The sequence below is a fragment of the Gobius niger genome (assembly GCF_951799975.1).
Source record: "Gobius niger genome assembly, chromosome: 16".
Taxonomy (NCBI): domain Eukaryota; kingdom Metazoa; phylum Chordata; class Actinopteri; order Gobiiformes; family Gobiidae; genus Gobius; species Gobius niger.
Genome location: NC_136867.1, coordinates 8418908 through 8528376, shown reverse-complemented (window position 1 = coordinate 8528376; position 109469 = coordinate 8418908). Strand labels below are relative to the sequence as shown.

At 44.5% G+C, this 109469-nt stretch overlaps 4 protein-coding genes and 1 long non-coding RNA gene across 9 annotated transcripts; 2 read left to right on the top strand and 3 right to left on the bottom strand.

Annotated features, from left to right (window-relative positions):
* Positions 1–4399: 4399 nt before the first annotated feature.
* Positions 4400–8412, bottom strand: ap5m1 (adaptor related protein complex 5 subunit mu 1). The gene is made up of 8 exons (XM_079574076.1): positions 8244–8412; positions 7333–7993; positions 7044–7268; positions 6509–6648; positions 6309–6394; positions 6121–6233; positions 4765–4861; positions 4400–4677 (listed from the first exon to the last, which is right to left on the bottom strand). The coding sequence occupies exons 1-8, from the start codon at positions 8309–8311 to the stop codon at positions 4595–4597; spliced, it is 1473 nt and encodes a 490-aa protein (XP_079430202.1). The 5' UTR covers positions 8312–8412; the 3' UTR covers positions 4400–4594.
* Positions 8413–8467: 55 nt separating this feature from the next.
* Positions 8468–16072, top strand: exoc5 (exocyst complex component 5). Its single transcript, XM_079573139.1, has 18 exons — positions 8468–8643; positions 8961–9055; positions 9871–10018; positions 10108–10302; positions 11627–11691; positions 11890–11918; positions 11996–12105; positions 12181–12225; positions 12299–12439; positions 12513–12595; positions 12891–13100; positions 13192–13339; positions 13536–13644; positions 13780–13900; positions 13978–14064; positions 14135–14243; positions 14344–14559; positions 15564–16072. Exons 1-18 carry the CDS (start codon positions 8617–8619, stop codon positions 15750–15752), a joined length of 2127 nt encoding a protein of 708 aa, XP_079429265.1. The 5' UTR covers positions 8468–8616; the 3' UTR covers positions 15753–16072.
* Positions 16073–19008: 2936 nt separating this feature from the next.
* Positions 19009–67446, bottom strand: LOC306976410. Of its 5 annotated transcripts, XR_013793768.1 has the most exons (8): positions 66591–66936; positions 65231–65277; positions 54516–54638; positions 53373–53511; positions 53183–53283; positions 33007–33262; positions 21338–21489; positions 19009–19488 (listed from the first exon to the last, which is right to left on the bottom strand). It is a non-coding gene; the product is annotated as an uncharacterized lncRNA (long non-coding RNA). The 5 variants fall into 5 exon arrangements; XR_013793767.1 differs by lacking the exon at positions 21338–21489 and having other exon boundaries at positions 53373–53557; XR_013793769.1 differs by lacking the exon at positions 21338–21489.
* Positions 67447–67853: 407 nt separating this feature from the next.
* On the top strand, positions 67854–71421 carry otx2b (orthodenticle homeobox 2b). Its single transcript, XM_079574102.1, has 4 exons — positions 67854–68146; positions 69211–69418; positions 69750–69901; positions 70229–71421. The coding sequence occupies exons 2-4, from the start codon at positions 69322–69324 to the stop codon at positions 70850–70852; spliced, it is 873 nt and encodes a 290-aa protein (XP_079430228.1). The 5' UTR covers positions 67854–68146; positions 69211–69321; the 3' UTR covers positions 70853–71421.
* A 14534-nt stretch (positions 71422–85955) lies between these two features.
* On the bottom strand, positions 85956–103514 carry tmem260 (transmembrane protein 260; the record flags this gene model as incomplete). The annotated part of the gene is made up of 16 exons (XM_079572943.1): positions 85956–87092; positions 87192–87276; positions 87526–87579; positions 89096–89272; positions 89765–89904; positions 90034–90205; positions 90842–91014; positions 91149–91257; positions 91539–91625; positions 92749–92789; positions 92871–93050; positions 93198–93311; positions 93392–93569; positions 99598–99749; positions 100990–101021; positions 103406–103514. 16 exons carry the CDS (start codon positions 103512–103514, stop codon positions 86832–86834), a joined length of 2064 nt encoding a protein of 687 aa, XP_079429069.1. The 3' UTR covers positions 85956–86831.
* Between the last annotated feature and the right edge of the window lie 5955 nt (positions 103515–109469).

Genomic DNA, 109469 nt, shown 5'->3' with positions numbered 1-109469 from the left:
GAGGGATTTCGGTGTTAATCAATTTGATCAATTAGATCTCACAGTGGGATGATCCAGAAGAAGCCAATCATGAAATACCTATGTAAACTTTATTTATCCATTCAGAAAGATGATCAAAGCTTCTCCCACACAGTATTCTGAATATAAAGAGCAAAGATCTTAAAACAGGGGTCAAGTAAATCTCTATGGGAGCAAAAATATATCGGGAGTTTATTGCCGGGGTCCATAAACAAAAGCTCCAGTAAAATGTGGTTTAATTGGGAAAATAATATTGAGGAAACTTTTTTTTTTCAATAAATGAATAATAATGAGCCTGACAGGATTGTAAGCCTCATAAAAATGGTTTACACTTGTATTGCACTTACAAGCCAACTACAAGCCTATGTCACAGGTTTTTGCTACACTGTATCATTATTCATTCACTCCACTATTGGTGGTGGTAAGCTATTGTTCTAGTCACAGCCGCCCTGGGGCAGATTGTCCATTTACAACGTGGCTATAATGTGTTGTTTATATCCTGATCTCATATCATGTCAGTGCCCTCTGCTGGACACGTTTGGAATGCTTTCCTTTCTTTTTTTATTTTGGCTGCTCCCTAGTGGCTGGTTATTTCTTTCTATTTCTTCATAACCCCGCCGGATTGAATCATCCGTCTGTTAGAAAACCCGTCCTAAAATGACTTAAAATACTAATATCAAGGTATTAGAACTAATATTGGATGTTTTATCAAGGTTTCTACAAAACTACTTTATGCTTTTAATGCCTAAATACTATATTCTTAATGCCACAAATGCAAATAAATCTTGGCGCATTTGAGTTAGATTTGTAAACATTACACAAATGGGAATGAGGAGAAATGTTGCTTTTCAAAACCAAATCAGACACGCCGGGCCACTTTTAGTTCAAAAGATTGTGTCAAATTTTAGTCCAAGCTGCAGCTGAATGTTTTAGGTCATAGTTTTCGTGTTTTGAACGAATGTGTGCAATAAAAATAGTTTGACAATATCATTGTACTGGATTTTGTCTCATATAATTAATGCCAGTTCAAATACATTTTAATGACTTTTAAGGCCTTCATTTTGGCACAAACGGAAACACTGTTTTTAGGTCATGTCAATCTCTGACATTTTGGAATCAACATGTGCCATCGGCCCCACTCACTCACACACCACATTTACCCAGGGAAGTGAGTGAAGTGTCTTGCCCATGGACATGAACACAGTTGGCCCCAGCGGGAGCCGGGATTCAAAATGACTTGATGCATTAGCGTATGGCGCCCTCTACTGGTCAAAGGGACAAGCTGTTATTAATGGGACTATATTCTATTTGAATGCTGTACAGGCCATGTAGAAAACCTACACCAAACATAATGTGCTTTCTAAGACTGCGACCTGTGTCTTTGATAAATAATACAACTGAAAAGGAACATTTGGTCATTAACATGAGTCTGGAGCACAAGTGGTTCCTTCTGACGCTCTCATCGAGACTGGACTCTAATAAACCACCTGGGTCCTGCACTGTTCTTACGGTTGTGATTGGACGTATGCTCATATGACTGACACAAGTCAAAATAAATAAACATGTAATGCATAAATAAACATGTAATGCAAAGTAAATCTTTTGTATCAAGTCTTAAAATTGTACATCAGCATGTGTGTCACTTTTGTTTTAAAACCACTCACTTCACAAGCAATGCTGAGCCACTACTATCATGTAAGTATGAAACACACTCTCTTAAGAATATTACAACTTCAATATCAAGTTACTACTTTAAATATTATTACTCAAGTAAGAACAAACATATTTGGTGAGAACAGGCTACTACTAATGTATTGTAGTGAAACATCAATGAATAAATACTTCATTTATGTTTTTATTCAATGAAGTATTTCATTGAAGAAATACGACAGAAAGCCTGAACAGACATACTGATGAAATCATAAGCAACGTGTAAAAGTCAACCTGAAACTTTTTTTTCCACAACATTGAAGTTTTTGTCACATAGATTTAAGGATGAATAACCCTTTGCTTAGTTTTTACTGAAGTAAGAGTAATGATGGAAGTAAAAAGTACTGTGATAACTACAATTTCTTCAAAAGATACTCAAGTAAATGTAGCATCTGGAATGACACATTTAGCTTTTTGACTCTGTGTGATCAAAGTGCTGGAGGAGGCTATTTAAACAATCCTATGGAACAAAGCAAAGCCGACCAGCGAGAGGCCACTGACTGCAGACATGGAGACTGACCTCATATAGGGACACTACGGAGTAGATTTAGGCACCCGCTCTTCAAAAAAACCCTCTCCTTTTCCAGTTCACTTCACACGGACAGAGGTTGCCAAAGCCAGATCACAGAGGAGCGGGGCAAGCGCAGAGGTCCGCCGCCCCGCGCAGCCACATAAAAGGAAGGTAAAGGATGCCATGTGAGCGATTGGTTCCGATTGATGGGGGATTGGTCATGGTCAGCCTTCAGAGTGAAATCCACGTGAGAATGTGTTGCACAATGAGGGCTCTCACCGGAGACTGGCGGCTGTGGACCAGTCGGATTTAATTCAAATACCTATGTGGGCAACTAAAGGGACAAGAGTTGCTAGGTAATCAGAAGTGGGTAGAGGAGCTGCTACTGTTGCAGTTATAGTAACAACTTGAGGAGATAAGAGCAATTATGCATTTTAGAGTTCAATTTAGAAAGTGGGTTCATTTCAGGAGCTTTAGGCAAAGACCTTTTTCACCAAACAGTTTGCAAATTAAAAGCATTATTCCAATTCTTCACAGAGTTTATATAGCAGCTTTCAGGGAGTGTTCCTGTCATGTGTATTGCTAACAACAACAGTTAGCAATCGACTCTGTGCTGGACCTATCCGCATGAAACAAAAACTGTCACAAAGTTCATTTCCCCCCCCCCCAAAACTGTGACTCTCCAACTGAAATCATGGCATGACACTGAAAGGGGGAATGCGTTCTCTTGAAATGGAAAGTCTTAAAAGGTCAGTCTGAAACTTTTTTGTGCACTTCTATACATTTTAGCGGCCGGCACTCGAGATCTGAACTAATTAAGTACAAGGCACCTGCAATGCGGCCTCAAGAGCTAACCCCGCCACTCGCGCCCTTGTGACTTTGTGACTAATTAGCAAAGCCCTGGCAGCTGAAAAGGACCAGCTCCTTTCATGTTCCTGAGGGCCAGGGGGTCACTGCCCAATCAGTCTGCTCTGAGAGGGCGAGTGTTTTAACTAGTTGACAGGGTGGAGAGAGGGGAGTGGATAGATGGAAGGGGGGGCGAGGACTCCTGCCAGGCCCAAAGAGAGGAGCCTTTTGTGGATAAGGCAGTGTCCGGAGCAGGCTGGCCCAGACACACAACAGCTGATGACAGGGCCCCAGCAGCTAATTATGCGGCTGATGGAGAGTTACTCAAGTGGGGCCGTCGGAGCGAGGGGAGGCCCTTGTGTGCAGGGGCAAAGGGATAAACGGTAGGGCGGGGGAAAGCAAGAGTGTACTGGTGGTTTCTGTGTTGGTGGTTTTCAGATTCAGCATAAAACAAGCATGAGAAAAATGTGCCTTACTGAGGGAAAGAGGCACATACAGGGCTACGTGGATTTAGATTAGGCAGAGCTATATGAATAAAGCAACAAATGAGTCATGGAAGTGGTGTTTACACTAATAAACTATACTATATACCATAGCAAACCTTTTGGATTGTGTACCCCTTGCTCTTTCTCCATATACGCTGTACTCCTATTGTGTACTTTGTTTTTGACAGTACTGGAGTAAGTTGCCAGCATATTAAAAGAAAGATCATTTAGCCATAATCATTCCACTGCATTTTTTCCCATTCTAGGAAAAAAATATATCAGTATTTTATCATACAACAAATGCTATATTCCAGAATATTCTTTATCGTATGTACCCTGTTAAAAAAGTACAACTTCCCCTGTTTGGAAAAGAACACCAACTCCCACAGTTTGCATTATAAAATCTCAATTGGTTTGCTTTCCCTCAACCCTGCAATCTGCCCACACGCTTCAGGATTTTTTGAATGGTTTGATCAAACGTTACCATTATCTCAATTTTACTTGACATTTTTTTAAAGAAATATCTTAATGCACTGTACATCAAACATAGAGTAATTAGCACATCATATTTCCAAGCTTTTTTAATTATTACTCAGTTTGTTGAGATATAGGTTGGCAAACATAGTTTTACAAAAACTTTAAATGCTATTTAATTTTTATGTTCAAAAACATAGGAAAAAAAGACTCCAAGACTCCATATTCCAAGGACTGAACTGGGACTCGATCATGGCCCCTATGTACAGTATGGTTGCACGGCTACGGTTATGGATCGTTACTACTTCTTATTTCACATCCTGCCCTAGTCTAGCAAGGAAAAACAGCTACAACCATTGAAGATTTTTAGCAAACTCTTAAATAATTGTGTTCTAGTGAAGTAGCCTCTCATAACAGTAGCTATTTTGTGCTTCTGTATCAGTAACTGGGCTTAGGAATTGTCATCTGAAACCCAGACAATAAGTTAATCCCATCACTAGGGCGGAATAGGCATAATCGGTCCATAATTAAACTATACGTGGAAAAACTGTTACAGCATCATCTGTCCGGAGGAGACGGGAGCGGAGCCGGTGCAGTTCCAAATGAAATACTCCTTTGATTGAAGTTCTCGAGCTAAAAAAACAACAACAAAAGGTTTGTTTGAAAAAAAAAAAAGTGAACCGGTTAAGATGGAAATAGTGCTTGGTTTGCTGAACTTACCGGTGAAGATCTTGGCCTTGGCAGTGGAGTAGACCTGGACTGAGTGCTGGTCCACGCTGCAGCCCGACAACGTCAGATCGGGCACTTTGAAATACAACTGCAATGAGACGAGCAGGGTTATTTTGGGACGTACATGAAAAAGGAAACATCTCTGTACTAAAACTGAACTGAGGGTTTTTGTATGAAAGTATTTCACTGAATGAGAGATTCCTGTATCTTAGTAGTATTTAACTAATATATGTTAGCAGTAGGGTGACAATGGCAGTCCCCTCTAGCAGGAGCTGAGAATCCAACCTCCAGCAGATTATTAGCCACTGTTTCCATGGGGAAGGCACTTCACCTGCCTTGCCTGAGTGAATACAGTGTGTGAGTGGTGAAAAACGTTGATGTGTCAGCCATTATTATTGATTGACTGCGGAATTCTTCCGCAGTCAATTATTGGTTTTCATGTTCTTTATTATTATTCCTCTTCCATCTTTTTCCCAATTTTCTCCAGCTTTCAGCACCTTCATGCTTTGTGCAATTTATGCAAGTTATGCATCAAAATGTTCCGCATGTTGAGGAGAAGGGTGCTATTACTTTTGGGACTTCTGCAACTTACGTTTTTTCCGCAATCGGCCGAAATGTCTGAGATTTTTCCCATTGATTTATAATGGGGCTGCCGCAAATCCATGCTTTTCTGCACTTTTTTCTGAATTTTATGCAATTTCTGCACTTTGTGCATGTTCAGCTTCTGCAACTTGTGGGTTTTGAGAAAAAATTGTCCTTCTGCGGTTTTCCAGTTTTTTTATACGGGAGTTTGACATTTTTGCATTGGTGTGTATGGGGGAATCCAGCCAATGGGGAGACTCCAGGCCTTTCAGCCATTTGTGCAGCTTCTGCCAATCAAGCACTGAGGCCATTTCAACAGTTTGACCAGTTTATGGAATTTAAAAGTTTATGTAACATTAATAATTTATGCAAATGCATAAATGCATTTTACCAGTTTATGCAAATTAAATTATGCAAATTAAGCAATTTATGCAATTTGAACAGTTTATGCAATTTATGCATTCGCTTCCCGCAATTCCGCAGTCAATCGCAATGGCGCAGCCATTTCTAGTTATTATTATTATTATGATTATTATCATTTCCAGTAGTAGAATATAGTTAGTCAGTCATGTAAGTTCTATAAATACCAGCTGGACTATTTGTGGTACTGTAGACAATAGTAGTTTAAGTTTGTAGTAAACTGTAGTAAGAGAGGACATAGTATTTAACCAACCTGAGAGAATGTGCTCCGTTTTTACAGAAATATACATGAGTTTCATAGCAATATTCATCATCATCATCATACGTATCGAGCAATGCCCTCACCTTAATATAAGCCGTCAGTCCGCTGCACAGAGGGTCAGTGGGTCCCGGCACTGGTCCACCAAAGCTGATCTTTCCCTCCAGCGAAACCTCTCGAGACTTTGAAAACTTTTGCCCTAAAAATAAAAGCAGGGGTTACATTTCATTTGTGGAAATGTGTTTATTACGTTTTTTTCCCCCCCATCTCTTACCAATAATCCACACTAGCAAGTTCTTTTCCTTAGAGACGTCCAACTGCCCATGGCTCACTCTGACGTCCACAGCACTCATCTGATCCCTCAAAACAAAGAAATAGTATGAAATTTAACTACAGCACAAAGTATTAGTAACTGTCATCTTTGTTTGGTGATGTTCAAATACTTGCTGTGTCTCTACTACTGTAAGTATCTACCTGTTGAAAAAAGGCAGGTGCGCTTCGCAGTACTCAAAGCTGTTCTTGACGCTCTCATGAAGCTTTAGAGTCGCTGATATGTGCAGCTGGCCGTCTTCAGTCTTTAGCTGATAGGAACCGAGGATGGGAGGCACAGGGACCTGGAACAATCAGGCCTCTACTGTTATCCATGTGAGATAGGGCAGCATGATATACCACATAATCATTGAAATATTTCATCTTAAAGGAAAAAAAGGAAGAAGGCCTTTCCTGGTTAAATCAATCTTTTCAAGAGGGGAGAGAACACTATTGTACTATTGTATTGTATGTTTTTCAAAGAAGAGGAAACATGCCCCACAGAAAGGCCCAACTTGGTCCAGAATTGAGTTTAGAATTGTCTTGCAGTGAGGCAGGAAAATTGGCCACTGTGTCAATGAACAACGTAACATCCATGTCCAAAGAACATTTTTAATCCTTACGTAAATTTTTCTCGAGGCCTAAAATGAAGCTTGTCTTCCTTCCTATCCTGAAAATGTTCTGTTAATGTCCTGTCTACCTGAGAAGTGTAGCTGCACAGTCTGAAGTGCTCGAGAGGAGGGGAGAAAGGAAACTTGTACGGCCCGGAGAAGGCGGAGCTGTCACTGTCCACACTGGTGGCTGTGAGGATGCTGGAGTCCAGAGAGGTGACACAGGGATGGACCAAGATGTCCTGCAGTGGAGAGCCATTGGCAGGCAGTGTCAGGGTCACGGTCACATTCGGCAGGACTCCCTCTACTTCACACTGTTGGAGAATAAAACATCTGTTATTTAGTATGTGGGCCTCTTCAGAGGAAAATCAGCCTTACTTTGCATGTCACTGTGCCGTAGACATCCCACAGGTCTTGTCGACTCGGGTTCCCATACTGCATCGAGCGCACCACTTCGGTGAGAGCCACGTTCACCACGGCCCTTCCTTTGTGGAGCCCCGTTTTCCAGGCTGGGATCTTCTGGTTCCCTGCACCTATGGGTCCAGTGGGTGACACAGGGGGTCCCAGGGCTGGCACATCCAGAGGAGTTCCCAGTGGACAGATCTGTAGCAGCACCGAAGGCAACATAGCCAGTCGAGAGGCCAGTCCTTCAGGGTCTGATTTGCCCCCTGAGCTGAGGAGAAATGTCTGTAGGCCTGTAAGAAGCGTAAGGCCTTTGGATACTGAGAGGAGGCTGGCCAGGGGTGGACGTGGTTTAATGGGCACATCTACTAAAGGCAAACAGGCCAGTATAAGCGGTCTCTGAGGAATAGCCAGCACAGGCCAAAGCGTGTCTTGCTCACTCCCATGTAAGCGAAACTCCAGGGCCGGGGAGCGAGGGCAGTGAGAGCAGTTGTCCCGTGCAGACACAAACAGCTTGTCTGGGTCCGAAAGTCCCAACTCAGTCAACAAGTGCTGCAGCACCACGTCCTCATCTGGGACAGGGACGTAGCCAGAGCCGGCCAGGAGCTTGGCCCGGTGCTCCACAGTGGAAAACCTCCTGTGAGAGAGACATCAGCTTTAGGACAAAAGTAACACCCGAGTACACTAATGAAGAAGAAAAAACATTTCGGAACGTATTACATTTACATATATTTACATGTTGATGTTGATCAAAATTTCATTCAAATACATGCGTAAAACAACAAAAACTATTTCAGAAGCCCAGGGATCAGAGAGCTGCTGCTGCCTGGCTTCTGGGTTAATATATAAAGCACAGACTGCAGTGTTTTCTCTGTTTGCAGACTTACTTGGAGAAGCGTAATGACACATGGTCGCCCTTGTCCAGGGAAATTATCCAAAGAGCCCGAATGCTCATGATTCCAGCTTCATCAACTTTCAGAAATCATTATCAACACGAGAAAAGAAACCTTTAATCGTCTGCTCTGCAGATAATTTCATCACAACAAACTGCAGAGGCACTACTTCCTCCTTTTTCACGTGACAACTCTCAGCTGATGCCGCGCATGCGCAAACCCCGCAGCTGTCCCACCCTCAAACAGGAAGAGGCTGATGCTAACGGCTAACTGTCAACAAAGGACATTTCTGCAGCTCTCAGTAAATCAATGTGGAGGATCCTAATCCTGCACTACATTTGACTGCGGCGCCACTCTTTGGTGGACGATGGCGACCACTGCTCAGCTGTTCGAGGTAGGAACAGTTCCGGACCGGGGTTAGCTCCTTGTTAGCTCAGCAGCTAAAGATGATCAATGAAATAGTACTGTCATTTTATCTATACGATTTACTTCCTGGTAAGATACAATCCTGCCCTCCTCATATGCTAAATATTACCGCAACCAAAGTGTGTGAACGGAGCAGATGCCACCGTGTCTTATGCAGCAGCACATACTGACATGGGGCTTGTTTGGTGTTATTTATATAATAGATGTGCAGAAGCGCTTATGTCTCTGTCATTGTGGTTTTGCTGATGTGTCGGCTCCTTACACATGACTCCTGTCCTCCTGCAGGAGCCCTTCGATGCGGATGAGTACATAGAGCGGCTGGCCTGGAGGACCCCGGGAGGGGGGTCTAAAGGAGGGGCAGAAGCCTTTGACCCCAAAAGGTACAGAAGGAGCCAGTCACGTGCTCTGGTCACTGTTAGATCATTTAGAGCAAGAGACACAATCACGAAGTGTGGTTTACACACAGCTTATTTGACTCAGGCTTTATATGGGTTTATGCTTTTAATATGGGACGATGGACTGTAGTGGTAGATTCATGGATTCATGTTTATTTTCTGTCCTTTCTGTGCGTTATTACAGTGACAGCTGTAATGAAGGTTTATGTTAAATCAAACTACAGCGGCCGTGCTTGAGTTTTGTGTTGTAGCTGATAGAAGTAGTGGTTGTTGTGATGTTTATGCTCTGGTGCAGTTTCTCCTCTTAAGCACAAATGCCACACCACTTTAACTATGCTGCAGCCTGCTGCCTTATCTGTTTCCTCCATAAAACTGTGCCACCACCTCAGAAGCTCCCGGAGCCCACATATCAGAGGAGGCCACCGCTCTGTACGTCACCAGCACAGAACGAGTGTCTATGGGAAGGATGGGAGATGTCTTTAAGCTCCAACCAGTGCCAGGGAATTAGTCAGGAGATTATACACTCATCATTTTGGGATGTTTCCTGCTCTGTGAAATGTGCTGCTGACTTCGAACATTTCCTGATGACACTTAAAACGCAGCTGACGAAGCTGTGCCTCTCAGAGCTTCTTAAGTCTAGGCCCAGGAATTAAGCAGCAGCATTATTCTGTAATCAGTAAATGTAAAGAGTGTGAGGTCAGTGGGACAGATTTAACCCCCCAATCCAAACCACTGCAGCAGACAACACGAGTCTGATGGGCTGTGTATCGCTTTCTCTGATCTGATGATGTTTTCTACAGACTATTAGAAGAATTTGAGAACCACATTGAGGAGCTGAAGCAGTTGGATGAGAAAATCCAGCGGAAAGTGGAGAAGCTTGAACATCAGTGTCATCGAGAAGCCAAGGAGTTTGCTCACAAAGTGCAGGACCTCCAGAGGAGTAACCAGGTGTGCACTTGGTTCTATTGTCACATGTCTTGATTTTCCATCACAACACTGTGCTCTAAAGGAGTTTATTATGCACCGTATCGATGCAGGTGGCCTTTCAGCACTTCCAGGAGCTTGATGAACACATCAGTTATGTGGCGACTAAGGTGTGTCACCTGGGTGACCAGTTGGAAGGGGTGAACACGCCTCGGCAGAGGGCAGTGGAGGCACAGCGGCTTATGACCTACTTCAATGAGTTCCTGGATGGAGACCTCCGCAGTGATGTGTTTCATAACCCGGACAAGGTGAGAGCCCTGCAGGTGTGCTGTAATGCAGAGAGTAGGCACTGACAAGTACCCAGCTGAGACATCGCTGGAGGTGAGAGCCAACAGGATTAGAAGTAAACCACCCATATCAATTTGTCACATTTATCCCTTTAGTTGGATCCCTGGGCTAATTTGGATTAATAAACTGTCATTTGTGTGTACAATAGCTGACTGATTGACTAACATGGATGTCAACATGTTCATGTCAAACTTAATTGCCTTCAGTGGGCTGTGGAGGAGTGGAAATGTGCTTGGGCCTCAGCTTTGTGTCGCATTACCGCAGTATTCATGTAGGGGCACATGATAACAAGCACTCAGGAAAGACAAATCACTCTCTTTGTCTACAGGAAGACATTATTGTCAGATAAATAAACGCTGACTCCTGAAAGTTTGATGTAGCAGTAAGTTCCAGTAGAGATGGGCCTGCTTTAGACTAATTCCTGTCAGCAGAAACATCATTAGTGGGTGCTGCGCTGTGCGTGTGGGGTCAATCCCACAGACGCACACTGCAGATGGAGCCTGTTTTTCCAGAGCGTTGTACTGAAATATCTGTCCACACACTTCCTGAGCACACCTCCAGATGAGGAGAAAGAGCAAAGCTGCGAGTGAATAGCTGAAGGGGTATGGCTTTGCTAATCCTTCTGAAAGGGAGGGCTGGGCCGCCAGCGTGGAGACAAGTGCTGCTAAACCCTGACTGCAGGGAGACGGCTACATTACTTACATGGGATTTAGCTAATCTTAGCTGGGGGACAGATACTTAGAAAACCTTCGCCGAGCAGAAAGGCTGGATCCTCCTCACGGGAGCACAGTAATGATGTTAGCTGAGGCAGGCATCTGCGCGAACAGAGGAGTTGGTAACGGCGGGTCTTTGCTAGGACAGAGCTTTTTCTGCAGCGTGTATGTCAGGAGGCACGAAGGGAGGGGGTCTACAGGCCCCTTACACAGATATCCCTGGCCGGACAGATTATTGAAGGCGATTTAGGCTCCTGTGGGATTACAGCCCATTCAGAAAAAGCATGCCAATAAAGAGTCGGATGTGCTGCTAAGTCAGGCTGCTGCTGTAGCTGCTGATGGCCAGGTGAGGGGCCTGTTATCAGCTCCTGTTGAACACAGAGAGGGGCAGGAGGGCTGCTCCAACACCAGCATCGCCCGCGGCCTGTGGCTCCCGTCTGGATCTACACTGAACGGACTCTGCATATTCCTCTCTTCACTCTCTCATACGCTCCACACACACTCACTCTCCCGGCTCCAAGTAACTCTGTCCTCTCTCTCTCTCTCTTCCTCCCTCTCTCTCGTGCTGCAGATTAAGGAGGCGGCAGATATCATTCAGAAGTTGCACCTCATTGCCCAGGAGCTGCCGTTTGACAGGTGAGTCATGAGCTCACTGTCACTGTAGCAATGGTCTGACAAATATGACGCTGTTAAACATTGTGTTGTCTTCAGCATTTTTCACTCATTCTGTTCTAATATTCTATGTGCTGTTTCATTATAGAGGCAGGGCACATTTGAGTTCTTTATCCAGATTGTTTTGAAGCCTCAATGATTTTACTGTGTTGTTTTTGTCAGATTTTCTGAAGTCAAGGCCAAAATTGCAAGTACGTCTGACACGTTCTTTATTTTTACAATATCATTTAATAACAAACAAATAACATATAATTTTATGGTTGAAAAGGTAAATATCATGACCTGGAGAGACAGTTAATCCAGGAGTTCACTACTGCCCAGCGCAGGGGTGAGATTGGCAGAATGAGGGAAGTGGCTGCAGTTCTATTACATTTCAAGGTGATTCTTTGTTATTTATTCTTTGTGTTTATATTTAAATCCATTGCACTCGTACTCACAGTTACTGTCTTTCAGGGCTATGCACATTGCGTGGATGTCTACATCAAGCAATGCCAAGAAGTGAGCATATTGAAGACCTTTGTAGGACTTTCCTGCTTGCCGTCATGCGACTTAACATGGTTTTGTATGACAGGGAGCCTACCTGAGAAACGATGTGTTTGAAGACACAGCAGCCCTCTGTCAGAGGGTCAATAAGCAGGTCGGAGAGGTGTTCAGCAGCCCAGAGACTGTCATGGCCAAACTCATTCAGAACATCTTTGAAAACAAACTACAGGTGCGTCTTCCTCTGATAAACAGTGGTTTGGCAAAAGCCAGATTGTTATGTTTTATAAATGTCTCTTGCTCAGGCTCATGTGAAGGAAAAACTAGACAGCACGCGGCACTCTGATGTGGAACAGTACCTCAAGAACCTCTACGACCTTTATACGCGGTAATACATGAGTTCACCTGTTTGTGGTTTACATTCTTCTACGTAGTTAGTACCAAGATGGGAGACGATGTGGGTTAGGGTTAGGGGCTGTAATGTGCTGTAAGCTTGAAGCAGCATTGGTTAACTGTAGTTAGAGGTTTCATCCATGGATATGAACGGTCGGCTGTTCGCCTCCAACTTGTGTGCACGGATTATATAAAGCAGTCGTTCTGGATGAATAATTAATAACTGTTATATATGTAAAGCGCTACAACCTCTCCTTCCCCACTGTAATCTTAAACCAACTCCTTCACAGCACCACAACACTAGCCACTAAGCTCTCAGAGTTCAACCTGGGCTCGGACAAGCACACCTTCCTGTCCAAACTCATAAAGAGCATCTTCTCCGTGTACCTGGAGAGCTACATGGACATGGAGAGGGAGTACCTGCGTACTCGGGGGGCCATGATCCTGCAGCGCTACTACGACTCCAAGAACCACCAGAAGCGGCCCATCGGCACCGGGAGGTTGGAGCATTTTATTTATTTATGTTTTTTAAGCTCAAGCCTTGTGTCGGTGTGGCTGGTTTTACACTGATCTCTTCATGTCCCGCCACAGTATCCAGGAGTTAAAGGAGAGGATCAGACAGCGCACCAATCTGCCCCTAGGCCCGAGCATCGACACCCACGGAGAGACCTTTCTGTCCCCTGAGCTGGTGGTCAACCTCCTGCAGGAAACCCGACATGCTTTTGAGAGATGCCACCGGGTGAGGATTTACTTCCACCTGCAATAGCTTTCCAGACATGTAAAAGTAAATTTAAAATGTGTAGGTCTTCATGCAATAATAAGAATGGAAATGGTTGGTGTAGAACAATGTTTTCGGATGTGGTAATCGGAAATAAAGAGTTTCTTCCCTAATTAGTTTTGTCCTAATCTAAATGCTGCTTCTTTCTACGATCAAGCTTTCCGATCCTGCCGACCTGCCCAGAAACGCTTTCTCAATCTTCCTGTTGTTAGTCGAGCATCTTTGTGTGGACCACATCGATTACGCCCTCGAGATTGGCCTGGCAGGTAAGTGTGTTCACATCATGGTAACTAGCACTAGGTGTCACAATGAATTAAAAAAGTCCACGCAAAAAATAAATAATCTCAAACTGTCAGCTGTAATCACTGGTGTTTTAATGTCGAGGTGTTTGTTTCCTGCAGCTATCCCCTCGTCAGACGCCAAAAATGCAAACTTGTACTTCCTCGACGTGGTACAGCAGGCGAACTCCATCTTCCATCTGTTCGATAAGCAGTTCAATGACCAGCTGATGCCTCTCATAAGGTCCTCACCGCTTCTTCATTTTCACCGCCATTTTGTTTCCCACATGAAGCGCTCACATTTTAAATTTCCACCCCCAGCTCTTCACCAAAGTTAACCGAGTGCCTGCACAAGAAGAAGGAGGTGATCGAACAAATGGAAGTCAAGCTGGACACTGGGATCGACAGGTAGGTGGGAGATGGGGCGGATTTCCGTTGTGTTCCGTGATGTCTAAAGAGATTTTCCGTCTGTAAACAGAACACTAAACTGCATGGTGGGGCAGATGAAGCACATTTTGGCGACAGAACAGAAGAAGACTGACTTTAAGCCAGAAGACGAGAACAACGTGATGATCCAGTACACTACAGTAAGACTCCAGACCTCTGCTAATAGACTGGCGTTTTTGGATAAGTCGTAAAAAGTCATTACATTTCTATTTTCGATTGCTTTTTTCGTCCTTTTCGCAGGCCTGCTCCAAAGTGTGCGCGTACGTGGGTCGGCAGGTGGAGCACGTGAGGAAGTCCATGGACGGGAAGAACGTGGACACGGTGCTGACGGAGCTGGGGATCCGCTTCCACCGGCTGATCCATGAGCACCTGCAGCAGTACAGCTACAGCTCCATGGGCGGCATGCTGGCCATCTGCGACGTGGCTGAGTACCGACGCTGCGCCAAGAACTTCCGGGTGAGTCCGTCTGATGAGCGAGCGCTGGGGAAATCCAAATGTGTGACTGAATTAGAGCTGCACTTTTCAATGATTGCAGTTTGTGTGATTTTGTGTGGATTACTGGACTAAAGTAATTGGTTATAGAAAGTATGTGTTCACACAGAAATATCACATTTGCTCTGGAGTTTCTTTAGAAATGCTTCTCTGGCATTAATTTTCCCATACACAATGAAGGCTTATTTTAAATATAGAAATATCTTTATTTTGCCTGGTGAGATACATTATTCTAATTAGGTGTAAAACCGTTTTTTGGCCTTTTATCTGTTGTTACTTCATCAGGAGATTCAGATAAAGTTGTGTTTTTACTGTGTTTGTTTATGGAACTCTCAACAATTTGGACCCAAACGTAGCTTATTATTGCGTGTGACGTCACACTTAAGGGACTATACAGAGTTTGAAAATGTTAAAATTAAGCATTTTCCCTCTACATGTTCCAGCAATGTCCTAATGTGTAGAATGAGCCCAGACCTGTTCACCACAACTGCCTCTAAAATCCTGCACTGTCACTCAGAAAGGTGTTAATTCGGGTCCGAAGTGCCGTCGTGCACGAGCTTAATATAGAACCTGCAGTTACGTGTAAGACCTGAGGTGGCAGTAGTGAGTATAAACATTACCAACTTGCATCTAGTCCCTTTAACAAACGTATCATCTGACTTTGGGCCATTCCAAAGATGTTTGGAATTATTTGTTGCTATGTCGAAACTTTTTCACCACTTGAGATCCAAAGATGGATCAGAGTATACTTTTCAACAATACAACGTTGGCGTAAGGGCTTCCCACTTCCACTCCATTAAAAGCCCCATGAGTTTGGTCATGGTTTGAATACATTGCACATTTGATTATATTACAGCACATTAGCCACGTACATACTGTATTCATGTCTTGATATATATGCAATGTGACGAATCCTCCCTGTAGCAAACAGAATACAGCAGCTAATCCTTTTCCCTTGTTGTTTGCAGGTGGCCTTGGTGCTGCAGCTCTTCGACACGCTCCACGCTCTGTGCAACCTCCTGGTGGTCGCCCCCGACAACCTGAAGCAGGTGTGTTCGGGAGAGCAGCTCACCAACCTGGACCGTAACCTGCTGCACGCCTTCGTACAGCTGCGCGTGGACTATCGCTCGGCCAGGCTGGGACGCCACTTCAGCTAGTGACTGACCCGCCCCACCTCTTTCCGTCCAGCAGCGCCCCGCCCCGACGCTTCGACACCAATCATGCACCTTGCAGACGCTCGTCCCCGCCTCAGACCACGGGAAACCAAGGGATATGTGCATTTTACTTTCAGTCGTTTTGAGCGACGTGTAGGGACTTTCATTTCAATTGTTTTTAAATACTAATTCATCATGTCCTCATGGTTGAAAGTATATTATGTAAAACGGATAACACTGAATTCTGTTGCGTATATGAAAGACTTTGATTGTGCCAAATATATGTATGATTGTGGCTGCACGGGAATAAACCTAAAGCTGCGGTCAAAACTGTCAGTCCCTCTGTGTAATGAGGTGTAGGGCTCTGGTCACATGTCCCACAGTCACATGACCACCTGTGACCTGTGGAGAGGACCTCAGAGTGTCCAGAGGAGTGGGTGGTCTCTGCTCACACTGCAGCAGCAGCAGCAGCATCTCCTCCACAGGGTTTCTGGGTCAGAGACTGCTGTGACCTCAGTGATTTCAGAATCAAACTAAACCACGTGCTAATGTGTCTCTGCTTGGAGGCTGACGGTCACATCGGGACAAACTCTGCGACTTACAGCTGCGGTTTACCTCAATTAGCAACTCCTTTCAAAGATGGTGCAATCAGGGCGCCTCTGTTATGAATTGAAAGTTACTGAGTGCGAATGTGACTTTGAAAGGGAGATGAAACAGTCTGCCTTTCTATGAAAGTCATCAAGTATTCATGGGAATTCTTGCCACCAGAGTAAAGTTCTTTCTTTGACTTGAGGAAGTGTGGAGCCAGAGGGGATTAGATATCTGCCAGTTGATGAATTGTGTGCCGTCGTCATGGACTGGGAAGAGCGGGCAGATAGAGACGCCTGAGCTCAGCTGCAGCTCCAGCTGGTTAGTGTTGTGTAGAAGGTACACAGAGCGGGCCAAGTTCAAACAACATAATTAATTAGGCTAATATTAATATTATCAATGCCACATAAATTCAATTCTCCCAGCCCTAATCACAACTGGATAGCTTGTAAAAATTATTTTGTTAGGCTCTGATGCAAACAGTGGGCCCATTCCAAACATTTGAAAACTATTTGTTTTTGCAGCGATTACTGTGTGCCGTGCAGGACGGGGCTGGGGGAGAGGAGCCGGGCCAAGCTTGATAACCGGAGTGTAGACGGCGGCGGCGGCGCAGCGTGGCCCTGGGGACTCCCCCCGCACACGGACACCAGAGGGAGGGGGCACTGCTTTTTGGGGTGGCTGTTTGAGCAGGTGGAGGGGATTAGTGATGCTGTCAACACTGGAGAGCAGGATAAGACTGTCCTCTCGTATGCGTCACTGTGAGCCGCACTTACACATACACATTTGGCAGGGGAGCGCCGGGGCAAAGGCAGCACGCTTTCAACCGGCGCTAAAAGTTTCCCCACACTAATCTGAACTGTGCAATACATTTCCAAACTTAAGTCTATAGCACTCCGGTCTGCTCCTTCCACTACCAGGCCTTTGCCATTCAGCACATGTGCCTGCTCCGTGTTTGTCCGCTCCCGCTTCACACCCGGCTGCGTCCTGCCGTCCTCCCATAATGCCTTGCTCTGTGCGTGTGAGTGCAGCGGTCCTCCAGCCTGCCTCTGCCTCCTGGAGCGCTGACAATAAAGCATTACAGCAGTCAATCCATGTCAACAACAGCTTTGGTTAATGCCTGCTAAACACGCTTTCGACTAAGTCTTCACCTAATGATGCAGAATGATGTGCTCTTTAGCGCGCCGCCGGCTTGGATCCATTTGCGCTCTCGATTCCCCCCCCCCCCGCCGCCGTTGAAGAGGCGGCTCAGGTGTGGCTCGCTGGGACGACAACGAGGAGACTGAGGTGAGCCAGGTAACTGAGACTATACACACACAGCACAGTTCACTGAGCAGGGTATTTAAACGTGTAGCAGACAGTACTCAAGCTTTTGATATGCAAATAATTGTAGTGTAATTGAAATGATTTGAATGAAAAACAGGTTAAAAAAGTAGCTCTAAACTTGTATCACTTTATGATTCACCTTTATTCCTAAGCCGCAACCCAGATAAAATGTAAATATAGTGAAATTTATGATAACTCTAAAAAAAACATGAAAAGTGCTGTTGATCAAAAGCTATAAAAAAAACTCTAAGGACTCTCCAGTTGAGAACCACAGCTTTAGATAAAACTCCCAGAAAATAGAACTCTTAATGTGTTTTAATCATGTCCCATGAGAGTCACCCTTTACAGGAGAGACCTCTATACGTAAGTGTGTCGTAATGCAGTGGTTCTCAACTGGTGGGTCGCCGTACCATTTTCAGTTGGTTGTGAGCCTTTCTTTAAACATTCATCCACTAAGACAATGGAAACTCTACCTGAGTCTGTGTGTTTAATGGGTTAGAGTAGGTTTCCTTTCTGATCTGTGTCGCTGCTTGTCATCCGAGGGTATTGGCGAGCCGTTGCGCCGCACCAGTTGAGCCACTGGTGTCATGTACAGTATACCTAGGATTGCAAGTCTGAAATTTTCCATGGGAATTAATAGGAATATATGGGAATTAATAGAAATAAAAGGGGAATTAATTAACGCAGCTGAAAGTTTCTTCTATACAAACATATACGGCAGCATAAATATTTTAATTATTAGTAATAGATTTCAAAATGTTTAACAGGAGATTAAAAGTATCTCAGAAAATTGTAGCACCCACGTAGGCAAAATACTACCAATAATATTATGTACCGTCGAAGCAGGGCTTTTGGAAATGGAATTGGCTCCTTCATCATGTATGTTCTCAAACTGTGCTATATTATTATTATTTTAAGAGTCAGTCAGTCCATAGAGATGGTTCTACAATTTTTTTGGTCAGCGTCTGACATTATCTGAGTGAGTGAAAGGTGAATTAACCAACCACAGTCAAGTGTGTCTCCCAGCCCTCATAGATGATATAAGTTCAGAATCACGTTGTGTGTGGTTTAATAATAATACTAATAATCATAATGGATTTTTTTGTACTGCGCTTTACATATGAAACAACACATCCCAAATTGCTACCGGTAAAAGCAGAATAAAATACAAGAATAAACATTGACATGATGAGATGGAGTTTCACTCTTCTTTTATGGGTCCAGGTGTGACATTACTAAAAAGTTATGTTTTATGGTTCAAAAACATAATTAATGGGTAACTAATTGTTTATTCAATGAAAAATGAAAACAAGTTTATTAATGTGAAATGTTCCGGAATATTTGCACCCTTTTATATATCCATCGGCTTCATGTTATCAATAACTTCTGCTAAACTGTGATTCTGTCCTGCAGTGGGCTTTCTTCCAGGAGCTCTCAGGTGCTGCAGATGTTGCCCTGGCTCTGACCCGGTGCCCAGAAGAGGATGCTCTGTCCAAGGTGACAGGTGACGGGGCCACCTTCAGAGCGGTAGGAGCTGTTCAGGATGCGAGCGCTGCCAGCTCACCTCCTCAGCCCCTGCGCCCGAGCACACTGTCTACCGCCTCCCTTTAAGAGCGCGAGTGGAACAGGGCGCTCTTGTTTGTGCCTCTCTGCGTCGTGCCATGTCGCCTTTAGAAGCTGTATTAATTGCGAGGCGTGGAGGAGCATTTCCAGCGCTCGGTTCTGGCGCCGTGCCTGTGCCCCACTCTCTCTCCCTCTCTCTTGGCTGGTCGGACTGGTTCAGAGCGCCACAGGAACAGACTGGCACTCTAGCTGAGGGCTCCGGGGTCTGCAACAACACCAAACGTGTCTGTGAGGCTCATATGCGCGCCACTCCACATTTGCCACACATTCATTCGACTAAACATGTCCAATTCTAATGCTTTTCAAGGAAGATGGTTGGAGCTAAGAAAAGGTAAACAATCTGTGCTTATATAGATTCAGTCTTGTGCTTATTCTAATGAGGTTTTGTGGGAGATTTGTCAGGCTGCGTGTATTTTTAAAGGACAATGTGCCATTAGATTGCAGGGTACCCACAATTTTGAGAATTGAGGTCAAAATTTCAGTGATTTCTATTAGCAAATCCCAAAGATTGCAATAAAAGAAATCCTCCTAAGGATTCTTTGTGTACCAAAACAGCTAGCCCTATAGTTCAGACCTTTACAAACATTTTCAGATATGCATATTATTCTTGTATTTGTTGAATCAGTTCATATTTCAGTCTTCTCTCAAATATCAAAGCTCCTGGACATGGTGAGAATGTGCATCCAAATCATGCAGCCTTTTTAATATACTGATTTACGACTTGGCAACAAACTGAGTGGAAAGACAAGCCACTTTAAATATCTTTAAAAAAAATAAACATCATTCCATAACAGTGCAAATAAATACATAAAATACAAAAGTGACTAAAAAAAGCTATTTAGATACGCCATAAGAGTTACATTCGTTACATGAAAGCATGTAAAGAGTATTTTCTTGCATGTTTGAAAACTACCCAACATGTCAGTGACGTCCTTCAGCTCCAGCCTCTCCACATGTACGTGTCATTAGGCGGCGCACACGCATGTCACGTACAGTATGGTGACGAATGTGGCACATGCAAAGCCAGTCCAAATGCACATCAAACGGCCTACACGGGAGTCCATGTTCACATCACAGGCACTTTAAAGAACTAATTGATTCAGATGGAGAGAGGGGGCTCTCGGGGCAAACCCACATCTGTCGAAGCTGTACGGCCCGTGGCCCCGCGCGCCCACTGATGTCGAACCGGGCGTGTGCGTGCATGTGTTGCCAGAGACACAACGAGGTCTCTCCCCTCCACTCCAGATGAAACAGTGCATCACCAAAGCATGTGCGTTTGTCTAATCAAGCTTTCGCCTCGGGCCACGCTCCATGTAAATGAACGGGCCTCGTGTGCCAGCATCTATTTCTGTGCGCGCTTCTGTGGCACGGGGTTTTGGGACGCCGCGCGGCAGTGTCGGAGCGCGCCAGAAGGGGGCACTGGCGCTCCAAGTGTCGCGCGCGTTCCTCTGAGCGCCTCACAATGGGGAAGTGCCGGAGGGGGAAATGTTGCTTTTTTAGGTCTGTGAGCCCATATCCCTTAATCCTTGGCTATGATTGACAATCATGATTTAGGGTATATGGTGTCCCATTCTAATCCACGAGCCATGATTTCATTTGCATACCTTCCGTACGTGGCCTCGTTTTGGAGGAACGCTGCCTTTGTAAGTGATACAGAAAGAGAGAGGAGGCTCAGGGAGTGAGTGCAGCGGAGAATAATCAGGAGCCACAGAATGGAGGGGAATGTTTGTGCTTTTTTTTTTCTTCTTCTTTCTTTTTCTCTTTTTGCCAGGAGGAAGATGATAGCCGTCTTGGTGCCTAACTGAGCCCTGCAAATACGCCTTTCCACTGCACCACTTTTTTTTTCTTCTTTTTCCTCAGCACTCACAATGCCACAAACAGAGAAACGCGCAGATGTACGGGAGATGCAGGATACGCGCGCAATGACGCCCCGCTCCCTCACACGACGCGCGGCTAAATTGCTATTTGCTCATTTTTATAACCAAGTCGGGCTTAATTATAATCATGGGAGTTTGGGAGTTGCCGTATAATCTCTAGAAGGCATTAAGAATTACCCAGAGCACAGCACAGCAGAAAGAAACAAATAGAAATACGTGGCATTATTTCTCTCTCTCTCCCTCTCTCGCCCCGCAGTCAGAAGGCCCTGGAGAGGCGGCATCAGTGCGCGGCGGGCCCCGGAGGAGAGAGCGCTCATCCGGGCTGTTATCTGCGAGGAGGAGGGGGGGGTCAGAGAGGTCAGAGATGTGCACAAGGTTAACATACTCACATAGACAGGTCAATTCACTTAGGTCTGTTTGTTCTGTGTCACCGCTACAGCCTCTGTCACGTTTTTATTGACCGCAGGAGATGGAAAAATGCGATAAAGAATATCAGTTTAAATGACGCGGCTCTGGAAAAATACACAGTTCATATTTTTTGTTTACAATCATCATTTTTTTTTCGTTAATAAAAGCTGTGCTCATTCTTCAAACGCTTTAGCCCATATGCCGGTGGTTCCCAAACAGGGGCACGAGGCCAAAATACAAACAAAACATTCAATCAAATGAATGAATAAAAAATGCATTTGCCAAAATTGGATTTAGCCATTACTATTTGTTATTTTTTGGCTGTATGTTAAACGTTACAATAGAGAGTTATTATTATTTGTGCATGGGATCTTTGAATCGATAATAGAGTATTTTTGTAGTGGCTTAACAAAATTGGAGCATGACTTCATCTATTTAAACGTGTGTAAAAACATCAGTAATTTTACAAAAAAACACTTTAAAATGTTACAAATGATCTACGTTACCTCACCAACGAATATTTTCTGTTTTGCGTTAAATGGACGCTGCCAGCCAGGGCCGGCCCTGCCTATAAGCAAACCAAGTACAGCTGCTTAGGGCCCCCTGAACCGGCAAGGGGGCCCCCCAAGAGCACCACTATTTCCACTGCAAATAACATTTAAAAATTGTGTTTCAAACTGCAGTACACGTCTCGATTATTTACAGCGAGCAACACAATAACAGTTTGCAATAACATTAGGATTACGCACCAAAAACAAGATTTTTTTTCTTCTGTCGGCCTGAAAACGTTGACTGGGCCACGTTTAGGATCACCGGGATGTTTGTTTTAACTTTTACCACCGTTGGCGACAAACGACCCAAAATAAAAATCCGCTGAGTAGCTTTAAATCTGCCTTTATGGGAAGCCTCAGCAAAGCGTCTCCCCTTTGGCGTCCACTGCATTGATTTTGGGAGTTACCTGATGTTTTCACGCTCATGTGGCAGGTGCCCTCACTGACGCCACATGTTTTTTTTCATCGCTTTGGGAGTCCAGTGCGCACCTTTCAATCAGCATTCTCCTGTGGGCTGTGGTTTGGGACTGTCTCCCCCCGAGGACATGTCCTTGTCCCCCCTCTCTCCTCCTCCTCCTCCTCCGGCTCTGTTTACAGCCCTGTCCTAATTGATTCCCCTCTTTATTATTATCTCTCCACCTCCTTCATTTTGTTATTAAGCGAGGCGAGGGGAAGCTCTCTGCCGTCCCGTTTGGAGAAATTATACTCTTGTACTTGATCCAGCTAACAGGATTTTCTTAAATTACTTTATAAACGACCATCTTTTAAGTTTCTTATTTCTGGGCCTACCATTCATTAGCAGGTCTGCCTCCAGGCCCGCTCACATCAATTTCCTGGGTTAGAGTCACAAAGTTATGGGCGGCTCATTCAGCGCGGCGCTCTCTGTGTTTTTTTTTCTTCTTTTTTTGGTAAAGTGGGGGTACGCGTGGGGGAGTAGAGGGCCAATTATTAATTTATGAAGTATTAGAAAAATAAAGAGATTGAATTAAAAGTATTGGTGGCGTGTTATCCTATCCAGCGTGGCTATGGCCTAAGGGACTTTCTGTGGTGGAGGACATTATGCTAATGCTCTCTCTCCTCTCGCCTGCGCTGATTCTCCTCGCTCCTATCTCTGTTCTTTTATCTGCATCAGTCGAGTCAGACATCAAGAGCGCCTCCTGACACTGAGGAAAGCAGAGCACAGGTCAAGTACAGGGGGACAGCCCGGTATCAAAGGGGTGTGGATGTTATTGCAGCAATCAGGAATAAAAGCTATAGCTGCGTGAGGATTATGTCGCAGTATAGTAGAATCGCACTAATGTCTATGCAAACATAATGCTGTCTTATATCTTTTGAAAGCATGCTCTCCTGTGCAGGTGTTCGGGGTTTCCCAGCCATTAAAACATGTGCAGTGGGGTCCCATCTAAAATCTCACTTGGATTTCCCTGTCTGAATTAAGGTAAATTGCTCTTTTTTCTTACTTTTGTTTCTTTTGTTTTTTTTTATGACTAAAGTGGGAAAAGAGCTGGGAGAGAAATTCAGCAAATTGTCGATACCGGGAGAGGGCCTTCCCAATAGTGTTGTTGGAATTACTTCACAAAAGTTATCCAACTACTGACTACTCCTTCTAAAAGTACTCTAGCTACTTCTTTGACTACTTTGTTTCAAAAATAATCTGATAACTGATTACTTTAGTTTTAAAAAAGATTCACGCCAGGTCATTTAGGTCTGCTCCACTTGTATATAACTACCTTTAAAAATTCTGAAATCTCAACCAGAAAATGTTTCTGTGTGTCCGTTTTGGGCCCTTAACTACATGTAGACATCAAACAATGTCCAAATATCAGACAGTTCAAGTATCGTATAAAGAAAGGATATACTGTGTATCTGATGAAAGTATATGACTCCATATGACTTCAGCTGACATGTTGTAAACCAGATGTGAATTCGTAGGAAGCATTGACATCCCTGAAGTTGGATTTAGTGTGTAGTGCTCAATCATCAAAAGGAAGCCTAATAAGTAAAAGTAACAGGATACTAGTTAAAGTACATAAAGGGGGGTGGCATTAAATAACTCCCCCCACTCCTTTTCAGACAGGCTTAATCAAAATGTGCAAAATGTATTGTGTGTCTTAAGTTGTAAATGTCTCACTCGTGGCAGGTTCTATGCATTTATTCATAATGTCAGACTTTGTAGTTTTCAGTTGTTCTTTAAGTTTTTTATGAGAAATAAGACAATATTACAAAGAGTATTCGATAGTTACTTGATAAAGTACAAAAAACTAACTAAAACATAAATGAATGGATGAGTATTTGCACCAAGTAGCAAGTGAGTATATGAGTATTGTATATTTGACACTTGTATTTGTCTTGATATTAGGGCTGAAACGACTAATCGATTATTGAAATAGTCGACAACTATTTTGGTAATCGATTAATCATTTTCTGGTTCACACAGACTAAAATGGAGCAAAAATGACATACAAAATGTAGTATTTTTGATGAAAACCTACTTTGATTTTATATTTAGGGTCTGTCGTGTTTTGTACATTGTAAATTTCATTAATAGAGCCTTCAAAAAACATGTCCCTTTAGTTTACTCCATCAACACATCCTCAAACAGCGCCACTTAAGCTATAATGTGATAAAAAAATTGAAAAAATAAAATTTTCCTACACCATTCACAGCCAAGCGATTTATCGATTAATAGTAAAAATAATCGATAGATTAATCGATTACAAAATAATCGTTAGTTGCAGCCCTACTTGATATTTTGACTATGTGGTGACCTGGCATAGCTTAAACTTACTTTGTTTCTTATTTAATTATTTCCTTGGGAGTGGTGGTTTCATAAACCTATTGGCTTCTACCTCTCCCATGCACATGCTGCTGTATACATCTGAATGGATGCTTTTTTTAATGTTCTTTCTTTTTCCTTTAATGGCTACTCTGAAGTGCTTAATAAAAGTAGTTAATAATCTAATCACCAGTTTTGCAATTGTAATCCCATCACCTAAAAAAGTAATTTATTTACTGGCAACACTGCTTACCAAGTACAGTCTATCATGGAAATGGGACATTGTAACAGTGTAGAGTCGTTTGCAGCAGGTGTTTTTTCTTCTTCTTGTGGATAAGGAAATGGACCTGGAAAGTGGTACCGGCCACATTTAACATAAACAGCACAGTAGTAACATGGTAATAGGATTGAAAAAGCATGGGATAATGTCTCCATATTATAACCAAGTAAACATATGCATGTGTTTGATAATGTGCAGTCTCTATACTGAGCGAGAACTATGATTATTGTCATGGAAGTGCGATGGAAATCCTTTACCTCAGTGTGAGCATCTCCTGACTCTGACGCAGCCCTTTAAGGCAGTCGCTAATGACCAGTTAAACACTCTCATTACCACTGATCCATACAGTTGCCTCGCTGACGTGCCACACTCGGTCAACAAGACGCGATGAAGTAGTCCTACAGCGGGGAAGGATGGAAGAAGAGGCGGCCCGTCAGTCAGTCCCCCCCCCCCCCCTGCGCTCTAGAGTTACAACAGACAGGTCCTGTGTTCGCAAATATTAGCTCGCTGTCTCACACTCATTGCATATTCAGGGGACAGATGTTTCCGGGGCCCGGGATGGCGCGGCAGAGTCGCCTTGTCGACGGCCTCAGAGGAGCAAGTAATTGGCCCCATGACGGTTCCGGCGTAGACACATTCATCCCCCTGCACACTCGCGCACACACAGCCTCTCCTCTCTCATCTGATAAAGGTAAACGTGTAGCAAATTTGTCGTTTGATGAAGGAGGATATCGTCAAACAGAGCTGACACGATGAGCCTGTGATCTGCCTGTGCACCAGTCAGCGGGGGCCCCCCAACATCTCAGCCCCCTCTCCTCTCCTCTGCACCTTTCTCCCCTGCTCTTGGCTCTACTAGGCTCTTAGTAATTGCTTTACCTACCAACCATATCTCGCTGCTTCTCTTCTTTCTTTTCTACCCCCCACCCAAAAAAAAAAGTACCCCAGTCGGTCACTTATCTCCAGACTCCATACCTGCGCGTAGCCCGGATATTCACCTACAGCCCCCCCCCCAAAAGGAAGAAGCATTCCCATTCGCTATATTGACAAGGCAGCCACACATATGAGCGCTGTGATAAAGCCGCCACACGTTCAAGTGGAATAATACGAGGATTTAGGAGCAGGTCAGATCAGATGACGCTAAAAGTGTATTTTTTTTTCTAAAAGGGAAATTGGAAATTGGCCTCTTTGCCAAAGTCTTTCTCGGTGCTTCGGTGGTGATAATATGTGAAGCCAATCCATAGCAAGCTGCCGTGCCAGTGGTTCAAACTTTTCAAATCACCTCATGAAATATTCATCCTTCCAAGTAGCATCAACCCTGGATCAAGATCGAATCAGGATGAAAACAGGTCTAAAATAATGCGAGAGTGGACTAAATAATGTCTTCCTTGGATGTAAATCATTTCTAAACCAGAAAAAAAACCACATAACTTATATGCATTTCTAAGGCATGACTGAAATTCAAACTCAAATGAATGAATAAAGTGATTGATTGCAGATGATTCTGAGCCCCACCTCGAGATTGTAAATTAAGACTGGACTAAGTCAGCGCGGGCTAACTGAAGCGCCTTCTAGCTGTGTGGCTGGGTTTTATTATTGTTATTTAGAATGGAGCAAATGCTATTTCAAGCAAAAAAGCAAAAAAGTTTCATTGGAAAGTCCATAAGAGCCAGGAACTTCCAGAGCCTGCCCCCATTTCCCCGCGGCTTCAGGAAGGAATTGGCCACAATTAGTTTTTTCTTATTTACAGTCTATGGCCTCACCTGAAGAAGCCCAAGTAACAAGTGAAGCCCTAGTGGTTTTAGTAATCGCACATTTACTGAAGTACAAATTGAAAAATGCATTTCTTTGTAGTTGTATTGTTACACACACCGTACGTTTACTTCTTGAGTGATGTCATTTTGAAGTATCAATACTAGCGTAAAACACTGGGTTATTTCTGTATCTTATAAATGATTTATTTTATTCAAAAACATGATCCATAACTTGCTCTTTGCAAATATCAGTATTTTCACGCGATCTGTCCTATTACATCAAGTACTTTTTAATTGAAGTAATTACTTTGGCTTCTCTTCCCTCCTCGCATAGGGTCTTCATGTAACATAATGCACAGAAGTTTGCCGTATTGAACAGCCTATAGTGCACTTGTCCCTGTGGTGTGGGAGGGGGTAATGGTCCTGCCTCTACCCCAGTCTTGTGACTCTAATCCTGGGACTGCTGCTCCACTAACTCAATGGCCCTCTGTCCATCAGTCCTACAATATTAACCCTTTAGCTCTGACTATCGAACTAACCCAGTCACTTTTAACTGTACCATAAAGCTCTAGAGAGGGGGCGCGGCTTTATCAAATGGAAGCTCCTTCACTGGGACACCTGAGTGATTAAAGACGGTTCAGAGAAGATTCGGGTCACTGTCAAGCTCCAATTATACTAACACAACTAACTGACTATCTTTTCCCCCTTCTCTTTAGTCAAACTCAGGGGGGACGACAAACAAAACATGCTTAATAGCACTGCACGATTTATCTGACTGAATCTTCTCAAACAGTATTGCCATTGCATTCAGATTTGCCTTTTATGTTTTAATATTAAGTTTTAGTTTAAACATGCCCAGAAGTATGAATATTTGAGAGAAGGTGCCTCTAGTCTAAGTCTAAACTGGGTTAGCAGGTTCTATAAGACATATTCTGTTGTTTGCAAAGGATATTGCAGTGCCTAAATACTGCCTCACTCAAATTGAAATTTGATTATACAGGCCTAATAAGTAACAATGATAACAACAACAGACATTCACGTTGATCATTTACTTTGTTCCAAATCCTTACCAATAGAAAAACATTGTTGTTACACAATAATATCGCTCAAATTCAATTCCTTTTACTGTAGTGTAATTGAACTCCCTTTAACCAACAGTGGTGCTATAAAAACACAAATGTATTTTCAGTTTGCAGTGATGCCTGAAGCCTCACTTTAACCATTTGCACACACAGTGTGTTTATTAAAGCAGTGCTCCCTGGAACGCCATTAGGAGACGCACTGGTGCCTGAGAGGCCTGTGCGGTGTGGGGCGGGGCCGTGGGGGGTGCGAGGAGAGCTGAACTTTGTTAATGGAGTGTTTCTCGGTGCAAGTCACTCGGCTTTGAAAGCCAAGCCCCCCGGGTGAGGACTCGGAAGCACGCGCATCAGACATGCACAATCAGTTCCACTCTTTAAATCTGCCTCAGAATCATATCTATTTGAGCAGCCTTTTCCTTAATTTATTTCTCTATCAGTTAGTGGGTTGTGATCTGGCGAGGCGCTGGGGGAATGGGAGTTTCAATAGTGAAACGGAGAAGGTTCCTCTCCTTTCAGAGCGTTTTGTGCTGCCTGCTCATTTGCACACACACTGGCGCGCTCACTATCTCTCCCCCTGTGCCCTCGCCATCCATTTAGGCAGTGCCTCTGACTAATTTGCCCATCACGCTGGCTGTCTGCTCCTTTACGGTTGGAGATGTTTTGACGTGCCTCTCTGGCGGCTCGCTCCCTCCACTGGCACTGTCTCACTATGATTAAGAATATTCTGATAATAAGCAGATGCCAGGAGTCGCCGCGCGGATGTGGCGGTGGCACACTTGTGTTGCTGTGCATTTAGTGCGGGGAATATTTGGAGCGAGCCATGCATGCACAGCGTTTTCACTCAAAGGAAATGTAATTCAGAGTGAGGAAGATTCTGCAGGGCTTTATAGAGCACATGAAAGAGCTGCATGCCCCCACAATATTCACTCATATTAAACTCGCATCAGCCGCCATTCAATTCATATCCCTCATCAATTCCACGCATTATACCTGAAGACTGCACGCTCTGCTCACTGCGGAGGTCGCCCCGCTGGACTCTACCCACAATCCCTTTGGAAAATAGTGCCCCGGCCACCGCCGCAGCAGCAGTAAGCAACCCCCGCACCCCCTCACCCCCACCCACTGAACTCAACCAAGTGATTAGTTGGGGATTAAAATATTTGCTGGGCAAATATCTGCTGTGGCTGTCTGACACAACATCATAGTTCAAAGACAGGAGCTTAACAGAGTTTTCTCTCCTTTGACACACCATGAGACATCCTCGGACCACACCCAGCACACGCCTCATGTCTACAGCCGTGTGGATGTGAGACAGCAGCCTCCACGGAGCTCATGATGACCTCTACATAAAATGCAAAGAGAGTAAACAACTTCATGGCTCTCAGACAGCAGCCACTTCTGCCGAGACCTAAGCTCTGCATCAAGTGAGCTCTTAGTTAAGGGGTAAATGCTCTTCACTAACCCACAAATCCCTTTTTAACAAATTTGCTTTCAAAACCCACAATATTGGAGTTCGGTGGCTGCAAATCCATGTGACCTCATGAAAATGTCCTTAAATAATTAAGGATTACTTTTACAAATTGTCCAACAAACTGACCAAACCGGCATAAAACAAAGCCAAGGCTCAAAGGAAGTAGTCAGTATATTGCCCTGGCTAAAAACACATCTAAAAAACACACATACACTTTATGCAGCAATACAATCCCTCTCCACACTTTTAGCCACTGCTCCCTTGTTTTAATACATTTATCAAACCAATGCTAAAAACATCATTACCCTGACTCTAGACTTTACGGTAGTATGAAAGTATTGTTATCACTATATCAGTCTGTCTCGGTTCCTTTAATGGCTTTTCTTTGGGACTAAAATTAATTTAACTTGCAAGAAAAGATTGTTTAGCTCCTGCTGCTTTATTCTTTATAAACACCACTAAAGGAAAACATTTTTTTTTCCACAAATTTCCACATTAAGTGCTGAGTGTGTGGAAGATGTGGACCTGTTGCCAAGTCCATTATTAGGCTCCCAGCTGAACAACATGTGTCCTGCCGTCCAACATCACTGAGCGATTGAAAGAGCTATAATAACCTCCAGCGCTACACGCCGGAGCACCCTTTTCTGCTCACTCTTTATTACAAGCTTCAAAGCTTGACATTTTGTTGAACTAATTAAGGAGGGGAAGGTTTTTGTCGGGGTCGGACAAAAGTGGGGCAGACGAGAGGCTGCTGGAGAGGTGAGCGGTACATGCACGGAGGGCATGCCATGGGGGAGTTCATTTAGGGCTCTCCTGAGGGACTTATTGATACAGCCATCCATCACTGTCTGCAGCCCCATAGCAAACATGGTGTTCTGTGTCGGCGTGTCAGGAGCACACTGTCTGCAGGCTGACAACCTCCTTATGATGCCTGTGTAAAAACATGTCTGCAAACTAATTAAAAGCTCATCTACAAACAAAATGCTTGGTGGGGATACTTAGCTTCCAAATTAGATGAATTCACTTTAGAATTTCTGGGGCAGACTGCTTGTAGAGTGGCTACCAATATGCATATAAGCAATGTGGGCAGTGTACATTTGGATTTTTTCCAAAAATGTTATTTAGGGCTTTTCAAGATTTAGACAAGTGTGTTTTTACTTGACAAAAAGTCACATAGTAACTGAAATTCTGTAGACGGTGGATAGTTGTTTTCTCTCCTCACTCCTCAATTGTGCTAAATGTATAAAAGATAGACAGTACATGACCAAAAGAGTTCCTTTATGGAATTTAACTGGAAAATAACAGTGGGCCTAAAACTGATCCTTGTGGCACCCCTTTCATTACAGAAATGCAGCAGGAAGTAAGACCAGCAATGTTTATATCCTCCATTGATGCAAGAAACCAAGATTGGAAACATTACTTAATTCCTACTCACTGTCTTCTATGGCGTGCATTTAAATGTAGTTATATTTTCAGTGTTAAAACTTGTGATATTACCATAGCACATGAATATTTTTTGGAACCCACTGTATGTGACACACCATGAACCCAAAGTCCAAACATGAACTCCACTTTCCCTCTTCGCTACTTTGGCTCAGCACACAGCTTTGATGTACTGATTGTTTCCCTGTATTGGTGGCGAGGGGGGAGGAAGGGGGAGATTGTTTGAATCCTCCATCCAAAGTGAACACACGAGAGAAATATCACCAAATTAGACGTGTCTCTAATCCCTGGGGAAGATGAATTAGCCCGCAATGAATCACAGCGCAAATGAGTAGGTGTTTTTGAGGAAAGAGAGGCACTGATATAAACACACTGAAGCTGGTAAACAACAATCCACAATAAAAATACAAAAAAAAAAAAAAAACGGCGGCGAAAAGCGAGGCTGCCAGAGGAAGATGCCAAGGAGATGTGCAAAATGACATTCACTCGGGCGAACAATGCCGCGCACCATTGTAACAGGGGACTTTTGTGCCTCGTACCTTTTGGCTTCATGTGTATAAGAGATGACTCATATTTGGTCCGCGGATTCTTGGCATGGCTTTGTCACTACATCTAATATGTGCATAAACGGGCCATTGTGTTTCCCCCTATCTGAAGATACGAAGAACAATGCTGCTATTTTAGAATCCCAACAAGGTGGGAGCTTTATTGCTTCACAATAAAAGGATCTCTGCATACATTTTTCATTTAATACAGTCAAGTATATCAGTTTTGTAAATGTTCAAGTCGAAGTAGGAGTAGTAGAAGGAATTGGTGAAGTGGCCATAGTGGAAGTTGGAGTTCTATACAGACTACAACACACATGATCCTCAATACTCATGTGTCAAATGTAAAACAAATGCAGGTACTTATCACTGCAATGTCCCATGAGGCTTTTCCTAAAAGATTAATTCCAGCAGCTTTTCTAGAACATGGAAACCCATCCTGGACTACATTGTTTGCATGAGGGTAGGTCTTGAAATTAGACATGAAAAAGAAGAATGATGGTGTGTTGAGATTATGCTGTTGGAAAGTTGGGTAATTTTTAATGATGTTAGTTGTCCTGTGATCATCATCCCCAATAAATGTTGCAAATAAATAAACAAGATATCATAATACAGGGCAAATTTTATTGTACCAAAAATGGGTTGCTTTCAAAAATATCTATTTTAAATGACTGATGAAGGAAAATGCTCTATTTTACATTTGTATAATGTATTATGTGTGGGTCATGGCTTGTGATTTTATGGGTCCTGACACCATACCAGTAAAGAACCATGCACACTCTGAGCTAACCTGCCACCACCAGCAGCTTTCATATGGCATTAGTCACACTAAAGTAACTATGAACATCCTCAGATTTCACACAAATGAACCCTAACATGATAGAGGAGTGTGCTGTGGTGTGGTTGGTCCAGTGGACAGTTGCAGGACATTCAAAGACATTCTCACATCTGGTGCTCTGCTTAGTGTCTCCATGATGTTTCCTTCTTAATAAGGTCCTATATGACTCAACATCTTTATGACTTATTTAAGATTATACTGTAACGTTATGTCATTCTGTTGGCTTAGTAAGCATACTGTATATGTGAGCGAGATTTGAACTTAAGATTATGGGCTACACAAGTCTTCTTACCAAGTGCTCTACCGCTGAACTATGGTCACCTCAAACTGAGCTTTTATATGAACATCCATCAAGTTAACTAAAAATAGCTCATGACAGTTGTAGTCAGTGGGCTCATGTGGTGGAGGGGTTCATACCTTTAATGTACGTGCAGCAGTGCCGTTTCGCTCCGCTCGTTTAGCTCCATAGGTAGAGTGCCGGGCGCCCAACCGAGACTGGCAGATCGATCACAACCCTGACTTTTTATTTATTTATTTTTTGACTGGGCAACCACTGGGAAGAACATAAAGCCACACCTATGGTTGCACCTGTAAATAAATCTCAGGGTGCAGGAGATTCTTTTCTTTTAACTAAGGAACGTAAAAAACATTTCATACCAAGCCTTTTGTATCCAGAATCCTCAGAAAGATGGAAAGAATGTCACCTCTCTAAAGAGTGTCCTTCACAAGCTTCTGAAGGCGCTGAAACGTCTTTCTCATCTTCTGGAAAAGCATCTGTTGCCCATAATGTGGTTGAGCAAAGACAGGGCGTCTTGATGTACATCTCCATCCAACTGCAGGTCGACCTGGAGATGAGTCAGCAGGGCTGTCTGGTGGTTTTCCTCCAATGCCTTCCTTCCAATGGATTTCAGCTGCAATGTCATGTACCTTTTTCCACTCGCAGCATCGTCGAAGTGCTCCCTAAAGAAAGATGATGATATCCTGTATCATATTTCTAGTATTGAAATGGCACATTCCATTCCATTGTTTTCTTCGGCATCAGGATCGTTCAGGGAAGGAAACACGGTCACAGTCCCATGGGCATACAGTTGCCAGGTGACATGTATACATCATTAAAATACCTATCTATGACTCTGATACATACTCGTGGTGTTCAATCAGGTGATAGGCCAGTGTGTTAACCAATTGTCTTCATGTGTCTGTTTAGGTTTCAGCTACTTTTGCACTCATGTACTTTTTCGCCACCGTAGAGAGAACAAATATAACAAATAATCTGATAAAGAGCATCCATTTGCCACACACGTAATACCTATGAAGCCAAACAGAACTAATGACTGCTACATATATTATATTTCAAATAATGTGAGTGTGACCAACATGTGTGCAATGGGGCAACGACCTCTATCGCCGCTTGCGAAATATATTTGTTTCTGTTGCCATAAAAGTTCACTTAGAGATTTAGCTGTTGTTGTAATATTTTTTTCCAAGTTATTTGCTTACAAAACTTCGAGAAAAAATAATAAACTCTTTTCCTTTGAGACTTTTTTTTTTTTTTTTTTACTGACCAGAAACTCACTCAGTAACAAATTTTGGTTCTTCCACCTCTGCACAACACTTTCCCGTTTAACCTACTTTACTATATGACAGAAGGAAATAAATTAGATTTTGGGCAAACGTCAGTTATAGATGGACTCTTGTCATAACTGCTGCTGATCAAAGCGGTTCTTTCTGGTCTCCTCGTGTGTGTGGTGCGAGTGTGGTGGTGGTGTTGGTGATGGTGAGCTGGAGAAGTGGGGCTGAACTAATGCAGCGTTGGTCCTACAGGGTGGTCAGAGCCCCTCGGCCCACACGCACGATGGACTGAGGTGTTTAAATCTTCAATGGGAGAAATCTGCATGGCTCTCTTTTACTCTCCCCTTTTCGTTTCTATGCAAAAAGATCTATTTGCTCTTTTGAGGTTTTGCAGAGGAGAATAAAATGAGAAACGATGTATAATTCCTTTCATGTATCGCTTTGGGAGAGAGCTTGGCAAAAAATATCAGTACTACTTGGCTATCTATTTTGGCATTCATTTGTCTCTTTTTCTTAAGATTCTAATGCAGAGTATTCCAGTGGGGGGGAAAAAGCAAGTTAAATTTCCTGGTCTGTTGTTGACTATGTGGACTTTGCTCTCCATGTGTCTGTAGTTTCCTCCAGGTGTTCAAATTTCCCAAACCACTAAAAACAAATCATCTGGAGCCATACATCACACCCATGTAAAAGAGATAAAGTCATTGTGGCCACACGGTCTAAATAAAACTTAATAAAAACGGACAACTTATTAGTCATTGCTTTGATGTCATTCTAAGTATTTACCTATGGCATTTTACTCATGTCAATATTATTTAAAATTGACAATATTTTAAGTTCATTTTGAATATGAAACAAGTCAATAAAAGGTCACACGATTTATTATTTGGCTGTAGCGCCTTTAGCATTGATGACACCACATTCGCCGTGGCATTATTTCAAGAAGCTTCTGCGATGTCTGCGATGGTGCATTTATTTTTCTACCAAGATTTCGTATTGATGATGGGAGAGTGCGACCACTTCCCAAAGCCTTCTCCAGCACATCCCAAAGATTCTCCATGGGGTTGAGATCTGGATTCTGTGGCGGCCGATCCACCTCATGCTCCACTCTTTCACAGTGTGAGCCCCAATGTATCCTGGCATTGTCATCTTGGAATACGCCCGTGCCATCAGGGAAGAAGAAATCCATCCGTGGACTAACCTGGTCATTCAGGATGTCGAGGTTGTCCGCTGATCTCATCCTTTGGGCACATATTGCTATGTAGTTACATCCAAGTGGGGACTTTTTTTGCTCAGGTATATAGGACACTTTCAGCTTTAAGAACATGCTAGTCCTGTCTGGTGCCACACTAATGGATCACGTATTCAAAGGCCTGCGCCCGGCCCTCGGTGTAAAAGCGTGCAGTTTTGCCAGGGCAGCGTCTCTCCTCTTAATCACTATCAAGTTGTAAGATCAATAAAGCTTAGAGCTTAATGTGCGTTGCATTTTAGGGAGGAAAATGGAGCCAGTGTACTCTGTAAATGTTCTTAGCGGCGCATGTGAATTTCTGAGCAGTCAAATTAAGCAGGATTAGAGAGTGAGGGAGGCAGGGAGTGGGGGAGTGTGTGTGGGGGGGGGGGGGGGGGGGGGAGCACACCGCGCCTCATGTGACAATGCCCGGTGTGGTCCGAGGGGCCATCTGACCCCGGAGACAACCTACCACAAAGACGCACACATACGGGTGAGCAGGTTATTGTCAAACTCACGTCAAGTGCTGGCCCACCGTGAGCCACCAAAGGAGCCACGGACGGAGGCTGCTCCACAAGTTTCTGCTTAGTGCTCTGCGTTGTTACTTTCAGAGAACTCATGGGCTTGACTTTCCCCTTTTCACTTTGATACTCTGAATGTAGACACCATATCCAAGATCTCGGCATTTGTCCAGAACTCCGAAGAACGTTTCCCTCAACTATACTGCAGAAACGCTTCCAAAAACATCCATTTCCAGGCTCTCTCCATCTACATTCCCCCACCCCGTTCCTCTGGCCTGAATGTTTGCGGGCTGCTGGTGAATGTGCGGGCCCTTCAGCGGGCTGGAGGAGGCCCCAGTGCACTGAAATAGCAGCGTCTAACCAAAAGAAATGAAACGCAGCCACTTATTTGTCAGGGTGTCTGCCGCTCGCCGTCTCCTGCTCGCCGTCTGAATATGCATGAGGATTTGGGAGGTATAAATAGCGGAGGTGTCCATATTGCCAGTGCGTTTTCCATCAGCACAGAGAAAGGCTTTAATGGGCTTATTATCGAAGGGCATTACATCACCAACGGCCAATTACAAATGCCTTAGGGGCGGCAGAAGGAAGTTACTCCAGGCAAAGTTAGACGTCGTATAGGGTCTATAGGTGTGCATTTCATTAATTCGTCTGTACTTGGTTAAGAAAGAGGTCGTTATTGAGGTAACTTTCTTAAAAACTACTGAAGATTGAAAAGGCTTTGATAAAAATGTATGAACAGAAAATATATTTTTGGTGTCAGTATTCCAACAGTTTGACCTTATCAAAGTAATGTGAGATCGAGCAGATGGCACCACCCTTGTGTTTTGACTGTGTTGCATTATCAGATCTCCAAATGCATATGTGCATCGCAAATCTTAGCTTTGGGTGTTTAGATTTGTTTAGCAGCATGCTCCCTGGCCCACTTCCACCACCAGTCTCTGCAGTAATCACTCAGTCAGACTTGTGCTCTACTTTCAGCTCGCACTTCTGTCTCTGACCCACTTTGATCTGCCCCATTAGAAAATCAGCGCAGATCAGCTCGAGTTCAACAATTCTAAACTGCCCGCTCATCTACTGGGAGTCTTATTGCTGTGGCTTGAGTTGGATGGAAAGATGGGGCACTCGAGGGGGTGGGGGGGGTGCAGCAGAGGTCAGCGGCAGAATGCTCTGTGTATGGCTGCACAGAATCAGTGTGTGAGATTAGTGCTGCCGATACAAGCAGAGCAAGTGTTGGAGAGAAAGAGAGAGAGATAAGTTGAGGAGGGTGGGCTGTGATCTGATCACAAGGCTGATAGGAGGAGGCTGAGCCCTGTCCCCCAGAGCAGCTCTGCCGATGGATGTGCTGCCTTCAGGGACCTTCACACCAGTGGCCCAGCGGCGTGTGGTGCGCTCGCAGGACACCGGCGGCCCAGGCCCGGCGGCGTGCGGTGCCGGGGCAGATGCAGATGAACCAGACCCGAGAAACAATCGGGCCGGTGCGAGCGAGGCAGAGGGAAGAGAGCCTCTTTATCAGGGCCATTGATCGTGGCGTGTGTGCATTGATCCAAGTCCACCATCTGCTGGAGTTAGATAAGCGTGCGAGGGCCTGGGCATTGTGCTGTCACTCACTGAGAGTGCACTATGAGCGGCAGAGAAAGAGCCAGATCCAGCCGGAGCACGCACAAGAAGGGAGTGGTGATGTGGAGCGCGGAGCGGCGAGGGGGGCGCTCGGCAGCAGGGAATTATGGGGCAGGATTAGCCTCCTCACTTGCAGGAAACAGAATTTTAAACGGCTGTCTCCTGGCTCCCTCAGACACACACACTAACACACACTACCCCCCGCGTCTTCACTGCCCCCAGCCTGACTCCTCACTCTCTACAGTCAACTTCATCTCACAGCTCCGCTGTGACACAGGCCAGAGCCGCAGACAGAGCAGTGATCATCTCTCATGCTCTACGGCCCTGTGCTTATAGGCTCCACTCATTTCCTATTCAAGCGCCATCATCACCAAACAGTCAGGCAGGATCTTATCACAAACATTTGCTGCACACTACTCTACTTAAGCCATTTCCTGACAATTTATGATGAAATACAGTCTCTAGAGGGTTGGCCACTGCTCTCATCAGCCTGGTTCATTTGATCTTCATCACTTTTGATCCATAAGCAAAAGGAGTCCTTGCTACAATCCCATTTTACCAGCACACAAGGAGGATTTGGGGAGAAACAATATGGTGTATCACAACAACATAAGTCCATGTGCATTTGGCTGAGTGGCACCTGTCCCCTTCCCCCATGCTGTCCCGGGATATGGATGGACCGAGGGGGAAACATAGTGGTTGCCTGGGCGACCTGTAAAAGAGCAGCCGTAGCAGTAGCACCAGGCCACACTTGGGCTGTGAGCGGCGCCCCCGCCCTCACCCCGCAGCCCTATCTCTGTGCAACTGTCTCTAAGTCCATTCTGCCCCGTTGTCGCTACTTTTTTCTTTGCTCCATTTTGCTCTTTAGAATTTGCACATTGGGGTCCGACGCACAAGGCCGCTGCTTTGTGCGCGGGTGGGGGGTGTTTTTGATGTGGCGAAAGTGCTACGGAGGGATTAGTGTGGCCGGTTGGATCATCTTACAGCGCCGACCCCCCCCAGACTCGCGGACAATGGGGATTAAAACTTCTCTTATTCTTCGGCCCCGACCGGCGGGATGACAAAGACGGTATTCCTCTGGGTCTTTTAACGGGGGCTGCGCAGCTGAAGTTGTGCACCGGGAGCGAGCGTGCGAGGGGGGGATGGGGGCCCGAGCGGGGGTCTTCGGCACAAAATTAATCCTATGGAATTTTCTCCTCATTGCGAATGGAGATTTGTATAGCTTTGGCCTTGCTATCGCAGCCGATCCCACAAAACACGTCAGTGTCTGTCAATGGAGGATCAGAGCATCCGCTGGAGAGAGAGCAGTCAGTGTGTGCGGCGCCCAGGGGCCAGACACCGCAGATACACATCTACATCCACTCTTCAAAGGCTACGCGTCAGTGGCTCATTTGGGAAAGATTTGATAGATTCATTATATTTCATTTACACATTGAAGCCGCCTTAACCAATTACAAAGGCCAGTGAGCGGTCCATCCTCCATCACAGGCCGGCACATTTAATATCGACTGAATAAATAGGGAATCAAACGGTCACATGAGGCACTCACCACTCACTCATTTTCACACCAGTGTCAGACACTTGAGGTAAGTTGGGGGAAGTGTCTTGCCCAAAGATACAACAACAGTGCGCACCTGCGGGATTTGAACCGCTGACCTTCTGCTCACAAGACCAGCTGGTCAGCGATCAAATGCAATAAGAAGCAATTAGCAGATCCCAAAGACTGCGATGATTAGGTGCATTAAAAAGCCGCTAGGGCCGGGCTATGGCCAGACAATCGGCATTTAAATGTCAATTACCTTCCACCTCTGACTTTGTGTCGGTGCAGAAGTCAACAATACATGACTAGCAGGTTCAATTATGTCTGGGCACAAACCATTCTGCATCTCACATTGTGTCGACTCGCCTTTCTCACAATGTCACCCCGCTGATGGATCTCAAAACGCATTGTTGTCTTTTGGGGTGTTGACAGCCAGCAATTTTCCAAGTACAAAAATGACAAAATAGCCCCTCCTCCACTCGGGCGTGTGGTAAAATTGTTTCTCTAATAAAAAAAAAATGCATCTTTTGATTGCAAGGGCGGGGATATAGTAAATATATGCACCCCCCTCCACCACCTCCTCAGCCTCTTCCCTCCGCCTCGCTCCTCTCTCTGTGCAGTAAATAAAAGATTAAATGAGTCTTCTAAAAACACGACTGGTCACCAGAAGATAATTGTTTCAGCTTTGTTTACTGTGCGTCAATGTTTTCTCCCTTTTTAGTCCCTTTTTTCTTTTTCATTGTGTCCGTAATTAAAAATCCTTTATTTTCAAAGTAGTTCTGAAAGAGGACGCTAAATTGCCTTTTCAGTGTTTATGTTGTCATTGGGCCGCTGTGGAGACGGCAAGAAGGGGGGACAGTCGTGGTGTCCTTGGGTAGGATGCAAGATCAACTTTTTACAAAGTGAAAGCTCCTTCTGTAGAGCGGTGGCGCTCAGCTATCATGGCTCATGGCGTTTCAAGAAAGGTTAGTTCTTTGGCGGGGTTTGTCTGTAAGGATTTGAATGTCAGGGAAAGTAAGTAACGACCAAAGGTTAATTTAATGATGAGGATTCAGTCAATATCCAAGAGGCCGATCAACATCAGACACTGTGATATCTTTTACCCAACATATTTCTAATGTAATATCTTCAAACTGGTCATTATACACAATTGAGGTGTTGATAGATCCCAAAAGCGAGCCATGTAAATTTGAGTGAAAAGTACAAACGCTACACTAACACCTTATAATGAAGTGTGCCTCTCCTCCACAAACATGCTCAGAAACGTGCTTATGTGGCACAGAAACACATTTCCGCAGAGCTGACTTCCATGCACACTGATGAAGCCCCCGTGTGGCTCCCGTTCTCCTCCCAGAGCGGAGCTGGAGGTCTGCGTATGCTCCTTCACTGTGTCAGAGCTGACAGCACATGTGACAATCAGGGAATTCATTAGAAAAAAGGTGACAATGAGGTTTCCAGCAGCCAATTTTCCACATCTCCCTGCGCTCTGCAGAGCTGACGTGGGCTGAGTGTAAAGCCTCTCTCTCAGATATGAAGGAGCTTTTGGCCCTGCAGTGAACCACAGCAGAGCGGGCCAATAGCACATTATAGAGCTGGATCTCACCCTCACAGGTCCAGCACATTCACACATTCACATCAAACAGAACAAGGCTGCAGCGCCGTGCCATCACAGCGCTATCCCTCTGCCTAGCCATGCGCCCATAATTGAATCTCAGGTCGGGATTCATTCTAGGATGTGCACTTGACTCGGTCAAAAACAACAGTTACAGGGAGGCAATGTATTTTTTACACAGCACTTCACATTGATTAGGCAATGTGCAGCCACCAGAGGTGCTCTGGATTCTAGATGAGTGTCATTTGCATGAAATGAGGTGTTTGGTGCAGGAGGAGAGGGTCTGTGCTATGACACCACACACACACAGACCCCTGTCTACACGTTGGACCTAAGCAAAAACCAATGACCACACACAGGTGATGATCAGGGGCACAAGGTCAAGTTCAGCTGGAGCATAGAGTTCAGACGTGTTCAGTAGAGTATATCTTATATCTCATAGAAGATTTATCCCACAGCACAAGAGAGAAATGAGGAAGAGGAGGCCCTGTGAAAAAGGCCCTCTGAGAGTGCGGTGCAAGCTGGAGAACAGTCCTGCCTCCTCCCGCGCTGCTGTCAAACTGCATCAGCGCTGAGGAGCAGTGACGCGCCTCTGACCCCCCTTCTGCACAAAGGAGTCTGTGAGGACCCACTATGCATTTCACATTCATTTATCCCTTCATGGGACACGGCTGTCAGGGTCAGCCTGGTGCGATGAGAAGGGCGGGAGTGGAGGTCCGGGGGGCTGAATCTCGGCTCTGAAGGGAGCGCTGGTGTCGCAGGTTTGGAGCGGGACAGAGCAGGAGAATAGACAGGAGATTTGGGGTGAGACGGGGGTGGCCTCCCTCACTAATAAAAACTCAAAGAAAGGTCTGTCCAGAGGCTTTATTTGATGGAGCTTATGCTGCCTTCCATGGGGTCTTCAATGGGAGCTGGGAGAGCGTTCCTCTGCCGAAGCCCATTAGCCTGCATTAGCAGCGTCCACACAGCCAAACCCTAAACAGGCCACAATAACCGCGAGGTACAAGGCTTGAGCCTTAAGACCCAAAAGGGCTTTGAATAGATGCTTCGCAAATCATGTTGTTGAACAAATCAGGTATTAAGGAGAGAGGAGTTGGTCCGAATTTACTTTCCCTAAAGACCTTAGTTAAGCTAGTTACTGCGGAGCTTTAGCTCGACATTGCTCGCTTGTGAATGATCGTGCGTGTGTGAGGGGCCATCATTCTTCCTAGATCTTAAACTATGACACCCAAATACCCCCCTGCCACAGAAACCCATCCACTTCTACCCCCCGGCTCACCCTCGCACACAAACTCCACCAACAATGGGCCGCTTTTGGCAATTAAATGCTATTTGGAGATCGGGGCGCTAAGCTAATGGCATTACTGTTGTGATTCTTTGGCTAAATGGCAGATAGGATTTTCTCTCTTCACCAATAAAGCACTACTCACTGTCTTACCAGCATTATGGAGCTTACCTTGGCCTAATGCGCCTCAGCCTGTGCGATTACCATGTGAATATTGCCTCTTTAACACTGTCGGCAGCCACTGGAGGCCTGTCCGTCATACGCTTTGCCCCACCACCCAGGTAGGTCGCCAGCCTACATTTGTCCCTCACATTCTATAGCGTAACTTAAGCTGAACATATTCAATCAAACTCCTTCCTATTTCATTCACCAGTATTATTATTTGCTTTCTTTTTTATCACGGAGCCATGCTGGGAGAGAGGGAAATCCTTCCCCGTGTTAAATAATTGACCCCCGCTAGAGTTCCATCTCGCCCCTGCCACCGCCGCTCTTGTTTGTCCAGAGATCCGGTGTGGCAGGCACCTATTCTGCGGGCAGGGCTCTTTGAGAGGAATATGAAAAGGCAGATTTAAAGGTGACGCCTGGTCAGAGGGGAGAGGGAGCGCGGGCGTCCCCCTGTAACCCCCGGGCGACAGCTAGAAAGGTCTGTTGCAACAAAGATGTAAGGAATAACCAATGCTATTCCTATTCCTGTCAGTCAAGAAGGGGAGCCTTGTAAATCTACAGTATTTACCTACCATACCAGCCCCCCTGATTTAAACCCTGGAGCACCAACCATTTAACCATCATGCCTTCTGTTTGTTTTTGTTTTTTATAAGCCTTTTCAAAAAATTGCTCTTTTTGGACTATTTATCCATGATGTATTGAATGGAAATATCCAAGTCTTTTCGTTTGTTGGTTTACATCAAAAACACACATAAACCACAGACTTCTCTACAGTTCGCTGAGAAATAATTCAAATTTTTACTTCTGCTGCCTATACAAACAAGGTATTCCAAAACATGCCATTAGCACTTACTGATGTTGCGTTCACCCGCTATAAAAAACATTACAAGCTAAATTGCACCCCGCAGACATTTGCTCAGCTCCTCAGAGAGTCCGCCGCCGTGGCCGACCAGTTAAAACCATTTCAGCCACTGCTATGATCTTAATTAGCGGCACCTAAAGCCCATCTTCTCTTCAGACAAGTCTAATTACTCCCAGCGCCTCTCCCGAGCCACTGCCCCTCTGCTGGCTCAAAGGAACGGCCCAATCTCCAGTGTGCGGATTACAACCTGGGATACATCACGGGTAATCATCTCCCTCTCACCCCCCCACACCACACCACACCACACCACACACACCCTTGGCCCCTCCCTCACCTTTTCTATGAGACGCACATCGCCATTTCCCCGCTAATTCATTCACATTGTATATTAAACAGGCCCTTCACTCCAGTCAGAGAATAAGTCCAGAGTGCAGAGGCTAAGTGCGCTAAAAGAGCAGTGGTTCCTTTGTACGAGCAGCAGTCAGTCAAGCTAAATGTCTTGTTATGAGTGGGTTTAGCCGTAGCAGCATCCCTTTAACTTGCCCGTAAGGATCAAACTTTGTGTTTAAAGGCTCTCTTAATTGGATCTCTTCCTTAACCCGGGCAGATCTTTGATCCGTATTGTAAACTTTCATTGTTGTCCATCAGTATTACGGCGCTAGTGCGATTGCATGGTCTCCTCTTAGCATCCTAAACTCCTTAGTGTTGGTATCAGCTCAGGCTCTTAGCAGTGGATAAGCCGCGCTAATGTCATAATGGTGATGATTTGGCTCAGCCCTGCGCCGTTATGTCAATTCAGCCGAGGGAAGCCACAGCCACAATTAACAGAAAATTAGCTCAACACTATTGAGTGTTTGTGTATGAGGGCAGTGACCCTCTCCACCTCACACATTACAATCAATTACACTTCAGTGCTCAGCACCAGCACCACCAGTCACTTAGGTGCACTCCCACATAATGAAGAGGTTAGGCTTTGTCCGTCAACAATTTCATCTAAAAAGTGCTTTTGTTTGGAACACTTTAACAGCCGAGCTCAACAGGATTATGGTTGGCTTCTTGGTCTTTGATGGAACATTATAGAAAGACAGATGAAAATGGCAATACCAAATTTGAAAAGTAACATGAATGCAAGACTGGTTTGGGCCTAAAAGGAGATTTTTTTAAATTGGTTGGCAACAATCATTTTGGACAAGCCATCTGACTCCTCCTTCTATAGGGCTCAGGATTGTGTCATTACAAAGATATTCTGGGAAAAGGGGTACACACAAACCAAACCAAAGGAGATTTAAAAATGTGTAATTCTGGAGTAATTGCTCAAATAAAAGCATTCAGCGACTACAATTGAGTTTATGTTGTTTGTAACTGATGTTATTCTATGGACAATTGTTCGCTAGTTTGCTTCTTAACTCTGAATGGAACAACGTTTACTATTGGATATTAATGGCTACTATACATTTTCACCTAAACTTTCCAGAATGACAGTACATAATATAAAGCACTTTGAAGTTTGAGGAGCAGAGAGGGGAAGTGGAGGTAGTGGTTAGAAATGGGCTGTGTGTGTATCGGAGGAGAATATGGGGGTCTATAGGAGCACTGCTGCAGCCGCGGGTGGGTCTCACTCAAAGCCTATTTGTGATAAAAGTGCACCAGCCCTGGGGTCCACTCGCGCAGCCAGCCCGGCCCGGTGATTACGAGGGCACAGGGGCAGGACGGCTCTTTAATTTGGGGGCCTGCTCGGAGAAGGGGCTGCCACTGGTGTATCTGTAGCCAGACAATGGCGATTACCTTCCTCTTTATCTGGCAGAGAAGGGGCTTTGAGAGAGCAATCTGAGGAGCGCAGGAAATGGCACGACACAGGATTAGTGGCACAACAGGACGGTAAATTAAATGTTGGAGATGAAAGAATGAGCCTCTGACATGCATCAATAGAGAGCATTGGGTGCATTCTAATAACAAGAGCCAAGGAGAAATACCTGTAGAGATTAGGGGGAGAGAGAGCGAGCGTACACAATCATATCAATGACTCTGGGACGCTTTTGTAAAGTGCGGCTCCCTCTAGACCCCGGCAAACAGGAAGCCTGCCTTATTGTAGCTCCACTACAATGACTTTGAGAGTGTCAGAGGGTGAACTGCTCAGCATCTCCCAAACATGACCAAATTCATACGTATTCAATACTTTCAAGGACGCTGTTGGCAACTCTATGTGTCAGATGGATAAAATACCTCAATCATCTGGATCGTTCATAATTAGAGCTTGATGGCTAAAGGCTAGCAGCTATAGGAAAAATACATTGAACAGACTAATGGACTGGTGTAGCTAGCTTGCTAACTGTCCAACTACATTAGATCGAACACTGCCTTTTGTTGAAGTAAATACATATTTAAAGAGCACATGGCAGGATATTTGATAATTGCTACTTACTCAAGTTCAAAAGTTTACTCAAGATGTAAATACTTCATCAGGAGACTTCTGTGTTTCTAACGGAAAGTGTTTTAGCCTTGAAGCTAAAGGCTAACGTTAATTTAACGCTAACAAATGGTAAAATAGCCCCACCAGCTGAACACGATTTTGTGAAACACACTAATTAGGCTTGACGTTTATTTTTTAAGTTTTATTCTGTTATATATAATCTTCTTTTACTTTTAATTTACGTCAAAATGGTGACAGGAAGTAGTCTTTACGCAACACTGGCCAACAGGAAGTGCACACTTCTCAACTTCTGAGACTGAAGCTCGGAGAAGGAGCAATATCCTGGACAATCAAGCTTTTAGGAGAATTTGGAAAACCTCTCCATTGGTGTTTAGAGCGTAAAGAAAGCAACATCTCCATTTACAATCGCGTTCATTTTCGCTGCAACCAAATTTCAATATCAAAGTCAAGGGATAAATATATGCAACTGGCACCTACTAAACCTCAACACCCACGGACAACGCGGTATGTGCGCACAAGTACATACAGTGCATTCAAGAAGCATTCATACCCGTCTATGTATTCCTATGTCTGATACAGGAAAAAGTTCTGTTTATCTCCAAGTAGGTCCTCAAAGGCTTTCTTCATTTCTACAAACGCTTAGCTATTAAGTCATGCGAATAAATTGTGTTGGGATATCAGGGTTGATTTTTCTGAAGCCACTGTGCACATAAGAACATATACAGCTATTGAAATCCCTCACAGTACCTCCTCTGTCCCCATTACCGCACAATAATCCGCTATTTACACACTCTCAGGCTCCGAGTGCCACTATTTAAATAAGTTGCCGTCTGTCGCATCGTCAGCAGATCCGTGCGGCCCCAAAAACAAACCTATCTGCAATTTGATGCAATTATTCGACTTCATTAAAAGTTTCCATCCAAGTTGTTTGTTGATGCCGTTAAGAAAAAAAACATCATTAGTAGAAATTAAAAACAACTATTTCTCATTAGCGCATAAGATTGTGATTGACGGGTATTAGAAGCAAAGGGAGAATTCGCGCTAGGTGATGCTAAGGGAAGGCACGAATGATTCAATCAGTGAGTGGCTGCTTTATCTTGGTTATTATACACTATAGCGCGGGACGATGAAGAGGAGCCTGGCCTTAATCTTGGTCACAATGGAGGGGGGAACAAAGGCGTACTTACAAGCACTATCAGACACAAATATCAAATCAGCTCGAGCCGCACCTAATCCCGCCAGACGGCATTGTTGATTCAGTGAACCTGCGCTCGGGCCATGCGCAGATACGAGCGGGGAGCAGGTACGCCGCTATGGACACAAAAGCTCAAATGATAGCTCCATGTAAATATGTGTTTTGACATCGATATATTACCCACTATGTGAGTGTGACCCATTGAAATCAGAGCTGAGAAAGTGCAGATACTGGGCAAATATTACGCCAACAGTCGAAGTTGCTCAGTCACATTTTTACTTAAGTCAAAGTACTGATGAATCAAAGTAGAAAGTACAAATCAGTTTAAGTAAGTGCTAGGACTAACTTTGTGACACCAACATTTGGCCTGAACTCGTACGGCAACATGACGTGGACAAATCTTCTTCCTTGTTGTGCGTCAGTGGCATTTATAGAACATCTGCACATCGCCACCTACTGTTCTGGAGAGTTCATTGTATGAACAAACCAAGCAGCCAAATTAACTTCATACTTTGGAGCCTTTACAGAAATGTACTGGAGTAGAAAGTATTATATCTGTCTTTGAAATCTACTGGAGTAAAAGTAGTGCGTTCAACAAAAATACTACTCAAGTAAGTAAAGCTTCTCAAAACCTCGACGTAAGTACAGTACTAAACTAAATTTACTTCATAACTGACCATCTCTGAAATTACATTAAACTAGCCCCTGATCGATTTCCTACACACTTGAACTTGCATGACTGCTGGGTCTCACACGCTACTCCACAGCTGCCCTGGGACAAACTGGCTGAAGTGTGGCTGCCAATCTGCGACCGCAGCCTCTCTGACCACCATCAGTGAACGCAGTCACATGCAGTGTTCTACAAGTTGGATAACAAGAGGGATAATGCACCGTCTTAGGTACTCCCTGACCAAGGTCCAAGCTGGAGATGTGGAGTTGTTCACCTGGACGGTGCACTGCGGTCGCTCCTGACAGGTTCCTCTAAAGGATGAAATCAATAAAATCAACTGCAAACATGTAGATTTCTCCTACAGTCCAACAAAAGCCCTTTCCAACCGATGTGTCTTGCATCAAACCCTCCCTAAAGAGCCTCTCACTTTTATTACATAGCCAAAAGTGGCCAGTGAGGAACCATGCATCTTGACTGGTCCCCCTGCAGCTGCTGCTGCTGTTCCTGGTGAAGGAGCAGCCAAAGTACTCGTCCTTGTAGCGGATGGCTTTGGCTGCAGGGAAAAGGACACTGGCAACTTCATTATCCCACAATAACAGGCTAATTATTGTGTTTGTTAGCTACAAATCAGAGCACAACAGACTGCATGTCCCTGTCCTGTTTGAGCATCTTAATTACTTACCCCCCCCCCCACACACACACACACCCCGCTCCCTCCCTCTCTCTCTGTTGCCACTGCTGCTGTTGTTATTTAGCATATAAAAGGCTACAGCTAATTGTCTGGACTATAAATATTCGCCATGCAATTAGCGCTCTGGCCGGCCTCAGCACTGTGTTATCGCCCCACTGTAGGGTACGGGGAACATTCTCTGCATCGAATGGTGGTTTGATAGTGACAACACTTGATAAAAAGCAAATCTTATGCTATCAGCCCTATTTGAAGGGACGCATAAAGCTGGGGTTGTGTCAGAGCAGGTGCAGTGGAATTCGGTTCACAGCTGAATTATGCGTAAACATCGTAAACATCGTCAAAATAGAAATTGCTGCTACAATGTGCTGATAATGGAACAAGGTCAGGGCTGTTCATGTAGCATTAGATTCCTAGTCCAGGGGCGAGGCTAGACCATTTTAGGGCTGCTCAAGCATCTATTGTCTCTGTTGGTTTAAACTTTGGTGCTGCTCTATAACTGCACATACCGACCTCTCTTAGGACTCCTGGCCTCATGTTTTATCATGATACTAGTGTTTAATTCATCTGAAATACAGCGCAAAATGCATCACGAGTTGCCGCTACACGCTATTGTATTGAATGCACAAACATATCTGTTTATCAACTGTATAAGTCCGTGTATGAGGGGGACTTTCAACAAACAAAAACTGTCCATTTTAGTCTACAGTCTGTGGCACACAGCCCACTGCTGGTGCTGGTGCTAATGCAGGGACGGAGGACAGGTAGCAGAGGACTAAGGGCTGGGCCCTCACTTGGGAACCGTGTCTAAAACCGCTTAAAGGGCTTAAGACAGCTTTTTATGTTGTTTTTATTTTATTTTATTATTCATACATTTTATTATATGATGCTTGTCCATCCATCCATCCATTTTCTTCCGCTTTATCCGGGGCCGGGTCGCGGGGGCAGCAGTCTCAGCAGAGATGCCCAAACTTCCCGATCCACACACACCTCCTCCAGCTGTTCTGGGGGGACCCCGAGGCGACACCAGGCCAGCTCGGAGACATAGTCCCACCACCGTGTCCTGGGCCTTCCACGAGGCCTTGTCCCACTAGGACATGCCTGGAACACCTCCCGCGGGAGGCGACCAGGAGGCATTGCTTGTGGTTAGTTTTAATCAGTTTATACCAGTGACAATTTTTGAAGAAAAAAATGAAACTAAAATTGATTTTATTTATGTTTCATTAGTGACACCTTAAGAGGGAGAATTTCATGCAACTCTAACTCACTCATGGCCCATTGGCATGGTAGAAAAACAATATACTCTATAAGGACAAGCATGCCACTATCTGATTAGCATCTCATAAGTCTCATAAATAATGTCTCCTTACTTGAACTATTTTGGAAAGATAATTAGTTTGTCAAAAATCCATCATATTACAGGAAATGACATCTGTCTGGTTATAAATGTACTGGGGGAAAACCCCCAAACCCCCAGTTTTCTAAAAGACTGGCTCTACAGAACAAACATTTTAGTTTGTCAATCAAAATGTATAGACAGATCTTAGCATGTATTCCTTCTATTTATTTATTTTTACCAATCGGGTAACCCGCCAGGTGCTAAGCACCCTTATAGCTGAAACTCTAACATCTGAACAGGTTTGAGTTTACATGGAGTTTATCGAGTTGCATTTTTATCTGCTGTAAAGGTCGATGTCCACCAGCAGAAGTATCCCGGCGCCCCACTTCTGGAGGAGACTGACTGAAGGAGCGCACAGAAGTTCAGCAATCACACGGGCATCTGGAGGGCTCTTCAGACAGACAAGGGCCAAGCCAGAATGTGGCTCCAGGGCTAAGAGACTGCACCTTTCTCTATTGTCTACTTTCTCTAAAGCCTAATTAAAACTGGAAACTGTTTTGGGATTCCCTTTTGTCATCTGATTACCTAAAACAACTAATCAACATCTATTCTGAGCTGCATCGTATTTTACAATGTATACTGTAATATTGTATTTTACAATATACTGTATATTTAATTCAGTTAAAGTTTATTTTCATGTAGTTAAGTATTTGGTACCATAGATCTACATTGTAAATGCGACATTTGTGAAAGAAAAACAGACTAAGTGCAATGTTGTGTCTAAACATTGCGCATTTTGTATGAAATCGAGAAGCTAAATTTGCGTGTTAGCATTGGTGGTCCGCCCTATTCACATCTCAACTCTGTCTCGCTATGAACTCCGGCTGAGACGTGGTTCTAATTTAACTTTGTTGAACAATGGGGCTGTGCAGAGTGTCTGTGAGAGCTAGAAATGCATTTAACAGATTTTACTCAACTACCGCCGGCTTTCATGGTTTGATAACGGGGAAATTCGGATAGTGCTGCTTTAAGGCCAATGTGCTGTATGTAGCATGTGCTCTAATTGGGTTATAAAAGGTGGGCTACTACAATCATGCTACCTGGGTTGCCTTAAGCTGCACAGACACAAGTACAGGTTTGTGGACAAACAAGCTCAGAATCTCTACATACCTCTAAACCAGGGGTGGCCAACCCGCGGCTCTCGAGCCGCATGCGGCTCTTGGCCAATCAGAGTGCGGCTCTTTGCATGATTGGAGATGTTTAATACAATGCGGCTCTTTGCAAAATAATTGGTAAATATTTCCCATAAACTGTAACAGTCTTTGACCAAAAATCCAACCATAGTCCTACAGACCCTGTTTCCATCTCTACATGAATGAGAGTAGAATCTCTCTCCTTTTCGAGGCGGCGCGTAAAAGGAGCCCGTGCAGCCTCACTCACAGCGGGATGTAGGTTAAACAACAGTCAGGCAGATCGTGGCACTAGGATTAGCTTCTGTGCTTTTCAGATTTCTGATCAGCTACTCTTTATTTGATGTAATTTGGCCACATATTCACAGAAAAAGATCAAAATTAGGAAATGGAAAAAAGCGGAGCTCTTTTGAAGCGTATGATGCGAAGCGCGACATCGTAACGCGGAAATACGCAACGTCATGACTTTCCTTTCACATGTGACAGAGACTGTAACAGATGCAACTTAAAACAGACTCTCAGATCCTCCACAGGCTCCTGGTTAAAGTTCATGAACTTTATGCAGCCTAGAGTGCGTTCTCTGCACAGTCCAGTCAGGACGAAGCTGCAGGCACTGAGCGCACAGGCCAGGGGCGGATCAGAGGAGGGGGCTCAGTGGGCAGGGCCCCACATACAAACACACCCCAGCATTAAAAAAAATAAAATAATAATAATAATCTAATTCTGTCTCAGTCAGAGCTGAAAGCACAAAATGTAATTTAATATACATGTATTTCAATCTTGTTGAGGAGTAAAACCATTCAATCTAACACAATTATTAAAAAAAAGAAAGAAAAAGGCATAAAGTTATAGTTTATTGTGATTAAATAAAACGGTCACATTCTATTTAATCACAATAAACGACCGCCCCGGAATCTCGCTAATGGTCGGTGCCTTTGTGGCTCTTCACAGGATCAAGGTTGAAAATTCCGGCTCTTGGTCTCTGACTGGTTGGCCACCCCTGCTCTAAACAGAGGTTTGCATAAGTTCTAATACGGATTTGAATTGGGGACAGCGTTGGAATTTTGCAAAAGAAAGAGAGTTTAGGTTGATTACAAACTTGATTTACACCAAAAATCTAACCTACCTAAGAAGCATGAGGGATCCGATTTCAAAAACGAACATCGAGAGAACATTTATAAAAGTCAAGTAAGTGCAGAATGATCAGAGAGTGAGACTAGAGAGCGCTAGAGGCCGCCCCGGTGTGAGGGGCCAAGTGGAGCCAGGAGACTCGTTAGGCCCGTCCTGAGAGCTGCTAATTGGCCCGTCCAGAGAGAGACGTCTGCAGACAGGGACACGGCCTGTGGGACCCTGCGCTGAAGGGGGCTTTCCAAGTCACATGAAAGTTTGTGGGGATGAATGTACCATAATTAGATTAATAAGTAGCTTAATTTATCGCAGCGGAGGATATCAGCAGCTCCACATTAGAGGCAGGCCAGAAGATTAGGCTCGATTGGCGTTTTGAAAACACGATTAGCCCCCCGGCACAAAGACCAGGCTCTTTCACAGGTCCCTACCACAAGGGCTGGATTAGAGCGACGTGTTGAATAATCAGACTGCCCCTCATACTCCTCTCAGGGCTCCGGCACCGCGGACACAGCCAGGGCGCACTGTGAGCACACACCTCAGTGCATCCAACAACGCTCAGGAGAGTGACGACTACAACCCAAAGTTAGCCTGTGCTGCTGACTATAGGCAACAGGGCTGCACAATATGGGAAAATACTGCATAATCGATGATGTTTTTGAGATATTTTCCTAAACCATTTCAACACAGTATATTAAATCTAAACAAAACTAGTTAACAGTTATTCATCAAACTGTGTCAAAACAAGACACAAAATCAGGTTCCAACAAAATGAATTCAAACCTTTGCCCATTTTTAAGATACCATTTGCGGCTCTGTTAGCAATAATTGTGCAGATCTCAGTGATTTTGCTATATTTATTGGCTTCTTGCGATCTTCTTGCGATCTTCTTGCGGACATTTCGGTACCTCCCATGTGATAATAATTCGGTGATAAATTGTCGCTAATAAGTAACAGGGGAGAAGTGATCAGCATGAGAGTTGGTAAATAATGATTGTAGGTGACAGCATGGGCACAAGAATATGCATGAACTCCAGGGAACACAGAGTCACAGCTAATTGATTGTCCCTCCAGTCGGCTCCAGAACGGCAATAAAGACCTGAACATATGTGGGTCTGGTTGGGCCACAGCCCCGTGCATCATGAATGCAGCTCGTACTAAGCTCTAGATCCCTTTTATCCTCTACATCCTTCACATCCGGCCTCTTTAAAAAAAGTGGATTAAAAACTGATTGGCCCAAAGCCAAGAATTTTGCAGAGTATCTCGTCCATAATAGAGAGGTTACAGCCGCTTCTGTAGTATTGGAGGTGCAAATATTGAGATAGCCTATTGTCTTATTGTTTCAGCATATTTTTCCCTTCAAACTAGACGCTAGTGCAGTCAGTGTACCACATATAAAAAAGGCGCTTGTGTCCACTGCTTCAGTCTAAATGCTCATAGATTTGAACGATTAAGCTTGGTAACGATGAAATGCAATATCAAAAGCTCACCTCCGTGCACATAAACATGACGTGACCAGCCAGATGCTGGTCTAATCGTGTCTTGGTTTGATGGACAAAGAGAAAAGGGATGAACAGGGAAGAGGGCAAGTTCCAATTTCAATGATAGATCTGGGACTTGCTCATGGCCCTTGTGTACAGTATGTTTGAACAGCGACCGTTATGGAATGTTTAATTCCTACTTATGTCACATCCTGCCCATGTCCAATATGTAAATTGGTGAAATTGGTGGTTTTCCTTGTCAAATGCTGTCGCGCTTTATCAGTGAACTTATCTGACGTCATAAAATGAAACATCCCAGATTGGTCTAACTCACATTAAGGCAATCATTTGTGTTCCCTTACCCGCACACACATAGAGAGGCACCAATGGAGCACCACCTGCACTTCACTTCACTCGGAGATGACATCTTCCAGAGTCGGCTTCCTTTCACACCCGGCCACACCTGAAGTGATTCGAAAAGGCACGATTTTGTGTGACTCTTATTAACACTCCTAGCCATGACTCCACTGTATCAGAAGAAGTTCTATTTACCCTTGAAGCACAGTCACTTTTCCATTTGCCTGTGCTGTTGCCGCCGCAGAGGAATTATCCGGAGTGAATATGCAGTGCCATGCATTGGTGACAGTGCGCCGTGTCAACATGTCCTCCAGCTCTCTCCGACAGACCAGCCCTGCACACAGAGGGCACGAGATACTGAGAGACAGTCGGCACCGAGTCTGAAAGGGGGAAAAGGATTGGTCATCGTCATGTAACGAATTCCATAAACATAAATCAAATGATGAGAAACAAAGAGAAATACTGTTCAAGCAGCAGTCAGCAAAATGATGTGTTAGGTCTTATTTCATATTGCTAACAGGCGTATGAATAATTCAGGTTTGTGTATTATTTTTTTTCTTTTTTTCATTTTATATATTTTGGTTAAGAAGAAATTATACATTTCATATGTCAAATTTGGAGCTAAAATCGATGTGTTATTTTGTATTGGAAATTCGAAACAATTTACAAGGAATGCATGCAATTTAGCCGTAGAGGGCTGTCACTGCCCACAAACATGAAGTTGCTCTTCAAAAATAAAAGGTGGCTGACGGAGCAATGATCGTTTTACCGTGCAGCGACAAAAATAAAGAACTGAGGAGAAACAAAGAACTAAAGAAAAGCCTCTACAAGGTGTTCGGATCATAGACTGTACATCGATGGACTGAGGGTGTGTGGCTTCCCCCATAGCGTTCAGTGAGGGCTAACTGAAGCTCGTTTATGCTAGCAGTTTGGCTGTTTTTTTGAAGCCAGCTCCTACTTAGATTAGAACAAAAATTATATCAAGTGTGGAGGTAAGAATGGCAAACTTATGTTTAACGAGGGGCCAAAAAAGCGTCAGTGTCCATGAGAGCAAGGACCTGCGAAAGCCTGCCCCTACTTCCTGTTAGGCATCAGGAAGAAGGAGGTTAACATTAGTCTTTGGGTTAAACCTGTTTGGAAACATAATCATTTGTTTATTTGGTGACAGGTGGCAGTTGTGTGTCAAGTTTTTGGATATTTCTCATTTGATTACAGCCATTACCGTGACGTTTCTCAGTTTGCTGCAGAGAAAGTTGTTGTTAATTCTCAAATCATGCAGACTAAGGAGAGGGTTAAGAAGCTCACCCTGCACCACAGTTCCTTAGCGTTTGGACTCACTTCTTTAGCACTCAGCTCCGGAGGTCATCCGGCTCTGTCCCGTTAAGAGAGGACCCCCAGCGCCCCGCTTCCCTCCGCTCTCAGCTTGTTAGCTCACAGCTGTTCCACTGTATTCCTCCGCATCTGTGTGTGTTATCGAAACAAAACAAGGGGAAAACAAATAAGCGGCAGCCGTGTGCAGCGCGCGGCGTGTTGCGTGGCGCGCTCTGCTCCGCTGGCCTTCTCCTGCGCACCAAATTACCAAGGCTCGCCATCAGGCCGACAGCTGGCAGGCTCCCCGCGGGAATGCCAATTAAGTTTGTAAAACATTTAGACAACAAAACTGAACAAGGGAAACACGTAGTCCCATTGAGGCGGACATGTTCAGAGCTCTCCCCCCCCATCTGCAGCGGCCCACCTCCAAGCTCACAGGGCCCAGGAGAACGCCAAATATGCCCCGAGAAATACATGAATACCAAATCAAAGTCAATGATGGAGCCATGCTAATGTGTTGTTATAACAAATTAAGAGATTATGCATTATTAATAAGCCGGTGCCCACATCCGATAGAGATTGACAGCAGAGATTTTCAGGAAAACATCGCTTAACTGACAGCTCGGTAATGATAGCTCTGAGCAGTGACATGGATGCGGGCTTTGTAGGATCAAAATACAACTACAGCACAGAGTCTGAGGCGGGCTAGTGCATTCAGAGCTTGTACTGGAGTAAGTTTAGAAGTAACTGCACTTCTCAGGGTTGCATAATAGAGCTATCTCCAGAGATCGTAATCGCAAAAGTAACGAAAGGAACATCCATATCGCAAAAAGCCGCGGTATATCGCAAAAATCACCGCGGTCTTCCGTCTGAAGTGTTCGAAAGTTGAGTTTTACTTAGGATTTTCCTCTTTTAGTTTAGTTTTAGCCTTGTTTTGGTGGTTCACACCTCTCCGTCCAGAGTGCTAAGTGGTAACCTGTGCCTTGGGAGGGAATTGGGCTGCGATTACACTAATAGCTTGTGAGTGGGTAAAAGCTGCAGTACGTACATAGCCCTGGGAAGCAGTGACCCACGCTCCTCTCACTCACAGAGGCAGCCCATCAGCATCAGCCTGTGACAGAGTGACAGAGTGAGTAACTCAGACAGACAGCATGTACATAACACTCGCATACGCCCTTGCAATGCACATCCCAGCCCAGGGCAAAGCCAGAATTAGACAGCTGTAATTAACAAGCTCATTGGAGATTTTCTTTAATGTTTTGCAGCAGTTTTGGAAATAGGTTGCACTCACGACATTCTAAAATCGGATATAAGGATTTTAAATGGGAGATGGGCCTTCAGTGTAAAATATGAAGTTCAGCGTTTTGAAAGAAAATCCACAAATGTTAGATCCTAGCATTTTCTATGAGGGACTGGGACCACACATTTGCCATATTAATCTGGCGGCTTGAAGTATTTTCAACTGAGAGCAATTGACCCTTTGTGAATGAATGGCACCACCGCTTTTTAATAATAGAATGACAAACATCATCATAGCTCATATGTAATGAGAGAGAAGATGATGAACATGCTTTGCCTATCTATGGGTATCAACTAAGTGATGAAACGCTATAGCCGTCCCAACATGCTTTCTTTTCATTTAGACAGAATCGTCAACTGTCTGGACTGAGTGGTACAACAAGAAAAAGCTCAAACCTGACACATATTTGGCTTCTAATGCTATGCTGTGATGTCATCTGCATAACTTCTAGGGTCAGTGTATGGAATGTAAGTTATGCTGTTTTTTATGCAAATTAGTTCATCTTGCGCCAAATTAATGCTAGCCTTTAGCTTTAAAACTCAAACACCTGCTTCTTTTAGTTCTGCGAGACGTGGAATTAGGAACGTGGAACCAAAAAGTCAGATGAACATTTGTTTTACAACTTCTGGAATGCAGACTTGTGCTTTCTCTTTTTCAATATATCCACGGTTAAAGGTCCTGCACCTGATTTTTTTTTGGTTTGCAAACAATGAAAAATGGAGTGAATAACTTATAATAATACCTATTTTTCCAAACACACTCCCAGTTTCCACATTCTTCACAGGGATGAGTTTATGAGCACTTTTCACAATTTGCAGGATCACTTTTCAGGATCACTGTCTCAGAAATGCTAACAAACTAGACTGCAAGTTCACACCATTGGCAAGAATGGTTTATAACTATAGATGCACTGTTTTTTTTCTTACAAATTACCGAATTTACAATACACTGCAGGAGGTCAAAACTAAATTGGTTCCACTTCAAAAAAAAAAAAAAAAAACACACACAGGTACAGGGCTTTTAAAGCCACACTGCGTAGAATTTTACCCAATAAACAAAATTGAAATACAAGCATTTATTTCATCATTTATAAACACCTCATGAATGTACAAACAAACATAAGCCGTTGCTGTGAGCGGCTCAACTCTCCTTAGACATGACACTAACTTTACCATAGTGGGCACCGCTCCAGCTCGTCTCCATGGAGATGTAACTAAAGTCAGCAGAATTTGAGATTTAAAGGCTAGTTTATCATTCAAATCCATTCTTTGATTTTCCAATGCAGTAATAGCATTTTCTGTGTTTAATACTGATGGTAACAGTATAGTCCAAAATGTTACACAGTGTGCCTTTAAGTATTTATATTGCAACTCTTTACTGAATTGTTCTTATTGTGTCAAACATTCATATGTTACAAAAGCTATCGCCCCAGCCCTCCACTGACCACACTGATTGAGCTCATTTGTAGCACAATTACTACATGAATAACCCTGGTACACACGAATATTTGTCGATTGCAGTTATCATGTGGAACCAACCCATTCCATTGTGGACGCCTAATCAGCCTTAACCTGACACCGAGGCCATGGCTTTTCCCCCGACCTCCGACAATTTAAACACAATTTGAGCATAATAAGCCACTGTTACCATCACAGAGACGGCACCTTCTTGCAGAATCACCAACTAATGGGATCTAATCTATACAATAAGGGACATTAATATATATGCAAATCAGGCCGGGCCCTATCTCCCACAGGAGATGGGGCGACTTGGCACGCACTTCATATCGTCTCTGTCACACGTGTCACTTTGCCTGTTAATTACTGTTAACATTCGCCCATTGCAAATATGCAGTAGTACAAATAGTTATAGCACATGTATGGTGAAGTAATAAGTAGTAGCGGCATGGGCCCCCTTCCCCCGGTCCAGTCCGGCAAAGGGGGGGGGGGGCAGCAGAGGGGACAGGGGGTAGAGGGCTGCGGGCCGCCTGTTCAAAGCCACTCTGTGCATTGTGTTGGCCCGTAAGGGATTAGTTCTCTTCAGGCTCCAGAATTTGCTTTCTAATTAAAAGGGATAAGATGTAGAAAAATAGCGAGGGGCATTACTACTGTAGGAGCGTGGGGGTGGACCGCGGAGGCTCTGTCGTGGCAGCGCTGTTTGATCACAAGACTGGGGACGAAAGTTACCAACAGGCACTTTGTTCCTCTGAGCTGCACAAAGGCTCTGTCTCTCTCTTCTCTCTCTGTCTCTCTCTGTCTCTCTCTCTCTGTCTCTCTCTGTCTCTCTCTCTCTGTCTCTCTCTGTCTCTCTCTGTTTCTCTCTGTCTCTCTCTGTCTCTCTCTGTCTCTCTCTGTCTCTCTGTCTCTCTCTGTCTCTCTCTGTCTCTCTGTCTCTCTCTGTCTCTCTCTGTCTCTCTCTCTCTCTCTCTCTCTCTCTGTCTCTCTGTGTCTCTCTCTGTCTCTCTCTGTCTCTCTCTGTCTCTCTGTCGCTCTCACTCTCTCTCTGTCTCTCTCTGTCTCTCTCTGTCTCTCTCTCTGTCTCTCTCTGTCTCTCTCTGTCTCTCTCTGTCTCTCTCTGTCTCTCTCTCTGTCTCTCTCTGTCTCTCTCTGTCTCTCTCGGTCTCTCTCTGTCTCTTGGTCTGGAAGATAGAAGAAGTTACAGGTTTGTGTACGATTTTCAATTCATAAGAAATGTCATAGGAAAGAGCTTAATGTGTTACGGACATTGAGTATGAAGTAAGACACATCCACAACTGGTAAAAGTGCTATTCTGATCCATTATTTGCCTTCCCAAAATCCAACATCCAACCATAAACCAGGGACAAGAAAGCTATCGACAGCGAGATGAATACTTTTGCTTTATTTTTATGACTTGCTACAATACCAGCAGTCAGTGTCGAGCTGACCTTTAGCATGTTGCATATAACCTGGAATGTTGCACAGTGTTGCTTTACCCGTGTGGAGCCCAGGCCATGAAATAAGAGCTCATTGTTTATTGAACCTTGTGACAAATAGAAAATAATCAGTTTGCCTGTATAATTTGTACAGTTTTGCTACATTGGGCTTTTAGGTATATGCACAATGTATGTAAAACGCATGAAATGCACATAAAACATTTTTGACATGTTGTTTTCTCTAGATTAAGTTGTGAAATATTGAGAAGTTTTACATTGCATCTATTCACTGAACATTCCTTTCGAAGTATCAGTAACCATTTGAAAGTTGTTTTCTTTTGGGTAAAATGCACTGGATCACTGAGTAATGGCAGGGGGTGTCAGGTGACATTGCAGCATTGTAAAAGCCTATAATATTAATACAGGTGGGGGCAGGTACAATTATTTAGTTTTTCTAGAATATGATGACACTACCAAGTGAGGGCAGGAGCCAGTTGCTCCTATTAACTGCATTACACGTTCACACGTATCTAAAACAAAACTTATGAATTACAAAAAGGATCATTAATATCATTGACTGGGTCCATGATCTCTCTGTACAACACCGAAACTCTCCTTAAAAACAAAATCAATGGACCTGCCACCACACCTGTTAAGTTATTATAGGCCTTTCACCTGAAACCCAGTAATAGATGGGGCATGAATTACTGACCCCTGGAGGATGCACCTCTGCATTGCGAGTATGGGAAGACCGGGGCTGTTTGTCACACTTTGTATTCTAGAGTTTGCTGCTCATCAACAGAAAATCCCACAAGAGTCAGACCTGCATTAAGTGTAATGTTGAACCCTTGACTTGAAGTAGATCTCGCTCTCGTTTTTCTATCCTAATGCAATAAATAGTTATTAATCGTCAAACACGACAACATCGACAGTGACAATGTGCCCCATGTGCGAGGCAAGTTGTCACAAGGCGTGGGGTTGGTTGTCATTATTGTTTTTAATGTTTTTTTTAAATGAGTTTTTAATGTTAACTTTGATAATAGGACAAAATATGTTTTAAAACTGTCGCAATGCCACATGTGATAACACTCTTTTGAACTAACTGATTTTTTTTGCAAAATGCTCTATGAGGTGTAAATTCACTAAAACGACCCAAACATATACAGCCTCTATAAAAGCTAATGTTATAATAAAGTGATCAGAAAAACATGTTAGACACAAAAGAAAAGAAAAAAGTCCCACCATGTTATACCGCATGTAACAAATGACCCCTCAGTTTTTGTGACAAATAGCCCCGAGTGTCCACTTTACCAACAATGTAAGCTGGCGGATTTAGCTCTAAAACAGCTCAAAGCCAAACTAACATCTCAGATCAGTGTCTTTTGTATAAGGCACTAACTAAAGGAAAACTCAAAACTCACTACAAAAATAATCCAGACATTAAAGTTTGGGAAAAATAATCTGCCCTGTCCTCGTGTCTTCAGTCCAAATGAGAAAATTGTTATTGGAAGAGAAGAGGAATACCAATACACATATTATATATCAGTACCAGCATACAGCGCCCTCTGTGGCAATAAAAAGCAATGTGACAAATTACCCCGCCTGACAAATAGCCCAGGTCTCCCCTACATCAGGATTTTTGCGGGACAAAATCGCACAAGTCTCAGAAATTCAAGTATAAAATATAATACAATTGGTAGGTTTTACTTTGGGGAATCAAAACATTACAATTAGGCCTTTACAATAGCCTAATAATAAAACTTTTTTTTAAAAACAGCGATGGCAATGACCAGAAAATTCTCCAATACCTCCTCCAGATGAGATACTTATAGGCACCAGCAGGAGTTTAGACATGCTTTTTTAACCCTTCCACAACTGGTCATCCGGCTGCTGTGCGTCTCTTGTTCACAGCGGGGGTCCACCTTATAAGCATTATGCGCATTTCATGTGAACCCCAAGAGCCTGTAACGACATATCAGTGGAAAACACCGGCAGTGCACCGCCAGCACATAGTATTCCTCGGTATTCCCACCCTATATCTTTCCCCCCGTGAAGCTCTCGCTCCGACCTCCCGGGCAATCCGATCTTATTTGGGGGAGAGAGTGTGTGTGTGTGACGGAGACGCGGGCACCATTCTCCATCAGCTCACTGGTCAGGCTGGCGGCCCGGGGATGAGCAGGACCAGATTTCTGTTGAGGGGGGGGGGGGGGGGGGGGGGGGGGGGGGTTGGAGAGGAGAGGTTGGGAGTGGATAGTGAAAGAATCCAGGGGAGAAGATTAAACGGCAAGTATAGTGGACGGCCATCACCTCCCCCCCCCCCCCCCTTTTCTACCCAGGCCCTTCTACTCGACTGGTGTCCGGAGGGAGGGGGCGCACCGCGGGGGTGAGCGGGGAGGCCCGGTGGCACAGTGGTGGATGAGCCATCTTGTCATCATAGCAGGACAAGCACATTTGAAGCGTGTCCTGTGTCACACCCTCCCATCCCATTCCGCAGACCGCAATGCCCTCTGCTGAAGGCATCAAAGGCCCGTGTCGCCCGTGCCTCTTGTCTCCTCGACCGGGGCGCTGATGAGCGGCGCCTCTGCAGGCTTTCCGGGACTCTTAATTAATATGTGCTCTCATATCTACACGCACGAGCTATTTATAGCGCACTCACTCACTCGGTCAATTCCTTTTGTCGTCCCTGACCTTGACTATGGCCAAATCTTTCCTGAAATATTTCAAAAATCCAAAATATTGCTTCACTCCAACAACACAAAGCTTCTTCCCCTTATGTTGGGGGGGGGGGGGGAAAGCTGCTTACTTTTGCTTCACTCCGGCATAGGAATGAATGAAGTGAGTCAATGTAAGTGACAGTAAGTTGTTTCAAGCCTAATTTACAAAACCAGCACCGCCCTTGAAGCGGCGCAATCAAAAGCTGTTCCTCTAAGCTGGGCCCGTTTTCTGATCAATACCTCAAGAAGTGATCGGTTTCAAACCCATCAACTCTCTGAGGACATCTACAAAAAGAATCCTGTCGGTTCGCTGAATGAATGTCACAGTGAACTTAATGCAATTTGACATGCAATTGAAGTTGTGATCCAAAAAAAAAAGGGGGGGGGGGGGGAGTTAATGCCTAATTAGTGTTCCTAAATAATAAAGCAACTTACACTAATAATTACTCCACGGAGCCGCTCTACCAGTTGCGGTGACAATTAACCTTTCTGAACTGGTGAGTCGCAATTCGAGCAAATCCTGTTATCAGCAAATGTAGCACATGGCGCACACACTCACGTACGTTAGCAGCCACTCAAGGAAATCTGCAGTGTTTACGGACGGGGAGAACAACAAGCCAACAAACAGATGAGAGACACTGGCAGTAAACATCCACTTTAGCATCTTCAGGGCTTAGAGTGGGCCGGGATCAACTTAAGGTGCTCCTTCATGCCACTAAACTACTGTTTGCCCAGGATTAATATTACCACACAATGTTTCTGCGCACACAGCTCTTTATGCTGATGGATTGAGCACATGCGCGCAGGGTTGGTCTCATATTATGCAGCTCCATGTGAATAGAATACATTTTACTATCGTTTAATTACAGTAAATAATGTGAACCAACATAATCACATAAAGGCATACAGGTGACACATAAAACAGACTAACCAAAGTGCTGTGCAGAGCATGTTGATAAATTCCAGACATCTACCCAGTGGAGCCTGAAACATGATTATCAAGAAATCAAACCAAGGTGGAGAGATTCAGGGTTAAGCACTCTTCTTTACACTGATGCAGCTCCACTTGGCCCCGGGCCCACTCACATGCTGTGGGCGGCCCTGCTGTTGCCATGGGGATGTGTGGAGCCGCACTGGGCCATGGGCATAATGGTGAGGGGTTCATGATAAACATGAGGACACCTCTGTCTGGTGGATGTGCCACTGGGGAGGCTGGTGCGGGAGCCTGTCCTGTCCTGACTCCCAGACAAGGTGCAGGGTAGGGGCTGGACAGTGGCCCAGAGCGGTGACTGCCTGTCTGCCCACTGGGCTCGTGCCCCAGCTCTTGGATATCAAAGGGGTGTGACGGGGGACTCCCCCCTCACTTTGCCCCTCTCTGTCCCAGCCCCAAATGCCCCTCAACAGCTTTTCTGTTTCAGCACAGAGCACACAGGCTCTTTCCCACCACTGTTGCCTCTCATTGGGAGAAGGCGGAGGCTGTGCTGCTACACTGCACCCATCTGCCCCATGTCTTCCCATGCTGTGGACCATGATGCTGCAGCATGGCTCTCTGGGCGCCATAAAGACTTTGGCAAGTGCCAGGAGCACCCATATCCCATATCCCCCGTCCACCTCATGTACACTGCTGCACTCCATGAGCATTAAAATGGACCTTCTCTTAAACCATGTTCATGTTTGTAGCACCACATGGGCAGAGACATATGGGGCTCTTGGAGGACAATGGTGCAGGAGGTGAATAAAAGCAAATGACATTGTGCTGGCTGCACTTGGCTGTGAGTGGCCCCACAGTGTCCGCTGGACCAGCGTTGTGAGAAAACTCAGAGAGAGCTCGGAGAGGGGCGGTGCCATGCAGTCTGTGTGGACTGGCTCATCATCAGGAGCAATCTGACAGGCCACAGCCTCCTCTGCTTCTAGGTCTCTCTCTTCATCGCTCGCCGCATGGCATTTGTCTGGCAGATTCTCCAGTCAAATTCCTGCCCTCATGGCTGCTCCATTCCCAGAGCCTGCCTCCCTGCCTCCCCGCCTGGACTGAGCGGAGGGACTGGGGCAGGATGGTGCCCCCGCTAAGGCTGAGCCTAAGCTATAAGGCCACATGTCCACCTCACAACACATTCCTGCAGCTACTGGCCAGTCCCTCCAGCAACCAGGAGAGAGGTAGGGTGAACCGAGACGTGGCTAAGGCAGTGGTGAAGAGGAAAGGTCACTTTTAATTGTACAAACCTTCTGCATTTGGGTAACATAAGTCCATTACTGGTTTAAAGCAGTCCCTCTATATTGGCCACCACAAGACAAGGCTTCGACAAGTGCATAACACCTCTTTCTCTGCCAGGGGAGAGCTGGTCAAGTAGCAGGCGCAGAGCGGGACAGTCCCCTCCTCCGCCCCTCCCACTCTCTCCCAGGCCCAGCCAAGCACCGTGTTTACTCTCCTAATTACAGGGGAGGGGCCGGCTGACAGGCGAGCCATCACAGTGTCCCACAGGCCCGAGGCTGGGAACGCTACAAACACCCGCTGCTGTCTCCCAAATGTGGCCATCAAGTCCAACTGTCACTGGGGAGCCTTCACTGGCAAAACCCAAGGGCCCAGAGAGAGATATTAAAGACATGAGAGGAATTGGCACTAACGGGGTCTGCTTGAGAAGTCCAAGTGGGGAGCTGCAGACATCAGCCAAAGTGTCATTCAACGCGAAGTGGGCTTTGGACCGTCACACATACACACATACACACACACTTGTGCTTATCAATGAGGCAGGAGATTTTCACTGAGGAAATAGTTCTGCAAAAATGTATCTTCAATCTGGTCATAACTATTCATTTCTACACTTTTTCTTTATTTTTATTTATAGATACTGAAATTTATATTAGGGAGGAACTGGCTAGCTACATGTTTCATAATGTTCTACAATACACAGCGCCCTCCTCCTGACATCCCTGATATATAATAATAGTAATAGGTTAGCTAGAGTGGTATTAGGAGATTTTCTGTCCCCCAAAGCTAATGCTATTCTTTGGCAGATATTCATGGTCATCAAGGTCCACTGACATCCTCCTGACTAGATATGAGAGACATGTCTTACACTAGTATTAAACAGTAAACATGTATTCATCTGGACGTGTGAACCTGTAGCCCTAGTAAAAATAATGAATGAACTTGGAATATTTAAGTGTATGTGAGCATTCAATGAGTGTGTTACTGGCACACAAACACACACACACACACACACACACACATTCATAGCATTTTATCATTTATGAAACCGTGATGTGTTTCAAACTGTTTATTTTAATTTTTTGAAAATGCAATTTCAAAACAACATTTCTTAACTCATAATATATTTTTTGTCAATGGTAACAAGGAGCAGGTTTTCAGACACATGCAAATTCAGGAGTCAGTCTCAGGAGTATTCTGTTCCAGTGGCACCACTCACCTCTGCCCCGAGAGGCAAGACAACAAAAGTATTTGATCAATCAGGAATAGTCACAGTTGTGCTCGCACTGTGACCATGCCTCACATTTATTATGGGGATTACACACAAAATCACACAATGTAACATTTCCAAATGTGTTATGAATGCCTCCCAGAATTCAATTCAAATCCTAGGTTACCAAAAAAGGCTGAACAAATCCCCCACATTGAGTTCTTCCTCCTTTGAAGACTTGAGAGGTCTGGTCTGCAGGGCAGGTTTTACCACACCATGCAGCACCTCACAGACAGAGATCAGCTCTGCAGGTGCACACACTGCGCCCTCTGCTATGGACACTGGACTATTTCATCAACACACACAAAAAGAGTTGACTCTCCAAAGTGGGGACATTTATTAGGAGCGGTCACGTGCACCTCAGAGGTTTGTGGTTGTCGCCTCCTCTTGGTTTGAAGGAGATCTCCTGCACAAAAACAAAATAGGGAAGTAATTAAAAGTCATTTTCATTTAAACAAAAACGACATCTGTACAGCACCAAACACTCTCATGAAGGTAAAACCGCAGCACATTAAAAATGGAAGTGAATGAGCCCTATATGCAGGAAATACCGTGAGCCTGTGTCCTGATGAGCTGCTCTCATCAGCCCGTCCCAGAGTGACTCAAAGGCCTATCCACTTTAATCCTCGGGCCTGAAGACCTGAATGTGCGCCGACCTCCGGGTCACAAACATGTTACTTTACACAAAGCTGGGCTCTGCACACATCAGACGGTGCATGGGAGAAGCCTCTGTTTGGGCCTCTTGTGTTGCACCTTTTCTTTGGATATTTTGCAAAGCAGCAGTGGCAGCGTATCTATCAAACCTGCCAGGCTAATTAAAATACAGCCTGCGATTATCCTCCTCCGCCACCGAGCCTCGTACACAAACACTTTATCTCTGTGCTCACGTGGCGCCAGTTCAAAAAACACTCTCTCTCTTCATACAGCTCGAAAATAAAGCTAGGGCACAAATAGTATCATTTAATACATATTTTTAAATGAAATAAAATAAATACAAAATTTAGGAAAGCTTTTTCTAAATATCCTACTTTAATTATTTTAAGAAATAAATCCACAGTTCAATAATGTAAAATTCAGCTGAAAGTATTTTATTTCATAGGCTGTAAAAGGATGAGATGACAAATATGGCCTGTGAATATTTTCCTTGATTTTAAAACTCCAGAATTAATTTATATTTCTCAAAGCAAGAAAGACAAATATTGAAAAATGTGAACAAATGCAAGCAAAGTTGTGTGTCCGAGTAAACCTGAATCTCTGAATGTGTAATTAAACAATAGCTCATGCCTATTGATGGTAAAGGATGGTACAGTGCGTGTGCGTAAAGCCGGGCCTGCAGGTTGACAGCGGTGCAAAGATAAAAGTGCGATGTCAATTAGCTGGAGTCTAAGGGAACAGGCGCCAGAGGCGCTCTCTGCGCCGCCTCTAAACGGCCTTTTAACCAACACGTCCCAACGGAGGACGCCCTTTACATTTCATCCATTATTTACCGCCTCTGCTGAGATCTGTCTGATATCTGCAGCGCGCTCATGGAGCATTCTAACTGACAAGGCTTGAGACATGAAAGTCAAATGAAACGATCACTCCTGGGCCATAATAGACTTTCACGGCAATATTAACTCTATGTTCTAAGGTTACAATTAGGTTAGGTTTAAATTGGAAACAGCTCATAAGAGTGCGTAAAAGTGCGTCTGACAGAAAAAGGTAATCGGGAAATGATACCTGGATCTTGATTACTGCCAGTCTTCAATATCGTCCACGAATCAGGTCCAAATCAAAACAAATCCACGATCCACTCGTTGATAAACATCTGTCACATTATCAAGGCGACACATCAGCGTTACGCGCACCTCCGCCGTTTGCCACGCGGAGCCAAATGACAGCTGTAAAGCCCGCACCTCAGTGTTTATAAATCTAAATCAATATTCAGATGTGGTGCAGGCGAGTGGCGTGTCCGCGCAGCGCAGTGCACGACAGTGCCTGTGACAGTGTGTAGGTGTTCACAAAGCCTCTTAAGATGAGACATTTAAGAAGCCATGGAAAACCCTCCGTATTATTTGGAGTTGGGCACGAGGGTTCACACTGTGACGTGGGATATTTGTCACATAAGCTATAAGCTACAGCCTGTAATGAACGTGCACTATACACTAGTAATGACATGACTATTATTAACATTGTTATTATTAATAATAACATGACCGTGTTAGTATTTACATGACTATTAGTCGTATTATAATGGCTATTATTAACATTAGTGAATAATATTTTTCAAGTGTAAAGAGGCCTACCTGCAGTCGTCGGTGCGTGGGCCTGTTGGAGCTTGGGGCTGGGCTGAATGTGCTGAAGCTGGTGCTGGAGCTGGTGCTGGAGCTGGTGCTGGAGCTGGTGGCAGCACTGGCTCTCTGTGCGGTTGAGAGGGCACTTTTAAGAGAATAAATCCCTTTTGGCGACGCGCTGGAATGTGAAGCAGCCGCAGCTTACTTTGCATCTTTAGTTTCTTTGACACATTGTGCACCTGCAAAGCGCACTTTATAACCTACATTCTAAACAGTTTAAACAGTTTATGTGTTTTAATAACATATTAATATATAGATATATATATATAGATATGATTTTCGAATTACTAGACGATGTCAGCAATTCATTTGTACTTTTTTCGAGTAGTATGAACCCTTTCAGTTCGCTGCGTAAAGAAAGTTACACTTGAATGAAGTAGCCTTATGGAGAAACGATCTATGCTGCTTATAGCGGCAAACTATGTTTACTTCTCCGCGCTGTGCAGGGATAGTGGGATGGTTTGTTGTCAGTCGCCCTCTCGCTGCCATTGGCTGAGGACTGTGCGTCAAAAAAGTAGCAGGAGACATTTGTTTTTCAAAAAAAGAAAAAAAAACGGAGCCCTCCCCGCCAGTGTGAGACGAAGCAGAGACAGAGCTGATTCCTGCGGCTCCTATTGGCTGGCCCTCTGTACAAAATCCAACTCCAACCACTCCAACTCACAACACCACACATCCTCAGGCGAAGGCACCTCCTCCATCTCTGCACCGAGCGCACAGAACTGCTCAGCCGCTGTCACACCAACTGAAGCTACGCTCTCTGCTTTTCTCCGGCTCCTGCATTCGCCGCTTCGGCTTGGCTCGACTTTCTACTTTTTACTCTATTTACCAGGCTGACTCTGTAGGCCTCAGGACCACGCTTTGTGTGCGCCGTGCGCTTGGTCTGTTTGGCTCGTTCAGGAGCAAGCAGAACCAACAACTTCACCCTCCTCATTCACAAACAAGGTAATTATGTTTGATTCAATTATTATTTGCTTAATATTATTTGCTATTATTATGATTATGATTATTATTATTATTATGAAAATGATTATTATTTTTATTATTATTTTGATTATTATTATTATTATTATTATTATTATTATATATCATTATCTGGTTTGTGTTTAAGGAAAATTGTATCAGAAATACAATTTAAAGGCTACAGCTAATGCCTCATTTTTAAACACAATTTCACTGCTGCTATGTTGTTGGTTTAATTTCTAAAGCCTGTACAGTTTTATTTTGGGGCACGGCCTGTATTGAAACCCGTGAAGCAAAAGAAAGTTTAAACTATCTATAGAACAGGTTTTGTTTTATTAATACAGGCCCAATAGATTGCCGCCAATGTAACTGAGATTTGTTTGGGGAAAAAGACGTGCAGGTGCACAAGTAACGCTCGCTGACGCGCAGGGGCGCTTATTCATCTGAACCTTTGTCATAATGAATTCTGGCTCTGGTTAATTATAATTGAGCGGCAGCACAACTCATAAATGGCTGTTTAAGCGCGACAGATTGGGGCAAGGGGGTTAAAACCGTTGGATATGGAAGAAAAAAATGCAACTAATCAAGACGCGCAGGGGGAGAGCGGCTGAAGGTCAGTAAAGTTGACGCGACGGCTTTCACATATTGTGCGTCTTGATTCCAATAAAGTTCAGCCTCTATCACGTGTTTTAGGAAGAACAAATATGAGTCTGCCTCAGAGCAGCTGTAGGACACGGCTTCGTCCTCACATCTGCCCCGAGCTGTTACACTGTCGCTCAGATCAAATCCAAATGACCATTGTCAGGCTCAACAATAGGAGGAAAATATTGAGTCAAAAAAGGGACATATTGCAGAACAAATCAAAATAAATAAGACAGATTATGTCAAGTAATTAAAGTAAATTCAAAGGCTCGCAGTTTTGTTCGTTTTTCAGCCATGACCACACAGATTTACGCTTGAAATTTTTTTTTACTATTTTTGTTTGTGTAAAGTTGTGCATAGTGTAAAGCTACATGTCTTATTTTTTAATGTTATTATTATTCCAGGCGAGGGGCTCAAACCCGGAGCAGAAGTCAAAGGACTGTGGCCAGGCTCATTTGGGAGCTCCTCCGATTTTCAAGATTTTCTCCAACTTCAGCCCTCAGACGAACATTAGCATGATGTCATATCTCAAGCAACCACCTTACACAGTCAATGGGCTCAGCTTAACCACTTCCGGGATGGACCTCCTGCATCCGTCAGTGGGCTATCCAGGTGATACATCACACTCATCAGTTTCTAACCGCTAAAGTCTAAGACACACACACTGCTCCATGTGGTCTTCAAATATGCCATAGACTCACAAACATGCCCAACTCTGGAAATATGGAAATTAGTTTCTGAAGACCAGTGCACACCGTGCATCATGCGATGCGTATTTGTGCGTAATACGTGCGTAATTACGCATCAATAAGGCGTAATTCAGACGACGAGAGGAAAAACATCTCGTTCAGTACTTTAATCAAAAATCACAAGAAACGTTAAGATTTACTGTTGTTCACATTTGTCTTTTTATTTATATATATTTATTTTGTCGCTATTCCAGCAACGCCGCGGAAGCAAAGACGAGAAAGGACGACTTTCACACGCGCACAGCTCGATATTCTGGAAGCACTGTTCGGCAAAACTCGCTATCCGGATATATTCATGCGCGAAGAAGTGGCCCTGAAAATTAACCTCCCAGAGTCTAGAGTACAGGTGAGATTTTTCAAGTATAAATAAATAAATAAAAGAAGAAAAAATATAATTATTATAATAATAATTCATAATTCATAATTCCTAATGATACTAATAATAATGATAATAATAATAATAATTGCAGTTTTTTATTATTATTGTTCAAGCTCTAAATTATATCACATTTCATTTTGTAACATCACGTTATTTCTGTGCATTTTTACGTATTCAAAATTGAATTTGAGTGTATTTTTAGACACCTCTCAAGCCAATAAGCTTAATTTCTAGGGAAACCATTATATGGTTTAATATCATTGTTTTATGTTTTGATTTTGCCTGAATTTTTAGGTGTGGTTCAAAAACCGGCGGGCCAAGTGTCGCCAGCAGCAACAGCAGCAGCAGAACGGGGGCCAGAACAAGGTGCGGCCGGCCAAGAAAAAGAGTTCCCCTGCCCGAGAGGTGAGCTCCGAGAGCGGGGCGAGTGGCCAATTCACACCCCCAACCAGCACCACCTCGGCCCCGGCCATCTCCAGCAGCACTGCGCCGGTGTCAATCTGGAGCCCAGCATCCATCTCACCCCTGTCCGACCCTCTGTCTACCTCCTCTTCGTGCATGCAGAGGTCTTATCCCATGACGTACACACAGGCCTCGGGCTACAGCCAGGGCTACGCCGGCTCTACGTCTTACTTCAGCGGAATGGACTGCAGCTCCTACCTCACGCCCATGCACCATCAGCTACCTGGTCCCGGGTCCACGCTTAGCCCCATGAGCACAAATGCCGTCACTAGTCATCTGAACCAATCCCCCGCGCCTCTGTCCACACAGGGCTATGGGACATCCGGCCTGGGCTTCAACTCCACTGCGGACTGCTTGGATTACAAGGACCAGGCAGCGTCCTGGAAACTCAACTTCAACGCAGACTGCTTGGATTATAAAGACCAAACATCCTCGTGGAAGTTCCAGGTCCTGTGAACAGTGTCATGAACACGGACTAACGACATGGGGCTCCCGGGGTTACCTCCAGAGGAGATTCTAATTTATTACCGTGCGTCACGCACACCTCTGCAGGACACACCTGTTGAAGCGCACCTCAGCCACGGAATACGAGTATGTGAACGAAACAGGTCAGAGAGGGGACCCTAGGGGCCGCTCAGATCTATACTTTGCAGAGACACGTGGGTCGCTGTGTGGACACGGATGCACTACTTTATTTAAGAAAAAAAGTGTTTATAAGGAATCCATATGTAGTTTCAAAGAGACAATCAGTGTGTGTCTTATATCAATGGTATCAGTGTTTGTTTTTTTATTTGTGATAGGCTTCAAACTGTGATCTGTTGTATTGTATGCAATTTGTGAGCCCCGCGCATCAGACTGCAGTGACTTTTAGACAGACTCACGGGAACGCTTCAGTGCGTGGCTGGGTTCAGTCCAGTGCAAAAGAGCGCAGGTCTGCTCCCCTCACTCTTTGTGGATCCGCTCTGGCCCAAAGACGGTGTGACCTCACCGCTCCAACTCTCAATAAAGGTCCTGAGCTCACTTCACTCGGTATTCAGAGGCCGTCTTTGTGTGCATGCGTGCTGCTGCTGTTGTGTGGCTGTGGCGGCACCAACGAGCGCCACTTTCTGCTACGACATTTTGTGGGCTAGATTTTAAATAGGACTCAATTATGAACACATTTCAAACGACCTCCAGCAATTATCACCGTGGTTTAGACTGGGGGTGTTGTGGTAAAATAGCTCTGCTTTTTACTCTCGCCTGTAGCGGGTGGTGCGGTTTCCGGCGGCTCAGTTGAACAAAGAGAGAAAAGATTTTAATCCTGGCCTCCAAGAGATGTTAATCCCAATATTTTAGCGGTGGGAGAGTGCGCGGCGAGGGGCGGCGGTGGTCTAAAGAAGCCCCCCGAATGGGCCATACAAGTGATCCAAACGCGCCCTCCTCCATAGGAAAATGAGCTGATTATCATATTTTCATATCTGCTGTTCCACGGCCTAAACAAGCCTTCAGTCTAACAACACCACATCAAACAGGCCTATTGCACATCTGTTTGGCCTAAACTGTTGTTTCAAAGAGCAAGTTAATTCAGAACGGATCAAACTGCCTCTCTTAAGGTGCGGAATAGCAACATATTATTTTAAGCGTTTCAAATAGCCTATACGTGTTGCCTGACTGGTGCGCGCGGACGGGCAGTGTAATGAGTCCCTGTGGCTCTGGAATGGGCTAATTGTTAGAAGTCCAACATTCAATTAGCATCCTTGACATTGCCAATAATCTCGCTTTCATTGGAGTCTCGCTGAAGGAGAGCGCTAATTAAATGCGTTGCTCGGAATAATCAAAGCGTTAAAGAGAAGAGCCACTTTGATTTCTGAGCCGCGTGGCCACAAGGTGCGCGCCTGCAAAACTGTGGCATTACACCCTGTGACGACAGTATCGATACGCACGCGGAACACGGCGTGGAGAAGTCTGGGATATTCATAGAGATGCGAGCAGAGTTGGAAACAGCGTCAGGGGCGATTCAAAAAAAATAAAAAAAATAAATAAATAAGTAGTTTCAGTCAGCAAGAAGGTGACGCACAACCGGCGCATCGAATACAAACGAATAAACCTTTCTTCAGAGTAAATAAGATGGTCGTCAGAGCGTTTATGTACAACACATAGCTTACATTTAGTCTGCATTTGCTCCCTTAACCCCAATGTAGGCCAAGTTAACATGGGCCTAATGCAGTCCGATTAAATCAACGTTTTCAGTTTACAATTTGAGAACAGGCAAATATTTATGTCACTGTTTAGAGCGACTCCAACAGAGCCACACATCCAAATCGTATATAAAAAAAATAAATAAAAAAAAGTTAATGTGACCAGACAATACAATAAAATATCATCCAGTCGGCCATCTATCAGAGAAATATTTTAAACGTGTCCACAATCCCTTCTTCAAAGGCGACTCCAAAGATTCCACAATCGAACGCAACATCACTGAATCTGATGAGTGTTCCCCACGTCTGCGCGCACCACGTGACACCCCAGTTGTTCCTGTCCCCTTAAAAGTGAAGCAAGTCACCCAAGGTTTAAAAAGTCGGTCCGAAACGCGTTTTAATCCGGAGCAGAGTGGCGTGAGAAGCGCGTGGGGCCAGCGTAACATAACCCCCCGTATACTGGGCCTCGCAACGTCTCCGTGCGCCCTGGCACCTCATCCAAAGAAAAGATGAATCAAATAAAACAGAATGAAGCACGCTATTGTGTGACGATCTTTCTGTGGGTTTACGACTTGATGTGCCATTGGTTGGTGCGTTAAGGTGGAGATTATCGATGTAGAGATAAATGTACGCCCTGAACCTGAATTTGCTTTAGAACATTTCGACACTTTGCTTCTGGATTTGCGACAACTGTGAAAGGTAAGTGATTTCAGTTCGAAACAATAGGTTAATAACTTATTCGAGCTTATCCAGCTGTATCCCGTTCAAAAACCCTTATCCAGGCTTACAGTCGACATCTCCCTAAATGATTTAAGTTTGTGACATCATCAATGCGTTTGGTAATCTTGTCAAGGATTATGTTAGTGTACATAATAACAGCTTTGGATGTTTAAAAAAAAAAAAAAATCAACTCTAAAGAGATTTGAAGTGAGCGCAGTAAAAAGCATGTTATTTTAATTTCTCACACTGCTCACAGAAATCTGTGGATTTACGCAGATCCGCAGCCGATAATGCTGCGAGCGTTCCCTCGTGGAAAAAGGCCACACAGTGTACCGGCAACGCCATTACAAATATTATATTTAACTAATGATCACTTGGATCACGCGCTCCAACGGGCCTCCTTAAGATAAATGCGCCTTGGTCACGTGAGCGGAGGGTGGCTTTTGATTGTAAATGGAAGATTATTCTAAGTGGCCTGAGTTGGGAGGGACATTACGCGCGTATTTTTTCTCAATAGTCCTCTCAGCCAGGCCAGAGAAGGTCCATAAAAACATAAGAGGCTTAGCAGATCCCAGCATATGTTAAAACAATGTTGCTTTAATACCTAGTTAGTCCATGCTTTTTTTTTTTTACATATACATTTCAATGGCTTTGGCGCAAATCAGCTTGGAACAAAACGTTTAAGTGCACTTTACAGCTTTGGAATGATCCTCCGCTGACAGCAGTTTTCCCCCTGACCTGATTAAAAAGACTTTTATTATAGATTACACTAATGGGGTTGTCCAGAGCAAAGAGACACACGTTCCAAATGACTGGCTCCCTCTTCATATTTCTTCCAAAGTGCAACAAAATACAAAGTTATGGACAGTAATGTGGGTGTAAACGCAGGACAAGTTGCAGCCACACTTAGCAATAACATAACATTTCCCCCGTAAAAGTATATTTTTGTGAGAAATCAAAAGTTTCCACTCCAGTCAGCACAATAAATGGAGTCAGTGCCTATTGTTTTGCATTCATAACACTATTCTGTGGGGTGTCAAATCACATCAAGACGAAGCTAATTTCTTCTTTTGCACATTGAGCACCAAAAACACATCTTCCTGCGTAATTCCATTCCAGCACATTTACGTAGTGTGCTTCTCACTACCCCACCTCCCCCTTTTTTCCCAGCTAATACTTTTGGTAGAACTAGCGGGGAACAAGTGACATTTGCCATAGCGCGTAAAGCCCCGATCACGCTCCATAGTTAACGGCCTCAAACACACCTTTTGATCAACAAATGGCTTACAAATTTAATGACTTCATGGTGAAACGAGCCAATTCCTCTCCATTCTGCCCAGTGCTCGCAAACCACCACGGGCTGCGCCGGCTTTATCGAGAACCAAAGAGAGCCACCGTATCTGCGAAAAAGAACAGCATCATTTATTTCATTCCTTATTAATCCCCGGACCTATTACTCCGCCGCTGATCCTTAAGGAGCCGGCGTTTTCCTGGAGCCAGAATTAAAACAGTGCTATTAAAACGTACTCCGCCGCCGCAAAGACTAACTCAGGTGAGAACATTCACACCGATTTTCAAAAGGTAAGACTGAGAAGTATTTGTGAAGAAGTCACTTTGTAGTGGAATTCGTGGGATGATTTTGGACATTTGCAAAGGAAAAGAAGGAAGTATGTGCTAATAATAACTGCCACCATCACCAGCTTCAGAATTCAAGCTGGAGCCACACGAGAAAAAGGAAAAGGCAAATCAGCCTCTCCTTTTTTGCTTATTTCAATATTTCATTGAGCGTTATACATCAATGAACTGTTTCCGGGTGTCATCGAGCAGAAGCTAAGCCTTTGGAATTCAAGAGTTTTCCTTCATCCAACGTGCCCTGAATACGGGCAGGACACTAAAGCAGGCCCCCTCACTAAACTTTCAGAGAGGGACTTCAGGACATATCCTGGACTTAACAAGTATGACAAGTAAGTACCGCAGCTTTATAAACACAAGAAACTAATGACTCATTTCAGAGTTATTATACGCAACACATTTATTATAGCCCATACTATACTGCATCACTAGATACTTACCAGTCCTGCAGAGTAAATACTAATTTTATATTTATTAGTGATCAGCCTGACCAGGTTAACCCCCGACATTTGCAAGTATAACAGTTACAGTATAAGAACAGAGCAGTATGATTATCACGTCACCCTAAACTGTTATTTCTATAGTTCTTATGTTTGAATGTGCTCTAAGAAACTATTTGAATGAGCCTGAGATATAAAGCGCATACGCACCGCTCTGAGCGTAGACAGCAGATGAAATGGACGGACAGTGCAGTGAGTTCTTCCAGTCCTTGAGAATAAACACAGGAGTGGTTAATACATGCGGCCACTTCACAGGAGACTCTCAGTAGATTACAGTGGACTAGTATTCCAATGTCATGTGGTGCCAGTTATTCCCATACACCGCTTAATTATTGGTGTCATGGGGTCAAGTGTGTTTCACCCAAGCCTGGATAAATGAAGAGGATTCTGTCAGGAAGTTGCTTTACAAAGTCACAAAAATAAATCTTAAGATAAAGCTCAAGCCAATCGCATGACGGAATTGCCATGAGTGAGCAGGTTTACATTTATTAACAAAACACAGTGACCCATTCAAAGCCTAATGTGCTACATTAACATTTTACTTTCATTTGGATCAAGCTCATGCTCCATGAAAAGTCCTTCCATATCACAAACTGTTTGAACAGAAGCCATTGCAGATTGATATTACAGTGTAGCGGCCCATAGCTCTGTGCCATCAGCTAAGACTGCTAAGTAGGTATTCTGAAAACACATATTTTATCTACCATATCTCATCAAATAAAAAACACAGTGAAAATGGTTTGCCTCAAACAACCATACTGCCACATAGTGGACGGAGGCACAAAGGCCATGCCGAAATGGCTCTTACACACAGTGCTAATGATCTTGTTATGGAGTCATCCATCAGTCTGGCTTTTCGCCAGCTGGAAAGGGCATCCAACTTAAAACTTTGCACTTTGGAATTACAATGATGTGAAAGGCAGATGGTAAGACGACGTGAAGTTAGAGGACTTCTTCCATAAACATGGTGCAAAAGGAACATATGATATAATGGAATATCAGATTGTGATAGGATTTTTAATGTCACATTTCTATTATGTCTGTCTATTATTTTGTCTAATAAGTCTGTTGTGTCACGTCACACAATAAAAAGCTACTTCCAGATCCAAACTGAGAGTTCCAGAGACAAACTACAAAAACTTTATCTGAATCTCCTGCTGAAATAACAACAGATGAAAGGCCAAAAACTGTTTTACACCAATCAGAAAAAAATGGCAAAATGAATATATTTTTATAATAAATTTAAAATATCTAAAATAATTTTCATTGTGACTATTCGGAGCCTGGAAAAGAATAGACCTATTCCATTGTTCTTAACCACAGCTGTGCTCTTTTAGTTTAGGTTTGTTTAGGTACATTGCATTTATTTCCCATGATACAGAAAGTTACAGCCTCTATTTGAGCTGGTGTGTATATATTTCTCAAAATAAAATGTAATATTTTACACAATATTTCAGCTTAAATGGCAAAACCATAACATAGAGGGGTATAAATACTTCCTGAAGCAACTGTACATATATTAAAACTAATTCTATATTTCCATATGTCAAACCGCCTCAATGCAAGAGGAGCTCCCAGGCTGGACTGACACTGGCACAGAGAGACCCAGATTATGAACTATAATACAGGGCAAACATTTAAAATGGCTTAGTGGGTTAAGTAAAATGTTCCAGTCAAATCTCCCTTTCTCCTTATTCTGCTAATTTGACAGTTCCCAAATCCCTATGATCAACTTTACCTCTCCTAATCCCGCGCCCCGTCTTCCTCCCTCCTGCAGCATATGGGCCTGGCCGGGACTGACCCAGTGTAGTCGTTGAGTGGGACAGATGCACCCCTCTGCCCAGCCCCTCCCTCTGCCCCTCTCCCCCACCACACACCGCCCGCCCGGCCCTATCCACCTGTTTGGGTCGCGTGGCACACCAGCCGCTTGGCCACTGCTTTGTTCGCCCGGCACCAGACAAAGGGGTATTTAGTGGCAGCACAATGCCCTGAGGCTGGCAGGACCCCATCTCGTGCCCGCTTAATGTGAGTGAGCGTCAGGGGGCATCTGTTGTGTGTCCAACCTGAGATGTACTGCCAAAGCCAGGGCCTCAGACAAAGACGGGGATGTGTGCGTTTGTGCGGGAGGGGAGCAGGAGGGACACTAAAAACAATCGTGTCTATTCTAGTCAAATTAGGACTACAATGGAATTCTTTGTGGGGAACGAGATGAACGGTAAAACTGAAATGAACGGCATTAATGAGTAGAATAAATGTGGGATAAATAACAAAAAACTTTTTTCTCTTTTTTCCAGGGAATGTGTGGAAATAAGATCACAGTGGCATCACTCAAAATCAATAGCATTGACTGCATGAAAAGAGCCTCTCCTGTCGGGGCCCCTCAGAGACTGCTGTGTGAGTTATGAACTTTACAGATGAGTGATGCACTGACACAGCAGCAGCACAGGGGTCAGGTCAAGGTCAAAGGGTCAGCCCCAGTCTGTCCACTCATCTGCACCTTGACCTTTGGGCCGGGGAGTCAATAACAGAACATCGTACGATATCTTAACTTTTGGACACTAGTCAAGCATTAAAGGCCCTGTAACCGATTTCCTTTACACGTCCTGTAGAAATGCGTCAGGAATGCTGGGAATGAGTTTGCACACTGAACAGTTTCCATTTTCGCTCCCTCTTTCATTGTTTAAACAAAAATAAATCCGGTATAGGGCCTATAAGTCCTACACCTTTCAAGTCTTTGCAGCCTAAGCAGATGAAATCAGATTTGATGTCTTCTGCTGTCTTAGAAAGAGAGTGCCTTTTATATGAGGAGCAGTGTTGGGGGTAACCCATTACAAAAGTAACAAGTTACAAAAATAAATTACTTTCTTCAGTAAATAAGGAATATAATATATTACTTAAACAAAATACCGGAATATATTAGTTATTACAATTCAAGTTACAAGTACATTTAAATGTATGAACGAAAAAAAGCCAAACTCCCCCAAATAACGGACACTGACGTATAAGATGTGCAGTTGTGTGTAGCCAACATCGTCAAAACAAAACAGAAAGAATGGGGGAAAAGGAAATCTTTGACTGCAGTTTAGCTCAGTGGTATTGCTACTATTACTTGCCCAACGCTAAACAAAACAAAACAATTTTAGAAAGATCAACTTGAGTCATATGTGCTCAAGTCCAAGTCCAGTCTCAAGTCTCCATTTTATCATGTCATGTCTCAAGTCGTCAAATTAGTGACTCAAGTCACACCTCTGCAATGAGACAGTGGTTTACTGAACTAAATCACTACTTCAAAACAAATGTAGAATATTTACACTTATAATGTCTCTATTTAAATTCAGATTTTAAGAATTTCTAACGGTGTTTCAGTTTTCATACAGTGATGCTTGTTCAGTGTTAACACCAGTTTAACATGTATAAAGAGAAAACAATTGGTGTCATTGTGTCCACTTAGTAATATTCATGTATTCATGCTGTTTGTTTTTGTTGAGTCTAGACGCGGTTACATCACTCTGGCAGAGCCTGCTGTGTGTTAGTGGGTCTATTGTGGCTTACGTGTCATGCTTTGTGGACAGGCACGGTTACACATGGCTTGTAGCGCCCTGACCTACAACTCCCCCTTTTGTTTGTTGCCGGTTGTTTGGCCTACTTTCCCAAAGACAAACACGCCTGTTTGTTTAGTTTGCATTTCCATAACACAATAGAATAAACAATAATCAACAAGCACGCAGCAGTGACTATTAGGATTAACATGGTTTCATTAATAAATGTGAAGTCTATTACTTTTACAGTCAACAGATAACAATAACAACTTCCTAAGCAGAAATTGCCTATGACGAGAGTAAAATGAGTTGCACACATTACAGCTGGTGGTTCTGGCCCAACTGAATGTGCCTCCCTCCTCTCCGTCTATAGACAGTGAGGATGCTACAGTTGGGTAATGAGTGTGCTCCATAGCTCTTAAAAAGTCCTTAATTAGTGGCACACGGACACAGATCGGGAGGGGCTCACCCCGGAGTACGAGTCAATGGACCAGCCTGCGGCCTTTACAGAATCTGTCAATCAAAACCAGCATCAGAGCTGCTCTGAATTTTCAGCTCATAGGTGAAAAATCAATTGTTTTGACAATGGGAACTTGATCAAACAAAAGTGATTAGGTCTTTGAAAAGGCTGTGACACGGATAGCTCTCTACAGGCGAGGCAGCCGACTGTAGCAAACGTGTGTGATTGAAAAGCTTTAAATGGGTGTCAAACACGCAGCCACATCATGTTTGACTTAAATTATCAGCGCTCCCTCAGGAGGCTCTGCCGGCCGCTCCCCAGAGCCGAGCTGTGTGTGGAATACCAACAGCAGACTCACTGGTGACCAGGTCAGGGCTGGACGGGCAGCCAGGAACACTGGGTCCTCTGGGACTGGGACACATTCCTACAACTGTTTTTTAATTTACTGGACACGAGAGCCCCTCCCCCTTCTTCAAACGGGACACTCACAGACGGCACCCGCCCGCGTGTGTTTGTGGGGCACGTGGGGGGTGCACTGGCCTGCAGCAGGTCCCAGATGGGTTAACAGGAAGTTTAGTACCATTGATTGACTAGTTATTGCTCAGTCATGCCCTATATTCACTATTATCGTTGTACCACACATAATGAGGAGCTATAAGTGCACGCAAATCATCTACCGTTGGAATGGTAAATTAGACCAGAAATATTTCCAAAGCAGCCAAGTATATTATAAAAGAATCTCTATTTAAATTTATGTCAATGTTACAATAAAGACCAACTGTAAAAAAAGAGTACTTAAGCTTGATCCCAGTCTTACTATTCAGGTTTATAAAAAGCATGTTGTGTGGTTGCAACAACAAGGAAAAGTAACCAAATGATGTCTATTTAAAAAGGGTCGACTGCCTTCATCCAGCTCAATGTGGGACTTTCTAAACCCCTGTGATGCGTATCGTATCCAATATAGAAGAAAAAGAATGATGTGTATCCAATAAAGTCGGAGATATAAGTATGCAATTATGCAATTTTTAAAAATTACGTTTTATCCCCCATGTAAAGCGTCTTTGAGTGTCCAAAAAAGCGCTATACAAGTTTGATGCATTAATTAACAAAGTATTTTCTGCGTGCTATACCACTTCTGTTCATGGGTAAATACTTGAGAGAGCAGACCTGCTTCAGCTGCTGAGGACATGATGCATTACTCATTGTGGGCCTGCTGCGTCACACACGCCGTGCGCCTGCGCTGCTGCTTCGCTCAGAGGTGTAATGCCTGATTAGGGGATTACAGGAAAAGTGCTTCTTTGCAGTTCTGTGAGAAACAATTATTAACATGTTGGTGTCTCTAATCCTGGATAAACACAGCTTTTCAAGAACAACAGTGAGTCTCTTTCTTCCCCCCTTTAAAAAATCCAGTGTTTAAAGCCCATAGTCACTTGAACTCCAAAGCCTAACTAATACCAGCGGAGGAGACAGGCCAGTCATGTGGAACACACTGTCATTACAGAGGTTGTGCTCCTGAAGTCAGCGCTGGCCAGCAAGAGATCCAAATTGAGCTCAGGGAGAGAGAGGCATTGTGCTGAGCACTGCCTGTTGAAAGGGCATTAGACTGAAACATGTGCACAGCCTGTAATCTTTCATTTGTTTGGACTCTTGTCTCATGTAATCTGCTTTCTAGTAACGCAGAGACCGTTTTGCAAACAATGGGCAGAGGAATTCATGACCAACAGACACAGGTGGACTTTCAGACACTGATCTCAGCAGATGTTGGACGGTGGGTGGAGTGAAATACATTTTAATGGCCAAAGTGAAGGCTTAGCTTTTACTGTGAATGCCCAGCTCAACTCAAAATCCAAGTCAAACCGGGGCACTTCAATATCCGAGCCTGTGCTCCCCAAATCAGGGCATGTGGCTGAATAGAGTTAGCTTTATTTTTCTATCAATGTAAATTGATATTCTGTGGAATATATGATTGTGGAGAAATATTGTTTTGAAACTGATGTAAAAAATATAAATAAAACACGTAGTCACTATTTGATAAGAAATGGTCATGGATTCAGGGAAGGTTCTTTGGTCAGACGAGCTGATCAATGCTTAAAGAGATTCAAAGTAACGACCAAAGGGTAAAATCAGGTTCTTCTAAAAATCCAGACTCTGACTCCCACAGTTAATCACCAAGTAGAAAGACAAAACATAAAGTGAATTGAAGATGTTTCATCCTTTTTGGTCTCAATTATGTGCCACAAATCTCAAGCAGCGCGCAGCCAACACTCAGCTGACGCCCGAAACCAACGGAGACTCACCTTCCACTCCCAGTCTATCATTTCAGTGTTGCCTGTGGCTCTGAAATGGAGCACATCAAAACAACCTGGAAGTTTCATTTCTGATAGCCTTGAACGTGCTGACTGGCCATAATGTCCACTCGCTGGCACTTTGAAGAGTCAGCCTCATCTCAGTCATCGCTCAATTGAGAAGGAAATGTTATAGGCATATGAGGAAGAGACACATTTGCACTATATATGTATGAAATATTGCAAATGTAAGAAGGCTAAACTCCCTAAAAAGTGTTGTGCACTTTCTCTGACCTCCAACTGCGTGGAGGTGCTGGCATAGCCTCAATCTCAGAGTCCTGGTCTGCTGCGCTGAAGACGGGTCGGGCTGACACTGACGCTGGTGGAGCTGGTGCTAGTGGATGATGTTAGGGATGTTTTGTGCCCATCTGGCGTGGCAGGGTTTAGCCCTAATCCTTGAGCCCCTCGGCAGGGGATCCACAGACTGTTGATCACATCCCTCCTGCTGCTTCACAGAACTCCTCTGACCTCCTCAGTTCGCAATTACACCTCCCTGTGTCAAGAAAACAAGTCTGCAACTGAACACCACTTTGAATGTGCAAAAGAAGCGCTAGGAATATATAATTTAGTAAAATTCCTGTCTTCAATGGGGAACAAATACCTTTCTAGTGCTATTAGGCGATAGACAAACTTCTACAAAGAAAATCACTAATTATTTCAGACCTATCAACAGAGCCTTTATCAGTGCCACGCAGGACAATGGGAAATAGTCATAGCTCTGATTTTGGACTGCGGAGCTGCTATCTTTTCTATGTCAATAATTGGAGGGTATACAGACCTAAGTGCACAAATATAAACAGCCATTTGATTGGCAAGATGGTAATAGCCCAACCAACAGAAGCATGTCCATGCACAAGAAAAGGGCACAAAGGCTTGTTTCTGCGAGGCTATATGGAAAACATATTTATCACACGCACGCACACACACACACAAGCAGAGCTCTGAATCAAGCGCAAATATACATGTACATAATTACAAAAACATAGACAGATAGGCAAACACACAGAGTCGCCCAAAAGCAGTCAGCAAGCCGTACCCGGCACACACCTAACCAGTGATAATCCTCTAGACACAGGAGCGCACACACAGAGCGTCATTATGTTTATCAGTGTGAACCAGCCCACCGACACCCATCACTCTAATTCCATTTGTCTGTTTAGATTCGTTTTGCTTTAATCCTCCCTTGTTTGTGCACATCTGCAAGCACTGCAATATAGCACTGACTGACGGAGAGAGCGGGCTTTCAGGCAGAGGAGCCCACAGAGGTTGGACAGAGGGACAGACAGAGGGGCGGACAGAGGGGCGGACAGAGGGACAGAGGGAGTAGTAGCCGAGCGCCCAAGTTCCTCCCAGCAGCCAGGCAGCAGGTGCATGTCCTCACCCAGACAGGAGCTCCCTGTTCCAGGCAGAGAGCTGCTGCCCGCAGGCCCCTGGAAACATCCAGCCACACGGCTTCTTACACCAACACAACATTACAGGCTTTTTACACAGTATTACACCACGTCTTATTATCCCATTCAAGTCCCTCTATTAGCTCAATTGGATGGTGGGATTTTCATTTGTAAATTGGAGGATTTCAGATTAGCTTGTCTGTCAGCAATGAAATGCCCCCTGAGACTGTGAATTATGTGACCAATCACATATGAATCAATGCTTACGCATGCCTTAGAGGATGAATGGTGGTGTCAGCAAAAGGAAATGAACAACTTTAACCTGGATTAGGCATTATACAGTGTGTACACTGAAGACTAAAGGTTTTATCTCAACAGATATCAGAGCTGTTTGGCCGCAGATTAGGTGCAGATCAGAGGCATTAAGTTTTCTCAGGAAATAAGAGGGATAAATTAGGGCTAATGTCTTACACCATTTCCCTATAGCTGACAATAGCAGTGTTTGCTTTTATACAGTGAATAATATGAGGGTCTAATAAGGAATTATTAAAGAGATAAATATTAGCTGCTATACACAGCTAGCAGCTCCATTATGCAGAACTGAAGCTGGTTGGTTGAAAGGAGGCAAATGAATTTGCCGTTTCCCTCCTCGGGCCCTGCGTTCAGACACGGAGTGAGAAGTAAACTGAGAAAAGGCACCCCGAGCAAGTGGAGACCCGGCAAATTATGAAAATGCCTCTCTGTGTCCTAAATGGAGGCCGAGCTCTTTAATGTGGCACAAAATTAGAACCTGGGGGAGCAAGTGTGGCCTGCTTGATTGGCGAAACCCCTCCTGGCCCACTAGCACCCCACCCCCCTCCTTCTCAAAGCACACACAAGATATTATCCAGTGCCTTGTGGCGTTTGCTTGTATTGGTGAGACTGTAGCACCCCAGATAGAGCCCCGGGGCGCCTATAAAGGTACCTAATTTGTCAGTTTACTCCTCAATTATTTAAATAGATCTAAGAAGAGCGCGGAAAACAGGCCTTTTTCTGCCTCTTCACAGTCAAAGCGGAGAGAGACCTTTCTCCACGGTAGCCATTTTCAATTATGCGCGGCCCGGCCGCCTTTGATATACACAAGTGCCGTAGTCAAAATGGACTGTATCAAATAAACAAATGTGTGTATATAAGATAACAACAGGAACTTGGGGATAATTTGCAGTACGCTCTGAAGAATTCAGTTAAATCATATAAAGCAAACTTTGCGAACATATTGGCTCATGAATATCAAATACATACAGGGCCACGTTACTATCATTGATTTTTAGACAATCCAAAACAAATCAACTCATCCTTCCACCACTCGATCACTTGACCACTGAGGCAGGCTAACAGCAGTCCAAAAGGTCCAAAGAGGTTCAGCAACTGACTTTGTTCCCCATATCTCTGGTGAAGGGGTGTTGAGGATCCTCTTAGTCGAAACGCTTTAAGAAGAGCTCTCATCTCTCAAAACCTCTACATCAGCAGCTGTGCCAAAAGTGGCTATAGTGGCACAACAATAGTCTGCATGTGCCTACACCAGACGTGAGCGACAAGACAATGGTGTAACCCTAAAAGAAACAGGAGGCAGAATCACATTGTTCACTGTTCGTCCCGCTAACACAAAGTGACACTAAAACAAACCACTACTCAACATCTGTACAAATACACTGGGTAAATCAGTAAACATGCACTACCTGCACTACACTGACACGGCAAGAGAGACGACAAACAAACCTCAGACGAGTCATTACATTCTGATCACAAAGAGAAGGGACAAACAATACACAAGGCACTCTCTTTGACTAAATGAGCTGAAGGAGTCTGAAATCATCACAAAAAGAAATGGCATCCTATAAAACCCTGGAAATAGATTTGTTGTTTCTATGCAAAGTGTCTGCTAACAAAGTTTTGCAGAGTGCACGATAGTGGCCAGCTCTGTATAAAGTGTTGTTGAAACTCTATTAAGCAGCACACGGCAGAGCTCCACCCTCTCTCCAGTGCGAGCCTCCATCCAGCCCGGGAGAGTGGAGGAGATAGGCCCAGCTGCTAAAGCTGTCTTTTCAGCCCCTGCTCCCACTTGGTCTATCGGAGATACACAGCAAGCGGAGGTGTCGTTTTCGGCTGGCATTTCGGACAGTATCTACTTATAGACGGAGAAAAAGAGAAAAGAAAACAGAAGGGGTATTATCAGGAAGGGATGAGAGCAGCAAAGGCATTTTGTCTTTTTATTCCCCTCCTAAGCCCTGGGCTTTGCTCCCAATCCGATTGGTCGATACGGCCAGGGATGTAAATGAAATGCAAAGAAGAATAAGGCTGGCTTCCATCTCCAGTGTGTGCCCCACTCTGTATCTCAGTCTGTCGTGCGCTGTGGCTGTTTATGGTGTTGTTTCTGATTCCCATTCATAGACTTGTGCTCTTCCTGTCCCCCCCCACCCCCCCGCCCGCTACTCTCCATCTCTTGCCTCTCTCTGGCTGGGCTCTCGCCTCTTATCTTCTCAGACGCCCCACATTCCAGCATTGCCGTGGCTCCCTGCCTGCACCCCTGGTCACGGCGATTCCATGGGTTCCCACAATCCTCGGCAGCTTGCTGATTTAGGGTGGGCAACCGACTTGCAGAGACAGGAAAGAGGAGAGGAACAGAGGGGTTAGGGAGAGGCAGGATGGGCAGGGACACTGAATCATAATATGAAAGAATAATCATGAAAATACCAGGAGAAAGCACATATAACAATGTCACTTGGTTATTTTTTTATTTTAATATGGTATTTCTATTCAGTGGGTTTATATGTTGTGGCAATAAAAAAATATATATATACAAAGTGTTCAGTAAAAACGTCTGCAATGTTGGCATCAGATGAATCCAATGTAACACTCTGTCAAGTTAATCGAGCATTTACATAGTGTAAAGTGTCCAGTGTGAACCAGTGTGATACCTGCTCGAGGTCCCTGGATAAGTCACTACAATGTGGCTGGTTGCAAGTGCATCTGACATAAAAAAAAACAAGAAAAAAACTGCTGATTGATTCACTCTGGAGAGCCCTGACAAAAGAGATGAGCAGCTGAATGTGAAAGAAATGTATTGAAAGATGTACAGTATGTGTGTGTAATATTTACAGGCATGTTATTACATCACCCACATCCAAATGTTTGAACTCACCTCTAAAAGGGTCCCTGGCATTGTGACATTTTACATTTGATTTAAATCCACAGGGGATTACTGCTGCCCCAGTAGAAACGAGGAGCAAAATACATCAAATCCATCAGTTCAGAACATTAAAGGACTACACAAGAGCGATGGATAAATGAGCGACTCAATACATGGCATGAGTCTGTCCTAGATAAAAACAAAACTCTAATCCCCCGTTTCTGTCCTCAAATTGGGCTTTCCTCGGCTTGGACATGCCGTGTGAGAGGAAAAATAAAAAGGTAGAAAATCAGTTTGAAGGACAAAGACTGGGCTCAGTTAAGACATCTTCACGTCTATACAGACAATGTAAACGTTGCTCCAACAGCACAAGGCTCAAATCCACTCACTCATGGTGAGGTTAGTTCAGTGGCAGTTGGTATCTAGTGTAAAAAACTGGTTTAAATCTCCCTGAGAGAAGTGTCTTAGGCACAGCTCAGTGTTGAGTTCATGTTAGAGTCTGTCATGTCCTTTCTCTTGGACTGTGGTGCAGCCGCTTCAGCTCCTTGCTCAGGTGAGTGATGGCAGTGCGTATGGCAGAGGCCTGTGGGTCAGTGGGCTCCTTCTCTAAGTACAGGCGGAAGTGTCGCACACTGCAGGTCAGCAGACTGTCTGGACTGTAGCCCCGATGACCCAAGCGCAGCAGCCGCTCACAGGCCAGAGCCAAGTTTTTGTCCCAGTTTGGAGGGTAGTGTGAGTAAGTCTCCACAATATCCTTATACAGCTGCAAACACACAACATGAGTACATGTTACAACACAGGATACTTTTCTCCAGCTCTCTGATATGAAATATGAATGTGTGTTTGTAGAGGTCGCACTCACAGTGTAAGAGAGCTCAAAAAGGCGAGCCTTTGCTTCTCCCATCATCCTCTCTGCCAGGTCAAACAGAAAGAAAGCCGTCTTCATCCTAAACAAAGCACACAGGGCTCAGGGCTAAGTGCTGGATGGATGAGCCATGCAGATCTACACTGCTCCAATGGAGTGATTTATGTAGATGCAGCACCAAATGCAATGTACATGTAGATGCTCTAGCTGCACACAAGACTGGTTTATGGAGATGTTCAGGCACACTGTATGCGTCGTGACTCAGCTTTTATGTGCACAAAGCAAGTGCAGGACACAAGTACTGCATACGAGCAAAAAGAGGAACAAGTACCTGGCCTGCCACATCTCCTCATTGGCAACGCGCTCCCAGGACGAAGGACTGAAACTGTTGAAACACAATAAGTCATATTATTGTTACCGCTGTGCACAGTTTCTATGAACTAATATACAACTGACAACACTACACATTAAATAAATTAAACCTGACCAGATGGTACATCAGACATAGAGTAGAAGACTGTTTTTCCTTACACTTTGCTGACTGTAAACGTTTGACCTCTTCTTAAAAGGTTTCAGAGCAAACATTTAACTTGCTGGTATTGGTGGACATGGTTGTCATGAGTGTGCAGAGAATAATGTCACAGTATTCAGCTGTGGATATCTAAGTGAATGAAGCGCTTCCGGCAAAAGCCAGTGAATACAGAGCTTTGACTAATTCCACTTTTGACACAGCTATTGACAAAATGCAATATGAAACTCATTATTTTCCATCTAAAGTCTCATTTCGTATGGCCAAAGGCCCAATGTCTTGCTGTGGTAACGGTTTCCACAAACCAAGACAACCTCACTGGAAATAAAACTGCACAAAGACCACAAAGATGCTTGTGATAATGGGGCAGAGAGAGGAAGATGGGGGCAAAGAGGAGGCAGAGAGGAAGAGAGAAGAGGAAAAGGGAGCAGAGAGGAGCAGAAAGGAGGCAGGAGAGGGAAAGAGAGGAGCAGAGAGGGCCAGAGAGGAGCAGAGATGAGTAGAGACGAGGAAAGAGGAGTAGAGAGGAGCAGAGAGGAGGAAAGAGGAGCAGAAAGGAGGAAAGGGTAGAGAGGAGCAGAGAGGAGGAAAGAGGAGTAGAGAGGAGCAGAGAGGAGGAAAGGGGAGCAGAAAGGAGGAAAGGGTAGAGAGGAGCAGAGAGGAGGAAAGAGGAGGAGAGAGGAGCAGAGAGGAGGAAAGAGGAGCAGAGACGAGTAAAGAGGAGTAGAGAGGAGTAGAGACGAATAAAGAGGAGGAGAGAGGAGCAGAGAGGAGGAAAGAGGAGTAGAGACGAGTAAAGAGGAGGAGAGAGGAGCAGAGAGGAGGAAAGAGGAGCAGAGAGGAGGAAAGAGGAGCAGAGACGAGTAAAGAGGAGTAGAGAGGAGTAGAGACGAGTAAAGAGGAGAGAGGAGCAGAGAGGAGGAAAGAGGAGTAGAGAGGAGGAAAGAGGAGTAGAGACGAGTAAAGAGGAGGAGAGAGGAGCAGAGATGAGGAAAGAGGAGTAGAGAGGAGGAAAGAGGAGTAGAGACGAGTAAAGAGGAGGAGAGAGGAGCAGAGATGAGGAAAGAGGAGTAGGGAGGAGCAGAGAGGAGGAAAGAGGAATAGCGACGAGTAAAGAGGAGGAGAGAGGAGCAGAGATGAGGAAAGAGGAGTAGAGACGAGTAAAGAGGAGGAAAGAGGAGTAGAGAGGAGCAGAGAGGAGGAAAGAGGAGTAGAGAGGAGCAGAGAGGAGGAGAGAGGAGCAGAGAGGAGGAAAGAGGAGTAGAGAGGAGCAGAGAGGAGGAGAGAGGAGCAGAGAGGAGGAAAGAGGAGTAGAGAGGAGCAGAGAGGAGGAGAGAGGCAGAGAGGAGGAGAGATGGAAATGGAAGGGCACCTGTTGTGTGGCTCGCTCCAGTTATAGATATTGTGAGTCTTTTTCGCCCAGTCTTCAGGATGAAACTCCCTCTGAACAGGCACCAAGTAGTCACAAACACCCAAGGGCCACCGGGAATAGCTCTGCATCCAACTCTGGTCTTCATCAGGCAGGCCAATGCAGGCAACCACATCTCTGCTGCAAAAAGGACATTTAAATTGGCTTTAAGTGACATTTTTCACAGGGATGGTGGGGACCTGTGCTGCTCAGTGTGGCTCAGACCCCCAGGACAGTGTTGCCCTGCACAGTGCTGAGCATGTTGGCCTGGCAAACACTGCCCCCTGGTGGGCTTGGCATTTACAGTCTCTCTGTCCCTGTTCCTCCTGAGGTGATGAATGAGAGCAGAGAGCTGAAATGAGTCCATCAGAGGCTGTTTCACCAAATCAAGTAGATTAGTTGACCTCTTGAGTTCATCAAACTGCTTTTATGACTGTAACGGTCCTCTGAGCTTATCTTCATCCTCCACTCACAATTCCTCTGATCTCTGCCTTTTTAGATCACCCACTTGTTCAAAGGGGACATTGTAACCCACCCATTCAGCCACTATCATTGACTTAATAATATAGCTACACATTTAAACCATTGCTTTGTATTATTTCTGTGCTTTCTCGCTTATTCGGGATGACTTACTGTGGATTATGTAACAGAAAGTGGTCCAGGCTGAATGTGTTTTTCTCTTCCGGGTGAACTGGGTCCCAGTAGCGTCCAGGGAAGTGCACTCCATGGAGGTGATGGCCCAGTTTGGCAACGTACCAGCTGTATGTCATCATCTACGCACAAAAGAGAGATTTAAATACATAAACATGTAAACACTTGTTTAAATGTGTGGGACCAGCTACAATGATAGGTAAAAAAGCAGATGATTCGTAATGAACATAATGATCACACAACAATCTTACCTCCTGATCAACAAGTCGGACATCAGGCCGTACATCTTTGCAGTAGTGCAGGTAACGTAAAGTGTTTCCGGGAAGATCTCCTCTGGTCAAGATGATGGCGTTTTTTGGGACTGAAGCAAGTAACTCCAAGCCGAACCTCTCCACGACAGTATTTGCACTCAGATTGGATTCCCTGCAGTGAGAGGTGTGAAGCTTTTGCATAACATAAAGGCAGTGTTGATCAGTGAAACTTTGAACATAGTTGGGAGCCTTCTCACTGCTTAGAAAAGAGTGTGATAGGTATGAAAGTGTTGGAGTTTGTAGGTATGCTTCAAGGTGTTCGGAGGGTAAGTTGTCAGTGCCCCCCGCCCCTTCTCCCCGCCCCTTCTGCTGCGCTGGCTGCCTATCTAATCACAGGCAGACAGGTGTGATGGGTGTGACAGGATAGGCCATGCACTCCCTTTGATCAAAGCTGCTCCATGATGGCTGTCTGGCAGTTCCCGGCACTGTGCTGGTGTAATCTGCCTTTTCGGACAGCCAACATCTAAGACTGAGCTCTCGCATTTGAATCTATGTGCTAACCGTGCCTCTCTTTAGCCTCTACCATGGGGTGAGTGCAGAAAACCTGACAGAAAGAGTTCAGACCTGCGGTATGAAGTTCTAAAGAGAGGCAAAGCAGGTTGACTCAGGAGAACCTGCATAAGGATTTTACAAACAGTCGTCTTTTTCTACCAAGTTACTGAAAAGCCTTAACTCCAAAACATGGCTAATATGACAGCACAAAGTAATCGCAAATAAAAGATCATCAATATACATGTGCAAAGCCTACTTGTGGTTGTTGTGCACAGAATGCACCAAAAGAGTGATAGTGAGGAGCCAGCCTGTGATCTTCCAAAATGCCCCACTTCCCAGCTTCCTCTCCAAAATACTGCAGGTGCGATTCAAGCCAAGGCCTGCCAGCACACACACAGCAGCGTTGCTTTGTAGCCAAAAACGCTCGACCTGCAGAAGGAGAGGACACAAACAGAGGGAAATCATGTCCTCCACAAAAAAGTGTGTAATAAGTTATATTAATTTGAATTATTAATGAAGAGCTTTGAATGTCATCAGCTTTAATAACTGTGAGAAAAGCTTACCACACCAAGCAGCAGGGGTCTGCCTATATCCAGGTTGGCTCTCCATGCAAAAAACAATGAGTAAACCAGCAGCATCACAGTCACGAGCAAAGACACGGTGCCTCTTTTTCTGAAACACGAAAGGCACATTTCATTAACTGTCATTTTGAGTTTGAAGGTAAAATGTTTTGTACTTAACACTTAAAGCGAGAAATAACTGTCAGAAAAAAAACTGTGAATATTAAAGCGACACCACAAGCCAAGAGGGAAATGAGTAAGTAATCCAGTTAAAAAATGCGTGATATTCTAAGGCTGATAGACTCAGTATAGGTTTAGGCAAATACACCACACATGCACCAAGGGGGAGACATGAAGTGCATTTTACTCATTGTCTTATGTTTCTTTACTTACTTATCATTAATGGAGAGAAGCAGGCCGTTTACTGCCAGCACCAGCACAGGAAGTGAAAGGTCTGCCACGCAATGCTTTAGCTGGGATCTATAAGACACAGACAAAAGATGAAGTTCACAATAATCAAGTGTCCACTAAAGTAACTTCTTCCACTTTTGCAACACTCAAGGACACCAATTATTAACTGGGCTGTGTCCTCTATGAAAACAAACTGAGTGGACGAGCGTGTCTTCTTTCAATGGGATTGACAGATACAAATGACTGTGTCATCCACCACCCGCTGCCCCGTCCGCTCCTCACAGCCGCTGTCAGTCACACAGCGCTTGCTCAGAGCACACAGTTTCCTGCCTCTTCCTTAATACCCATCTCTATTTGACAGATTATTGAGTCTCTATATCTCTCGATGTACACTGTGTGTCTGTGAGTGTGTGTGGCAGCTTCTCCAGCGGGTTTACGTCTTCACTGTGAGATGCTTGTCATGTTCGCCTCTTTCCCCCATCTTGAAGGTGTGCTTGTCCATCAAGCAGCAGGGGTGATAGTGAGGGGTGGGTGCCTGGCAGAGGGGGGCTGATAGTAGGGGGCCTTAAGACGTACATGCACCCCCATCCCGTCAGCTGAAGGAAGATACTGTGGTGGCAGCACTGGTGGAAGAGAGCAGGGATTCGGGTGGAGGTGGGGGCGCTTGAGTGGAAGAAAGAAGGGGGGAAAAAAATACAATTTCTCCAGCTCTATTGCAGTGTCTGTCATCACAGCTTGTCACGCTTAAACACCAGAGCTGAGTGATCATTTCAAACTGCTGGAGAAACACAACACAGCGATTTGGCCCTCTAAGCAGGTTCAGTTCTGCTTTCATGAGGGAAAGTGGAATGGGAAGAACAAAAGCTGCAGTGAGGAGAGGAGGCTCAGAGGAGAAGGATGGCACAAATCACAGTGGGCTCCAAAGAGTCCAGTGCAGCTGTGCATAAACCTGTGTTAAACACCTGTGCCAGAGCAAGGAGCACTGCAACCTACATCCTTAGCATCATGTGTGGCCATTCACTGTCTTTGTCATCATCTTCACTTCAGTGTTCTGCTTTGTTTTAGATTATGCTCAAATGAATCAATGGTAAATACATTTCAAATTAAATATATAATACAAAAACATGTAGAAGACAAAGTAGGATAATTCCATCAGAAACACAGAAAGGCTCTAATATAAAACCTCACTTACTGAAGCATGAAAGTCATATTAACAGAGCTCGACGACTTTGCCTAAAAACAGAATTAGAATAAGTAAAACAAATAAAACCCAAGATGTATTTATGTACACTCAAAAGACTAATTAAGACCTACCAAACTGAAGGTGCCGTACTCTGAGCGCAGCAGGTGTGTGAGCAGCCCAGACACAGTGGTCTGGTCTCCCCAGCTCCAGCGAGCGGCGTTCACGTAGGAGGACACGGGCATGTAAACGTATGGCAGGAAACCAGCTCCAAAACACACGGCCAGAGACGCAACGCTGCGCAGGGAGAGCTCCTGAAAACACGCGGCAGGTATTTCACACAGATGTTACCATTACATCATCATAAACCATAAATAAGCATCGAAAAATAAGGTCCTTGGTGTAATCAGGGTTACTTTTGAGACGTTCAAACGTAGCTCATTTTGTAAAACAAGCATTACCTTTTCCCAGTAGAGGCGAAGTAGAACCCAAGGAATCACTATGGCGACATATATCACCAGGGTGTGCTGGTTACAGAGCCCAAGGCCGCAGCAAAACGCCCCTAAATGTGCGATCTAAAAAAAAAATAGTGTATTTACTGTAAGATTAAAAAGCAAGTTCAAAAGATCGTAGTTTGACGCACACTCAGGCTTACTTTGCGTCTCTGGGTGCCATTTTCAGCGCAATGAAAGCTGGCAGTCGAGAAGAAGAGCAGACCGACAAAAAGGTTGTTGAGTGTGAAGACCTCGGCCACTACGGACCACTGCCAGGCGAGTCTGGACACAGCGAACATCCCTCCAGCCAAAGCAGCTCCGGGAACTGGGCCGTCTAACCTGCGCAAAGAAAGTTTAGGTAGAGAGTCATGAGATGTGTTTGAATAAATGGGTCCAAACATATAAAAACTTTTGGGTAAACTGAAAAGCAATTATATGTTATTCCAACTATAATAAACCATTTTATCTTTTCTATTTGTCCCAAATTACGCTGCAGCAACACAGAGAGCTCCGCGGCGGTTTCAAACGTAATTTAAATTTGCCAGCCATAAAAGCAGCCACTTCCCCAGACTAATTTGGAGGCCCATTTCTAATCTTCCCTCGGCCCGAGTTTGCTTCTTGGACAAGACCTTGAAAAACATTCTGAACTGGGTTGTTCCAATATCACAGGGGCTCTTTTTCCCGCGCAGCTGCTTGATCTGGGGCAGGCTGGCAAAAGAAACCGCCGCGCGAGAGATAGCACTTTATCCTCCGCTTCTTAAATATAATGTGAGTACAAAAGTTTGGCCCTCATCCGCTCCTGTACTGTCTCCATCTCTTCGGCGGTAATTGAAGCAAACTTGGGATAATCTGTCATACGCTAAGACCCACCACTTACTAAAATGAGAGGGAGTGGGGAGAGAGATGTGACAAATTATTGGGGGGGGGGGGGCAAAAGAAAGTGTGTGTTAAAGGGGCGAGAAAGTGTGCATTCATGGGGTGTGAGACAGTGTGCGGGATGAAGGATGAAATTTACAAAAAAAGGGAAGAAAAAAGTTCAGGAAGAACGGTCGGGAAAAATAGAATAAAAAGCAGCCCAGTCCCCGGCATGCTGGCTCGGAAATATGAGCAGCCTCGACAATTAGGGAAGTCAGGCAGTATGGCCCTTTCCGCCATTGTGTGGAGTGGCTTAGAGTCCTCATCAGCCTATCAGCTAACTGACAGGCAGAGAGCTGCTCTATTCAGCACCGCAGATACAAGCTGCAGGCCAAACGGCTGCCAGGTCCCTTATGACCCCACAATCCCTTGCCGGTGACAGCTTCAAGCTCCATAGCAAATTAGGCGCTCTCACATTACAATCGCAGAAGACAGATTCCATTAACGGTATCTGAAATTGAGTAGAGAGCAGCCCGTTATCAGACCTGACTCATAAGCACCGCCATTAATCACAAGGCATGATACCATTTATACATTTCCAGCTCTCTGCCTGCCGCTGTGATAGTCAGCCACAAAAGGCCTGATGAGACTTAGGCGAGGGGAACAATGGAGCTTTCTGAGGAAAGCACAGTAAATCAAGAAAAAAGAAGTGAGAGAGAGAGAGCGAGAAAAAAGTCCTGCGTGCGGACTACTTCCCCTTTTTTCTTGGGTTGTCTCTCTCCGACTCGCCACCGGTTCCCTCTGTTCACAGTAAGGCGAGAGTGTGGAGGGCTGGGAGGGGGTTAGTCGACTGTGTTGATGGGGTGTCTAGGAGTGGCTTTTAATAAGAGATAGCTGCGTCTTTCTCGCCACACCGCTTCAGGAATTAGTATTAAGTTGAGGGAAGGATGAAGCGCGGGAGTGTGGACTTTTGTTGAGGTGTACAGACCCCCCGCACCCATAATTTTGCCTCACTGCATGACAATTAACCCATAGCTTATAATTCCAGCAGGGGGGCGGTTTGAGGTCACACTGGGTGCAGGAGAGTCATGGGGGTCCGGGGAGGGGGTATTACACTCATCTGATACACCCCCAGCGCTCCCTCACACACATATGCAGCGCATATTCTTTCTCTTGCACTGCTTTATTCTCCTTGAGCGGCTGACAAATCTCTCTTTTAGAGTGTGTCAGTTGAGGAGAGCCCAGTGATGTGTGTACAGCGCCACTGTAAATGACCTGTCTGTCTGCCCGGGACCACCTGGGCCCCAAGCTGCCCCTCAGCCGCTCACAGCTCATTCTCCAGGGCACACACAGAAAGCAGCGCTTCGCCTCGCACCACTATGGCCATGTTCCTTGTTATCACAACTCAATGCAGTGCTGGATGGGGCTGTGTTAAAATGTTGTGGCTCAGTGACAATGGCCTGAAGAGAATAACAGCCCTGACAACTGCAGTGTTCAATCTCTCGGCGTGTCACCACAGAATATAATGGCAAATATATATAACTTGCCCACTGAGCATAAGGGGTTAACTGTCCTAATGATCAAATATGAGCATCACATTAACAAAGGCCATGTTGTTTCAAATACTAACTGTTTGTAACCACTGTCCTTCCTCAAGGACCTAACGGACGGAAGGACACTATATTTTGCTGCAAACTGGTCAGAATGGGTTTTGTCTCATTGACCCAATGGTAGAGCTGTGCCAGCACCGGGCGAAATAACAGCACACAAAAAGCTTACAGCAGCACTCTGTCTGAATGAGGCCTCACAATAGAGCGCGCCAAAAGAGTGACTGTCACACACCACCCGGGGGACGAGACAATAGCCGAGCCGTGCCACTGCCGCTCAGTGCGCCTCTGTTGTCTAACCCAGGCGAGGTTTGGGGAAGCAGCGCTGGAAAGGAATCACACATTCCTTAAGAGGGTAAAGAGCCCGTAGAGGAGGTGCCTGCTCGGAGGCGGAGGTTTCCAGCTGGCCCGCGATAACACCCCGCGGCTCTCCTCTGGCCAGGACAACAGCAGGCTACTTAGCAGCTATTATATGGAACTGCTAAGTGTATCATATGCTGTTTGGAATTCTGAAGCCAGGCATTTGATACAGAAATGAAAGCTTTGTATCTCGGTTTTAAGTCGGTCAAAGCATGCATTATTATTCTTTTACAAACAGAAATGGAAACGTACATCTTTGGAAAATGAGTCAATCTAAGTCTAATTATAACATCAATCACATTTAATTCTGTATATCAATTATAACACGTTCCTTAAATTGATATAATAAGGGTCATAATAGTTCACAATTTGAAAAGCTTTATTATGGGAACATTTATTTTGACTGTCATTTTAGTTTTACTTTTGTGCAAATCAAAGGTCACCGACTTCCTCTGCCCTGCCTCTCCCGGAGCTCTCCTGTGTGAGCGCGGGGTGACTGTGTCCCAGCTCCTGCCTCTCTCAAACCCCTCCTCCAGGAGAACGCTTCAGTGCGTGTAAAATTAATCACCGCGATTCGGCTCAAACAATACAGCCACTGACATGACAATTTCTCCCAGAATGCCATCTTAATCTCCGCCCAACACAAAAATTATAGGACGAGGGACAGAGCAGAGGGAAAACAATTTACAAAAATGCTATGTTTATGCAATTCACTGTATGCCATTTTACTGCAGCCTCCTCCAACAAAGTCATTAGGCGCACAGCAGAGAAACATAAATGTGGCTGTATAGATTCCATTAACTAATTCTGGCTGAATTGTAATTGCGGAGCCTGATCCGTCTCCGTGGCTGCTGCCTTATTAAGACTGCCCGTGGATGGGGAGCGCTGGGATATTGACGTCCGAGGCAGACACAATCTCAGGCCCACGGGCGAAGGCAATATTAAACTGTTACAGTATTCTGTCTATCTAACCCTCCGCCTCCTCCTCTGCCGCTCCAGCCCCGTCCCGTAGCCAGTAATGAGGAAATAACATCTTCATTAGACATCTGTTTAACTGTATTAGAGGATGAGTCCTGGGGGAACCATTGGTCATGCTGAGGATGGGGGTCTGTTGGACTACAATATAAAAATTGCCATGCTGAAAGAATGGAACAAAAGGTCTGCCGATTGGGCTCTTAAAAAGCTGACAAAACTCAAACTGACTTGTGCATTTAGACACAACATGACTTTCCTTCCACGGACACGTTTTCATTTAATGAGGTATGTTTGTCCAGTTGCACTTGCGGGGTCCTAAATATATTAATAAATGTGAAGTGTACGAAATGATGAGACTGATAGGGTTGCTTTTAGAAGTCAATGAGTGATTGGAGAAACAGAAGTGATTCTACTTTGAAATCTGTGTTTCCTAAAATAACATTATTGAGGCTGTAGCACTTAAGTGCGGCTCAACAAGATACACAAGAACACAGCACACCTTGGCGGTGGTGCTGAAGGAAACATGGAAAGTGTCTTGGGAGCATATGGTGCAGGGCCATATAAGGAGCCCAGGACGGGGATGGCACATGCCCGCTCTCCGGTCCACTGTGAATCAGCTGCGCCACACGGGCCACAACTTGGCACAGATCCTTTTCCAGGTAAGTGCTCCCACACTGCTGTTATGTAATCATGTGATCAGACAGTGCTGATGAGAAGCCTCTTGGATTGTTGTGCGCTCCAGCGGCTGTCTGCGTGCTAACGTGTCAGTTTGAGGTTTCTCAGGATAAGCTCAGGAATGGAGAGAGATTCCTCAGGTAGCAGAGATTGTGAGCAGCTTTAGCAGATAAACTGTAAAACGAGGGGCACAGAACGCCGAGCTGTCGGGATTATCCTGCCATAAAGACAGCACTGCTCTAGAGATGGTGGTGGAGGCCTTTAGCATTTCAAATGTTTCTCTGGGAACCTCCAAGTGCAATCGATAGCAGTTATCACTGCGTCCAGCTTCCTCAAAGGCTTGTCAGGCCACGGTGCGCAAACAGAACAAGACATGCAATTTGGCCATCAAACCGCATGATCAAGCCAAGAAAACTGTAATTGACAAATCAAAGGGAGGCTAAGTGCTACATTTAAACTCATGTGTGAGAGAGAAGTGGCTTCCAAGGCAAGCCTATCAACTTACATTCCCTCACATTAAACACAGCAATCTGGCCCACTCATTTAAATGGATACATCAAAGGCTTTCCATGTTGGGAGTATTCCAGACGAATTTCAAGGTTTTACAATTTACTCTGCCTTCAAGTACTCGTATTAACTGCAAGAAATGTATCCATCTGAAAATAATATATCACTAAATCATCATTTGTTTTTTGGCGTAGGCTGCTTAAAGTGTGGGCTGTTTTTCAAACAAAAGTTAAACAAACCGATACTGGCCTGTATGCCTGATTTAGGAAGACATGAACTGAACAGGACATTGGACATTATCAGTATTACTATTAGCTCATTAAAAAAAAAACAGCTCATATTTTGAGTTTGTCTTGTTTATTGTTTATAGATATATGTAACAAGACCAACCCCCCCCCCCCCTTTGGAAAGTCCATATGCACAATATACTGTACACTGGAAAAAATGAAATCTTATCTTAGACAAAAATGACTCAAAAGGGCTTGAAATAAGACTTTTAATGCTGATTTTGATACAGTTTTGACTCGTCTCGAAATAAGATGGCCAGTGGAACTAGACAGATTTTTCTTGTCTTTGACTATTTTGTCTCATTTCAAGTTTTTTTTTCTTAGTTAAATTCTTTTATTTTAAGCAAAATAATGCTTGTTCCATTGGCAATCTTATTTTAAGACAAGTCCAAACCTAGTCAAAATCAGCATTAAAGTCTTATTTGAAGCACAATTCAAGATAAGATGGCATTTTTTCCCAGTGTATGTCTACAATCCAACTCGGCGGTGAGCACTTTAGATGTATAGACCATGTCAAAATGCACTGGTATGCATGAACTAACAAAAAGAAATGTCAACGCTGTGCTTCCACCAACAAAGCCACAAAATGACTCAAATCAGCATAAGGGCGGTGTCTGGTGGTGCAACACACATTTACAGTTACAAAAAGAGAAGAATACTTGGCATAGTGGGGTCAGCACATGTAAGCAAAATTGCAGAGTGGTTGACGACAGTAATTATAGAATATGGGTGCTGCTGCCGGGGTGTCAGGGTGGACAGCGGAATAAGGAAGCAGGAAATGGGGGCTGCTGGATAATTGTGATACACACAGAGGCGTGCGCTCACTCCGGGTGGCTGATGGGTAAACAGGCCGGGTAGGGCACAGGGAGAGAGAGGACGCCTGGCTCCTGCCTTTGAATGCTAAACAGCGGATCAGGAGCGACACTGCCAGGCTGTCATGGCCCAAAGATACACCATCAGGACACAGAGTCACTTCTGCTCCTAAACATTCGCGTTTTCTTACCTCTGCAATGATGTAGCGGCTCCATTTCGAATATCTGACATTGTTTATTGTGTCTCACCCCATCTCATGTTGCTCACCACACACTTCAGCGTCCTTACCTGCAGACCGTAAGGCAGAGTGCACCGCTGGCCAGAGCTCCCAGCAGGCTGCTCATCAGGTTGACACTATGGGCCGGAGACAGTGAGGGCAGGAGGCGCACCGACAGCCAGGCTAATAGCGTGAAGATGGGGTATCCCGGTGGATGAGCAACCTGAACACACAGAACTAAATCATTCACGAAAAAACTGAAGTCGTTTGGTAATGGGGGTTAGCATGTGCTCATGTTGTGCTAGAACTGGCGACCTTCCGATTCCCAGCGCTTAAGAGTCAGACTCTTGCAATAACTTCACCCTGCCCCCACTAACTGAAATTATGAATAATCATTTCTATAACATCAAAGCTTTGGTGTGCTTTTCCGTTGGCCTCTTCCCAAGGACAGTGGAGCTCCCTGGAGTCCACGCAGAGCACGTGGTGTTCGCCGGCGCCAGCCCCAAACCACCTCTGAGCTCAGTGGCAGTCGCCTGGGGGAACTAAGCAATCACAGCAATTAGCCGCTAAGTCTTCTTCTGCAGATAAGGGCTCCGTCATTAAACACAGGCTCATTCTCTGGCACTGATAAGATGAACCAGGCAGCTCTTCAAATAACACTGAGCTGAAAGGTGAGCGTGTGACTGCGCTGGTCACCGCAGACACAAAGACCACGTGTCAGGGACATTACAGGCTTCAAACTGGAGAACTTCGCCGTATCAGTGGCTCGGCAAATAGACGGTATGGGTCACATAATGACAAGGAGCAGAAGAAACAGTTTGAGATTAGACCTAAAAATGGTCAATCCAACTATAGACAGGTGAGTTACTGGCCCTACTATGCCCTTGTCATAGTAGAGCCGTGTGAAGCTCTGAGCTGGTGCTGGGGCGAGCAGGGCACAAAGTGAAGCGCTGAGGGCTGTGAGCGGTGGAGGTCTGGAGTCCAGAGAGGGACTGCCAGGCCCTGGGGAGGTCTGAGAGGAGACAGACAGGCCACACGGACTGCAGCACTAACGCAGGATTACTGGCATAGTGACACCGACACAGACTCCCTAAAAGGATCACAGCGGCGTAATAAACTTTATTAAATAATAAAACTTATTAGAACTGTTAACCCGATTTAGTTCATTCTTTGCGGCTTACACACACACACAAAAAGAGGGCTGGATATAATAAGCCTTATACCGTACATAAGGCAAAGCCTACAAAAGCTATCGCCTCACCATTGATTTTAATTGGATTTGAAAAACCGGTTGCAAATTATAGCATTCTCTACTTGCAACTTAGTCAAATAAGTGTATAGAAAAGAGGGGGAAACCTGTGGACTGAAAGTAAATTAATCTGCTTCTGCCCATGCTTAATTAAACTTCCTTAATGCTTATGAGAGTTAATGAGTGAATTGATTAAACAATAGCTAATACTTACCCCCAGCTCACAGGCCGCGGTGATCAGCTCTCCTGTGGAACAGAAGGGGAGGAAATTAATGTAAACCCAATCATTATTATTAAGACACAAGACTGCTCCAAAGTTTTCCCAAACCAAATACTTGCACTGGGGTTTTGCATTAATTTGCCAGGATCAAAACCTGCAAATCTTCCCAGTGTGACATTTCCTAAGCGGCACGCTCATTCTCTTCATCTCTCCCTCTCCCCAGACGCCTCCCTCCCTGCACTGGCACATCCACACTAAACATTAGACTGGCTCTTCAATGCTCTGTCACACAAAGACACACATAGGCTGATGTGAGAATAATGCTGTAGCCCCTTCCTCCTGAGCATCAGGGTCCTGTGCAGGCTCTTTCTGCTGCTGCTCCCTGCTCCCACACTCCACTGTCTCAGTGTCTCATCCTCTCCATTGGGCACAAACAGAGAGGCGAGGCAGCTGACACTCTCAGAATGAGGTAAGCTTTTAAAATAGGAGCAGGTTGCTCAATTTGTGACAAGCTCAATGTGAGGAGCAGCACAGACTGAAGAGAAGAGCCCTAAAAGCTATTTATGGAGCTTTCATGTATTTGGGCACAAACCCATTTGTGCCAGAATACATCCAGAGCGTTTCAAATTAGACTGATTTCTCACCCAATGTTTGCCTCTCCCACTCAGGAAAATTGAAATTTTGTTCAGATTAAATGACACTGATAATGTGTGGGTTCTCCACAGCTCTTCACAGCTCCCTCTACTGGTTGTTCCACAAAATACACCATGTCATCCATGTGAGGCATGTTGACATTTCCGATAAAGATTCAGATACTTAGAGCTTATAAAATATTAAACAAAGCACATATCTCTGATATCTCACAGATGGAAAAATGGCTGAATATTTCAACATGTCGCTGACTGCCTCGCTGCAGCCGTGCTGGTGCCTGCACTTGTGTGGAGTCCCTACACTTCTCAGTGTAATGGAGCATGAAGTCAGAGCTCCTCCACCTGCGCGGCTTAAACACGGCTTTCACAGTTCACCTGCAGCTGCTGCCATCACTTTACATCACACTTTCTCATCCCGCTCCGTCTCACTCATTTCCCCTCAGTAATGGCACACTTATAGCTCTCAACACAACTGCTGCAGCACACATCAAGCCAACACAGCCATGGCAGTGCCACAGAGAGGCAGCTCTCTCTCTTCTGAAGCCCTAATACCAAAAAGAGAAAATATTGACTCGACGGGGAAGCTGCATGGGTGCCAAGACTCTTTGTGATAGTGGAGCATGGGCACCCACACCAGTCTTGCCATAATCCCCGTCATTTCCACACTCCACATTCCTAGACAACAGCGCACCCGCAGGGCTGCGCTCAAGCCTCTCCAGGGCACATCACACCTAAAGAGATTAGGACACAGAGACGGAGACCTGGAGAATTCCAAGGGTGTTCAGCTGGCACTATCAGAGCGGGCATCCTGCACCATCCCTAAACGCTGTGGAGAAGGGGCTGGGCGTTTTGTCAAAGGCAGCGCTCACTAGACACAGCAGCAGCAGCAGCAGCAGCAGCAGCAGCAGGGCTACTCGTCCTCTCCTCTGCTTCCACTATCTGTCCCAGCTTTCATGTGCTATAACTGCCAATGTGCAGTCCCTTTTGTAGCTCAACTTCCAGAGCAGCACAAACCTAACAAGCAGAGCCTTCATGCCATCAACTCCACATTTACAAGTTTGTAACCAAGTTATCACTTCTAAACACTGTTTGTAATTGTGCAAGGCTTGTACATGAACTACATGACAAGAATGTTTGACAGTACTGAGGTAATGACATTTCTCTGAACTCTGTTCCAAAGCATTTCCCTGAGCACTGAAACAGCCACACACAGAAATATACATATTTTTGACATGCAGGAGCAAGGACCAAACTGAGCATCAGTATCTCAGGCAGCAAAAATTCATTATATCTTAAGTAAAAGAGTTCTTCACAGTGGCTAGTTCTCCATTAAACAAATCACCAAATCACCATCACGGGACTCTATAATATATAATGTATAACTGTTGTGTAATTTGCTGACTTTTCCGATGTGCTGTGCCTATTGTTTTTCTAATAGTTCGTATCATTTGAAATATGGCTAATGGTTATAATGTATTGTCATCCTGAGGGTTTCTCAGCCTCGTTAGTATCTGATTGAGTTGTTGAGTAGCCTCGTGTGGGGTGACAGTGTTATCACCTGCTGATCGCGCCCTGCAGACGGCAGGACCACGGACAGCACCCTGGACAGCACCCTGCCGTCTGTGCTGTGAGAGAACTGTCTCTGGATTGGCTGCAGCTACAACATGACACACCACATGACCACACAGACGAGCACACACACAGGAGCCGATGCAGCAGCAGCGGCAGCAGCAGCAGCAGAGCTAGCTCCCAGGACCGACCTGAGTCTCCCCCGGGGACAGTCCTCTGCACACAGGGCACGTACAGAGCAGCGACACAAGCCGCCGTGGCTCCCGACAGCATCCAGCTGCTCCTCGCCGCCCAACACATCGCTGTAACAGAGAATTATCTCAGTGTTGTCCCACGAGTGTTAGCAAGCTAGCTTACTTCACAACACCAGGCTAATGTGCCAACTTACCTCTCTTTTTGTAATCGCCGACTGTTGGGACGTGTCCAGGGTCTCGTTAAGCCCTTACATAGCGGATAGTTTATGTTTTTCAATTCATGCGGTGCTCAAATGCACAGGGCTGACAGGGGAGAGTGCTTTTCCAAACCCGGGAGGAACCTGAAGCATCTAGCGTAGCTTCAATTCACAGAGGACATACGCTCGCGATACTACTGCACGCGCACGCCCCAGTAACACGCGCACACCAGATTTTGCAACACACACACACGGATATGAGAGTCACTGTTAATTCTCTCGCACTATCATAAAGTGGAGTGGTAAGGAAAGGTATATGTAAAGTATAAAACATAATATAAATATAATTGTAGGCTATGAAATATACATTATTTTGAACAGGGCAACAATATTGGTTTAAAATTAGCCTAGGTTGATAGTAATAATAATAATAATAATGCATCGTTTTTTATATAGCGCTTTTCTGGACACTCAAAGACGCTTTACATTGCACTATTCATTCACTCTATACTTGGTGGTAGTAAGCTACTATTGTAGCCACAGCTGCCCTGGGGTAGACTGACGGAAGCGAGGCAACCAGTCTGTGCCATCGGCTCCTCCGACCACCACCAACCACTCACTCACTCACTACATTCGCTAGGTGTTACTAAACGGTCTCCCATCCAAGTACCGACCAGGCCCTTCCCTGCTTAGCTTCCAAGGTCTGACGGGATTGGGCCTTGCAAAGGCGGTATGACCATAGTTTCAAGTTTCAAGTTTAATGGTTTTGTATCGCCCAAAATCACAACAGAAGTCGCCTCACAGGGCTGCAACAAACATCAAGGCAATAAAATATGACAATTAAAAGTTCAGGTAAATATAATGGCAAATATAATGTCCAATAGGAGGTAGCGACGAGCAGCGTGGGCGTCCCCCGTCCCTAGACTCTCCAGCACGGCAAGGAAAAACTCAAAAGCCCGGCAGGAGAAAAGAGAAATCTTGGGGAAAACCACAGAAGGAGAGATCCACTCCCATGGACGGACAGGCTATAGAGACCCAGGGCCGAAGGATCCCTCAGCAGACGGGCCAAGATTGCAGACCGTCCAGTCAGTGGAAATGTTCTAGGGCCAGTGATACGTGATTATTAACATACCTTTTATCAAACCTTTAGTTCCATTTAAATTTCATCATATTTTATTAAAGCAATAGGCCCTACTGAAATATTGTGTACCAACTAGTAAACATAGTCCATCAACAAAATAACCCTATATGTTACAAAATAATAAACTACACTTTTAATGTTGAACTGCTCCAACTGAACTGAAGCTTTATATAGGCCTGCCCCTAAATGTCTCACAAGTGGCTGTATTGCTTGGGTCAGAGGGTAACTGTAATAATGAAATTGCCCTATTGAACCGATAATAATCCCTGGCCGCCATAAATGAGTCTGATCCCTTGGTAAATTGAGCTCTTGGTAGGGTGGAGTGGTGTCAGCACCTAGCCCACTCTGAAGGCTGGCTAATCCTTGCTTCCATTCCCGCACCATTCCAAGTGCCTAATCAGTCCGAAGCACGCGTGTTTAACTCTACACCCGGCGCGCGCACACCCACATCCACGATGCCCACCATTCTCTACAACTGAGCTCTAGTCCAGATTGATGGCACGGTACTAATACTTGCTTGGTTATCCTGTAGGTTGCAACGCTGGCAATGAGATGGAGCGAGTGAAAAGACCGAGGGGGAAGATGTCCATACAGGGTAGGCGGGACTCAGCACAAAAGCAGCATTGTTTACTGAAGTTTTGGCTGTACAGAATCATAGCAGAGACTAGGATTAACCGCCCTGAGCCAGCCCATGTCCACAAAAAGCATTTTTATTGACAGCTTGTCCAAAGAGGGGAATTACTCACATGGCTGAAGCCCCGGCTCCATATGCCGTCTGCTTATTAACAAACATTAGTCGAGAGTAATAGCGGCGGCGGTATTAAATTCATTATCTCTCCAGATTGCATGTGAAGTGCCACATTTTGTGCATGTGCCAAAGTGTGTGATTAGAGAGTTCTAATGTTGCAGCTCGGGGGATTTGTAGCGCCAGATAAGAAAGGCATTAATAGAGACTTGTATGGTCCAGTAGAGAGAAAATTGTTTGAAATATTGCATATGGGAGCAGGGCAATGTCAAAAGTGGTATTCTTGCATTTTGTTATTGCAGATAGGCCTACAGTATGGAGCCACTGGGGCAGGAAATTGAGTATTATTCGCTAATGGGTTGTTGATTTCCTGGCTGACCAGTCTGACTATACCTCAACACACAAGCTCTTAAGACTTGTCATTAAATTTCAAAAATATTTCAGGCCTCTCTGTGATTTAAGTGACAGAATATCCAATAAACAATCAGCAGTAGGTCACGGTCATGTCGGCGCACACTCTATGGTGTGAGAACAGGCCTGCCCACAGACAAGTCATGCCTGAAAGAGTGGCTTAAGAGACTTCGAGAGTGTAAATTGGGCCTATTTGAATTTGTATTTTGCTCACTTTGCCACATATCTGTTTTAATCTTACCTTAAGCGTGCTCGAAATGAGGTGTAATCCAGTTAAGCCCCTTTGGAATCAGCTTTGCAGGAACATTACACCCATTCATCTCTTCCAGCATCCACGCAGGACTCGGCTCTTGTTCATGTTGTTCAGATTTAGCCGGGGATAGTCCGGGTATTGGATTATTATGGAGAGGTGCCAACGCCCTTACAGACTGGGAGAGCAGACAGGTGCTGGATGAGCAGTACATGACTTTAAACTATATAACAGTATTATCTAGACGGGCAAGATTTATTCGTGTACTCTTTTCTGTTGTTTTAAAGCCACTCTGTTGAACATTCCAGGTTTTCAGATGTGTTGAACCTGAGTTAGTATGGGTTATCATTCCCCTTAAGGCCCAAAGTTACAGGGATGAGGCATTTGTCACTTAAGTAATAATGTAATGTATGTTTAAAGTATAGATAATAATGTTAAGGAAATCTGTCCCTTGCATTTGATCCATCTTTTAATGCTGCTTCTGTATAATAGGCATGTAATAAGTTTTGGAACATCCATTGTGCATGTTTTGGGTGGATAGGGGATCACCTGGAAGAAACCCAGACACATTTTTAATTGAATAATACTATATAAGTTATCCAGCTTCACTTTATTGTCTGTGTCTTCTACTTCGGTTGGAATGGGAGCACCGCTGTTTCAAAAGCTCTTACCCCTCCTATTGTTGCTTTTGTTATTTACAAAGCATTTTAACCAATTTCCCCCTTTCACTTCAAACCGCAAACGCCTTTTTTTATCATAATAAGAGGGTCACGGAGCCTCCACATAGACCGGTCGTGCCTAGATCTCCGCAGCGGGCGTCCTAAATGGACATAATAACACGGCCGACCGCTGTTCCTTTGTTGCATGTGGCTACCTAAATGATTCTAAATAAGATAGATGACAAGGATAAAGCCACTCATAATCGCCGCTTTGCACAATGGAAAATAATAGTGCGGCCAGAGACGGGGACGGCACACTGGGCACCTTTCTTGTGTGGCCCCGAGCGGCGCGCCTCGTCGAGAGCAATTAAAATTAGGGGATTCAATTTTGCCAAACACCGGGAACCTCTGATAAATCTTGTATCTCATTTTCCAGCCAAGGACCCTCCCCGGCGTTTGCGGCCCTATCATGTGTGTTATTACGCCGAGACACTGCAGGTGAGTAGGACAAATTTGTAAATTACGAGATATCACTTTGAAACGTTTGCTGCACTGACAAAAGTAAGAAAGAAATGTGTTTTTGGTCTTTTCTTATTTATATGTGGAAATAAGCCACTTTATCTATAAAATGGACTAAGTTATATATGTTGCCAGGAATTTATTGGTTTTGTTGACATATTTAAAAGCCTGCAAAGATTTGGATATCTTACACAAGCAAGCTAGCAAGTTCTTACAGGTAAAAAATCATTAATAATTCTAATTTTGCCACTTTTTGGGTTCTAAACATGAAATAAATCAAGCTAGGAATGAAATCCTCCTGTCTGTGAGTGCTAATTTAAAGGCACACTGTGTAACATTTGGATTACACTGTTTCCAGCCATACAACACATGCTCCTAATGACCAGCTAGACTGGGAAAATGCTATTTTTGTAATGGGCAATGAAAGAATGGACTTGGTTGAAGAGCTAACCCATTTAAAATTTCATATTTGGCTGCCTTTAGTCAACATCGCCATGGAGACGAGCCGACACGTCCCCGCTCCCAGTAAAGTCAGGTTTTAGAGGCGGCGAGTCGCTCACAGCAAACATACATGTGGTTTTGTTCATAATTTTTAACGTATTGTCCAGTGATCGAAAATATCTGCAAGAAAGTAAACGCTTGTATTTGAATCTATGCATTGGGTGAAAATGTTGCACGGTGTGGCTTTAAGCGGAGGTGCGTGCGCTAGAGTGTGAGGAAACTGCATTTGGAGAGCACAGCCTTTCGAGATACAATTCCCCTCATGAATCTGAAGAGGAAAAATGGATACGGTGAAATAATAAAGCAGAGTATTATGCAGATTAGACTTTTCCTTTGTTTCCAGTTGAAAGCTTAACCAAAGAAGCCCATGACCTGAAAATCGAAGTGCATCTCAAGCAGCCGGTAACCCGCGGTAAAGTCGGTCAAAACAACCTCCGGTGATGCTAATCCAAGTTACTTCAGAGTGACAACCGGGAGTGCAGAATCAAATCGACGGCAGCGGTGAGGGGTGAGGGTGAATTGAGAGCGAACGGGAGGAAGAGTGGGGGGGTGGAGGACGGCAGAGCGGCACAGTGTGGTTTCCATGTGGGAGCAATCCACTTACTTGAACTGATAAAGATTTAATTAACACACCACTCCGCAATTACTCCTTAATTAAAGTCATTTGTCCCCTTGTTTGGGTGAGCAGGCAAGACGCCACATGTGCTTCCCTAAGACGACAGGAGGAGGGCACGGAGGTAGGCTATTTATAGGAGACCCAAGCTTTCTTCTGACATTGTGAACACGGAGGGGAATAGAAAGCTCTCTGGCATCTGTACTTGGCAGTTTTGCTTTAGAGCTCGTCAATGTAGCCGAAAACGCTTTAAGTAATGGTATAGCCTCAAAAGGTTGAAACAAACTGATCTGATATGACCGAAACTTAAGGTAACGGAAACAAAAAAAATAGTGCAAACATTGTGACATGGTTAAAAGCTCATTGAAGTGCACACGCTCAAGTTTCAAGGCCTACACTTCTGTCTTAATGAAATATTTGTACCCGCTCCACTTCGGCCCGCGTGTTTATTTGCCTTTTATTTGACAACTCATTTGTTATTCATGGAGAAAGTAATGAGCTGAGTAGGCTGAGTACAGAGTATCACGGAGAGCCACATGAAACAGTAAATAGGCCTGATATAATCGTAATCCTCTTCAAACTCAGCTGCTATAAGAAAAGGGAGCGGGAGAGCGCATAGGGTTCGCCCAGCGCAGGGATGTCCGCACTCTGAGTTTAAAGTGCAGAAGAACGATTTTTTTGCCGATGTTTCATTATTACGTCTTTTCTTCATCAATTTGCCACTTCACTGGTGTTAAAGTCTGATAAATATCTATCTCAGGTCTTATCCCATCAAGTAATAATTAGTCAAGCATGAAAACACATGCACTTTGAACTAGAGGGTGAGACAAATATGCTTTGGTTTGGTCTAAAACAGATCAACTTTGTACACTTTTGGTTGTCAAGTGAGAGTCAGCTTTCACAATGAAGAACTTCACTTTCATTTCTCCTCATTTCCGGGATGAATAAGCGTAATCTAAAGACTAAGTAGGTTCTTAATCATTGACTAAACGCCATGTATCTTTTGTCTGCAGGTGAAAACAGCT

Coding starts and splice junctions, on each gene's coding strand:
- ap5m1 (XM_079574076.1), bottom strand. CDS start 8,311: ATGAGCATTCGGGCTCTTTGGATAATTTCCCTGGACAAGGGCGACCAT. Junction 6,649..7,043: donor TGTGCAGCTACACTTCTCAG/GTAGACAGGACA, acceptor TGATTGTTCCAG/GTCCCTGTGCCTCCCATCCT. Junction 6,234..6,308: donor CTTGCTAGTGTGGATTATTG/GTAAGAGATGGG, acceptor TTTTATTTTTAG/GGCAAAAGTTTTCAAAGTCT.
- exoc5 (XM_079573139.1), top strand. CDS start 8,617: ATGGCGACCACTGCTCAGCTGTTCGAG. Junction 8,644..8,960: donor CCACTGCTCAGCTGTTCGAG/GTAGGAACAGTT, acceptor GTCCTCCTGCAG/GAGCCCTTCGATGCGGATGA. Junction 12,596..12,890: donor CTCTACGACCTTTATACGCG/GTAATACATGAG, acceptor ACTCCTTCACAG/CACCACAACACTAGCCACTA.
- otx2b (XM_079574102.1), top strand. CDS start 69,322: ATGATGTCATATCTCAAGCAACCACCTTACACAGTCAATGGGCTCAGC. Junction 69,419..69,749: donor TCCGTCAGTGGGCTATCCAG/GTGATACATCAC, acceptor TCGCTATTCCAG/CAACGCCGCGGAAGCAAAGA. Junction 69,902..70,228: donor TCCCAGAGTCTAGAGTACAG/GTGAGATTTTTC, acceptor CTGAATTTTTAG/GTGTGGTTCAAAAACCGGCG.